The sequence below is a fragment of the Aythya marila genome (assembly GCF_965140915.1).
Source record: "Aythya marila genome assembly, chromosome: 6".
NCBI classification, from domain to species: Eukaryota; Metazoa; Chordata; class Aves; order Anseriformes; family Anatidae; genus Aythya; species Aythya marila.
In genome coordinates, this window is record NC_139047.1 from 4,289,168 (window position 1) to 4,414,833 (window position 125,666).

At 38.4% G+C, this 125,666-nt stretch overlaps 1 protein-coding gene across 2 annotated transcripts; it reads left to right on the top strand.

Moving 5' to 3' along the window:
• Nucleotides 1-14,534: 14,534 nt before the first annotated feature.
• Nucleotides 14,535-116,711, top strand: COL5A2 (collagen type V alpha 2 chain). Of its 2 annotated transcripts, none has more exons than XM_082763414.1 (54): nt 14,535-14,770; nt 64,173-64,409; nt 66,060-66,073; nt 68,154-68,186; nt 68,910-68,942; nt 69,609-69,662; nt 73,174-73,284; nt 74,834-74,911; nt 76,450-76,494; nt 77,020-77,073; nt 77,690-77,743; nt 79,253-79,306; nt 82,204-82,257; nt 82,972-83,025; nt 84,331-84,375; nt 85,652-85,705; nt 86,537-86,581; nt 89,516-89,569; nt 91,325-91,423; nt 91,879-91,923; nt 92,029-92,127; nt 92,569-92,622; nt 93,774-93,881; nt 94,493-94,546; nt 95,263-95,361; nt 96,104-96,157; nt 96,971-97,069; nt 97,179-97,232; nt 97,333-97,386; nt 97,881-97,934; nt 98,520-98,573; nt 98,886-98,930; nt 99,461-99,559; nt 100,254-100,361; nt 100,478-100,531; nt 101,368-101,421; nt 101,538-101,591; nt 102,663-102,716; nt 103,530-103,637; nt 103,745-103,798; nt 103,999-104,052; nt 105,020-105,181; nt 105,283-105,390; nt 106,391-106,498; nt 106,650-106,703; nt 107,027-107,134; nt 107,247-107,300; nt 108,636-108,743; nt 109,718-109,771; nt 110,460-110,567; nt 112,115-112,406; nt 113,080-113,267; nt 113,828-114,052; nt 114,953-116,711. In XM_082763414.1, the coding sequence occupies exons 1-54, from the start codon at nt 14,668-14,670 to the stop codon at nt 115,097-115,099; spliced, it is 4,503 nt and encodes a 1,500-aa protein (XP_082619540.1). In that variant the 5' UTR covers nt 14,535-14,667; the 3' UTR covers nt 115,100-116,711. The 2 variants fall into 2 exon arrangements, with proteins under 2 accessions (XP_082619540.1, XP_082619541.1); XM_082763415.1 differs by having other exon boundaries at nt 64,185-64,409.
• Nucleotides 116,712-125,666: the final 8,955 nt, after the last annotated feature.

The following is a 125,666-nucleotide window of genomic DNA, read 5'->3' on the forward strand; positions in this document are numbered from 1 at the left end:
CAGTAGCCCAAGTGTTAAACCTGAGAAATATACTGGACAGCATTTCCCAAGGTTTGTGTCATTATTTCTGCAAATTACAAAAGATACTATTATTTCCTCAGAGCTTTCTTGAAGTCAGGAATACCTTGCCCATGAGTCAGAACCTCTTCACAGTTGGCCTTTTAATTATATTCCAGTTGCAATGGTTGTCTGTGTTGTTTTTTTTAAAACCTCATAAATGTGAAGAAAAAGACTATTACGTGAAAACAGACCTAAATATGACTCATCCCTCATCCTTCTTGTTGCAGGGTAGTTTGGGATTTTATTTTCTGTAGCTAAAGCTGGTAAATGTAACTAGTTGAAGATACTAGGTTTCTATTCAACGAAATAAAATCTCAATACTCTAAAAAAAAAAATAAAAATATAAAAAGGTGTGTGTGGGGAAGCTTCCCTAGGAGTTGCTTGCTTTCCTCCTATCATTAAATAAGTTTGATCGCTCCCTGGTTCAGTTCTGCACTCCTGCAGCCACGCGAATGCCTTATGAGAACTTACAAATCCAGGGGGAAGTTTACGAATGAAGCAGCAGTTTTTATGCTCCACGAAGAGGAATTCCTTGTGGATGACTGTGCAGCTGCTGTAACCTCGCTGTTCAGGCCAAAGGGAGATTCTACTTAGGGAGGCTGGAAATGCAGCTTTATGCTATGTATTTTCTGGGGAAGCTGGATAAGTAACAGAAAAAAAGATATTAAAGGATGCATTTTTTAAGAAACACACAGGAAGTTAATTTTTAGAAAGCTATAACTAGTTTGGTTCCAAAATGCCTTAACTCGGTCTCTTTACTGACTTTATTTTATTAGCCTTGCTGGGAAAAGTCTTTTAAGTTCTTATGGGGGAAGGGGAGGAGAAAGAAGAGGAGCACACAGGCAGATTAACATTTAAGAGAGAAGGATGAAGTGAAATAAAAATAGCTTCTGGGCCAGCACTGTGAAGTGAGACATGCAATCAGCTAGGGGCTCATCCCAGTGGGACTGTGTGAAGGAACTGGCAGCTGATTTCCTGATGAGGAGAGGAGAATGCTTGGCTGTGTGATGAAAAAGGGAAACCTCAGGTGCGTCTGTTGCTTGAAGAAGCTGGGAAATGTGAAATAAATCATCCCCTCTCTCCTAACCTGGCTGGAACCATCTTCTTTGGAATTCGCTGACCTTTTATTGTCCTGAGCTGGATACTTACGTCTGTGGGGTACCTGTCTTTGGAGCAGTGAGTCCTGGCTCTCTGCTGGCTCAGGTGCATTTGCAAGGCACATGTCTCCATGTGTTTTCCTTGACCCTCTTATTCACACGTTCACTCACACATATCTTCCTTTCAGATCCAGTGCCCTCCTAAGCTGGGATGTTACTTGCACTGCTATTTCCCTGGTCTTCTACCACACATCCCCCTCTGCTGCACAATACAAATTAGCAGGAAGTTTTAAAATTGCATTTTCTATTCAAGCGATGGCTTTTAAACTACTATTCCATAATACAGCATTGCTCATGAGAGGAAAAGACAAATGTTAGCTGGTTTTTATTAAAGTTACTAAGCTGTCCAAACACTCACATATAACCTTGCCGGACCTGCCATTGCACAGTTCAGAGCATGTCTCATTTACAGGAGTAATTATCACCCTGACAGAAAACCTAAGTGTGATCTAATGTGACCTGGGAATATATTACAGTACTGTTTTATTTATATATGTGTGTGTGTGTATATAAAAGTAAAAAAGCTATACCACACATTCAGCAGCTTATTTCCTTTGGAAAATGATGATGTAGCTCACTTCTGGCAAATCTTCAAATACTGAGGGATGGGGCAGGGGGTAAAGCAATCCAAACAACCCTTATAGCTGAACAGGTAGTGTCACGGGCAGCACAGCAGGGTGGGCTGGCAGGAGCTGGCCTTGGCTCCTTGGGCTTGGCAGTGATGCACGGAGGTGTTGGGTCAGCCCTGCCAGGATTTCATTGCTGGCGGCAGACTGGAGGGCAGCCACGCTTGTGCCTGGGTCCTCTCTTTCTGAGCAAGTGGGAGAGAAGCTCAGGGAGCAGGATGCTGGACCGCTCGGATGTGCTCTCCCTCCAAGTGGCACGCACAAATCCCCAAGTCCTGCGTCCCTGGCAGGGACGACTGGAGGAGTAGTGGCAGCGTGAGCCACAGCCGCCTGCTGCTCCATATTTCAAACATAGACCTAGGCCTCAAGCTAATGTGAGCCCAAAGCCAACAACGTTGATTAGTCTGCTGACACATATTGCAGTTTTTGCCTTTTAAAACATAACATGGCCTGCAGACATAAGAAACCAAGGAAATGAGCAGTCAAGAAGAGCCGCAGCTGTAAGAGTGTGTTTTGCTCTCAACAAACGTGTGTGATGTCGGTTGATTTTAATGAGAGAGAGCTATACAGGTGCATCGAAGACTTGGGATTTAAAAATATTTGATTGTTTTTGTTTGAAGGCTAATGGCTGAATTTTCCACACTGCCTTTCTTACAAAAATATAGGCATTGAGTTAACTAGTTAAGTGCTTCCCCATTTGCACCGTGGGAGCAGAGGATTGCATAAAGACAAACACGTCCTGTAAGTAGTCCCTAGCTCCCTAAATACACATGTAACTCTAATGCTATTATATTTCACAGAAGCCATGCATTTGTCAGCATAAATGTGAAAAAGCGATGTTTAGATGAATCCCCTCTCATCTTACTTTGCAATTATATTTGATTTTACAGGGGTACTGCAACAGTACTACAAGGATATGAAAAGCTACTCACTGAGAACTTTGGTCTAGATTGTTAAATGAAAAATTACTGAAACGCCCTAGGCTTCAAGAGGTCCGCATCAATTGCAGTGTAAGAAAACTGGCAGAGGACTTTAATATGTTCTATATAATTTGGTTAATAGTTTTAATTTTACTATAATCATGTGGCTAAGAGATCAGTTCTTAGTAGCTTAAGCACACTATGCTGCTGTTGCTTAAATTTTGTTTTTAGAGTTGGGGAAATAGGTTAATTTTGAGAATTCCTGGACCAGCAGGGAATTTGCAGAAGGACTGAGTTTTATAGCCTGGGATTAAGCAGCTGTAAATGTTCTTGGAGCAGAGTAAAACTAAACCCTAGATAATGTCTATCCTCAGCAGTATGGATACATTCACTTCCAAATAAATAAAGGAAAAAAAAAAAAAAGACATTGAGAGCTCACTTGCCAAGATGCGTGCTGGGTACCTGTGTGTTTAGGGAGCAATACTGTAGGCAAGCCAAGCTACAGGACTGAAGCCTTCCAGTAGCCCCTGCCTGAGTGTGAGTGACCAAAATAGAGAATTACTGTCAGCACATCCTTACAGATACTGGTGAATGACTTCTCGGAGTGCTGGTAAGATTCAGAGACTCAAGCTTCAATACCACTTGGAGTAACTGTTTCTGCCATTTGTTTGGTCGTTTCTCGGTGTGATTAAAAAAGCAGCACTCGTCTTGGGCTTTTCTGAAGTTCTCTGACCTCTGTTCAGAAAGGGCACTTCATGCTGGCTTGAATCTGGCTGTGAGAAAGTGACACAAAATAAAACTTGGAAACAGACAATTGCAAACTGACCTTGGATGGACTGAGGGATTTACTGAAACATCTACTCTTGTAGAAATGCATGGTCCTTTGGGTGTAATATATATAACATCTAGAGTTTCAAAAACATTACAATAAATAGTGTGAGAGGGAATATGCTAACAAAAATGTTGAATGTGATCCAGCTTCACAAGAATGACAGCAACATTCTGAGTTGCGTATCTGGTCTGGTCTTTCCTACGTGTTTTAACTTGGGGTAGCATCTTTTTAAGTAGTTCAGATACTTTAGATCCCATAATAAGTGCAGGATTTAGATGTGTTCAAGTTTATGCAGGCTTGTTCTCTGCCAAAGAAAATATTTATCTGTGTGCCACCCTAACTAAGTGCTTCCTCTAGTCTATGGGTGTATGAGGTTCAGCTTGGAGTACTGTTGTTTGTTGTAGTGTGTATGGAAGAGGTGGGCTTCTAAAATTCTTTGGTTTAGGTTTAGCAGCAAGTGTTCAAACAGCCATTACAAGTCTATCATAAGTGCACTGTGGTCTCATTTGCTTTATCTTTTGTCTGCGCAATCTGAATTTCTTTATTTCGTTGTTGACACACAGAGGGTCTGAATATGGGCTACTGGTTGCTTGCTTTTGACTGTAGTGGGAAGCTGGTTTTGAGGACATGCTTTAGCAGGTTAGTGGGCTGATTTTTTTAGAAATATGTCTAAGCTACAGTGCAACAAGCTCTGTAGATATTTAGAGATTTTTAGAATTTGTAGAGTTATAGGTCCTACCCTAACTGGAAACTACCTTATTACACAGCTTCAAAGGGGGAATTTTTAGGGATCTAAGAATTGTCTTAAAAGTATAAACGTCTGTGGCACTGAGGGGAGGTTAGGATTACTTTTTTTTTTTTTTTTTTTTTTTTTTTTTTTTTCATCCCCTCTCCTTCTCTATATTTTTCTGTTTAGGGAGCCAGTGTACAAGCCTAAACCTAAGATTTTCAAAAGGCAAAAGGCAAAAAAAAAAAAAAAAAAAAAAAAAAAATATATCTATATATATATAAATATATATAAATATATATATATATATATATTTATTAACCAAACTTAGCAAAGCCTGGAGAGCAATCAATCCCTAGGAATATTTAACTGTATGCTGGTGACTTTTAAAGACTTTACCACATCTTTGAGTCAACATCTGCACAAAGCCCTATCAACTTCACTGTGGCTCCTGATAGTTTTGACAACTATTCCAATAACACCTTATAAGATAAAACTGAGATTAAAGTCTAGATCATGACATGGCTTTACCTCTGGCATGAAAGTCTTTGTTTTTTCTTTAGACGGATGTGGTTACAGATTTCATGAATCCAAATAAACAAGGGCAAGAATCTAAATTATTATTATTTTTTCGACTGTTCTCAGTAAAATAGGGTTAGGATTTCACACCTGTCTCTTCTTCTTATATAAAATTCTAAAAATATTTGCAAGAAGCAGGTGAAAAATGTGGAATATTCTTCTACCTTCATTATACATATCTTATCTATTGGTAGTTGTGTAAGTGTATCTGTAATAATGATAATAAAAAGATTGTGTTCCAGTTTCACAAGTCTTTAGATAGATTTTTTTCTTCCTTTTTTTTTTTTTTTTTTAAATTGTTAACGCTGAACAAGAGCATCTCTTCCAACCTCTTTGAAAGTGTTGTTCATTGAAGTTATACTTTGATCTTCATAGCAGAAGTAGTATTGCAGTGTTGAGTGTTGGAAGTATATGGAAGAGATTGAAGTGGCATTTTCATCTGTTTTCTACCTAGTATGTGAGATGCTTAAATATAAGCATAAAAATATGGTTCGTTATAATCAAATATTTAATTTTTGGTATCCTAAAAATCTGTGGAACATCAACTACTTTCTATTAAACAAAGTGAAATAATCATTTTGAAAGAAACATGAAATACTGTTAGGAATGCCTTAATCAAAATGATAAAACAATATGAAAAGCTTGTGACCAACAAGCACAATTGCAAGATGCATGACTTGCAGTGAACTCCTACCCCTGTTTTGCAGATGTGTTTGTGCTTGGATTAAGTGAATAACGCTTAGTCAATTAAAATTTACGAGTATTTGTGACAATGAGGTCTATATAGTAGCAGACGTGGAATAAAGTGTTAAAACTATGAATTCTAGTGTTTCTGTGGCTTCCCTGCACAATGGCCCCATCTGCTTGCAGAGCAGTGGGAGGCTTGGGTGGATAGAGGCTGCTCACTCACCACTTTGCTGTGGGACACAGAGCTGGGGGGTGTGACTGGACGTTTGGTTGAGGGTCTGTATGGAAAACACATTACATGGTGGAAATATGCACAGAAAGAGGTCTGCAGGGTTTGCCCACATCGTGTCTAGGGTGGTTTTGTGTGTAGGAAAGTCTTTGTGGGCTTTGCTTGGTGTTGCAGTGTTTAGACTTGGGTTTTGTGCTGAACTGATGTGGATGTAAATGAATATTCTGCGAGATTTGAAGGAGAATATATGGTGCAATACTGTAAAAAATACATGAATAGAAATCCTTTATGCAAACCCTTCCTTTCTAGGAACAACTTTGTCTTTTGAAACTGTTGTGACCTGAGAAATGCAGAGAAAAGAGAAATCCAGTCCCTGTCTGTGGGTAATCTCTCTGTTTTAAATCAGTGCATTACTGAATCGAAGGGGCTCAGTTACAAGGTACCTTTGTGTTGCCCGCGTGCTGCAGTGCCCTGAAGGTTAATTAGTTTATCTGCTTACCCAGCTAACAGGAGATAGAGGGGAGACAATTTATAAGTTGCTACCTGTCATGAGAATTTTGGGCATCTTTGAGAAATAAGACACACTCTTGGGGAAATTGAAAGTGTTCTTTAAGCATTAATAGATATTCTATAAAACACCTTAGACTCATCTTGGCTATCATTCTTTAAGAAGGCTATCAAACTGGTTTCCTGAAATCCTTCATATATTCAATCAGTCGAGGCAAAATAAGACTTGCCCGTGAGTATGGAGGGTTGGTATTCCCCTGAACAATCTGTTTCAGCCCATTAACTAGATGAAAATCCTCTTGCTGATGGGCCATAGCTTTGAAAATAAGCCCACCTCATGAATAGTTCTGGCATAAGATTTCTAAAAAGGCTCAGTTAACGCTTTTTCACAGCAAAAATAAAATGTAGACTTGATGGATTGTTTCTGAGTAAACTATGTTTTCTATTAGCACTTAATCTTTAAAGGCAGTAGGAAATGTGCTCCACACATGTATTCAAATCCTAATGCAATAAAGCTCATAAAGGCTATAAAATATTGGAAAGAAGACAGCATGGAAAGGAAATGGAAAAGTAAAGGAGGCAGAATGAACCTTTCTCTTTAATAAATCTGTTTTGCATTCTGTATTTGAACCTAGTTTAAGTAACCAGGCAACTGTACTCACATTTACAAAGTGTTGTCCTGCCTGTATAATTCTAATAGTGACATCAATACCCACAGCACTAGAGTTATAGCTCTGTTAGACAATTTTTTTTTCTTGTTTTAGCTTTGTGCGATTATGATTCATAAATTCAAGTCTTATATTGTTGACCTACACAAATACTTATTCCTTGCTTGCTCCCTTTTCTCTATTACTTCCTTCTGCCACTGCTGTTCCCCCTTCTGTTAACCATCCTTAATTTGGTCAATGGTGGCACAGTTTTTTTCCTTGCTGCTTGGAAGAAAGAGAAATGGAAAGTTCATGTTAACATAGTACTAAAAATATGAGATTTTTTTATGAGTTTATTTTAAATACTTCTAAAATCAGGCTTTATTCATCACCTGGTTTGCCATTTTCTTATTTCTCTGGTAGAAGTGGATCCTGTTTTCCAGAAGATGATGCAATTTTGAAAGAGAATATAGTCAGTGCATAAACCACATTTTCCTTCTCATAGAAAAATAGCAGAAAGAATCTAGAAAGATCATTTACTCTATTCCCATCCTGTAAGGCAGGATAAACCCTTTATTATTCCCTGCAGGTGTTTATCTAAGTTTTTCCTAAAGCCCTCTCGTGGTAGGGAAGGTGCAAGATGCCCATCGCCAGTTGTTGCCCTGTCCTGCTGTGCTGCGTCTGGTGCAGCAAGGGCTGGGCTCCAGATTCTGCATGTGCACAGCAAGGCTGCACTTTGTACAAAATATATCAGGATACATATGGAAGAGAAAGGCCTAGAAATAGCTGAATTGGTCATGACTTGGTTTGCTAGGACTGCTGATATACTGATGAGATGTACGTACTGCGTTTCTTTTGTTTATTGGTCTGCTTTTGTTCCTCACCTCAGAAAAATGTATTTTTTCCCCTGCATTCACATTCTCTTGAATACTCAAGGGACAGGTACAGTAAAAGCTGACCAACAACCACCTTGTTTATCATCTTAAAACCAAGGTAGTGTGAATGCATGTGTGTGCTGAGGGCTTGAACCAGTTTGTTTGTTTTAGTCGCAGTGGATGGACCCGCTACGGTTGCTGCCGCAAGCACTCGTCAGAAGGGTGTTATGTTCACTACCTCATGTATGGATGCCTGTTTATGTATTAACTTTCCTTCTTAATCAAATAGTGTGGTCAGATTGTTAGAAAGGGGTAGAAATATCAATCCTGGGGGAAAATACGAAGTCAGTAGTTGAACCGCTGTTAACTTCAGCGGGCCAGTGTTTCACCTCAGCTGCCATCTTCAGCAGGCCAATGTTTCACCACAATGTCAGACACTTCAATATTGTGTCAAGGATATCTGTCCCCAAATTACTATTATTTATTTCTTTTTTCTTTTATTTTCTTTCTTTATAATCATTAAAGACATTAAATAATTACTTTACCTTAAAAAAAAGCTGAGCAATTACAGTAAGATACCCTGAGCAAGCTAAGTTCCCTTTGTCAATATAGCTGAGGCCTTCCCTAACTTTAGGGGGTAGGTAAAGTCACATGCTCCTTGACTATCCAGGATTAAAAAAAAAATAATAAAAATTGAGATTTTCTGGCAAATGTAAGTTTAATGTATGACATTATATCAAACATTTACCAAACATCTGCTAAGGTTTTTACATGGGAAACAATATCCTGTGTAAACGGATCCCTTCAGTCCTACTTTATAGCATGTGTAAAGTCACAGGCACTTTGTTTCACGTGGGTGTATGTACAGTTTCTAAGCAGTAAAGAATATAGTATTGTAGGTTTAAAAAAAAAAAATTCTTTTCATCAGTGGCCCTTTTCCTCAGCATTTCCCTCCTGAGAAGGGAAATTCTCCTCAGACCTGTCCATGCTTTTGGCATGCCAGTGCCCCATCTGCTCAAGATACTCCCTTCTGCAGACCACTCGAGTGTTTCCCCCATCACTCCCCGTCTGAAACAACTGAGGAAAAATTCTTGTGTTTAAGCTAACAGACAAATTCCAGTACATTTGCTTACCTTAGGGTTTATCTTATTTGGCAGCTCAGCCCATAGAGCTTGATCAGTAACTAGCTTTCCTTGGAACGCATATATATATTTTCCTCCAAGATTGATTTTAACATACGTTTAGTGTGAGTAGCTTTGTGTTTCGAAAATCCCCTGTGGAGTGGTGATGTTTCTTTAACCATTCTCAATTCCAGTCTGTAGGCCAACTCTGTTAATTGGCACATAGTATGTACAATTCCTTTCAGCATTTCTGTTTTGCTAGGAAATAAGATGCAACTTGGGAGCAATACAATATGTAAGACCGCATCCTGAACTTAGGCTTGTTATGGTTGGTAGGATTTTTACTACAGACTCGAAAGCTCTCTTCCCCAGGCCTGCCTCAGGTAAATGACTGTCAGCTTAGGGTATTCCATATAATTAACTATCAGGTTGAAGATCAATGCTTAAAAAATAAATTATAATGATTGGGAAAAGAAAATAATTGTCCAGTGTATTTACGGTGCATTGATCCAATATTACGCTGATATTTGCAGCCAGCATTAGGTTAGTTCTTTAGACCAGAAATGGAAGCCATGTACTCTTTTCTTAACCAAACTGAAACAATTAAAACCACCAGGAAAACTGAGCATCATGTCCAGGCATCATATTGTGGTAGGCTGGCTATTTTGTTTTGGGTAGTGGAGGGCGCTTACTCTTAGACAATGGAAAAAATACAAAGTTTACTCACTTAGGGTCCCAAGGTAAATGAGCTTAATAGTTAAAGAAAGAAGAAAGGTGGAGGTAGTTGGTGCCTGTTTGAATTACAGATTAGCATTTGCCCTTGCCATTTCAATGCGTAGCTTGCTGTGGCTCTTTGTTTTCACGTAATCAGTTTAAGTTCTTAGGAGAAAGCAAACTAGCTTGACAAAGAATTTGTAATAAACAATAACAATAAAATATTAATGCTGTTTTTGCTGTTCTAGGTAAAAAAAAAAAAAAAAAGTTTTCATTGAGGCTTCATGCAAGATTTTCCATAATTATTCTTGATTTTTTTTTCCTTGTACTAATGTTGAATTTAATTTAATTGAGGCATTCTGAAGAAAAGGCTGCCAGTGCTAATAACATTACAGAACTTATTAGGTTTTGACTTGCCCATAGCAAAATCAGACTTATAGTGACTGACATAATCCAAGACCCCACACTAACAGTTTAAAAGCGAAGTATCATCCTACTTACCCAAATTAAAACTAGCTGTGAAACAGAATTACAAGGTTTAAGTGTAAGCAAGAAAGAGATCTTTCTTCCCTCTGCTCCATAAAGACTACAATTCGTTTTTTAACCTTTCTACCCTAAAGTTGATGGGAAAATTCTGCAAATGGGCAGTAACATTACTGATGTAGCATTGTTTACATTTCTAGCTGATACTAGTGGTTTTGGTGGATTTCTGAGCAGGGAGATTGGGATTTTGAGGTGGTGCAGTTTGGAATCTAGACTGTTTAAAGATCCAGGCTAAAAGTAGTGTCATGTTCCTATGTTTATGTTCTTGCCAATTTCTGCAGTTTCCTATTACATTTTCTTATTTTAAATAACGGAATTTTCTGTCCTTTTACTATGTGAAAAACCTCTATAAAACAAGAAAACTGATTCCTTATGCAATAAAGGGTCTTGAAAGTGCAAAGTGAACACACTTCAAAGGAAAGGAACTATTTTTCTCTCATACATGATTTCAGTAATGTTACTTTTAATTATTAACGGTCAATACTAAGAAATATGTGTAACAGTGTATGCTGACTATATTCTTGTGAGTTAAAAATCTGGTATATCCATTTGCTAGTGTGTTTCCCCCCCCACAACCCAAGCTAAGTGTGTGATCGAAGAACTGTTATAGGGGGTGGAAATTTCAAACAGCACTTACCACAGATTTAACTACCTACATAAAATTTTGGTAGCAACTCTTACATTGACTTAGGATCAATTTGGTCAAACTGCACTGCTTTTGAAAATCTTATTCTTTTTTGAACAGATGTTTTGAATTCAGGCTTAAATTTCTACCATTCCATTGATTTCAGATTCCTACTAAAAGATTGGTCCAGCATCTTATTGTAGCAGATAGATTTGTCTTTTATGTGAATGTATTTTTTGTCAGCTTGGTACAAATGAGTTTGAAACAGGAGCACTGTTCCATTTTGTGTTACCATATGAAAGTTCCTCGTATTTCATTGAATGAGACCCTCATGGATATTGGAATTCTAGTTGCTCGGATGTATGCCTGCTCTGAAGGATATGAAGGTAATAAATGCATGCTTGTTTCTGGTCTGACTTGGATATTTTGAAAAGTATAAGCATGCAAATTGTATTTTAATATATTTGTGAGTCCTCAACATTACCTGGTGGTATTTCCTAGCTTCATCTATCACTCAAAGTGCTTGGAATTTGATCTCTGACTTTGAACCTTATGTATGATTTTAGATCAGATAATGTACAGTGCCTATTCATTGCCTAAAATGTGGAAATGGATATCAACAGACTGAGTAATGGAGACTATTTGCCTGCATCTTTATTCAGGTTACTGTATCTTGAAATTTCTAGGAGATTTACCTAGCTTTGGGTAAAGACCCTTCAAATCTGAAAGCATCTGGTTGCTGCTGTGTGAAGCAGGAAGCATTGGAAAGTGGTCTTTTAATCATGTTGGAACTCTTCTTCATCTCTGGAGAGTCAAAAATCAACCACAAATCAGTAGGTGAGACCATCCCGATTGCAGAGAATCTCCTGCTGGTAGGAAGAGACTGGCTTTATGTTTCACTTTTGCAGAAGAGTTGCTCTCCTGAGACGGCCTGGAAAGAGGAGAGTCCTTGGTCCTACTGCTCCTGCAGTGGCTCTGTCTGCTAAGTTTGGGTTTGCTACACGCTTTAAGCTTAATGTATAATGATGGTTGGAAGAGAATCGGCTCTGAGAGTCAGGGCCCTGGATTCTCCTCTCAAGTAACTTTCATCTTGTATTGGTTTTCCTTGGGACAGAAGAAAAATGAGCTCCAAAAATCTGTATCTGGCGTTACTTCTACTGAATGCATGACCTTAGGCTAGTTTGCTGAATTCCACATTCCTCTGCCCTTACAGAATCCTAAAAACTACAGAAAAAAAGTGAAAAATGGTTGGAGAGAAATTGCTACATAAATATACAGTATTATTGTATGCAGCATTGGGTCCTCCCCGTATCGAGGGGAGGAGGAGGGAGGTGATGCTGAGCATACTTGGAATTATTTATCTGCCCACTCTTAATTGCTTAGTCTGATGCTGTTTACAAGGGTGCTAACTAAACAATTCCTCTCACTTGTCCCAAATGTGATGCGCGATGGTTTAGCCCTTGAATTGAATTCATTTACATGACAAATTATAGATTTAATGACTAGAGTCATGATGGTTGTAAATAAATTGAAAACCCTCGTTAAATGTACACACATGGTGAAAGGAATTATTTAAAAGGAGGCATAAGGGAATTGATTTGCTAAGTAATTTACATCCTTTTTTATTCTTTGTTGTTTAGCTGTTGTAATTATGTGGTGTAATTTGTCTTCTTCAAAGGGGACGCTAGACCTGATGAGGTAGAAGGTGCTGTTAAAAATCTCTCACTGCTCAAAAGGAATTTGCACTGAAAATGATAAAAGGGATCTTTCTGGTTCTTTTTTCTTCCCCTTCAACAAGCTGTCAGGGGAAAAATGCCATCGCTGTTCTTGTGTTGTTTGTCTCAGATAGGAGAATGATGCTAAGGCCCATTCTTGCTGTGAATGCACGAGGAATTTACCAACCTGTTGCACACTTAAGCCTTGGAGAAATTAATGTAGGCACTTCGCAGCTAATTGTGAAGACAAAGTTACCAATGCTGATGGCAAGGTTTACCAGTGTATGGGCATTGCTATGATTCAGTGGCAGTCGGAATTCCCTGTGGTTTTATTGTAGGTTTCCCCAAGCAGGATGTTTAGTTGGGGGTTGTCTGAGCAGTTGTCAGCTTTCTTAGAAGAATTGTCACAAAAGCCCCCTACAGTTAGTAGCACGTAGCTCAGAAACACCTAAATGTTTGTTGGAATGGTTTCTCGTCAATGAGCAGAAATAGACTTTAAAATGCTGCCTGTATTCTCAGCCTCTCTTTTCGTAAATTACTAATATTAACACTTCTGTTCTTAATACTCTGTGACAGGTTACCTCCAGCTGTGGGAAACCCTACAAGGGGTGGTTTCAGACCTGTTATTTTTCATGTATACAATCACCTTGTATTCTGTGTAGTTTTCATGGGATGGTTTCGCAATGGCAGCGTGGTGGATTCTGGCTGTAAGCTGCTTGTTTGCTGCTCTCTTTTACGAATGAGCACATAGAACTGCACAGATGTCAAAGTTTGGGTCTGGATGTATATCCGAAATGTCTGATGTTTCTAGCCAGCGTCAGGTTCTGGTGTTACCTTTCATCTTCTGGCCACAGAAGAAAACTTTGCAGGCTTTTGGCTGCTATGTTACTGAGAAAGGCCACACGCTGTTGGGGTAAGCAGAGTGGGCCAGTGCTCCCAACTGCACGTGTCCTGGTGAAGACGGCTTACTTCTCATTGCATCCCCTTAGCATGGGATTGCTCTCAAAGATAGAAAACCTGCCAGCAGATGGATCTGCCTCTCCCAGCAGCAGGTACGGGCAGCCCCAGTCTGAAGAGAGGAGGGGATTAGAGACTGAGCGGCCTTTTCACAGACCATCGATGTGGTGGGAAGAAAAAACTCCGGTGTCCTACTCCTCCTGCTTGCAAGTGATCCACAAAAGAGAGATTTGCTTAGTGCCCACGCTGGAATGCTACTGACAGTGCATTGTTAAGGGCTAAGCACGAGGCTGGGGTTAGGTAGATTTGCAGCTGTCATGGACTGGGGCTGTAAAGATGAGGAGAAAAGCAGATGATTTAGTTAACTTGGATTGTCATTATGATGTAGAAACGTCGAGCATCCCCCAGAGGCTGCCAATAGTCTTCCCAGCTGGTGGGACTGTAAATACAGAGCATGGTGAGCAGCTGAGGATGGATTGCACGGCACTGTGCTGGGGGCTCCTGGCCCCTCTCAGGGCTCTGGAGTCGCGTTGGGCAGAGCAGCCGGAGCCAGGCAGGGGCAGGTAGCAGGGGAGGGAAGGAAAGCCTCCCCTCAGCACGCTGGAAGGGCTCAAGTTCCCAGTAAGCGAAGCAGCTCCAAGTGGGGCTCTGCCCTCCATTCCCGGGAAGCGTGCGTGTGTTAAAAGCAAAGCTTTCTCCCCCTGACAGCTTCGCACTGAATTATGCTTTGCCGTCCTATTAAATTGCTCTGACACAGCATACGCGCTGCACAGCAGCAGGAAAATATCCCACAAGTGTACTTGCAAAGAGAAAAGTTCAAGGAAGAGTGAAGCCAGCTCTGATTCGGTTATTTACCATCAATCAGACTCTTGCTTGGCAGGGAGTGGATGATTATGAGCCTGAACAAGCCGAAAAGGGGCAGGAAGAGAAGCGGAGGCAGCATTCTTCCTATTTAAAGCTGCATCCCCTGAAAAGAGTGTTTGCAGACCGTGCTGGCGCTGGTGCTGAAAAAAAGGGCTCGCAGACTTTGTCCTGGGACTGATGCTGAAAGACAGAGAGATTCCCCAGCTGGCTTCATGGTGCTAAAATAACCTTGCGTTTCCCTGCTTTTTGCTGCCCAGGAGGATACATGTCTAATATCTAGGCATGATGGCAATCTGGGTACAAACGAGAACTTTTTTCATCCTTGCTGCTTTACTAGGGCGATTTGTAACCATAAAAGCACAAGAAGAGGAGGAATATGACGCTGGTGAGTTTCTCTCTCTCCCTTTTTTCCTCCTCTTCTCTTTGTATGCAGCGTGCTTAGTGTGTGATTTGGTTAATAAGCGCAATGGAAAACTTCTGGGGTACGGGAGTAACAAGATTTGTGGCTTTATATGCCGAGGAGCGGGCTGCGAGGCTTGTGCTTTGGGAACCTGATCAGAAGGCAGAGGGGATTTTAAAAGTTGGAGATTTGCAGAGTTCCCAGGTCTCCGCGCACAGTCCTGCGGACACAGGGGAGGGAGGACCGATGGGAAGCAAAAAGCAGCTGTGGAGCAGCCCGCAGTGAGCCCCAGCCCCGCTGCCTGGCGTGAGCAGCACTCAGCACTGGGAAGTTTGCAACAAAAGAGAGCGCCTAGGGATGGGGCTGGAGGAGGCTGCGGGGCTGGGGAGCAGCCAGAGCTGGGCGAAGTAAACACGGAGCCGTGCAGGGTGGAGCCCTTCTGTTCCGAGCGACCTCTGCCTTCTTACCTTCTTTGTTTTAGAGAAACACCAAAATGTCATTTTCCCTTTTCCCCTTTCTTTCGTGGGTTCTTTCCTCCTCCTCTCTCCCCTTCTCCGTCTCCTTCCCCCTCGGGCCCTGGCTGCGGAGGCTGTGTTTAATCCCCAGTGACAGGCTGTGATGGAACCCAGCCTTCCCTGCCCTCCTGCTTTCCCACCCCGAGCCTTGCTTGTCCCACCAGCGGTGGCTCCGTGCGAGCTGTCTGAAATGGGGCCGGCCGGCCAGCTGCCTACCTGACCCCTGCAACCTGAAGGCTCCTTTCTATCTGCTCTTACTTCACAGCGTTTCGGTGCCTGCAGGACAGCGGCTGATGGTCGGGAGACTTCCTAGCAGCCTCTTGGTGCTTTCATCAGGCTGGGTGTCGTGCTGCATGTCGGTTTCCTGAAATGTGAGCAGCCTGGTTGTAGGCTGTCCTGTAGCTATTGTACTCCTGCGCGCACTTTCTGGGCTTCTTGTGCATAACCTTGTTGGATGTTGCTCAGAAAAGAAGCCAAAGGGCCGGTGTGTTGCCATACAGCACAGCTTGCAGTTATTTTCTTGAATATTTTCAAGAGTTTCGTTTTCCTTGTAGCTGAACGCTGCATTGCACAAGTGAGGAGGATTCAAGTCCCGTGAATAAAACAGCTACGGTTCTGCAAATTTTGTTCCACGGAGCAAAGCGGGGCTCTCCTGGCCGCACACAGCTGTGTGAGAAGTCCCATAGAGGGGGCACTTCGTATAGTCTTGGGAGTATAATTCCTGTCCTTGCCATAAAGGGAGACGCATACTGTGGATTTCTCAGATACTTAAAATGCCAGAGAAAACACTTGTGAAAATATTGACTTCAGGTTTTGGTAGCTGTTTAGCAAAAATCATACATTTTACTGTTTTTTTCTTTTATTATTATTATTTTTAAGGCAAATCTTATGTGGGATGTCTGTTGGGTTAAGTTATTACGTCTCACTTCTTAGTTTGTTGCTATTATGGAAATTAGGGGATGAGCCAGTAATGTAGCAACACCTTCTGGGATGTACTTCCCATATGCTGATGGCTGAGGAAACCGAGACATACGTGGTAAGCCAGAGAGCAAAATACATTGTAATAAATTAGGGACATCTGTTTGCACTTATTTCACTTATTCATCTTCCTGTTTGGGAATGTAATAACTTTTGTCTACCATACGTACGAGGAAGCTGCTTCTCATAAGCTCAATATATTGCAAATAAAAACATGGAGAGAAAACAGAGCTATTTGTACTGTGAGGGGTGGTGAACAGCAAGGAGGAAGGTAGCGCATCCTACACATTGGTCTGGTTTAAGAGTATACACAAGGGGTTTTCAGTCCTGATGGAGTTCCTGGCTGAAGCCCCAAAACGCTGCCAAATGGGGACATTTTTGCCCTTCATTTGTCTTGGTTTCAGTACCAGCTCGTGCAGAGGTCCAAGAGCAGTGTACGTTGTGTTGGACTGCAAGTGATTTTGTGTTGGCTGCTGCTTCACTTCTCCCCACTCAGTTGGTCAAGTGTCACTTGAACGTAGGTGCCATGTTAAACAAATTTCAGAGGTACTTGGGGAAACAAGTAAGGTGCTTTTGGAAGTGCAAACGAGGAAAAAAAAAAACCTCTCAGACTTTCAAAAAGTATGTAAAACTGGTGCAGCAGTCATTTATCATGCCAGTGGTGGAAAAAATGAGAACAATTAGAAACTGGTTATGTCAACCACAGTGGAAGCAAGAAATAAGTTTTGCAGAAGTATCTGACAGAGTTTATGGCAGTGAGAGTGACATCCATATATTGATAAATAAGTCAAACCAATAAAGCGGGTAAATATATACATATATATAATAATAAAAGAGCTGTAATGCTTCTTTAAACCAGATTAACTTTGTTGTTGTTATCATTGCTGTGCTTTTAAGTAATGCCAGCTTCTATATTATTATTATTATTTTTCCTCTTGGAACTATTGCAGGCTGATCTGTTTTGCTCAAGAGCACTTGGCTGCCAGTGCAGTATAGTTCACACACTTAAAATGCACATCAAAATGTGAAAAACAGACACTTTCAAGCCTAGTACAGGAAAATTTGTTATTTTGCTCCTAGCTGTTTTAAGTGTGTCCATTAAAATGTTACACAGGAATAAAGGCAGCTCTGCAAATGCCTTTATGTTCTTTGTAGGGGCATGGACAGGCTGAGAGATGGAGTGAGTGCCCAGAAGATGGCTTAAATAGCACAATTTCAGCTGTGCCTACTTGGAAGCTCTGCTGGAGGGATTTCCACACACAGTGCTGTCTTTCCTCTTCCGTTAGGACTCAGTATAGAGGAAAGCACTAGCAGAAGCGGTGCATGCTGCTGCCATCCTTTCCCATCCATTTGGACTTGTAAATGTGATTGCTTTCTTTGACATGGTTATTTAAGAAAGCTAGAAACACACCTTGAGTGGAAGGTCTCTTGGTAACTTGGCTGAGAGCTGTAGCTGTGGGAATTGCCTCCTCCAAAAGGATCCGTCTGTGCAGAGCCCATGGGGGCATGGCAGTGGTGGCCCAGTGCCACAACCTCATATTTCTCACCGCAGCCCTAGATTTGCCATTAGGTTCTCATCAGTTTCTGCATCTCACCTTTGTCTGAGCATGTTGTGTTGGTTTATCCTTCCCTGTCCCACTCTGGCAGTGTCAGCCCTATGTCAGCTGAGATCAGTGTGAGCCCTAGCATTGATTAAAAGTATCTGAACTAATTTCCCTCTTTCCACTGTGTGAACAAGAACAGACAAATGAGGGTTGTCCCCTCTGAATTCATGATCCTCTCTGCCCTCTTTGAATTCGACAGGTCTTGAACTTTGGAAACCAAATAAAGGAGAGATCTGGCTTAATGGAGACAGAAACAGCTGAGCTGATCGAGTTGGGGCTATTAAAATGTCCATCAACCTGTCCCTGATCACAGAGACGTTATCTTCAGGGGGAAAAGAGGTTAAAATGTTGTACAGCCTCCTCTCTGTGACAGGTGCTGGGAATACGATGGCAAGAAGTGCACTGTAGCTATGAGGGGGAAATTATTGAGCATCCATACCAGATGCTCCCCTGGTTTTCCTGGATCTTTCAACCTGACTGAGAGTTCCTAAGGAGAATGAGATGAAAAGGGGTCAAAAACATCTCAGTCTTGCTAGCTCTCACAATCGGAGTGAGGATCTCAAGATACCTGCTTTTTCTTTTCACAGAGTTCTAGGTTTTAGGATCATTTGCTTAAATGTGTGCCTCTGCTTTGTGTGAGAGAAAGCGTGTGTGTGTGCACCTGTATCAGTGTTTGTGGGTCTGATCATTGTGAATCTCTCAAAACCAGAAGTGATTATGGCTCTGAACAAGCAGAAAATGAGAATCTATTATTTATTAAAAAAAAAAAAAAAAAGAAAAAACACACAAAAAAAACCACAACACAACAACACAACAAACTCAGTTCTTTGGGGACTGACTCACGACTTCTGAATATCTGTGGTTGGCTCCCCTGCCTGTAACAGTGTGGGAAGGAGAAATTGCCTCCAGAAGAATCCTGAGGAAGTTTCTTCCTATGAATGAGTGGACACTTGCTCAAAAATTCTGGAATCCACACAGCTGAGGTGCTTATAAGCCATCCACATCAGCTTGGCTTTTTCAGAAGATGCGTTGTGGTTGAAGAGTAATTGTGTGTGATGGTTGTTGTACAGGCTTTTTTTCCCCCACTATTTACAAATGTAGATTATTGCCCTAGAAACCAGAATGGTCATTTCTTTCTCTCAGTCTCCCATTCTCACATTTTGGCACGTGCACCGTTTATTTCTTGGTGAAGTCTTTTCATCCTTGCAATTTGTTTAAATACGGTAGCATTCCCTTGGGTCCATTTGGTCATGTAAAACACTGCAGGATTGGTTCTTTTTAACAGTAACGTGTCTTAACAGGTCAACTCACTAGATTTTACTTGGTTTTCAGTGTTTTGTGAGAAAAGAAACGCAAGGATACTTGTGTGTACATGTGGGGAAGCAGTTCCTCTGAAGGCAAACCTTTATGCAATGCTACAATCCTTTAAAAAAAACAGAGCAGATGTTCGTGGCCTGTGTGCAGCTATTTTTCCATATACAGAGAAAGGCAATGAACTCAGAGCCAAAAAAATTATAAAGTACTAATAAAAAATAGCCGAAATTCCAGCTGGAGGCACGTGATCTGTCCTTATATGTACACTGATTGTTTCGCCCATGTTTGTCTTTGTGACCCTGCTCATTTTTGTGTATCAGGTCGTGATGATAGAAGAAATTTTGAGAAAAATTTGATTAGAAAGAATAAATCCAAGTGCTGACCCAATTGATAATCCAGTTGGATTGGAGAAGAGACTTTAACTTATTTTATAGCCAAAAGAACCTATCCTCAGCCTAATGCATAGGGCAAAATTAAGTATCCTTTAGTGTAAAATGAATTAATCAGATTAACTTGGAATTTCAGTTTTTGACAAAGGCTTCTTGGAGGTGAACATTCAAAGCATGAGGAAAGCCTTGTGCTCGCTGCCCAAACCCTCCCAGCGCAGCAGACCCACCTTGCTGAAGTGTCCTCAACCCTTGGCGAGAGCGTCACATGCAAGAGGCCCAGTGCTATCTGAACTGCAATGTGTAATGCATTAATTCAAAGCATAGTCAGAAGGGAATGAGGAAAACTGTGGTTTTAGTCGTATAAAACAAATGTTCTTCAGTTACTGAAGAAATCAGATGCTTTCAAGCTGCAGAAAAGTCGCTGATAAGACACATAATGTTCTGAGGGTGAGGGGTACCGTGTGGGTGACACCGTGTCCTGGTTATATAGCTGATGTAATCCATACATTGCGCCTTTATAAATTATACCTTTTCTCCACACTGATAATTTTTTGATGACTTATGTTTTTTCTGACTTTTTGAGTTACCAGAGAAAGAGAAAGTGATGGCAATTTTGTTTCCTAGTTGCCCATTATTGAAATTGCCTACTGTAAAAATTCATGTTGCGCAAGTAAGAAATCCCACGTTGTGGTGCCTTCCCTTCCAGGAACTCTAGCATTGCTTGCGTGTCCTGGAACTGACACATTCCTAAAACTCTTATCAACAATTCAGCGCATTTGGGACATTTTCCAAGTTAATAGTTTAAAAAGGCCCACATGTTTAGACTTCCTTATTACTGACTGCAAGCAAGGGCACTTAGACCCTCTTGCTTCCAAAGCCTTTTGCATATTTAAATTTTTGAATAATTGCTAATGAACATTACAAACTTCTGCAGATGAAGGGAAATAGATATGAGAAGTGGGAAATCTAACCCTCTGTTGCTTGTGGTAGCGATGGTCTTTTGATGCCATGATGCTCTAAAGCATCCTTACTACGGGTCAAGGAATATGTTGATGATTCTGAACATAGTTGGTGTCGATATTAGGAGTTCTTTCCTTATGGAAAATACAGACATGGAATATTCTGTGACTCTCTTTAATGCTTATATATCAGAGATTGGGAACTACAGCCACTATGGATGGAAACAGATAACAACTTTTTGCACTTAGGGTTCTTATATTAGTGAGGTGTTCGGCCACCAGACGTGCCCTGAGCTGCGACACACCTCAGTTTGCCCATGGTTGCTGTCTGCTAGAAGCAGAGCTTGGCTGCCATTGGGTTTCCACATCAAAACTCTTGTCTCATAGGCTGCTTTATGGTTATGAAAATAGTAGCACTTAGTCTACTATATAGTAGACTAAGGATGATTGTCTGAGGGCCAGCGGTGCGCTGCTTTCCTGCAGGAAGCCTCTATTCATGCGGGCCCTTGAGATTCTGGCTTTATTAGCTGCTGAAGAAAGGTTTTGTCTCTGAAGAGCCAGGCTAAGGTTGTTCCTTGGCCATGCTGCTGCCAGTTGAAGGTTGACTGGAGGTTTGGAGAGCTCATGGTTTTCTGCAGCTTCGCGTAAATACTACAGTTGGGAGGATGATATAATGGGGCTGTTTTTATAGGGAGAAACTTCCACAGTGTTTTGTGCCTTCGCTGGTTTTCATTTATAGCCTTTGGACCAGATAACGGTAGCATGGGTGGACAAGGGAATTAATGTGAATCTCTGTGCCCCTGTTCTTGGGATAATGTGGCTGAGTAGAAACAAAAACAGCAACTCTGACGCTGCTGGCAGGAACTCAGAGGTTTGGACGTGACCTCATTGAGAGCAGGAAGGCAAGAGTACGCTGTTTCATTCAGGCCTGCTCCCTGCCGAGCAGTAGATGTCTGATTGAGAATGTCAGTGCAATGTCTTCACCAAACACTCGTCGGTCACCAAGTCCTTGCCAGCAGCCGTCAGCAAGCTGAGGACCTGAAGTGAAATATTAGAGGCACAATGGCCCCGTAGTGTAGGATGGGAGGGAATAAGGGAGGTCAAAGGAATCATTGTGAGTCTGTGTCTTGGCCCAGTTGCTCCAAGATTAATATTGCACTCTAAAATGACCATGAAAATAGTGGCTTAGCCAGGAAGAAATTGCTCCTCATTTGGGAGGAACTTGTGCCACCTGTCCCTGGATAGCCGTATTATTTGGGTTCCTTCAGACACTGGGCTGAGACTTTGCTTTAAAGCAGTCCTTCTAACAGTAGATCATGGATGATCTTGATTTCTTTTTTTCTTTTTTAATCACTTTCCAGTCTAAGGTATCACGTCTGCCATCCTGTTAAATATCTCAACAGGACAAAGTAAGATATTTAAGGAAAAAAATTAAACCAGAACCAGTAAATGCAAGGCGTGCTTGCTTGCTTGCCTGTTTTCCATTCAGCTTTGCACAAACATTTTCTTTACAGGGTTCCACCAAGTTTTTGACGTAATGAGAACGTGATTTAACGGCACAGTGACAGCTGTCCTGTGATAATTACTTTTGTTGCATTTTCTACTTAGCTCAAAGTGGTTGCTGCAGTGCCTTGGGTTTTCCAAATACCTCCCATGTTCAGTGGTTGGGTAACGGCATCTCATGGCACGTTGTTGGAATAACTGAAATCTCACTGGCGATTGAAATCTCACATTAAGCCGTCAGCTTAAGGAAGCTAAGGTCAAAAACAGGAGAGCGTTTCGGTGGTGCCTGTGACCAGAAACTTGTCAAGGAAATCAGCTGCAGTGGAGGTGAACCCCTGAGGGCTCCGACTGGCAAAGCAAGGAGAGGTTCTGGGGTTGTCCTGCCTCAACCCTGCCTGACATCATGACTGCTGGTAGTATCTTCTGGAGCTGTCAGGTATTATTTCTACAGGGAAAGGCCACTTATTGGAGGTTTGGAAAATTCATCAGGAAGATTGAAAATCTATTAGACTTCAAGTTTTTGGAGATACGAACAAATCTTTCCAAAATATTTTGGGGTTCAAACTCAAAGACGGTGCTGCAGCACCTCTCAGTCCCCCAGACTCATACATGTACGTGGTGTGTAGTGTGGAATTACAACATACATGGCTGTTACAGGGGAAAGATGTAGTAGAGTTATTTTCTTTTTTTTTTTTTATTATTTTTTTTTTTATTTTTCCCGTCTTCTCCAGATAATTTCAAAAGACTGCTGTTTGAGGGCTTTATACAGTGTTATATGAAAGCATTTCACTGAAAAGAAAGTGGTTGGTGCTTCTGTCTCCTGAATTCTTAAAGCCAGTGTTGGTTTGAATGTTGCTGTTGTGAGCGGTGGGACAGTTAATTAAAGGTACAAGATTAACAGTAATTTATCTCCATTGTGGATGATACCTTGTGGTTTCACAGGTGGTGTTCTGTAGTCATCTTGGTCAGGAAAAAAGCAGGATACGAATGAACTTCACAGATGACACTGAGGAATGAAATACTCGCCATCTGTGCAAAAACATGGGTAAATCAACGAGCAGAATTGTCTTAGAAAAGTGTAGGCTGGTGATTCAAAAAACTAAAAGCAAACAAAAAGCAGAGCTCGCATTATGCTGTGTGATCAGAGGAGGGTAAAACTAAGGATGCAATTCTCTGTCAGATAGTAGGATCTAGTAGAGAAAGCAGCCTTCTCAGCATGTGTTTTCATGTTAGGCAGAAAAGCGTGAGGGAAAGATGGAGAAGGCTTTTGCTCATCATTCAGCTACCAACCCCAGGTAAAGGTAGATATTTTTCCTTAATGCTAACTCACGGGGAACAGGGAAGAGTTTTTCATGTGAAAAGCTGATATATATGCCTTCAGAGTGATTCCTCAGAAATGTGAGCTATTAAAATAATGCCTTTGGTGAAAGGTGTACAGGACCAAATTGGTGCATTAAGCATACATTGCCTCTAATGAGACATAGCATAAGATTTGTTATCAATCCTGTATTTTATTAAAACTGAACCTTTAAAAACAGCTTGAGTTGTCTGAGCAGCAAAGAGGAATGCATGTGGCAACAACTTCTGAAGACATGAGGATTTTCACAGGCCCAGTATTCAAATCACAGTACTTTGATGTCATTATTATAGGCAGATCACAGAAAAGGCTCCCAGTTTTGCATCTGAAATCCCATTTAGGTTATCCAATGCTTTGTTGAGTGGAAGTCTTAGTGGAAAAAATATTTTAATTTCAAGTTGCATGTACTAGAAAAGAAATCAAGTCTGCATGTAATAAGCATCATCTTTTGTATTTATTGTAAATATCTTTAATTTAGAACTCTTTCAAATCAGAAACATTTTGGACTGTAATGCTACTGGTATAAATGCTGAAATTTTTCACAGAAATTCATTTGCGTTAGTAATTCCCAGCGTGTTAAATCTTAGATTAGTGTAATACATAGTTCATTATATATGCAGTATATTATATATGTATAGTGCATTTATATATCTGGTGATGTCTCAAGACGTCAGACATTCCCACTGTATGGGAACTACATTGCAAGGCGTCTCACTGGAGAAGGTAATGGAGGATGATTTCCAGATGTTTAAATGCTTGTTTTGGCAAGAGGCAGAAAACACTGGAACATGCATTGGCAACAAAGGAAGAAAGGAAGCAAAGAACCTGATGTAAGAGACATTGAGCCTGGCGACAAAGACAGCAGAACATGGAAAATGGAGCTGTGTGGGGAAGGGAGAGCCAACACAACAGTATGGCTGCTCTGACAGCACTGGATATTAAAATTATACTAATGACAGACAGAGTGCCACCAGTCTGCTTCAGAAATCAGGGACAAGTTGTTCTTTACCTGATTTTCATTTTTCTGGTTGCAACTTTGGCTGTAGTGAGAGAAAGTTTTATCTAAACCTGGATGCTGAGACTGAGTTGTTATGGTGTAATCTGATTGTATCTTGTTACCGTAAAGTGCGGGATCTTCCTACGAGTTTGTGCAGTGCTGCTGAACACAAAGCATCCTTGATCTCCGATGAAGCCTTAGGGAACTACTGTAATATATGTACTGAGTCATCATGCTAATAATATTTTTGTTGAATCGCATGGATTTTCAGTTGGAATAGCTGACTCACTTCGGAAGTGGAATCTGGGCCCTGTGCAGAGAAATCTCTAGATGCTGAGCCACAGGACTTTTTGCTTGCTGTAAGGTTTCAGTACATACACCTCTTTGTCAGGTTTGTCTTCCTTTGAGCAGACAGGCTTTGCAGCTTCTCACATTGCATCAAATCGTGCACATTTCCATTTATTTAGCTTTTTGGGAGGCGGGGAGAGAAGAGTTAAGTCTCTATCTCTTCAGGCTATGCATATTTGTCCTCATGAAGGATTCCAGGGCCAACCACTGTGAATTGTACTGCTCTAATTTTTATTAGTGATATCTTTCTCATGGTTCTACAATTGAGGATATGAAGAACTCAATACTTTAATTTTTCCCCCCCCCTCCAGCTGTTCTCTGTTTCTTCGAGCCTTCCCTGGTTTCCTAGGAAACCCCTGTAGGATGGAATTTGTCTGTTTTACAGGCACTGTGCAAGATAGGCAGCGGATTTTGTTTGTGTTTGAATGTAATGAACACAGAAAGCAAATGTTTGGCGATTTAAACCTCCCATTCAGTGGAGTGCTTTAGAGTCCAACTTAAAGTGCATGAATAGCCTTTTTTCTTACAATGGCGTGACTTGTAGTTAGCTGTGTTTGCCTAAATACCTTAATGAATGAGGATTTCAATTATTTCAGTTTTTCATTTTGCTTATCCGAAAGATTAAATGTTGAAACTTGTTTCAAAATGTAGCCGAAAATACAGCACTTCTTGTGAGATAAAACGGCATTGTGAGCTGAAAGATGGCAAGCTGAAGTGAAAGCTGAATAAAAAAGGTATGGGTTTAATGTACCCTTGTTATCTCCAAGCATAATAAAATAAATTGCTTTTGGTTAGGGGAGCAGTCCATGTTCAAACTTTGAGTTTTTCACTATACAACCACAAGATTTGCAGCTGATTTAGCTAAAGGGGTATGCTCTTACTGAAACTGGTCTCCAGTGGCTGTTGGTTGCAACTACCAGCTTACTCTTCTGGCCTCAAAGAAAATAAAAATCAGAGTGATTTTTCCTGGATTGGATTTTATTTCTTTATAAGGTGGTTAAATTCACTCTTCTTGTTTGCTTTTTTTTTTTTTTTTTTTTCTTTTTAAATGTCTTCTCCCTTGTGAAGGCTGAAAGACTGAAATTCCTCCCCAAAGTTAGGAAGACGCAGAATTTTCTAAGTCATTTGTTTATACAGTGTAAAGCAGTTCACAATGTAATGTAAATACCAGGACACTGATGCTCCGAAGTTTGCAGACAGTATTGACTTAAAACTGTTTATTCAAATGGCAGAGCTAGCTCCAGGACATTGTGTCATAGGCAGGCAAGGCAAATAGCTAAGCATTCGGAGTCCTTCTGATACAAAACAAACTTTGGTTGGAGGCTAGAGCTGTTTGCTTCGGCCAGGTTCTCCTAGCACTTGTTTCTGTGGGTGGAAGGTCTGCGCCCCACTAACCCTGAGCCATCTGGTACAAATAGGATGGGGATTTGGTGAATGATTTCTGAGCTCGTGCAGGAAAAGCTGCTCGTGAAAGCTCCCCTTCAGGGAAGGGACCCTGAAGATCATCTAGTTCCAACCCCTGCCGTGGGCAGAGATGTATATTGTACAGTGAATATTTCTTGTGCGGTACAGCATGATCTTGTCAGACATCTGAAATATTTCTTTCAAGTCTTACTGGACTAAACATATCCCCTGTTCCTAAGGGTGGTGTACGCATGTGTCATTCGTGAGCTCTGCTACACGTTCTGGTAACCCAGAAATGGATTTGGGGCTGGGAGCAGTTGCAGATTTAGCCATCAACCATGCACATAGACATACCACACACCAGGAAACACAAAGTGAGTCCTCAAAATCCTTCCTATGTTATACTATTTTTCTTGTTTATTTTATTTTTTCCCCCCCTCCTTTTCTTTTCTCCTCTCCTCATCTTGTGGGAAACAAGTTGGAGTGTCCTACCAGACAGCTCTGGTTTTGGCAATGGAATTGTGTTCACACTAAGGCAATGTTTTAATTTCTGTTCAACCAGGTCTGTAATCAGTTTGCCAGCACTTGTAGTAATGCACTCTCTCCTGCATCATGAGGAGTCTGACGTGCTTACAAAATTCAGGCTTGCTTAGCCTTTGAAGTTTTTGGGTGTCACTCAGGTCCTATGTTGTGCCAGTGCGTACCAGTCACATTAATTTCTAAAGCAAGTTTTGGAGCAGAGTCTGCTGCCTCTGCAGTACGCCCTGAGTCAGTGTTACAAGTGCTTTTGATCCGTGCAGTTACATACAAAGAGTTCAGGGCAGCAATAACATTTTTGTTCTTCACCAACCAGCAACAGAGATTTAGAGCAGGAAATAGCTGCAGAGAGATTTCTCAAGATCTGTTAAAGTGCCCCACTAACCGTACTTCAATATTCCTGTATTTTATGGACTTTAGAATGGGTTTTATTTCTGGATTGCTTTCTTGAAAACTTTGTAGAGCGACATCATTATAAAATGATGTCATCCCCTTTCAAAACGCTCTGCATACACAAATGTATGCAGTTTCTTCATGTGTTAAGATGCTGTGCTGCTAACAGGTGGGGAAATGGAAGCAGAGAGGGTTTAGGCATCCATTTCCAACTGTATGCTGCTCCTGAATATTCCCTCCAGATACTCTGATACCCAGCCATTGCTTTCAAAGATTTATTCACGTAATGTCCACCTTCTGTGTAAGGGCGTTTCACAGGGAGCTGTAGACACCTGTTTTATATTTAATTGTTTAGCTCCATTGCACGAGGATGTTGTGCAAAAGACTTGCACCGGCTGGTGTACACTGTCCTATTTGGAAGAAGATGCTTTTGGTAACAGAGATATGATTTATATGGATGCTATTCTGTTCTTTCATTGTTTATTACCAGATGTGCATCTGGGATTTAATTTATTGCCCTTAAGATATTCCGAAGAGGAATTGTGTTCTGAATGAAGCAATCACAGCCTTTGTACCTTACCAGTTGGCTCTTCTGCCACGGTGCCTGATCCCTGGGCTCCTCAGGGTATGTTCTTTTTGGAGTGAGCTCACCAGTAAAGGATGAGTCCTGTTTTCCATACTGACCTCAAACTGTACATAATTACATAAATCCAGCCAACCATAACAATGAGGTGCACATAGAGAATGTACTTCACAGAGGGATTTTATAGAGCTCGCAGTGCTGTTAAGTTGAAATTACATAGCATTTTCTGGGAAATGTATGGTTATGTCCTCTGCTGTGCCTTCCCCGGTGCTGTGCCATAAAAGAAATGCAATGTTGGTGTCAGTGCTGCTGGAAGGTTGGCTCTTTGCAGTATTGAGTGAGGGGGTGGTGGAGGGAATTTCCCTCTGGCAGTCTGACATTTACCTAGGGCAGCTGAGCAGGGTTTGGACTTGGGGTTGGCAGTTAGATTCACTGCAGATCTGCCTCCTCCTTAGGGTGGGAAACACATTTTGGGCAGGGAATTCACTTTTATTTGACCAAGATGTTAACTTTCCCCATTCTTACATGCCCCTTCTTGCTCCCCGCCCGATGAGCAGTGACCGCAGTGCTCCGGCTCCCTTGCTCCTTCCTCGCGCCCCGTGTGTCCTCGGCTCAGTCTGGGTGCCACCTTCCAGCACCACCTCAAGCTGGCAAAACCAAGTGCCTGAGATCCTACTAACTCCAAAATGATTTTCACTTTAGGTGTTCCTGTTCCTTTGAGGAGAAACAAGGAGAAGTGCTTAATTGAATACAGTTCTCACTTGTTGTCAATCGGCTGTCCCAGTGGTGGTTCTGGTTTGGTTTCTGCACTGAAAAAGTTTAAAATCAACTTTCTTCTTATTATCCTTGATAGATTGTCATGAAGAACATGCTAAATTTCAAATGAATGTTTCAAACAGTTGGTTTTTATTTTCATGGCTAAACTAAACTGGTTATGAAATGGAAATTAGCTGTGCTTGATCCTTGTACAAGTTGGCACCTAGCTACCAACCTTACCTTACATATTTTGCCTACAGTTTAAACACTTTTTGTGCTCTAGGAATTCAAATAGCTTGTGAGACACACACCTGTGCAGATCTGGTGTATAACTGGGAGGGTAAATGTTTTATTTGAATGCAGTATTAATGGGTTTATTTGAGCTTGGAGAATTTTGGCTGAGAAAACGAGGATTGATTTTATTTTCTTCTTATTATTTTTAAATGCAGCTCTCAGGAGGTTCACTTTTTATTTATTTTACCTCTAATCTGCAGTATGAACTGTAAGTTCAGGGCTTGGAAATGGTCTTAGGCAAGCTGCTTGGAAGTTGAAACCCCTTTCACCCGAAGGGGTTGTGCCTGCAGCTGGTGCCGAGAGTCAGGAGCACGAACTGACTCAAGGGTGACCTCCATGAGCTTGCTCGAGTCTTCTGGGCTGGGATTTCTCCATGTTCCGTGGGTCGTTGTTGGTTCTGAAATCTGCACAGAATGATTGTAATAAAGGCAAGCCACCGTTTGTTTATGTCAGCTTCTATGAAGGGGGCCTATCCTAGGCTCTAGGCAACCTGCCATCAATTATCCACACAATTCATAACAATAAAAGCAAAAAAGCAGCAAACCGCATTTGCCAACTGCCTTAGCTTAGGGGAAATGAAATCATCCAGCCCCTCGTGTTCCCTTAGGCCCTGCAACCCAGCCCCTATCAAACATTTGTTCCAGAAACAAGCTCTGTCTCTGTTGGAGTTGAAAATGTACATGTTAATATATTCCAACAGATCATGAAATTTCCTAGCTTAGAAGGTTGGCTGTGCCAAGCTCCTCTTGTGCAGACTATAATTTCCTTTCTAAAGAGAGAAGAAGCATCTGGACCCACTCAGTCCTGGAGCAGAGTGCCTCCTCCACGTCAGCACGCCGGCGCTGCTCAGCTGCGGGCTGCCTGCAGCCACCGCCTTCGAGCCCCACGCTCAGGATTGGAACCAAACCCCCAGGACTGAGTGCCCTGAAATGGTCAGAAAGCTCTGTTCCTGACCCAGACTGGGTTGCGAGGGGTCATCGATGCACGCTGCTGGCATGGCTCTGCGCTCTCTGAGAGACAGGGCACGAGCACAAAACCTCCTCCCAGCATTGCTAGCATTAGGAACCTAGAAGGTGCAGGGTCTGCTTTCATTCACCTATGCAAAGTACAAGGGAAGAGGCTACACTTAGCTTTTTAAGATTAGAATTGAACTGGAAATTTAGGATTTTCTCAGTTTGTTTATGAAAATTTGTTTTAAACTTCCATTCTCTGCCAGTGTCTCCTGGTAGAAATTTTATGGTAATGAAATTTTTGTCAAAGACCACATTTAAATCTGACGATACACTTTTACTATATTTGGGAAGAATGACAGATTATTAATCTGTCATTAATTGGGAAGAGAGTTATGTGGTATCTAAATCCAGTCCTGGTTTCATCTCCCTAGCTCTTTCTAGACTACTCTTTTCTCTGTTTTCTTTCTAAGAGAAAATACAGTAACGTTATTCTTGGCACTAGATTAACCCAGGGAGTGTTGGCCACTGGCATGCTAGGGTTGGTGGAGATATAAAACTGGGACTCTCACAACACATTAATCAGGGAGATTGGAACAAGATGGAGAGGAGTTGTCTCCTGGCCTTATTGTCTTGAGGGGGGAAAAAGGCTCGTGTAAATCACAGGGGTGCCATTACTTCAGTGGAATAACTTACACAAGCCAAAGATCTGCAACGTTATCCAGAGATCGGGTGATGGGGTGTTTGGTTTCATGCTTTTTTCCCTCTCTGTTGTCTGTAAAATCACGCCGTATACGATAACGATCTGGAGGGTTTCTAGTGTGGTGCTGCTCTGTTCGTGGAGGTATGCGTAGCTATTGCTAACCATGGTAAGCAGTCATGCAATGAAAATATTATCCTTACTGATGCTTACCTTTTGCATACAGAGTACATCAGTAAATTTGGAAATACTCCCTAACCTTCAGGCTGTAATTTGGTGATAGAGGGAACTCCCATAATGCATGAATTTCTACACAGGAAAAACAACAAATAAAAACGTTGTGATTCATTGTTTGCTCCTCACTTGGCCCTGACCCGGCATGGCCCTGAAATATGTGAATAAAGCCTGGGAGTAGTGCCTCTTCACTCAGTTAGTGGGATGTTGCCACATTTCACACTTCTTCATGTCCTAGATGCAGAAAGCGAGAGGGACCTTTTCTTCCTGCTCAGCTGAGAAGCTAGTTTTAACTTCATTAGTTCGGATGATGCTCTTCAGACATTGTTTAACCTTGTGTATGGAAACGGGTGGGTTTAGAGCCCTTTGCTGTTTGTGGCAGTGGTGAAGACTACGGGCAGTGAAAGAGGTGGGTTGCAGTGTATGAATTCCCAGTCTGCAGCAGCTTACCTGGTATTTCCACTGGTGCCACAGTAAACTTTTTGAGAAAGGACCAAGTCTTTTTGCCTGATTCTGAGGCTCCAGGTGTTACCATAAAACAGATTCTGATGCTACCAGTAAAAGTAATAATACTACTGTCTAAAAATAGCTACAGGGAGCTGGTTTGTCTCCTCCTCACTGAATGGTTTTACTACTGAAATAAAGCATTTGGGATATCATCAAGCTTACATTCTAGTAAAATGAATAAAATCAAGCAGATGATTTACATCTGTAAAGACCCATGTAGTCCTTCCCTGTACTTTCTCTGGCAGTAAAACAGCTGATAAGATTAAGGTGCATAGAAGCTAATTGGTAATGTATGTATTTTCACTTCTTGAGATCGTGTCATTGCCTGGAAGTACAGAAATTATTTGATTGCTACGTGGCACGTCTTAATAGAGAAGGGTGGGGGACGTACTGAAGCTGTGAAGAACATATGAAGGAATTTGTGTATGCATATGTGGAACAAAAGTAAAAGGAAAAAAGCATATTATGTTGATGAATGACTGTTAGGGAGTATCATTTAAAAAGAAGCAGAAGACATTTGTGAATGTTGGCATCGTGTGATGCTGATATTTCTTTCTTTTCCCAACTTCTATGGGAACATTTAGGAATAATTTATGCCTAAAAAGTTCTTTCTCTTGTGGTCAAGTTACTGTGTCTCTAAACAAGAGGCAGAAGATAGCATAAAAAGAATTTCACTTTTTTTGAAAAAACAAGGAATTTAACTTCAGTGAGGTTTTTTTTTTTTTGTTTTTTGTTTTTTTTTCTTTTAGCCTTGTTCTAAATCAGTACATATTTCCATTAAAGCTTAGATTTGTTTTTCTTATTTATTCTCAAGATTTTCAATTTCTGTGTATTTAATGTTATCTAGAATTCACACAAAACTAAGTAATGTGGTTGAATGCAAGTTGTTTTAGTTAATAATACACCTTGTATTATACAAGAAAAATATCCAAGCAAATGTACATAAACAAAGTTAATGACATGCCCTACTTTTGTAGTTAATGGATTACCATAATGAGATGAGATGTGAGTTTTCTTTCTCCAAATAACTCTTCAGTTTTTCTCCAGTTGATAAACATAACTGAATAAGGCTGGAGTAGTTTGGGAAAATAAAAGGATGAAGACATAAATGAAGCCACTGCCAAAAGCCTTCAGAATTACCTCCTTATGGGCATTTTCTTCAGTTGCATTAGAAATCTTGAGCTGCATTTGGAAATAAGTGAAATCAAAATGTGTTGTAGCCAGCATGGAGTGTCAGGAAACAGTGTTAATCTTTGTGGTCTGTGATGTTTATTTATATAGCCATGGGTTAAAGCAGAGCCTCATACAGTTGGTACATTGAAGCTGAGAGGATGTCTATTTGATAATACTTGATATCTTGGCATCTCATCAGTTTCAGTAATGTCAATATTGGCTGTGTTTGTTTCGTAATTGTAATGAAGGCTTATTTTACAGCACGCCTCACCTCCAAGGTGAAATGTGACCTGTAATTCCCTTTAAATTAGACGAGGTAGAAAGAAAGTATAACATTAATTTGAAGCAATGCAGATGATGAAGTAGTTAAGTGAATAACTTAGAGAATTAAGAGAAAAAAAAAAGAAAACCCGACTTTCACTTCCTGTGTACTTTTAAAATGAATTTGAAGTTGAGAAAGAGGGCAGTTGCTTTCACTTATTTGCTTATTTGTTATTAAACATTTGTTGTTGCTAATTAAGACATGTGAGATGATTCAAATGCTAGAAGCATGAGAATGTAGAACAGACTTCTAGCTCTGAATATACAGAGTGGCTTTTGCAAACATTTCTATGTTTAGGGATGTTTGTTACCACGGTATAAGTAAAGAGACAGTAGGTTCTGGCTTGTGTTGCTGGAGACTCAAAGTAAACGCTTTATTAAAAAAAAAAAAAAAAAGTTTTTTCCCATTGTAAGCGATCTTCGGTTAGGATCAAGGCAGTGCAAGCAAGTAGGAGTTGATTTCCCTTTTCATGACTGTGCTGACCAAGCTTGAATGTGGAATTCCCATTTCTCTTACAGATGTGGAGGGAAGTACTGATAATCAGACAGAAGTTTAGAGAGTAGAACAAATAAGCCAAGCTTGGTATGTATTGTTTAACAGTAAAATCTGTTAAAAACAGATGGACAGTGAGTATACAAAACCAGCTGCGGAGTATGTGTGTCAGGGTGGAAGCAGTTACTCGTGGAGGGTTGGAGAAAAGAGTTCATGGGTTTCTTTCCAGTGGATGAAAAGGCAGGTACTTGGTTCAGTTCTTCAGTACTACTGTTGTTAATGTTGATTGTAATGCAGTTGCATTTGTGATAGATGTATTGCTTAAATCTCTAAAACATTTTAAAATGCGTGTAACAAAATGTACCCAGCAAATTTAATTTGCTGTTATTCATTCCTGCGGTGTAGTTACTCTTTTTAAGGATCATTTCATCTACTGTATAAATTACTTTGTAGTAAAAGTGCCATGAAGCAAAGTTTGTGAGATAAAAGCTAGAATAAAAAAGGGGAGATTATAAAATGGCCAGATGCTGTAGTTGCAAACTATATAAAACGTGAAAATAAACTTGGTCTTCTGGTCATATTATCTTCAGTGCCCTTGCTTTGCTTCCTGCATCTCCAGTGGAGTAGGGAAGATTTTCTGAGGCTTGGCAGTGGGCTCTATTCAGCTTGCTATCTCAGATGGAATCACGTCACTTCAAAATCAGAAGTTTCCAGTTCCCTGGGACATTTTTAAGATGTGAACAGGGAGACAGATGAAATGTAAAATCACCCTTGGCAAATTCTGGGAACAAATTTATTTACATGGAACAGAGTTCAGTGACTTCCCACTGTATACAGTTAGGCAAGAAATATTGAAATAATTTTAACACCAAAATCAGTGCTGCTATTGAGAAGCAAGTAAAATGAGCAAACCAGTAGATTTCAGCCTGACACTGAAAAATGCTTTTTGGTTTTATAGGAGTATTCATTTACGCAACCTAGGTGTTAAACAGAATGTAACTTAAAAAAAATCAAAAGATTTTAACAAAAGAGAGAAAACCCCAACCAACCAAAAAAAAAATAAAATAAAAAAAAACAAACACAAAAAAATAAACACCAACCAATCAAATTCAAACCACCAAAAAAAGCGCAGGTCGTCTTCCAACTAAGTGCAGGCTAAGGTCAGATTTCTGAAAAGTGACCTCTGGTTGGATGTTTCGTTGGCCAACTGAAAGAAAGAAAAGGAGGAATGTACTTGATGAGTAGCTGTCCTCAGAGGGTCTCGAGATGAATGGGCCTACTATTTCAAAGAGGTAAAGATTTCAGCGTTCTAAATTGGGAGATTTTGAGGCCTGAATTTGAAAGGAGCAATTTATTTGCCCTTTTTACTTCAGGTTGAGTGGTAGCTGTACATCATTTCATTAGAAAACAACAATAGAGGATATCTTTCCAGCTGAACAACCAGAAACAACGGGCAACTTTAAAATATTCCACATTCCGCCACTGTAAAATAGGAACAAATTAATGTTATATAACCTAGGGTTTTTTGAAACTTCAAGGCATTTAATAACTAAATTCCATTTAATAATGGAATTAATTGTCTTTAAAATATTTTATATAAACTTTATGCCATCTTAAAATGTTTCACAGTACAGTGGGTAAAGATCTCCTTAAATTATGAATTTCATAAATAACACTTGCAGAGTATTAATCATAAGTCTAAACTATTACATGCTCAAACTATATTTACACATTTGAAATGCTTCAGAGTGTATACATACTGTATGTATAGTATCTGATTTATGTAATGTGAAGGTAAGGATCCTAATCTCCTTAGGAAGAGATTGTATGGCAAACCTAGGGCATATCTGTCTTACCTGAATTCATTCAATGAACAGAAAAAGAAAGTGGTAGGAAAAATATATTTCAAAAGGGATTTTTGAGTACTGTTAGTATTTTTTTCAGGCACTGTATCTGCTAATTCCGTCGGATTCCATCACGTGTGATGCTACATCAGAGGTTTTAAGTTCTTCAGAGTTAGCTAACAACCTCAGCCCTTCCCCTTCCATATCAGCAAAATATTTCCAACTTCATTAAAGGTTGCAGCAAAAGGTTTATATTAATTACGCAAGCTACATGGCAGGTAAATTATTTTCGTGTTCCTAATAAAGCAAAATACAAAGAGTAAACCAAGGCTGTAAGGAATTTTAACGCTAGAAGATTACCTAATAGTTCTAGCTGAATTCAGCCATCAGGGTTTTGCAAAGCTAGACATGTGCAAGCTGAAACTGGAGCAGAGTCAAACCAAAACACGAGTTGTTCTATGAGCATTAAAACCCATCCAGCCCTGTGCATAGGTTATTGAAAAATAGCATGAAGCTTGCATACTAGTGCCAGCAGTTCCTGACTGCAACAGCATGACCAAACCTGCTAGCGAAACCACGTGGCAGCCAGTTTGATGCAGCCATGCATTTGCACTCCTTGGCAAAAACATTTTCTGGAGGTCGAGACAGAGCGCCAGCTATTGCAAATAAAGTGAGAGTCGGTTAAATACAACCACAAGTGAACTGCTGCTACCTAGGTCAAAGTGGTTATGCAAACACTATTGGGTTGTCTGTTTCTGGTGGTTTTACCTGATTTTAATTCTTTTGAATTTTAAAGCCATTCGGTAGATTTGTAATAAGTAGCAAATGAGTTTCATTCTCAACAGTGTATTTGAGGGATGCAGAAAGCAAATATCAGCTGGCTTCCTTGACAATTTAATAGCATGAATATATAAATTTATGTGGGGCCTTTACCCACTTTATGTACGCTAGGACCATGGGCGCTGAGATAAATTACTGTAGGGAAGGAAGAAGGACATCTCCAACTGTCTCAGTCCCAGGAGCACTGTATGGGTACGTACCGTGTGTGGAAGCATCTGGTGCTGTTCGAGAAGCTGTGGTGCATCCTGCCCAGCCTTCAGCTCATAGTCCAGAAGAGTTGTGGGTCTTCTGTGTGCCCTGTGTTGGGCCTGCTAGCCTCGCGTAGGTGTCTTGACTAGTGTCATGTCTAAAACATCACAATGTGACCTACCTTTAAGTGATTGAACCAAGCCTGATTTATTAAGGAGTGTGTACTAGGTGTTTATGTACTTCAGTGTTTATGTGTGGGTTTTTGTGGCTCTCTTGCACCTGAAGTAATTTTCAGACTTTATTATTGTCTCTTGCAACCCTGCCTTTTGGTTTTTGAAGGATAATTTACGGACTGATTTAAGTTAGTAATGAATTTAGTGTAATATTTAAAACTGTATAAATGCCCCAAAGTTCCTTGTATTTCACCCAAAATTTTAATTTTAGTTGAAAAAAAGAGTTAGAGAACTAAACAACTATTAATAATGGTGCAACTAAAGAACAAAATCAGTAAGCTCACTCATATTTGCACATGTGAAGTCAACATTCAGAGGCTAAATGGCGAACCTGTAGAAGGCTGGACAAGCCCTAGAGAAATGAGAAGGGTGGCCCAGAGGAGGGCACTATGGTTTCTGAGGAGGCCGCCAGGAATGCATTGGTCCAGGGGACCCAGTGAGAATGTGGTTGTGGGCACACAAGGGCAGGACACGGAGGAGCCCAGGCTACCAGGTGGACGTCTGGAGCAGGAGAGCAGAAAGCTAGAGCAGGAGCAGGCATGGGGACGTGGGAATCCCAAGCTCAGCTGTGCCAGGAGGTATATCAAGCAGAAAGAAAAACCACTAGATTTCTCTTACATAAATAGTGCATCTCAAATGTCAGGCTTTCAGTTTGAGGAAAATTGACTGTGAGTAGCTGGACCTGCCAGAACCTGAGAGTAAACACACGGCCAGTTGCACGTCAGGACTCATCACTGAGCTTTTTCTCTTCTCAGCACCTTGAATGTATGTTACAACAAAACGCCCTTGCTCCCTTTGATTTATAATTGAGTTGTTTTCTGCCATCTGGGGCAATAAACGAAGTTCAGACTGCTTGATAATGCTAAAAAGGAGCATCCCCTTTGATGTTTTGCATCAGTGAGTATGGAGATACTTAGTACTCTTGAAGTTGAGTAAACATGAATTTATTAGTGTTTTTTTTTTTTTTTTTTTTTTTTTTTTTTGGTGTGTGTGCGTGTGCGTGTTGTTTTGTGTGAGTACAAAGATGTTTTGTGGGAGGAGGATGTCAGAGCAAAGATAGGATTTGGAAAATGTTTACATGGTGCTGATACATATAATGCTGATGTTAGCCTTTCTGGGTAACTGTGGAAACACATGTGCAATTAATTAAGGCTTGGTTACCAATAACACAATCTGAAATGGAAAACTAGAACTAAACAAAAAGAAGGAACAATTTGATGCTGGTAACAGAAGACGTGGCTAATGTCATGCAGCTGAAATATAGTTAATGCTGTGCCGATGAAGATCTCCTTTACTTTTATGAAAAGTTAGCTGTTACGAATCTAAAACACAACTGGATAGGACACCTCTTGCCAAAGATGACTGCTATTAAGCCCATATTTTATATGCGGGAGACCATAACCTCTTAGAAACAATAGACTAATTCAAGCCAAAATGGGGGAGGAAGTTTTCTGGTTACATGCTTGAATCTGCAGGGTAGATAAGCAGGCGTGTTCGTAGACGTGCACGTGCAGTTACTGCACGGACCGCTCACCTCAGTGTATGAAGCACAGCCGAGCACGCAGCCCAGGCCTCCCCCCAGAGTTAGCTGTGCTCAGCCCTGTCCCAAGGGCCTTCCCAGCAATTCCAGTGTGCCTCTTAGTGGGTGAAACTCTCTGGTGTCCTGGTCATCTGCCTTCTCTTCCCCTGCCCAGATGGGTTTGTCTGAGCCAGGGTGTCCACGTCACACCTTCCTTGGATGCCTCCTGCTCTTGGTGTGGCTCAGACCTCGTGGGGAGCTGTGATCCAGCTGCTGGGGCTTTAAAGGCTGGGGGACATTGAAGTAAGCGAGGAAAATTAAAGGTAGGCATAGGACATGATAAATTAATTAAAACAATCATCTCGTGAAGGGAAGGCCCAAGTGAAGGTAAACAGGAGGAATTCAGGGCTTTCAAACTTTTACTCTGTTCCTTATTCTGTCCTTCACAGCCATCAGTGTTAGGGCAGCAGGCCAGCGTGTTTGGTCTTCCTTATGGCTTATTAGCACACACAATCAGCTGGCTAACTGCAGGGTTAATGAGCAAGTTCTGGCTGCTGCTTGTCCTTTTAATGCAGTAATAAGGAATGTGTCTGGCTGTTGGAATATATTAGTTACAATTTGTCTCATGCTCTTTTTTTCTTGCATGAGAAGTGCCAAGTAGTTGGGCTGCAGGGAACGTGAGAATGGTTTATTTTTTTTGGAAATTCTAGAAAATAAACCAAAGCAGAGTCTTCTGGAATGTTAGAAACCTGAGAAATGCCCAGTTGAGGATGCATTTCTTGCAAGACACCGTATAATTTAGGAACACAATGCCAGATTATGTCAGCTCTTGCGGAGTGTGGAAAGTAGCCTGAAAGTTTTCAAATGGAGATGACCTCTTGCCAGGCTGCAGATCTGGGTGGAACCCCATTGGATTTCTGGTGACAGACAAATGTCTGCTTGTCTATGAACAACTGCACTTCTATCTTAATTTCTAGACTTCTAGATTGATATTCTTTTCTGATTTGGTCTTTGGCATAAAATGAAGTTCTGCTATGGCAAATTCTTGAATAAACCCTTGTATACTGGTAGACAGGCTATTTTTATAATGTCCTTTGTCTGTTTAGCTTCATCTGCTTAAATTTGCATGCTTGAACGGTTAGCAAGTGTATTGATAGCAGGAATTTTATACAGTGTTTCACTTAATAAACACCAAAGGTGCTTTTGGGTTGTCAGCTCCCCAGATGAAAGCTTGCATATTCTGAACGAATCTAGAAAATGTTTCAATAATATACAATGGAATCAATTTGGGAACTGATTTTCTTTTTGTGCCTAAGTGAACAAAACAGTAGCTTTGTCCTTAGTGCCAGGAAGATGTGTTCTCACCACTACCTAATTAATGTGTATTTACTCTTGCTAATGGAGAAAAACAGCCTGGATTTTGCTGTAAGGTAACTGTCCAAGACCATTATGAACTATGCCTTCATCTGTACTTAGCCACTTCCTACCGTATCCCAGCTCTGTCACTTAAAGAACATGAACAGAGTGGGAGTAGCTTGAAATTTGGTAGTGGGTTAGGGTGATTATTTTATTTCTGAAAGGACAAGAGAGAATTTTTGGGGATGGAGAAGGACTATCTTATGGGATGAATGGAACTGAAGTTTAAGACACAGAAGAAACTGCACAGTTGTGTTAAGAAAGGGTATGCCACCCCGAATACATGCTTCTAAAGGAATTGCTGGAACAAAAATACATCGGTATTGCCAATCCAAAGTCTTCCAGAATCATGAGTCATGCTAAAATAATTGTAAGCTTAGCTTTTTTAGGTGTCTTCTGGGTTTGTTTGAGTTTGTAGCCCCTTTTAAAAAACAAAACCACAAAAAAAAACACTTGGAGTTTACATTTTACAGCTTTCCTCTTTCCATGAGCAAGCATGTGGGATAGATTTGTCATTTTTTCCAAGACAGCTTAAATCCTCACAAATAATCCAGAATCTATAGTCTTAAGAAAAATACCATCTATCCTCAGACTTACCAGAAAAACATGGGAACAGATAGGGTAACACATCCTCTATTTATTACTCCTTAGTACTGGGCAATGGGGTTTTCTCTGGAGTATAGGTAAGGTAGAAGGAGGACGAACTATACTTCCTATTAATATTTGATGTAATAGTGGAATAATAATTCTATTCAATATTCCTTGGAAGTAGTTTTATTATTTTAGTTATGATAAATATGTTCTGCTCATGAATAGTGGGAGAAATAGATGATTTCCTAAGTCATGGTGAAAGCCAGAAATGTTAGACTTGTCAGCGTATGTCTATTAGCTCTCTATAAGTTAAACTTTAATTCTGAGTGAAACATTTAAAACTTTTGTGGTTTTATGTTTGTTTGTTTTACACACTTTATTTGATATGTTGAATTATGTAGGATACATACTTACTCAAAACAGGAACAATTTAGAATTTATAATTCATTTATAATTCATGCATTTCATATTTCTGGAAAGGTCCAACCAGAATACAGCAAAATAGAACATGGCTTAATACATTTTCCAAATGGCTTTTTGTACCGCTGCTCTTAGAAATTTCAAAATCTGTTTAGCTGTGCTGTTCCTGTAAGAAAAGATGGTGTTGCCTGGCTTCAAAGGTGAATTGTAGCTAAGAAATATTTTTAAAGAGTTTTAAAACAGCTAGTCTGAAACACTCTTTGGGGGAGGGGGGAAAGGTATTTGGTACTGTACTACCTTTTTCTTTCCCTTTTTTTTTTTTTGTTTTGTTTTGTTTTGTTTTTGTTTTTGTTTTTTTTTGTTTACTTTTAAATGAAAAGGGGTGAGATGGTGTAATGGATATCTGTCTAAATCAGTGCTGGGTAACTCTTCTCAAATCCGTGGCTTCTATTTAAGACTTGAACTTGTCTGCTGTTCTCGGAGGTCAAGTAAAAGACCTGTTCCTACAGGCTGTTTTGTGTTATTGTGTCCAGATCCCATTAACTAAACCGATTTGGCTGCCTTTTCCTTTTTGGTAACGTAGTGATTTCTGAAAGCTGCCAGCAGGGCTTGGAAGGCTGCTCGAGTGTGCAGAGATGAAGAAGGAGAGCGAACCTTTCCTTCTAGGTTAAGCTGATGCATATGGAAGGGGGTAGAACAGCAAGCATTGCAATGGTGATTTCTGATCCTGGTTTCCAAAATATACCATCCTTTATAGATGAACTAACGCCATGTGTGCGTAGGGGATTATTCTGGATCTGCCCCAATGGGATTAGAAGCTTTCAGCTCATGGCTGAAGGCGGTGGCTGGCAGAGCTGGGGATCTTGGACGCCACTCCGGCTCTCTAATGTGTCTTCACAGCACCTGAAACTTAACAGCTACAAGCTGGGGCCTTGTTTTATTGAAAAGAAAATGTTCCACGTTGTGCCTGCTTTTCATTTTCCAAATGCATTGTGTGGTGAGCATCCAGACACCGCATTTAGGAAACACTGGAGTGTATTTGATTAAAGGCCCTTTGGAGCTCTTCCCGCAGGGTCAGCTGAACCCAGCACGGCTTCCTCCAGATTTGTGCCATCACTGTGCCATTCTCCTGTGATGCACATTTAGGCTGTCAGCTAGTGCCCCAAATGGCAATGACAATATTGTCCTCTCCCTACCTGTTTGGTGGTGCTTGCTAATGGCAAACTGGAGTTTACCTAGAGTTATTAGTCCCCAGAAACTGAGATTTAAAACAAGCAGTGCCAAACGAGCAGCTGAAACTGAGTAATGTGTCTCTGTGGGATGATCTTTTTCTCTTGTGATGCAGGTTCTGTATTAGGTGCCATAGCCTATATCAGGATGTTTTCTTTATTTTGAGTCTGTCAGAAACTAATAACATGAAATAGAAAGAAAATGCAGAGTCAATGATTTGTTGAGTGTAAGTGGCAAGGAAAATCAGTGCTGGCCAAGGACTGAAAACAAATCACATCAAGCTTTGTGCTAGCCTGGGCCTTCAGACTGATTTTTATTCCACATTCTTTGAATTCAATTTGCCTTGGGATTAGGGAGATATTTATAAAGAAATGGAATAGTTTCCTGAACTCTGGAAGAAAAGCTATTTCCGTATGAAATAGCCTTTCTGGCTGTGTCTCAGGTTCCCATATGTATTAAAACACTGGAAAAAATGTGCCCTGTTCTTTAGTGCTAAGGTGGGATGTAATCGATTATAAAGACATGTGAAATGTATATTTTTCTTCCATGCTTAAGTTGCTCACTATTGCTACTGGGATTTTTCCTTTATTGAAAGTCTATTTTATCTCTCTTTATACATACCTAGTTCTCATTAGCATTGGGGAGGATACAAAAGATATGTGGAGCAAGGGTGCTGTGACTGCAGGGAAGGAAAACGAGAGATTTGAAAGTAGAACCAACAATTTGCCTAAGTTTCAGATATACGGATGCATACCTCCTGACAGAAAGGTAATGGTTCAAAATATGTCTCATTCTTAGAAGCTGAAGTTACCTGGCTGAGAAAATAGATACTCTGAGGCACAGTAGAACTGGTTATTTTCCTAAGATAGTATTTAATATTACTATTCATGTAGAGATACTCTGTGATTACTGTGTGCTTTAATAATACCACCAAGAGCAGCCATATATAATTTGTGTTCTTTATTATATATTATTTATTATATATATTATATATATGTTGTATATAATATATATATATATAAATATAATTATCATATATTATTTCTGTGAGCTTTACTACAATTTACAACAGATTACATGGGATCTATCTGGAGATTTGTTTAGGGAAATGATGCAAATATGCTTCCTTTCTTTTATTCGTGGAGGGAAGCTTCCAGTCCACCACACACTCACTGCTCGTAATTTGTCCCCCAGTTTTTCCCCAGACAGCAGCCTCAGATAGGCTTTGTCCTTTTGACATGCAAACAGCTGGTTTCACACAGCTAAATTAATTACTTCTGTCCTTAATGCCTCTTTGTCTTGCTAGACTTTGATAAATCACTCAAAACTAGATAGGACAGAAGAATGATTAACAACAATATTGTCTATTCCTAACACAAGCACTTTGCATGCTCTGGAATGCATTTGACTTTTTTTAAATGCAAACCAAGCTGATACTGGCCTGCTATTTTGTTCCGGTGTCCAGTTGTTGTTGTTTTTTTAACTGCTGAGAACATGCATGAAATGCCTGTTAAATACAGTACGTCGAACCGGGCACATTTCCAGACTGAACTGTTTGAAAGACAAAAATACATGCTATGCACATAAATCTATTGGAAATTCAGAATGGCTGAAATCCCAGATTGATGGTGTCTGTTTGCCATTTATTTATTTATTTAAGTCATAAACCAAAACTCCATGGAGTATTACATTTAATGGAAAGAAAATGAAACTGGTATTTCAGGCTGTGGCTCCCATCCCTGGCAGTCACCGATTTGTCAGTGTGCAGAGAGGTTGAATCCTTGGTGGAGGAAGGTCAACACAGTGATGTTCACGGGAATGGGGCAGTAAGGGGCTACACCAAGGGCAGCTTCCAATCCCCTGCCTGTGTTTATATCCTTTGGTAAACTGTTGCATCATGTACTGTGTCAGTAATTTAATTTATCAATGTTTGTATTGACAAACAGAAGGTTTTGTTTCAGGTTCCTCAAAAACTCGGCTTTAGGCTCAGATCGATCTTTTCAGAATTTTCTGTGTAACTGTGAAGCGATACTCAGGTTAGGTTAAAATGGGAAGAGAAAAAGTAAACTCCTGTTTATGCTATTTGCCATTAAAGATAGATGTCTAGTACTAAAACGACTTTTAAAAAGCATTTGAGGAAAGCAAACAAAAACACAATAAAATCCCCAATACAGTTTGAACAATGCATTTGCAGTGATGATCCTTAGCAGGATGAGGTGCAAGTGTGTGTCTCGTCCAGCTGCTAAGGGTTTGCAGCCAGGCAGCAGGGGAACATTGTGCTATAGGGTCAAGTCCCCAGTTCCCTGTAGCAGAACGGTCACTGTCCCCTGGGGGCTGACCTGAGCCCTAGGGGTGAAATGATCGCATCCAGCAGCCAGTGCCAGGGGATACTAAACAGCAGCAGGGCCTATTTCTAGCTGCTCTTTCTATTTTTGGGTAGTGAACTGTGAGGGGAAGAGGCTGCAAGATAAATGCCTGCAGAATTGCTTTGTGTTTTGCTATGCATCTAGAAGTTTTGAGGTTGTTCTGGCAAGTGATGGCTTGGTTTGTTGAGTTAGATATCTCAGCATGTATTTATTATGCTCTCCAACAGATGTGAAAGATTGCAAATGAAATAAAGCATTTTAAAATATTCTGTGCACTGTAGTCAGTGGAAATCTGAAGAAAGCATGTAAGGTTTAAGCACTGACCACTTGTTTGCAGCACAAAAAAGCTGATGGATGCTAATTCCTCCTGGACCCTCAGGCGTGGGTTATGACTGAGGAAGGATTGCTCTAGCAGAGAAGTTGCTTATGTCTCGGGGCAAGTGTTTTTCAAGGTGATATTTCAAGTGCCACTTGGTATAGTCGATGTCTTAAATTTGACTCTCTGGAATTTCGGGAAACTGGGGAGAGTTTGGGTAGGTGTATTTATTACACTTAGTGGTGAGATGACTGAAGGTAGCTGAACTTCTAGGCATAGCAAGGAAACTGGGGAATAAAAACAGAGGCAGTTGTTTCTTTGCTTGTTTTTTTATACTCCAGAATGAGCTTTAGCAATTAATGTGAATGTAGAAAATACAAGACAGAGACTGAGCAGCAGCAATAGTCCACAGAAATGTCCTTTAATTTGTCTTGGTGTGAACAGATGATGTAAAAAAAAAAAAAAAAAAAAAGAAAAAAAGAGAGAAGGGATCGTGTGGGAGAACTTGGTGTTGCAAAACTTAGATCAATGTTTTTCATAGGTAGAGCACTTTGATCTTTGCTAAACCATAATTCCTCCTCTGGGGTGTTCTGAAGAGTTCACCGTGAGAAGCTGCAGTGTGAGTGGGTGGATGTGGCAGGAAACTACCACTTAGATCCTAGGAAAATGACCTCCTGTGATATAAAAATAGATAGAAAACGTGGCACAAAAGCTCGTTTGTCTCTAGAGACTGGCACGATCTCTGAGAGGAGGGGAAGTCATCCAAAGGGTTTTTGGGGGTACCCATCGGAGCTTTAGCACCAAGGCAAAATGAAATGATAGCTTTACAGTGGCTTTTGAACCAGTGGGGATTTGGGAGCCAAAAAATACATCTGCAATAATTGAATAAAAGTCTAATCATACCATAAATCAAGTTAATCTTACCTGAAACAAACACAACTGGGCTTTTTTAAACAAAGCTCAGCTCCTTCTCAGAAGTACTTTATTAGAGGAATCAGTTTTGGTTTTAAAGCTTTCATGCAGCATGAAACAATCATTGAAGAATAATAAACTAGAGTTTCGGTTTGGTTTGGAAATGTGGGCTTGTTTTGTTGTTGTTCTTTTCCAGCTTGGGCATTGTAGAGCAGTTTGGAGGACAATCTGTGGGGATTTGTTTTGGACTGGAGAAGGCATTAGTTATCTGTGTCTCACTCATGCCAATTCTCTTTGAGACTGTTTCAGGAGAAATGGCGTAACCATGGGACAACGTTTTGGTGGGGATTTTTTTTTTTTTTTTTTTTTTGGAAATGGCTTCCTCTGTACTTCTGTGTTTCAGTGTCATTAATAAACTTTTCTGAGATGAAGATGTCTGCAAAAGCATTGGTGACTGATAGCCTAATAAATGTCACTTTTCTTGAAAGTAACTGGCGTAGGGAAGGTGTGCTTGAAGATGTCCATTGAGAAACTCCAGCTGTCTGGGCTGCTTCTGCAGCCCTTAAAAAAGAACTCTTCTACTGCTCAACTGACTGATTAGGAGATGTGGATTTATCGCTTAGGACTGCTTCACAATCCATGGTGAATTCATTTCAAGTTAGGTTTCTTGTAGCATCCCCTGTGCTAAGAAATTGATAGAAATCACAGGCTAGGAAAATGCATAGTAGTGTCATGAACGGCTTTTATTTTATTTTAGCTAGCATCCTGCAGTACCCACAAACCTTACCCAGATTTCAGAGCTTGGAGGCGTTGTGACTTAGTGAAGCTTTGCTTCCTTCTGTTGTTATCTGAAGTTGAATCTCTGGTGCTTTATTAATGTGATTCCCCACTTGAAACTGGAGACTGGAAACTTCTCACGTGTTGAAAGGAGCCTTATAATGTGGGCACATTACGGCTGAACCCCAAGCTATTTGAATGACTCCTTAATATCAGAGACTGCTGTGTACATTGAGTCCCGGATGAAGCAGGGGTTTCAGAAGATGAACGTGGAATAAACCTTGCTCAGTTCTCTATATGATAATAAATATGTAAATGTTAAATAGCAATTTGTGTAGCACCTTGTTAAGTTTGTGAAAGATTATTTGCTGGATTCTTGGAGGTGAAGGGACTCTCAGACCAACCATTCTCTGGCCCTCTGTACGTCACACTTCATTTATTGTCACCACTTCATCCCTGAGCCCAGTAATCACTGCTTGACAAAACCATTTTTATTGATTACATCATTATTAAAAACCTTAGTGCACCTCGTTCTTCCAATTGTCAAGAACTACAGAGGTACCTTTCAGGTTTTTTGGTGGCTCCTCATCTAATTAGAAAGCACAGTCTGGGAGGCACAGGTGAGGTTCTTGTGGACATTTGGACATTTGGCTCTCATCTGTGCTTCTTGATGATGTCAGTGGGGTCTGATGCCCTGTCCGTTTCCTTGGTGTTAGGAGTCTTGAAACCACAATATTAGTTTAGTACTTACACAAATACATAATTTAAATTTATCACCTGTTTCATTCACTGTTCACTGACTACCATGACACAATCTTTATTCTCTCGTGCCTCAGTGAAAGCATTAAAATATAACAAAGATTTCTGTTACTTGGATTTTGTAACCTGTTACAGTATGTCAGTATTCATTCATCCTAGAAATCTTGTCCTAGCGTTTGTTTGTGAAGGCTGACTGCAATCTGGTTATTACCAGATTGCCCAGGGGTGTGGAGTTGAAGCTATTACAACTCAGAGGGACTATATCTGTAATGACGGCCAGACTTGTTTGTTAGGCTTTCTTTGCTTTCATGCACGCAGATCAGCGAGGTTATAAAGAGCTTTCTTTGCCTGTGGGAGAGTCATGGAGCTGCTGCTAACGTGGCGTGATAGGGCATGAGCATGAGGGTCACTAACACAAGGGATGCACCACCAGTGATCTTCCTCTGCTCCTGCCTGCTGTCCTTCTTGAAACTCGCTTCTTCACTCTGGCTGCATGCACCTGAAGCTAGCTTCCAGAGGGGTGAGTGAGGCCTCAGGCACATTTGGACAGGAGCGCCTTGTGGAGGACCCAGAAATTCAGTTCAAAAGAATTGCTTAAGAAATGAGACGCTGCAGATGGTTCTGGTGTCATCTCCAAAGGATGGTACGGACCAGGGATGGATCATGTAGTCCACCTATGAATTATCTCAAATGTAGGGTAAATGTAGCAGCACTTTTCCTCTAGTTATTTATTTTTTCAAATACTATACAGTTAGGTGTCTAGTGAACACACTATATATAGTATATATATTTCTAGATGCGCACACTATCTGGTAATATCTATCCATTCTACTTTTCCAAATATTGCCTCAAGTAAATTCTATTAAATTGTAGAGGCAATGCACAAAGATATTTACTGAAGTTCAGTAAGCAAATCACCTATGAAGGAAGTATAGAAGATTAAATTATTTTTGAGAGAAATAATTTAATATTTTGACAATCTAACTCATAAACTTAGATTTAATTACATATTTAATATTGCTTCATCAAAAATGAGCATTGCAGGTCTACTAATATAATAACAAAGAAAAAATTAGGTTAACACCATTAACTGAAATATTATTTGAATTAAGCTTTGAAATGTAATTACGAAATGCTCTACAGTCATTGTGGAGAACATGATTTCTCCTGATGTTTCTAGCAGTGCACACAGTGGACATTCACCAAACCAAAGCTTTTAATCCATGTGGCAGGTTGCATGGTAGAACTGGTAAATGCCAATATCTAAGAATTATGATAGAGTGATTTATTTTAAAATTCATTTGCATTTAAAAAAAAATTTGGTCTGCATGAGATTTTTTGTATTTAGTTTGTTGTGTTTACAACTGACAAATAATAGCTAGTGAGTTATTTTGAGTTATTTCTTTTTTTTTAATGATATTTTTTACCTAGTTCTAATGGTCAGTTGCTCAGCAGCTGCAAGAGATTATTGCTTTAGAATTGATGGTATTCTGTAATTCCATTTTGTAATCTTACTAGGGTGAAGTAAATGGTCCTTTTATTTATTATTATTCCCTTATAAATGCCATAACTGTATATCACTCGGCAGTTGCCTTTCTGTTTTGTTGGAAAGATGCTATAAAGTACAAAGAACAATGCCTGAGCTATGTGCTTTTGTAAGTTGTTATTTTTGAATTACAGACTGGATCGAGTGTAAACTACCCTGCTCTGCATAATATCAGAAGTGCAGGGGAACCTGAAACAACAAGGCTCTTCTGTTCTTCAAGCATTCATATCCAAAAAATGCCTCAGAATGAGGTTTACGTCTGAACACAACATATTTTTAACTTTGTTTATCAAAATGATGCAGAAAAGATGCAGAACTGTGCTCTGTGGGTCAGTGAATGACCTGAAATGACACTCAGTTTATGTCATTAATTTTATTTAAAAACAAAAGCAAATAATTTGATCTCCTAATACACTAAAAGCACATTTTGCATTCCCAAAACTTCTTGACAGACATTTGTTGAATCACAGTTTTATAAATATGGCTAGATAATAGTAATAAAGTGTATTTTGATGTGACTAAGGAATAGTTTGTGTTTTGGTGTAATGCATTTCAGCACTAAGATTTTCTCCTGATGTTGAAGAAAAGCTCATTTTCACCTCCTATATTGCTTCCTTGTGGAAACAAATAAATAACAACAACCAATCCACAACCCAAACCTACAAAATATACTCCACGGTAGTTTTAAGTTGATGGATTTGTAAATAGATGGTATTGCATTAAAGTCAAATCATAGCATTTTCATGTGCTCTGGCAGTTTCTGTCAGCAGGGTGCAGCGGGGTGCCCCTGCTCATGGAAGCAGGCTTCTCTGCACTCGTCCTGCAATGTAGCAACAGGGAAGATCCACCTCGTGCCCCAAAGTAAATACAAATTTGTATTAGGTTCTTGTGGTCACACGTCCTTGTACAGAGCTACACAGAGGTTATACCCTGCCAAAATGCCACACAGCTCAGTGCTCAGCCTTGATTACTCAGTCACTCAGAAACAAAGCAACAGTCTTCAAGTTTCTAAAAATTGCCTCTGTGGGGGATTTCCCAGACGCTTAATTGATGTAATTATATATATATATATATATACACACACACTATATATATATATATATATAAAATAAATATATAAATAATATTTATAATATATATATAAAATATATGAAACACTATTTCGTAGCTTGGATGGGTGTAACCTTTGTTGTACTCTGTACATTGCTCTGTTTTAAATATGAGAGTAACTTTGATAGTTCAGAGCATCTGACACAAATTTAGTCTGCCACGGTGGCAGCGTTCAGTTTATTATTTATTTTCAGTGCCTTCCACAACAGTTTAAAAAAAAAAAAAAAAAAAAAAAAAAACAAACCCCTCTAATAAAAAAAAAATCCAACACTACCACCAAAACGAAAAAAAAAACAAGGTAAAAAAAATCCTGTCAAGCAGTGAGCCAATTCCTTGTCAATAAAGAATTTGTGGCCTAAATAAGAGGAAATTGGAATACCCCAAAGTTTGTAGCACAAGAAGAACAAAGCTAGTCAATACAAAGTAAATTGAGTACATGTACACAGGAGAACCCAATCCACTTTTACTGAAATTAAGAAAAGTTGTGTTTGTTAAATTAGAGTGGCCCAAACCATGATGGCATTGGATCCAGCAATGAGTAGACATGGAAGCTTTGTTAGTTCTACCTTTAATATAGATCTTAAAAAATCAGTTCACTTTCAACAAATACATTTAGCATACATGCGCTCAGTTATCTTAGATAATCATCAGCTCTAGATCAAATTGTGCCTCTGGGTCTCTTTGCACAAATCCCATTTTGTAGTTGGGAGCACAGGATGGACCCTAACTTCTGTATTTAGAACAGTATTCAGGTTAAATGCTTTGGAGAAGGACAGGGCTGAACTAATATTGTCTGAAATGTATCTGAACAGTCTTTGTAAATCTGGGATTAGTTCCAGCAGCAATGGATCTGTGATGATCCTTTAATCAAAGACATCTTCATTTAGGAGCTAACCTTCTCCATCTATCACAAACAGCTGTTTTATCTGTGTTATCTTCAGTTTCTAACCACACTTATCTTTGGTTTACAGCTGTTCATAAAACTGCATATTGCACACACGCATATTTGTACCTATATAGCCACTACATGACAGATACAATATGCATTATCCTTCTGCAGTGGTGCTGGGGACACCAAGAGCACCAGGCTGAGATCCCCCTTGCTTGCCAAACTCATTTCTGGTAGAAGTCAGAGAACTGCTGGGAACCCCCCAGTTTCTCTGTCAGTCTGCTCCCACACAAACTACCTTCTCTCTTTTCCAATAGTAGCTCAAGAATGACTTTTTCCCCAGTTTTTCCAAGTAACTCCTGGGATTATGTCTTGCTAGTTGATGTAGAAATTTCATCTGCCAGCTAGAAAACCACTGGAAACAGGGAGGCCTTTTACAGAATTGCTGGCACAATTTTATCTATAGCATAGCAGTGTAAGCCATCAGTTTCATGTAACGTGGTTATTATCTTTTCTTGTCAAACTTATCACTATGAAAAGACATTGCTCTCTCTTTTTTTTTTCAGTGTCTATAACATACAGGAGTGCAGTTACTGACATGCTGAGAATGAACTTTATGAAAGACAGCTGTCCATTTTGATACCATGCAGTTAATATATCAATTTACTCATCCTTCATTACTAGAGGCAGAAAGTTGCTCCTTTTTTTTTGCTCCCCTTGTTCATCAGTGTTGGTGGCTCTTCAGGGATACAGCACACAGGACCACATTTAGATGTGCATCTCATTCTGCAGCTCTTAAAATTGTGACTCAGCCTGCTCAAACTGGTGTAGGAGGCAGCTGCCCTGAAGGGTCGATGTAATCAGTGGGTGATGCTGCTGTTCCAGTAGCTTCAGTGCAACTGAAGGTCAACCCATTCTTGCTCAAAAGTGCAACCTAAAAATCTTGTGAGTGGGCTAGCAGCATGAAATAAATTTGTCACGTTAAGAGCATCCTAGTACAGTTCGCATCGTTACAGAAAGTCTGAAATCTCACATCCCTTTTTGCAAAGAGCTGGGCAGAAAAGCAAGGAGATAAGCATTGGTGTGTTAGTATTTCACTTTTAGATCACTGATTATTTAAGGCAAAATTGAAGTTACACTAAGTTAGAAAGCTGGTTGGAAGGTCTACCCAATACAAACACTGGTGTGCATTTTTAATTTCTAAAGTAATAACTCATTTCCTGCAGTGCATTTTGTTTTGAAAAAATCATTCATTTTAGCAACCCGTTAATCAATTTGATTCCGGGTATGACCTTTCTAATCTGGTAGAGTTCACATTTTAAAAATGCAATGATAGCATACTTGGCTTTACCTGCACAAAAGATTGTTGGAAGTTGGATTGTAGCTGCATGAGGCTACAAGAGCACAAACCAATGGTGGAGAAGGAGTTGGTGAGGAAGGACATTGGCAATATTGCATTTCTTCACTACTGTGAATAATTTTAGCAATGGGACACTGTGTTCTGGAAATTATCACAGACCTCTAGTGTACTTTGTGGATAGATGCCAGCTACTTCTAATCCTCTGGGAACTTTCTTAGAACAGAATGATAGATATCTATATAAAAAACAGATGCTGACTGAGGCACTAAAAGTTAAAATCTTTAGCTGGTGTAAATGGTAGAAGATCCAGTTTACTGATAGCTACTGATTTTTAATAGCTGTAACTTGTCGTACCAGCTGAGAATGCAATGCCTTATTTCCAGCATTTTTCTTCAACTATAAGAAATACGAGTGTCTTTGGGGATGCTTTGATGACTGTGATATTCTGAAGGAGGTAAAAGATTGGAGTTTGTTCTAAAGCTGTGCTAAGTCTGAAGTATAATGTTCCTAATTAATTAACGTCATTTCAGGCATTTCAGTTGGCTGGTAGAACAAAAAAAATGTTTATTTACATACAGATGTTAGTCTTATTTTGCACAGCATTGGGAGTAGTGACTCAAGCAACCTCACCTCTTAAGAGACTTCAACATATAAATGTCTTACAGGCATAAGCTTCCAAGATAATGGTCTCAATTATGTCCTCTCGCTCATAATGAGCATCAGACTTTCCTCATGTTACCAAAAGCATGTTCCCATGTATTTCTCATGTATTTCGTACCTCACTGAACTGGATTCCTATTTCTAAATTGATGGTAAGGGATGTTAAATGCTTGTCTATTCCTAAATCAATGAGCTGTGATTTTTTTTTTTAAATTTTATTATTTTTTTTTTTCCCAAGAGGATGAGGCATTTTGGTTTACTTCTTGCCTATGGAGTTACTGATTCTTCCTAAATTTTATTGGACATTTCTCAAATGGGGAGTTGTAATGTTAAGGGATCCCTTAGCATTCCAGGAGATGTAAGGTGCTGAAGGAAAGAAAAGATGTGTTGTTTTCTTAGGGAAAGGAAACAGAGGTTCAGAGGAGAAATTTAGTTTTTGGAAGAAGAAGAGAAGAGCTTTGTGGTTCAGAAAATGAAAGATGAAAGATGGTGAAGGGCCTAGAGGGGAAGACGTATGAGGAGCGGCTGAGGGCACTGGGCCTGTTCAGCCTGGAGAAGAGGAGGCTGAGGGGAGACCTCATCGCGGCCTACAGCTTCCTCGTGAGGGGCAGTGGAGGGCAGGCACCGGCCTATTCTCTTTAGTCACCAGTGACAGGACCTACGGGAATGGTGTCAAGTTGCGGCAGAGGAGGTTCAGGCTGGACATCAGGAAGAGGTTCTTCACTGAGAGGGTTGTTGTGCCCTGGAACAGGCTCCCCAGGGAAGCAGTCACTGCACCAAGCCTGTCACAGTTTAAGAAGCGTTTGGGCTGTGCACTTAGTCATATGGTCTGAATTTTTGGGTAGACTTGTGTGGTGCCAGGAGTTGGACTCGATGATCCTTATGGATCCCTTCCAATCATGTTCTATGATTCTATGAACTATTCCATTCCATTCTTTAAGAGAAGTCCTAATCTGTAAGGTTAGTTGAAGTAATCGGGCTGCACTTATTAGTTGGTTGTATTGCGGTCTTATATGCTTTGTGAAAGATATGATAGATGACACAATTAATTCACCACTAATAGTCGCTTCTAGCCATCTACTATGTTAGAGGGAAAACATAAACTGAAAGGTGTTTAGAAGGAGCTGAAGCAATATGATGCATGAGAAATTTCAGTGCCTCTGAATGCAACACAGCCATGAGAAGCTTCTCACAGCATGAGAAGCATTAAGCCCTCGGACATTACTGGGTGTCTTTTCATTCCAGAGGTTTGATCCCCAAAATCTTATCATTTCATAGCACTGAAGGCCAAGTAATAGTAAGGAAAATAGCAGTTCAGGTTTCAGGTGTGTTTTTTTTTTTTTTTTGTTTGTTCTGTTTTTCCATTTGGGTATGCAGTACAATCATGTGGCTTGGGAGACAGCTAAACTAGGTCTCAGACTTTCACTGCTGAACCAAGGTGAAGGCAGTACACATTCTAGCTTCCAGCTGGTCATTTCCACTTCAAAGACAAAACCAGGACTGGTCACAGAAGAGCCCAGTTGTGGGCCAGGGTTCCCTGTGTAGTTCCTGCAGAGTTCTGGATGCAGTGGAAGACCGAACACTTACACCAACGATAGGGCATAGGCACTCAAATTATAGTGTGTCCACTATACCACCCACACAGAGCTATCTATCTCAAGTCTATGTGAAACATGAACTTGCAGTCAAATGTCTTAAGTTCTCTCAACACTACACGGATTTTCATTCTTTTATAAAAGGGAAAATAAACCAGGTTTGCAAGATTTATGCATTATGGGCACCTGCTTGCAGCTTCCACCTCTGCTGGGAGAGTTAACTGCTGCAGAAAGACCAGAAAGACATTGGTATTTATAGAGCTTGGCTGTGGAAAAAAAAAAAAAAAAAAAAAGAAAAAAAAAAAAAGAAAAAAAGAAAAAAGTTGCTTGGATGCAGCCTTCCTGGGCTTTTAAAGGCTTCTATTAAAGAAACAATGGAAGGATAAAATTAAAAAGATATGAAAAATGATAAAGTAGTTTTTGAAAGGAAGAGCTAAGGGAAATAGAAAGTAAATGAAGTTCAAAGCAAACAGTTGCTGGAGGTGATGACGGCTGGTTTGTTTTAAACTACAGATCCCTACTTGAATTTTAATTCATTCAAACCCTTTTTACCATGGACAATTTGCCTGACAAAAGTTCATAATGCTTCATCCTGAAGCATGGAAGGATATCCAATGAATAAAAGTGGGAGAGCCTGCAGAAAAGCCTTTCATTTCCTCTGTCCCAGAAATCCTAATCCTACAGGAGAGCAAAGTAAAGGCTGGTATGTATCTTTTTTTAAGAACATTTATTAATGTTATACATCTAAATGACATGGTGGACAAGATTTTTTCTTTGCTGACTTCTGTTTTTAACATTCAATGACATTCTTTATTCTCGTTAATTTTTAAAAAATTAAAATTATGGAGTAGGGATATTCTTTCCCTGACCTAGCTTTATTCTTCTTCTGGTAGGAATTACATTAAATTAAATTGGTCTGCAAATGTAAAACTCTACTTGAAGACATCCTGGCAGTTGCAGTATGCAAACACCGGTCTGTTAGAGAGGAAGCTGCTTGGAAATATCCATGGCTTTCCTAGCTGGAAATTCAGGATGAACTGAGGTAACCTTGAGGGGTCTGATGACTCAGTAATAAGGTAGAATCAGGTCAGGTCAATGAAAATGCTTTTCCTCAATTTGACTTGGGTGTCTGTTTTTACAAGGCTTTCTTGATATAAAGGTCTCTGTAGCAAAGCCAATGTTTTCTTGACTGAAATATGTTATTTCAAGCATTCTGAAAATAAAAAGAAGGTTTTCAAGTGGATATATCTAGTAAAATTACATTCTTTGGTATTTCAGTAATTCAGTGCTTTCCAACAACCAAAAAAAAAATGTAGAAAAATTCCTGACTGATGCAAATTGTCCTGCTCTGACATTCAGTCTCAAGGATTTTGATTATTCATAGCTATCCTTTATTGAAATGGACTGGATTCTGCTCACTTGTTGCTTATTGACACTTATTTTTAGACACTGAGAGAAGGAAATTTCTTATTGCTCCTGTATCTGTAAGTAACAAATAAGTTTAATTTCTGCAGGAGTTAAATTTCTTCTTGGACATGAGATGTACATAAACCACCATCTTTCTCTCTCACATATGTGACCGACTTTTGATTGCATTTGATACTAAGCTGCTCCTTTATAACCTTCATCCCTGATGCTGTGCAGAAAGCAGCTAGAATGCCCTGAGGGCTGCTAAAGCCTATTCCATATCATCTTGAAGCCAGAAGTTGCTGACTGAGCTGTCTGAAGTGTGGCGAAGGTAATGGTAGCAGAATAGAAACAGAGGTTTTGTTGCTGGAATCTTTGCAGACTTTCTTGCTTACTATTCTTTTTTATTTTCAGAGGCCCAAGGTTTCAGCAAATGAATAGCTATGCTGTACAAACTGCATGTTATGAGTATAGCTTTCCAGCAGTACCTTCCTACTCCACCCAAGCACTGGGTGGTTTTCTCTTCAGTCTGAAATACTGAGCCTGTTGGAATGTAAGGATTTTTAATTATGGAACTGACTTTTCTTACTAATTACAAATCTTTATTTTTAGTTAAAAAAGAGGGTGATATTAGCCAGCAGAGGATGCATTTAGGGGATTGCGTGAATACACTTTGCAAACCGCAATGTAAAAGAGCTTTGTGGAAAAGGCAATGTAATGATAGGTTTCTATTGAACTTTGATGTGTATGGCTTCAAAGAATGAGGATGTTTGGGCAGTAGCAAGTGTGTTTCTCTTAGATGTAATAAGACAACATCCATACCCTTTTTGTCTGACTTCAAAGGACATAAATCCTACAAAATAAGGAAGGCAAACCAGCTGTTTTACAGTGCAAAGTAGTTATTTTGTCAGTCAAACTTTGAGCATTATTGCATATATGAAACTAGAACAGTGGAACTTGCCCGAGTTTGGTAGGTGGGTACACAGACGAGCTCAGCTTGCAGGTAGGGGCTAGCTGCTTCATGAATTTTCCTGTTGCTGTCAAGTTGGTTAAATCTGATTGCCTTCTACGATGAGATAATTGGCTCGGCGAGCAAAGGGAAGGCAGTGGATATTGTTTACCTTGCGTTTAGCAAGGCTTTTGATGCAGTCTCCCATGGCATCTGTATCCACATTGAGAAAGTATGGACTGAAGGGCTCCAAGGTGAATGAAAGCAACAATGTTAATGAAAAGCTGGCTGAGTTCAAAGAGTAATGGCAGGCAGCTCAAAGACCAGCTGGTGGCTAGTTAATAGTGGCATTCCTCCAACAGTGGTCAGTGCTGGGGCCAAGACGATTAATTTGTTTCAGCGTGCACCCTTAAATACTTTGTTGGTGAGCAAATTGGGAAGACTGGCTGATATGCTGGATGGCAGGGCTGCTGGTTAGAGGGATCTAGACAGAAATGGGGTGATGGAAACTTCACTATGTTTAACAAAGGCAAGTGCATCTGGAAGAGGATGAACTGGGGATTGACTTGCTGGGGAGCAGCTTTGAAGAAAATGACCTAGGGTTCTCTGGGTCAAATGACATAGAGCTCTTTCAGATGTTCATTTTGGGCCTTTCAGGTCAAGAATAAGACCAGAGTGTGTAAATGGGTGGGCCACCAAGAAATGAAGGAGCTGATGCACGTGTTGTAGGTTGAGTGATCTGGATCTGCTCATCTTGAGCAAAGAGGTTGTCCTGTGTTTGCCATCAGAACTGAGCATGGGATTTAGTCCGCTGAGGCTGGCACTGTGGTGTGTGGTGTTCACACAGACCAGCTCCGCTCTCAGTGTCACAGCAGATGGCAGCTTACTGCCCAGCCCCACCTCAGGTAGTTAAGTATACGCGTATAGAAGGGGTTACTTACAGTGCTCAGGTGTCAGAATGTATTTTCTCACCATCTGACACGAGATGAAAACACACAGCAGTGCGAGGCACCTGTACAATGTCGCAGCAAGCAGCTCCCTTTGTGCTTTCAGAAATGGTTCTCCAGGAGCTGACGCAGCGCAATCTCACCCCATCACCTGGGCAGTCGGTTTCTGGCCAGGTGACGACCAGGAGGGCTGCTTGTGATGCACTTACAGATTTATCACAGGAATCCAAATGTCCTGTGAGTGTGGAAACCGCATATTGCTGATACAAGTTTCTTCACAGCCAAAACACAGCTTTTTTTTTTTTTTTTTAATTTATTTATTTATTTATTTTTTTTACTGGTGCATAGCAGTCTAAGATTGGACTTTGGAAAGACCCAAATGAAGCACTCACAGATTCCAAAACAGTGTGCCAGAGTAGACAGTCAGAGAATATTACATTTTCATTTTAAAGTGTTACTATTTTAGACATTAGGCACAGTTCCTTACATCCTGATAAGATATGCAGCAGCAGGTTGGCAAGAATTCCCTCTGTCAGAGCGTGATTGCTTCAAAAACAAAGCCAAAGCATTCAGCCTCACAGTTTTAACTCTGTTTTAATTTTAAAGACAATGCCTATATTGCAGGACTTGTGAAAATTCAGCAGTGCCAAGCCCTGGCCCTACTGTGCTTCCACAGACTGGAACCATGCTTGTGGCAGCACGGGCTCCAGCAGAAACCAGGCCCCCTGCTACGGACTTGAGCTTTTAACTATTTCCTCCAAGTGCCGAAATCTGCTATGGTGTTTTCTCAGGCATGCCCCGAACGCCTCCCCGTAACTATCTGTGTGCAGCCTCGGCCATTTGGAAGTAATTCCATTTCCCACTGTATGCTTGAGGCTTGCTTGTTGTCATCAGGGGCTATTTGTATGAGCACTGCTGCAGGCCAGGCTCTTCAGCTCCCTCTTCAACCTTTTCTCCTACCAAGGAATTTGAGCAGCCATTCTACTTCTGAACCAAAGTAACAACAGAGAAAAATAAAGACATTTTTATACACCTGTCCTTATTTACAGGATGACTCGAGTGAGTTAGTAAAACCAAATGCTTTTCTGCTATGCACAGACCCAAGGCTGTAAGGTTACCCACAGAAAAAGACCAACGTGACCAATTTTTACAGTGCACTGCTCTGTTCATAGGATAAGATGGGGTCTTTAGAAAGGCTGCCTTGTTTATTAATTGGCTCAGGAATGATGAAGTCAATATGCAGATACAACAGCATCAGATACTCTTGATGAATTGAGCAGTGTAAGAAACAGTGGATAACGCTGTGGGAGCATCAAGAGAAATCCTGTTTACCAGAAGGGCTCCCAGTATATTCTGCCTTCATATCCAGCACGTGTTGGACCTTGTAATTAAAATATTGTTCTTGATTGTCGTGTTTTGGAAATTAACTATTTCCATTAAAAAAAAAAAAAAGAGCAAAACTATTGCTCTTACTGGTTGAGCCATAACTATATGAACCTGTGAGTGAGGGGAAGTCTGGACCAACAAACCAAATGTGGGGTAGTATTGCTCCCATCTGGTTAAGGAAATGTGAGGAATCAGTTATATTAGAATATCAAGTTAAAATTCACTCAGAGGAGTCTAGCAATATCCTAAGAATGGTTCTTGCTTTTCAGCTTTCCCCACTCATCCAAATCTCGAATCACAGTGCTGAGATGGAAAACAGAATTATTTATTTTATCAAAATTTTCTGTAAGAGACAAAACCAATAGCCAGATCACACTCAAAGAGGCCTTTACCTGGGAGTTTCTCTCTTCTCCTGACTCAACATATGTTGGTTTATCATTGATTTTTGCTTCCAGACTGCTCTTCAGAGCTTTGAGTTTAGGTTTTCTTGGTTGACAAACCTTGGGGGGTGAAATCCCTCTCCGTGGTGCCAGCCAGAACAGCTGGCCAGCTGCACAGTGCATGTCTTCAGAAAGGCTCTGGTTAACTGCTGTAGCAATTTCAGCAGTTCATTAAGTCCCTGCTTGGGAGCTGACTTACATCTTGATACTTGGCAGTATTTATTCGTACTTAATGTTATGGTAGTGGACTCTGCAAGAAAAACAGTTGAGTCTCTGTAATTTTCCATTCCTAAAATACACATTTTAAAATTACCTGTGTTATTTAGGAATACACCCTGGGTCTTTTATTATTATTCTCAAACATGGCACAAGGGCTTCAGCTCCGTCTCTAGATGATTGACTAAACAATCACCTTGAAATCTCATGATGAACTGAGACCACTGGACTTCTTTAATCTGTAGGATGCTTCTCAAATATTTATTTCATATGAACTTTGCAAGTAATCCGGTAAGGTGTTTAAGCAGGAACCAGATGTGCCTGGGGACACAGATGTCACAGTACACCTCATGGGACCTCAGGGTCCTATAATGAATAAATCCTCTGTGCTATACTCCTGAGGGGTTTGTATGTCTCATTCCTAACTTACTGGCTTGACTGTGCAGGGGAATTTAACTGCCTTTCAAGACACGGAGAGGACATTCATCTGTAACACTTAGTGGATTAACAGTGTGTGAAAGACCTTGGTACTGGTGAGCTTTTCTAAGAGATTGCTGTTATTTGCATGTAAGTGCATCCTTGTGCTGTTGCTATTACTTCTAGGTCATTGAGAAGCATGACACATCTTGAATGGAGACATCTGAACACAAATTTGATTTGATAATGCCAGTCAAACATAAAGAGAATACTGAATTATTTTATTATTATAATTGCTAAGGGATTCCAGGTTCCTCCTCATACATGTAGCTACAAATTACTTCCTCTGTAAGCTGTCTGTGCTAATCACTATTAAGAAGAATCCTTTCTATGGAACAAATGCAAAAGTTATCAAAAGATAAAATCTCTACAGGCAGTGTGATTCCTATAGGAGTAAATAGGAGTTCTTTTTTTCCCATTGATTTAATGAGAACTGGATCAAGCTCTGTGTTAATATTGTAGCAGGCTGGCAATCAAGCATTGTTAACACCAAGCTACTCTTGTCCATCTCTTGGCACTCCGTCCACATGCACAATGGTACATCTGCAAAATGGCTGTTTGCACGTACTGTCCTTCACTTTGATTTTCTTCTGCACCTCTGCTTTTTGAGTCAGCAGGATTAGATTGTAATGCATAACTTGAAATTCAGCTTTTCATATACTAGAGTTTTCTTGCAGGGTTATGTTTTGTATGTTTTAACTTAAACACTAAGTATTTTACTGCAATCTTGTATTTCCATATACTTTCCACAGTCTAGAATCAGGCTACAAAGATGAGAAGCTACCTGCAGAAGCTCTTTTCTCTCCAGTCTTTCTCATTCTGTAATATTTCCTTTTCTGTTCTAGACTTTTTATGTTAAACAATGTAAAAAAGTAGTGGACTTTGTGTAGAATATGCATCAAGAAGTCCCTCTTGGCAGAAAGAAAGCATAACACTGGCAGCCGGAGCTTTAAGGACCAGCCGTCATCTCTTCTGGCTCTGTTAGGCTGTGTTCTCTGCCTCTGGAGGTCCACCAGCATTTACACTCCTTTAATTATGGCATTGCTTGAGCGAGTAAAAGTGAAATGAAATGGAGCTGCTTTGCTGTTGAATCCTTCTCTTTTCCCTATCTATAAAAACAACAAGACCCATTTTCTCCCACTTTACTCTCTGATTTCCATTTCTCTCCCCTGTGTCAGCCCTTGGAAGAGCAGCCTGCTGGCCAAGCTCTGCTCACCAGGCAACGTGTGCCATAAAAGCAAGCAAGTGGTGGATCTCCGGGTGCACTTGCACCATGGTGCACATCTGCTAGTGCAAGATTTCAGTGGTTTCGTACGCTCTCTCTTAAAACATTCGTCGTGTCCTTGGCTCGTTGAGGAGGGGAATTAACATGGATATTTGCTTGCAAAGAAACCAAGCTCAGCAAAAATGCCCAAAGCAGGGTGTGGCTTGCACGCCTTTGCTGGACGCCTTTGGGCTTTGCTCGTGTGACTGATGGGCTTTGACAGCCATCTAGTGGCTGGGAGGTTTTTATTTATTTATTTATTTATTTATTTATTTTCCTCAGTAATTTGTACAACTTCAGTGTTGTCAGAGCTGGGCCTGGGTATGTCAGTGCATGACGTGATTTCTACTTGCAAAGAGTTGATACTTGGTCTCTGAACATGATGATTTGATATATCAGCTGCGGCTGACTTTGGACTTCTGGTTGAACAGTTCTTTCATGCCAAAATGATATTCCAACAGATTAATGTATAACAGAAAAAAAATCACATTATAGTCATGGTGCATTTCATTGAAAACTTCTTTCTGAAAGGTCCTTTTGTACAAGCACACAAATGAATGTCTTTAAATATTTCCTAGGGTATTTTTTGTACCTTGCCTTTTGTGTTTGCAGGCTGCTCTGAGACTCATTTTCCCTGACTCAAACGGATTGGTGACCCTGTGAATTCTGTCCTCAGGTTCAATAGCGGTAATAGTTGTACTTGTTGGTGAGAAAGGAGTTGGTTAATTGACGACCAGATCATTTTGCTACATTAACAATTTCCAAAGCTGCTTCTGGAGTCATTCAGCATCTTGTGTTACAACTGCAGAGGTAGAAAGAACATGTGAAACAAATACTTAGTGACTCGGTCTCTATAATTAAAAAACTCGTTGATTTCCAAGGCAGGGAAGAAAAAGAGTAGTACAATTTCCTTTGCTGCTTTTCTGCTGGTCTGGGTATGGATGGATAACGTGCCTACAGCTCAGGTCTGACAGTGAAACATTAAAAGGTGCTTGTGGGATGAGTTGGAGGTGTAGGAGCTGCTCTCTGCAGGTTACTCTTAGTGTAGCACAGTCACAGCCTAAAGGAAAACTAGAGACAGCAAATATGGTAAAAAAGATTTGAAATAAAAAAAAAAATGTTTGCTTTTCTTTGAAAGTTATCAGTGTATCTGCAATCTGAGAGGAAGCCAGACTTCTTAAAATATTTCCAGAAGTGAGTATGTGCTGGTTTGCCCCCTCCCTTTGCCTGCCCGTCCCTTCCCCAGCCGCCGAGCAGGGCTCCGGCAGAAGCCAGTCACCACCTGGCGCAGCTCTGATTTGCCAAAGCAGTTGCTGTGTGGTTTATTTGAAGCCGTGACAGAAGGCTGACTTTGGGCTCGGTAACTCAGAAATTTCATTTATGCAAACTGCAGCTCTGGAACAGCACAGCGAGTTCTACTGGTGCTACGTTAAGGAAGACACAGACCATATGCCAGACATCTGGGGGAAAAAGGCTAAATATGTCAGACAGCACGTTATGTCATGCACACAAGGGAGAAGTGAGAAGAGTGCTTTTCAAAATGCGTTCTGCAGTTTGGAAAGTGATTCTCACAGTATCCTAAATGGGCTGTGCACCACACTTGGTCGATGTCTTTACTTCACACTGAAAACATTTCCTCCCAAGCTTCTGTGGCACCCCTTCGAGTCGTTTTGTCAGTGTATGTGATGAACCAGTTGAAGAGGAGATGACCTGGTATACATTTGGATTTCAGTTTCTGTTGGGAAGCTGCAGAAGCTGATGATGGCAGGCAACAGTTAATGACACATCTGCTCCGTTTCTCTGAGCTTTGACATTGATGGAGTAACGGGACTTGAGTTAAGGCACAAAGCTGAAATCCTAAATCTGTTCCTGTTTATTGCTTTGTGATTTTCTGTTTACATCTGGTTCAAGTTAGGGCAGAAATGCATAGAACAGTGAAGCTGACCTTGTGCTTGGTGCTGTTAATTGTTATGCTAATAACAGCTTTTCTTAAAAAATGCTGATTGTGATCTTTGACTACTGGGATGCACCCAGAATATGTATGTAGAGCTACCTCTGTTCCTAGTCTTACTTTGGTTCAAAATTAGAGCTGTTTGGGAAACTTCAGCCCGTGGTTTTAACCAGATTGTTCCAGTTCCAAAGACATTTTTGATAGAAGGGTTTCTGTGGTCAGCTGGAGTTGCCACCCAGGATAAGATGAATCCTTGCCACGGTATCCCAAGGTCAGAAGAGTTGTTTGGAGCACAGGAGGCTGCGTGTGGGAGCTCTGCTGCCTATGGCTCTGAGGAGGGAATCTTGGCACTGGGGTTTTTGGGTTGCAGGTTTGGGACCCATTGCCTGGGGACTGTCTGAGGACAGTTCGTTCCTACTGTGGGAGCTTGTGTTGTGTGGAGCTTTAGAGGATGAAGTATTCATTGGGCCAAAGTGAAAAAGTCTCTTTTCTGTTGATAGGGCATTTTTAAAAATGTTGGACAGCCAAAGAATTTTTTTTTTAAGTGTATTTTATTTTAAAATTGTATTTTATTTTTAGGAGGAGGTTGTTACTTCATTATTAAAAAAAAACAAAAAACAAAACAAAAAAAAACACAAACAAAAAAACCAACAACTCTCCCTTCAGCCCCCCAAAAACCAAAACCAACCCAAACAACAACTACAGATATTTGGACTGTTTGCTTACACAATAGGAAGAAAACAAAGGCATAGACTTAACTACAGATAGAACAATACCTAAAGGGACAGTCATGTTCCCCCTCAAACAGGGAAATTTTTGAAAAAGTTAAGTTCTCTCAGAACATTAACAAAAAAACAAACAAACAAACAAAAAAAAACAAACAATAAAAGAGAGAGAGAGAGAATTCAACCTAGGGAAGTCATTCTGTCTTGGTGACAGTAGACTGGAAAACTACATTGAATGGATTTCTAAATGGAATTAATGGAATTCAAGAAAAATAAATAAAGGTGACAATACTAAGGCAAGAAAGAAAGACAATTTGCTATAAACCACATGGATTAGGGTAAAAAAGATGCATAACTTTAGTAAAATAGGATGAGCTCCATACAAACGTGAGAAAAACATACACAGATAGGACATTCATATAGTCAGTAGATGCTGCACTGATGTAAATGGCCACGTAGACAATCTATTATATACAGATACTCCTAAGGCAATACGCTTTTGAGACCTTGTGGTGGGGTTATGCTTCTCCACAACGACTCCATTTTACTTCTTGTCTGAGGAATAAGGTGGTAAAATAAGAAAGACGTTTAAGATGACTGGTATTTAAAAGCCATTAACTTCAGCTGTGCTGGTAGACTGTTTTCTCCATGTATGTGGTGCTGCTTTTCATCTCCAGACCTGCTCTTTCCTCATCCTAATACTCCTTTGATTTCACAGTTGGAAAATGTTTTATATATCCTCAGCCTTTTTTCCAGGAGAAGACGGTGAAGAAATCGCCTGCACTCAGAATGGCCAGATGTACCTGAACCGGGATATTTGGAAGCCATCGCCTTGCCAGATTTGCGTCTGTGACAACGGAGCTATTCTTTGCGATGAAATCCAGTGTCAAGATGTGCTGGAGTGTGAGAACCCACAGGTGCCCCCAGGGGAGTGCTGTCCTGTGTGTCCCCATACGACACGAGATTTTGACAACGGCATTGGTAAGATTGCTTTCCAGTTCACTTTTTGTTGAAAGGAGAACCAGTCAGGCTGGCCTTGAGAATGAGATTTGCTCTGCTGTGGTTCCAAATGGGATAGGGAGACCCTGATGAAATCTAGATCTGTTCCCCGTTTCAAGTCTGAATACGCAGGAAGGTTGGTGGTGAGGTTAAAGTTCTCTAAAATCAGCCCAAAGGAGTAGGAACCTCACGATACTGAAGTTTCTAATAGCATTTCCATAGTGAAAGTTTAAATCTGAAGAGAGTAAATACTTGGCAGCTGTTTTCTGTCTTGGTTTGCACCTGAGCTGGCTCTGGAAACAGTTTTCTTCTGACTATGAATGTGATTAAGCCCAAAGGCTTTACAGCTCCGAGGTTGAGCTGAATTCCATCTTGATATTTCAAGGAGATTGCTTTCTGGGTTCTTTTTGTGGTTCATCTGGAACTGAAAGATGAATATGCTAAGACATAATAAAATAGGGCATTCTTTGATAGAAAGCTCAATTCCAGGCCTCTCCAATAGCTGAATCAATGTAAATCTTATACGTAAGTGGTGAAATGTAAGCACTATAAAGCGTTTCCCCAAGGTGAAACACGAACACACAGTTCTCTCGTGAGACATCAGAAAAAGAAAGTAGTATAAAGTATTCTTAACTTCCTGCTTGCACACTTTCTGTGATATACCTTCAAGATAATGTCTTTTCCAGTCCATTTTTAATTCTGGGAGAGACTTGGATGAAGTAAATCCCTCCAAATATTGTCCTAAGAGAAAATCTCTTAACGTGCAATTAATATTCATTAATACAGTGCATTGCATTATCTGAACTATTCTTTATACGACAATTAAAGCATTTATTTATTTTTTTTAGGAGGTATAATGACTGTTGATTAACTTAGTATAGAACGAAATAGTAAGAAAGAGTGCATGGTAGGGACTTGTGTAATTGAGCAATGGAGCAAGATGTGGCAAGCATTAATAAACAGATGGGGTGCCTCCTGCTGTGTTTTGGGAGGCATTAGGCCAAAGCCAACAGATACACCCATAAGATATAAGAGCAGTATGGAAACATTCCAGAATTCCTTACTGTTAGTCAAGGTATTAATAAAATATTCCTCTGAAGGATGTTTGTGGATAGGAGTGTGGCTACGTGGCTCTGAATTCAGGCATGTGTGATATTGTAAAACTTTAACCAAAAAAAAAGTCAAAGACCCTCCAGTCAGCTCTGTCTTTTGAAAAACACTGTGTTATACGTTGTGGATCTGTCAGCATTGCTTGTGTGCAGATCTGTAATAAAACTTTGTTTGACTTGACTGCCAACCATTCAGCCAGTGCTAAAAGCTTCTGAGAGTTCCCCACAGGACGTTCTGCATTCCTGAAGTGCTGCTTCTTACCTTTGCAATGCTGAAAATGTCTGAGGGTCAGGGACATCACTGAGACCTTTCTGGTTCCTCACACATGATGGAGGGAGGATGTATATCTCTGGGACCTTCTCCAGGTCTCTGTGCATCCAGGATCTGGATGGTTCTAGTTGTAACACCTTCACTCAACTGTTATCATGTCTGTCTCTTTGTCTCTTGGAGTAAAAACATTAATTGTTTCTCTCTCTTTTTTTTTTTTTTTTTTTTTTTTTTTTTTTTTATCCCTTTTAATAGGTAGAGGAAGAAAGGTAAGACTTCCTTTATTTGTTTACTTATTTTTAAACAGATTACAACTGTTAAAAAATCTCTTGCGTCACCTTGGAGCACTTTCCAGTAAATAAATATAAACTCTTGTAAAAGCAATTAATTCTTTTTCTCTTGTTCTTCCTCAAGATGGGAAGAAGCAAATCTTCATGGAAAAAATCCTGGGATGCAGGCAAAAAATCCTAGTCTTAATATAGAGAATCCCCTGACTGAAAATCCCTGCTGTCTGCATCAAAGGAATTCCAGTTTAAGTAGTTTGGTTGTTTCATATCAGGCAGTGCCACAAAATGATGGAAGGGAACCACCATTTTATTAGAAGTCAAAGTCCTAAAACTTTCATCTTGGCTTTGCTGAAACTTTTTGCTGCCTGGTGTGCACTAGGTAGCACAGCCACTCTTTAAACATTCCTGCTGTATTTGCTGACACTTTGTGCAGGAGGTATGTCTTATATTCAGGTGCAAGGCATTACTGCATCTTGTCTAGACATCCTGGGGTTGGCTTTAAACTACACGTAATTCAGGTAACAGCCACAAGATAGCTGTTGCACTACTGTATATAGGGCAGAGCAGCCCCTGAGGTATCGTGCAAGGCTGGTACATCAGCTTTGCAGCCCATCTTGCTTATCGCTGCACCAAATGTAATTGCAGGAACCTATATGACAATTTCTACTGGTAGGCAAACATATCCCAGATCTGTTTTGCCTTACCGGTATCCCAGGGCACTGACGTGATGAGCTCCATCACAAAGTTAAACCTCCAAGTTCAAGCTTTTCAAGATGTTTTACACCGCTCTTTGAGCTAAATCATGTTTTTAAGAATAACTTTGTTTTTCTTACATTTGCGGATGTATTTAATTTTATATACTTGGCCATGAATAAATTGGGCTTTGTGTAAATCACTAGAGGATTGCCCAAATATCTTAAAAATACTCAGCCATATTTAAAGGTATGAAACCACTGTTAAAAATGGTAATTTTTTTTGACACCCTTTGTGCTTTCACTGTGGAATTAGTTCAGGGTGCCCCAGGCAGCTTGCATCACATCACGACTATGTTTGAGGCACCGCTAAGTAAAACATTGGCAGCTGATACCTGAGGGCTCATGCAGGTCCCCTCCGACAGACAGCTCTGTAGGCGCTGGGTATGTCTGAGTGCAGGATGGAGATGCGTGGTCCTGGCACTGCCAAAGGACTGCAACGATGTGTTCCTGCACAGAGCCACGTTTCCACAGGCATCACAGCTTACGGTGTGCAATTAAATGTGGAGAAGATCTATTTTTATAGGAGAAATTAAAATGCATTCTGATAAACGAGTTTCTGAGATGGTAAGTAGCCTCAAGAAGTAATTGAAATTAATTTTAGGTTATCAAGTATATACTCTCCTTAAAACTGAGCATCTCTCTATGGAGAGGTAGTTTGTGGAAATAAATGGACTGTGACCAGCTCACTACTTGCTAAATGAGGCAGGAAATTTTGTGTGTTTACAAAGCCCTCATTTTCTCTTAATAAAATGGTTACCACCAGTAGGTCTAAATCAAGTTATTTTATTTAATGTGTAATCATTGTGAACACATTCAGCACAGAGAAAAGTCAATTGCTAAATGCAATCCCCTTCATTCTGAGGCCGTGCAACATTGCTTTGTATTCTGTCCCTACACTGCAGGTGGACATGCAGGTTTTGTATGTCCATGTTATGAATTCTAATTTAATGTCTTGAAGAAATGGCATCTGAATGCATTTCAGCTGAATCAAATCATCCCATAACAGAGCGGCAGCATGTTTTCTACTACTTAAAAAAAATGATGGTAATTTCTTACTGTGTATCTTTTTTTCATCCAGCATATTGTGCAGTTAGAGAAACCTAGTTAATTTATAGCCTTCATTTAATCAGTGTCTGTACTCATTAAAATAGTGTGGCTTAACTATTGCAGGGACTTTAATTTAGTCACAGTTGTATCCTTAGAAAAATCTCTGCATTTGTCTCAGTCACAGGAATTACATTGGTGAAACCTACTGTTAATTTCACTTGTTTTCTGCCATCTGATGATTTTGCATCTTTTTCCTACAGGGGCAAAAAGGAGAACCTGGAATAGTGCCACCTGTGAGTCCATTTTTTCTTCATTTATCTACACCCCCCAGAAGTGTACATTTCAGTGCTTAAGACAGAATTGCAGCTATTAAAGAAATGCAATACAAATGTACAAGCTGGTAGTGAAAGGTGTGGAATGAATTACCCTGAGTCACATATGGGACATTGGAAATGCCTGTCATTTGCATTTTGGGAAAAGAATCTTAGAGTTAAAAGTGTCATAATCTTTATAGTTAAATTCTGTGGAGGTATGGTGGTATATTAGTGTTTGGAAAGAGTAGAAACATTAAGGAAAACAATATAAATTCTCCCTTTCTACCTTTATTGTTGTACATTTCTGGAATTATGGAATCATTTACGTTGGAAAAGACCCATAATATTGTCAACTTCAACCATCATCTAACACTCAAAAACTTGCTAAAGTCCACTGCTAAACCAGGTCCCTAAGTGCCATACCCACATATGTTTTAAACACCTACAGGGATGGCAACTCCACCAACTCCCTGAGCAGCCCGTTACAATGCCTAACCATTCCTGCTTTAAAGTGTGGAAACAAAAGGCTAGGTAAATAATTGAGACTAAATCATTGTCATTCACTTATTTATCTCCTTTTTTTTTTTTTTTTTTTTTTTCTTTTTTCTTTTTTCTTTTTTTCTCTTTTGTATAGAATAACAATGATACTTTGTTATAGGCATAACATTGTGTGGTAACTTTAATTTCTATTGCCTTCTTTAGGTTTCAGGAATACGAGGCCGCCCAGGACCTGCAGTGAGTATTTTCTGAACTTCTGTTTCTCTGATAATAGCATTCTCCACTTTCTGCCACTTCTGTTTTGTGTTGTGAGAATGATGTGAAGGAAGAATTTTCCATGCGTGTGATAGGGGGCATTGTCTGCCAGACTGCTGAATTTGAGGAGGTTTCACAATTCTGGGATTTTGTACTAGTGTCAGGTCAGCCAATGCCCTAAGCAAACGGATGTGTGCTTGTAGAACATGCATGTCTGAGGACCTTTGAGCAAGGTTGTCGCTGGGGAATACTTTTCTAACAGGAGTAGGAGGAGATGCAGTATGCTCTCCAGCTGCGACTAAGCAGAGAGCAGTTCTGGACTAGCAGGAAGGGTGTCTCAGACCTGTGCAACTCACTATTTATAGACTTCAGCACTCAGAAAACCTGTGCTAAATTAAGCTGTAGAGCATGTGAGATATGAAACCATTTTGTAGATCTCTAAATCCTGGTTCTATTCCATTCAGGCAACGTGCATTTGAGAAGAGATAGCTGAATATTCAGTGGTCATAGCTGTTTCCTTTATGATCATGTGGAGAAAAAAAATACCAAAAATTAAGTTTCAAATAAGCATGTTGTTTCATATCTTCAAAGCTTTATAAGTCATTAGCTACTTTAAGAGGTGTTCAATATTTCCAAACTTTCTTTTAGGGACCTCCAGGTTCACAAGGACCACGAGGAGAACGAGGACCTAAGGGAAGACCTGTAAGTTATTAAATATTTTTAAAATTAAGCTCTGGAGTAACCTTAAGAGGTTAGATGGCTTTGAACTTTCTCCATGTCTTTGAGAGTTACCAGAGCTTTCCTCATATCTTCCAAGAATTAACTAACAAACAGAAAAAATGTTTATATCTCACCATCTCTGGATGTTCTGAAATAACTGATAGAAGCTTAGCAGTATTTCCACTAAAAGCCATAGTTTTTCAACAGTTACTTGAAGCAGCGTCTGAGAGTACATTTTTTTTTCCAGTATTTAAAAGACAAAAGCAACAACAACAACAAAAAAAAAACAACAAATCTAGAACATCATCTTCCTCTGTTTTAAGAACTTGCTGATTTTTTTTTGCTGGTTTCTGTTGTGTATCAGCAGCTGTGTGGACTTTGTGGATCAGAGTATTTCAGAAAATACAAAGCTCAGGAAGTTAGCAGGAGTTAATATGTGACTACATATGTTGGTATGCTGGTGAATAATATAATCAAGATTGCTCAGTGGAAATACAGACTTCATAAGGGAATTTCAGCGTCTGCATGTGGAGAACCACAGAAAGGCCAAAAGGGAGTGCTGAAAATACCAAAGACGACACGTTCCTGTTGAAAAAGCTAGGGCAAAATGCAGAAGCTGTTTTTAGCAGGTTTTAAAGAATAGTATCATTGTAATTTCTTTGTAGATATTTTCCTATCCCTCAGGAGAGAGCAAGCCAATACTTAGCGTATTTTGCTTGAATAACAGAGCTGCGTTTTAGGCATAGGTCTAAAATCAACTCTTTTTTGCTGTTCCTCCAGTGGATGTCTGTTGTCCATAGATGGTAATGATAGTGCTTCTAAAGGCAAGGAATAAGTGTGTAGCCTCTGATTTGGATGCCAAGACACTGCTCCTCTCTGGATCACCTTAAGACCTTTGATGAATAGCTATCAAGATACATAAAAGAATTCTTGGAGTAATTGTGAAACCTTGTCATTTGCAGAGGAACCTCGACTGTGTTTGCAGAGATATCTGAAGCATCTTCCCAGAGTGCAAGTTTATCAATGAGACACTAAATTTCTGGTCCTGTGCCATGAGTTCCTTGTATGTCTTTACAGAGTGGTGGCTAGAAACACTTAAAATATCAAAAGGCTGTGAACAGTTTTGAGTTGCTTTGACATGGATTATTAATAGTGCTTTAAAGGGATATCAAGGCATTAGGAACCAGTCAGCTTCTTTGAAAACATAATGTCAAAGGTTTTGGTGAGACCTTGTGTGTCTAAAAAAGCAAAGAGTAGTACTTTAGACAGGGAGTGCCTGCTAGTGCAGGATTCATGAATTCAGGACTATTAGCATGTAATATTCTTCAAATTCTTTGTTAGCATAACACTGAGAGAGAAACACCAAGGCTAGAGTGTGTTTGCATTTACAAAACACATCCGGGGAGGGGGAGTTTTAGAGTGTGATGCAATTACAACTAATCCTTTGAAGACAGAAAATAATCTTGAGCATGCGCAGAACCATCAGTGCATTTTGTTTCAGCATGCTTTTATACTAGATTGTAATTGAAGTAGCAGTAAAATAGATAGTAGTTTCAAAGTGCTCTACTGTGAATTGCATTTCCTTTTATTCCATTACAGGCAAAATCTGTACTAATGTCTCCTGACCAGCAGCAGCAATGGGCCAGAATTATTAAACTGTCATTATCCTGAATACATGTTTAAAGGATGCCATCTTGTGGCTTGTGCTAGGTTTTTAATATATTAAACCTCACTACTGTAAGCTGGTGGAAGAAAATGAAAGGTTTTTAATATGCATATAAATTCATATATATTATTAATTATAATCATTATTTTATTAAAATATAATACAATTTTCTTACATACCATCAGTTAGTTACCAGCTATAAATACAAACAAGCATTTCAGGGACTTTTGGGGTTTTGAGATAGGAGTGGTTGCAGTGTTGCTCTTAAAGCAGGATTGGTAACTAAAAAAGTAGTTCCTTTTCTAAGACAGAACTAAAAAGAATATCACTTTTCTAAATCAGATCTTGTTAATGCATCTCAGTTTGGGTACTGAAAAATCACTAGTTATTTTATAGAAGTCTGATGAATTCTTTTAGGCAAATCTGTTTTTTCTCTAATGCGTAGCTGTGTTTTCCTTTTGTGCTGAGAATAAAGGAAAGAAAACTTAAGGTTTTCCTCCTTCAGACATTGTACACTTTTAAGTTTGGCAGGGTATACTTATTTTTGATAGAAATACTAGATAATAAAGTTTTCTGAAAGAACCTTCTGTTCCCATCCAACGTGCAACGATCTACACATGAGTTTCAGAATAGCATCTATTTACAACTTATGTTCTGCAAGTGTATGTGTATGTGTATTTGATATGAAAAAAATGTCCTCTGATTACCAAGCATATAGAAATTCAGGTCATAAAGATATATTGAGAAATAAAAGGGAAAAATTAGCTTGTTTTCTGAGAGTTTCCAGGAACCCTATTGTCAGTGCTATGCCAATGTAGCTCTTTCCCAAAGAACGCTTTTTCTTTAAAGTGCACACTGTGCTAGTTCAAACCATACTAGTTCAGACCCTAAGTTCCACTGAAATTTGTTGCAGACTGCATGGAAATATATGCCTCATCTCATGGAAATACAAGCAATCTGTCTGATTGTGTTTGTAAAGATGAGTCATTGAGCCAGGCTTCCAAAGTTTTCTGTGTAAGGATTCTTAAGGTAGAAGAGCTTGTTATACAGTTTTTTTTTTTTTTTTTTTTTCCCTCACTCTTTTCCAGCATTTTTCTTCCAACTGAAGGAAGCAAGTGTGACAATTAATTTGAAATCCATACTTATGATTGAAGTATATACGTATTGGCCATACTGCTATTGATTTTGTTCCATTAATGTCTTATTAGCTGTTTCTGTATTTAATTTTTGTTCTGACAAAACTGCATTCATAAGATGAATGCAATTTAGGAATCAAAAGTGAACAATAAAAATGGGAGCAATGGGATAGCCTCCTAACCTATTCTGCAAACACTAATTAGAGATAACATCAACACCAAGGGAGTTACTCTGCATTTTTGGCAGTGTAAGTGTTGGGAATTTAGGAATAGTATGAGCTAAACCATTTGTGATGTCAAGAGGCTGCAGAAATCAGTCTTGCTGGAATTTTCGGTGTGTGTTTTATGTATGTGCACTAATTTGAGCTATCTGTATTTTATAAATAAATTTTTGTTCTATATAACAGCAGTTTATCAGGAATAGTATACTCGAATATGAAGTTATAGGAAGCCTAAGTTTCTAGAATAGCCTTTGAGAGAAATTGCTCCAATTTACTCGTGTGCTGGATTCATAACTCATTTTAGTCAGTGCTTCTGATCTGAAAGTAAGAATATATGTTGATGGATGTTTTTTTTTTTGGAAGATCTTTCTTTGCAAATTTGGATTTATCACAGATGATACCATTTGCCATTTACAAGGCTACTCCTGAATACCTGTGCACACTCTCTGCATTTATCATTTTCTTTCTAGGGTCCTCGTGGTCCTCAAGGGATTGATGGGGAACCTGGTATCCCTGGCCAGCCTGGTGACCCTGGTCCTCCCGGACATCCTACCCACCCAGGACCAGACGGACTAAGCAGGGTAAGTTTTTCAATTGGTTTGATAGAAAGTGGAGTGAGTGTCTGGATAAGTTCACATGTAACAGAATAACTTCTCTATGCTTCAGCAAATACAGAAAACTATGTTCATCATTCCTACCTCTCAGTAATGAGGGGCAGTGGCTAGCAGCAATGCAAGTTTCACTGAAAATTGGAACACGCTGAAAAGCTCTGAAAGGACACACCTCTTACAATGTATTTTAACAATTAGAAAAGCCAAGGTGCCCAAATCTAAGTAGGGTTCTATTAAATTCAAGGATTCATGGAAATTGATAAACTAAATCAGGAATACAGAAGAAGAAGAAAAAAAGATGGATTATATTTCAGGAAATAATCAGTGGAGCAATTAAAATGTGGTCAAGTCTACTTCTTGCTGAAATTAATCACACCACCACTTGGATGATTAAGTCAGAAATTATCTGTGGAAAGCCATGTTAACCAGCCCTAGATTTGGAAAATGTATTCTCCAAGGCTAATTTATTTTTTTTCCCCAAAAAATTCTGTGGAAGACTAATGATTGATAATGAAATACATATCTGAATTTCTGAAGTATATTCAGTTAAATGTTTGTTTCTGTTTGGAAGGTAGCTGTTTTGATTTCTACCTCCATTGTTCCTGCAACATCACTGAAAATCTCTTTCCAAATCTCTTCAGCACAGAGAACTGCAGAAGAACCAGGATGGGTGATAGACCACCATCCTTCATGAATTTCAACAAAAAATATGGAAGACTAGGTCTGGCCAGAAATTTAAGGCATTTTTGGTTTATATTTCTGTTTCTGAAGTTAGGCAATCTCCAGTCTTTAAGAAGGTGTGTTTGGAGATGAATTGCAGAAGACCTGAATATCCATATGTGCTGTAGGTTGTTCTCAGACATTTTAAGCTCTGACCTGCCATGAGCGAGGAACTGTCTCTGAACCAAACAAAATAAAACTGTTGATTTCAACTACATCTGCAAGCACGAAAATGGAAGGATGTCTGAGAGTTCTCTTTGCTCTAACTCATTTGTCGCTGCAAATTATCATGAATGAACAGCAGTGGCCTTCAACTTTGCTGGTTAAGGGCAGCACAGTCAAAATACTGATATGCAATCATAAAATTGGCTACATTTTCATTTAACTTCAGATGTTTCTAAACTTGAAGCACAGTAAGTGAAAACAAATCAGTCTTAGAAGAAATGAAGTAATATTGCAGGTGAAGCTAAGGTGTGATTCATATTGGAGGGCAGTGAAAGAAATCTAATTATTTTCTTGGGAAGCTTTCCTCTATCTAGGTCATCTTCATGTTCGTTTATTATTAAAGTGGGTGTAGAGTCAGAATAGTAAGCAGACAACATGATGCATTTGACTGTTTTTTGATTCTTTAGACCACGTCAAATGTATAGGAAAGAAGACTTTTATTTTACTGATTGAAACAAGAATTTACTTGTTAGTGCTGCAAAGCTAATGTAAGTAATGAAGAGTTGCATAGAATTTTGCCTTGTGAATCATCAATGTGACCAACACCTAAAATCACCCATCATATTTTTTTCAGCCATTTGCAGCTCAGATGGCAGGACTGGATGAAAAATCTGGACTTGGTAGTCAGATGGGACTGATGCCTGGTGCAGTGGTAAGACCAGATTAGCCCTGTACTGTAGAAAAATCTGAAGTGAAGCGCATATACAAAAACCAAAAGAATTCTCCTCAACTTCCTAATAGTCCTGAACTGTCTAACTATCTAGAACCTGAATATACAGAATTTTCTTGTGTAGTTTTGCATAGTATCTGAAAACAATGAAAAAAGGTTCTTTGGTTATAGTGAAAGCTTTTTGTCCCTCCTTTTTGTCTCTCCTCCTGAAATACAGCAGCTATTACCAATTAGGTATGGAAAAACAAGCAAACAAACAAAACAAACCAAAAAAAAACTTTAGATTTTCTCATTTCTTGAGTCACTGCAGAGGAACTGCAGAGCATCAGGTATAATGCAAAGCAGAACAAACAAATATGTAACTTTGAAGGCTCTTTTTCATGTTGTGACATCAAAGATAGTTATTTTTGGTAGCAATTTTAAAGAGTATTTCTGAAACCATCTGTGAGCTTATTATTTTAAGATGGACATTCTCTTTATCCAATGAGTCCAGTTTTATGATTGAAATCTCTCACTGTTTAGATATGCCCTTTGCTTTTAGCGTAGTAAGAACAGTGGTAACATGGAATATATATATATATTTTTACCTTCTGTGAGAAACATTTTGCCACACTAAGCTGTCTCTGTCTGAACTCTTTTGCTTAATTTTTAAGTTTTTACTTTTTACTATGTGTACTACGTATATTTACCATGTTGTGAAGATACTGTTAGCATTTTTTTTTTAACCATTCCCCCCTTTATTTTTTAGCATTCTTTCTCGAGGAAATTGTCCTTCAGTAATTGCATTGTCCATGAGTTTTCCTACCTGTGTCTTATCCATCCAAGTCCCCACCAGTAAACTTCGAACTGTTTTAACACTCTTTGAAAGGTTCTCAGTAAAATTCAGTAACTGACTGTCATTCAGCTGATCCACTGTGTTTTGGTTTTATTCTTAATTGGAACTTTTAAATGGCCTATGAGTAATTCTTTAGCATTTGGTTTGCAAAAAGGATTTAAAATGCAAGGTAAAAATTTGTAAAAATGAATGAACTGTGTGTTAAAGATGACCTCTGTCAAAATGCAAGTTATTGCCCACTATATATTTTTTTTGTGTTGCTAGAAGGAAAAGCATTACTTTCAGGATTATTTTTACTTCATAGTACAAGTTACAATGAAGCATGAGATTTTTCTAAAAATACCATGAAAATGTAAAGGAGAATTTTCTGTAACGAACATCAACCACTTGGAAGCTGTTCTGGTATTTTGTGTGGTTCATGAAAATGCATCCTTCCATTGCTGCTTGTTCCTGCTCATGGCCAAGAACAGCAGTATGAGTTTATTTTGACATTAATTCCATTATTAGATTAATCTAAGTAATGACGTTCAATTCAAGGGGAGACTCTTCTCTCCAACTGTACCTGTAGTCTTACATTTTTTTCAATACAGTTATGCATTATAAGGAAATTTTTGCTGTCAGTGCAGAATGAAAATTACTTAGGGAAGCGTGATTTTCAGTGTGTAACTATTTATGGTTTTGATAGGGTCCAGTGGGTCCAAGAGGTCCTCAAGGTCTCCAAGGAAAACAAGTAAGTGTTTCATATCATGGGATTTAAGATAATTGGCCAAAAAAGACAAATCACATAGTGACTTGTATATGTAGAACTCAGCTCTGAGCCGTGTCTTTCTTCAAGAATGGCTGAATGCATCTTCATCTAGATGTGAACCTAAATATACTGCTCTCGAACTCTGTTCCAGATGTACTCTATAGACAGAAATTAACTTGGAAAGAACAATTAATTAGACACTTAAAAAAGTTTAAATCCAGCACACATCTTTTAATGAGTAAACAGTAATGAAAATGGTGTCTGTTCAGGTGTTTTCAGTATTAGGATGGTGTTAGTGTCCAGTGGGTTTTAAGTATGGCTGATGACTTATCCCTCAAGCTTTAGATCTTAGCATCTACCTTCCACTTGTCTTGCAGAGTGAATTGCTTCTGAATTAGAATCCAGACTGTTCCATGATCTGTTGTTTTCCTGATCGTGGATTTTAATTTACATCCTTTCATGTTTGCTTTTTGGAATTTTTAATTGTACTTATGTCACTAATTTTAGGGCGGTGCTGGCCCCACAGGCCCACCTGGTGAACCTGGAGATCCAGGACCTATGGTAAGGCAAAATAAACACAAACACTTCTACAATAAAATAGTAAACCGTTTATTATACCTCCTTATTTTAGAAGTTTATTTTTTTTTTTCTTCATGTTGTCTCAAGCAAAGCTATCAATTAACTACTACTTAGTCAAGAGTTGAGGGGTTCAAAGCATATTGCCATGTATCAGTGAATTTGAATTGTTTTGTAGCTGAATGATAATTATGATTATTATAAGCAATCATTATTACTTTGCCACCACAGGCCTGAGGATGATTAAGCACTAACACTGTAGCTACTAGGTGTTGCTATCACACAAAGGAAGATTAAAATATTCTCTTTATTTTGGGAATTGATATAATGACCAAAGGTAAAAGTGAGAGACAATATGGGAATAAAAACAACTGTTTTTTATTTATTTTTTCTCCTGAAGAATCCATCCTCCATTCTTATATAACTTAATGCTGGTTTCTTAGGGACAGGGTGGTTAGAAAGAGCACCACAGTATTTAACAAGCATGTTTTGGCATAAAGTCATCCTTTCTCTACACTTATTTTTGTAAAGCAAGACTTTCAGACGGAGCGATTTTAGTGATGTCTAAACTGACTTCTCAACAAATATATTTATTCCTTAGGGTCCAGTTGGTTCTCGCGGTCCAGAAGGACCTCCAGGCAAACCTGGTGAAGATGTAAGTTTGTTATTCTTCTTTTCTTGTTTTATTTTTAATAAAACAAATATTGGCTTCTTTGAGACAATGACTAACCAGCAGATGTGCCTGTCACAGCTACTCTTTTCTACTTCCTTTTCTTTGTAATCATACTTCTCATTATTGCAGTATTATAACAATAACCGTAGGAATGGATATTTTCCAGAATATCCTTTCTTCTCGTTACATGTTACCATGATACCTGTGGTTTAAACACTGTGTTTTTATTGTTTCTTGCCTCAGCCAGTTCTTCAATTAAGATATCTATCTTGAAATCAACCTTGATACATGCTTGACTGTATGCAGCAGTTACTAGGGAGCAATTTGCAGCACCTCCTCTCTTTGGGATCACGTGATGAGCTAGAACAACTGTAATGATAACATTTACCCAGATCAGGACAATAAAATTTTACTATATAAAAACTTAATAGTTTATTATATCCATAACTGATTTTATGACTATGTATACATGTATATTTATATTACATGTACAATACACAGATATACATAAATATATATGTAATGCACAACAGTAACCTAAGATTTTTCCATTAGACATATATTCTTTGTTTGCAAAGCATGTTAAATCTATCTGAGTTGTAAATTGTTACTGAGATGTGAGATGAAACCTGAAGGAGCCAGATGATTTAATGTAGAAATCACCATAGTTTCTGTAATCTTTGCTTTCCTGTAAACTGTACAAGAAGTCATAAGAATCTTTGGAAACAGTTTATTCTCAATTCTCAATGCACTGAAACTAAATCTCAATACTACTTGAAGAACTTGCTCCATTTCCATTTATGTTTGTATGGGGCACTTTAATTGCATCTGTGATGTGATTTACTGTGTCTCTGTCCAGAAACTGTTTTTCTGAAGCCTTTCATATTCCTGCAGTCCAGTGTTCTGGAAGTATTTGAATTAACTGATTCACATAAAGGAATATTTGGTTGTGGCTGTGGAAGACTTTGAATAGTTCTTAAAATATGCTTGTTTAGTTCTACCACATTTTATTTCCTATTGCATCATGGAGAAAATAGTTACTGACTTAGAATTGAATTATACCCATTTTAAAACAGATTTTGAGTAGAAGTAATGAGCTATAATGCAAACGGTTTTAGATTGCTGCTTGTAATGAAATTTAAATTAATTTGTCAGCAAAGTGATGGCAAAAGTTTGCCTGGTTAATTCCCAGGAAAACCACATTGCAGCGCCACCTTGTGATGCTGAGAGGCATTTTGGACTCAATCTTCAGTTTCCACAATTCTTTGTTCAATACATTTTTTAAATTAACATGCCTAATGCACATTGTTAGTCAAGTGTGCATTTGATTTATGTCATTGACGTTGTTACAGTAAAGAGAAAATTTATAATACTGATGTGCTGACATAGGACATTTGAATATCATTATTTGTTTGAATAGAAAATGGTAAGATAATTTTATTTACTATATTTGCTATTTTCATATGTTCTTTTTTTTTTTTTTTTCCTTAGGGTGAACCCGGTAGACCAGGACAATCTGGTGAGCCTGGATTCCCAGGATCTCCAGTAAGAACATAATTATTTACATTTTAGTAAATAATAATAATTGTGTCACCGGTATCTGTTTTAACAGTAAGTGCAAAGCTTGCCCTTTCAGTTTCTGAAGTACTTGTGTCAGCTAACTCTAATGATCCTGATCAGTGTAATAGCTAAAAAACAAATAAGCGATTCAATGGCCCTTGTGTTAATGTTGAGAGTTGTTTTATAGGTGCATGTTTCAACTATTTCATAGATGAAATGTGCATAAAACAGATGACAGTGCATGCAAGTTGTACAGTTCCCAGTATTTCACAGTCATGTGCAAACAGTGCTGAGAGAATATAAAGTGATGTCAGGTTACGGTGGCAGTGTCTATCTTTCAAACAGTCAGTCTGAGGGACAGGGAAAGAAGGAATGGTATTGTAACTATAAATAAAATTTATTTTCAGTATGAAAAAGCGATTAAAGGATTTCCAAATAGTAGGTACATGTATTTATAGTGCAGAGGGTACTCATAACGTTTAACTTTAGAAATAAGAGAAAGCAGTTATGTCTAAAATGTCATTATCATCACATAGAATTTTGGTTCATATTATGAATTCTGCTTTTGTTTGTCCCATTTCTGCACCTTGAAGGGAGCTGTAGTGTGGCCAAAAAGGGGACAGATACATCTCAGAACGGAAGCCACTTGATACACATCATCTCTTAAGCTGCCTCCTTTTCTTTCAAGCATACAGCTTTTGCCTGGTAATTTTGTTAGCAACGGGAGATATGAGCTCTTAGAGAGAGAAAGAAATGATCTTTTAATGAGGCAGCATTTTTTCCTAAGCTTCCCTCCAAAGCTTTTATAAAACACAAAGACAGTGTTTTGTAAGCTGCTTGAGGCTAATGTAGTCTGCAGAGTGTTCTGTTCAGATCAAGCTGTTTTATTTTTGCTCAATAAAATCATCTTCACTTCATATGTTTTTAGAATAGTGCATGCTATTGAACATCATCTGCATTTAAAGCCTCTAATAAAATCTTGGGAAAAGTTGATTTGAGAGAACATAGTTACATGTGCACTCAACCGAGGATACTGTGGAGAGTAGGGTATAGTAAAAGCATCCTGAAGGACTGAAGCACTGGGAATTTTTAGCTAGTAACTTCAGACAGTATTTCTCCCTTTGCTCATGATAAATCTAGTTTAACAGATTTGCAGGTTCTTTCTACAATGACAAGCTACTAGAGAATAGGATTTGTGTTCTCTTTAAAATCAAAAGACTTTTGAATGAAGGAAAGAGTTATTTTTACTGCACACCCACAAAAATCAACTAAGAGTTTGCTGCAATTGCACAATATCAGATAGAACAGCATTGATTACACAGATGGTATGTCAGAGAAGTGTGTAATGCCTTGATCAATGACAAGCCTCATAGACTTCTACAGGTATGTCTGATGAGTATTTCCCCTTGGGCAGGATTTGCCTGCTTATGGGACTTGTCCCATATGTGTGCTTCATTTGATTGCTCTGGTTGTATAAGATGATATACATATACCCCTGCTTGAGCACAGCTCGAATAAATTGTTTTTATGGGCTCTATTCTGTCTAAAGAAGCATAATTTGTACAATTTCAAATTTACATGCTAGGCTTTGTACAATGACAGAGATTGTCCTTCACTGAAACTCACTGAGTATAAGAAACTTCAAGCAATCCAGCCTACTTGTTTCAGAAAATTCATACCTTTATGAAGTAATTTGTCCTTTAGGAATCTGTAGATTCTGGAGTAATTTCCAACTGAACCTTGTGATCAGATATTATCCACATAATTGACTATGGGAAAGACCTTTGTAACAAAGCCCTTTCTTACATTTCTTAATGCTAACAAGGAAACAGCTTGAGCATATATAAAGTGCTTTTCTCTCATGCTGAGGTCTTAGATGTTCTTTTTCAAAGTTACTTCATGGTGCTTCATTTTCTATTATATATCTTTATGAGTTTTCGGTATTCCAAAATGCATGAAATATGCTATTTTTGAAAATTTTGGTTGAGAGGCACTCAGTTTTTATTATTTTCACTAAGCAAGATACCGATGGGCTTTCTTGAATAGAAAATCATGACTGAAGTGCCCTTGGTTGCAATGAGACCACACAGGGAGTGAAGTCCTCTCAAAGCAGAGAAAGTTAATCTCTGGTGTTGGTTTCCTAGATAGGTTTGAGAGGCTCCTTCTGGTACATGTTTTTTGCTTATTAAAAGAATGAATATAAGAAATTCTTTGAAAAACCTGTAAATGGACAAGGAATGAGTTGTAGGTCCATACAGCTGTGGAGAGCTGGGGGAGGTGGAAATGCCCAGCTGCCATTGAAGTGAAAAAGTCCCTTTCGTTACTTAACCTTTCCTGAAAGAGAAATCCTGAAATTTGGTAGAAATTAAAGATCAAGGCAACTTTGGTTTAAATGCTAGGTATGTTTTCATTGCTGTTTGTCATGCTATCTGTCTGATATATTCTGATATAACATGTACAGTTAGCAGTTTGGCTTCAGTTTCTGTTTTATGTTAAACGATAACTGATTTTTGACTTCTGTTTAATTAAGGATTCTCCATATAAAGCTTCAAAACTTGATCTAGCATTGTGTTTTTTTTCATTACTTTTGTTGAAATTTAACGTTCGATCATACACCAATGTAAGCTATAAAACTTTTGGTATCAGTGAAAAAACATATAACACGAGGATTGTCTAGCTTCATAGGATGTTATGTTGTATTATCTGTGATCCTCTCAAATTCTCTATTTGGCTGTATTATTCACCAAGCTGAAGGAGTATTAAGAATATCGTTATTAATGTTACTACTGTGTTCCCTGTTAGCAACATTATTACTGGGATTATCTGCAGAAATCGGTGTTTTACTTTTGTTGTTCTTGTTTTTCCTCCTTTTTTCTACTTAGGGGCCTCGAGGCTTTCCTGGTGCTCCAGGTCTTCCAGGTCTTAAGGGTCACAGGGTAAGAAACAAGGTTTCCCTCTCCTTATTCATAACGTTTCAAGACAATTTCAGTGCAAAGACATTCAGCTTGGTTTGTATTTGTGGTGAATTTGACTACACTGTTAGTCCTGCCAATCACAGCAGAAACACTGCCATTAGAGAGAAAGAGGGCCTTGCAGAAAATCAGCGCTATTCCCAGCTAAGCTGACCTCCGTGTTATATTCTTGTGTCTTCACTTTATTTTCAAATGTTCTGGGAATCTGGAAGAAGCCTGCGTGAGTCCTGCCAAGCTTCAGGAGGCACAAACCTGACAGTTCTCTCACTTTGTTGGCAAGTCTTGTGGTAGGGTGGGGAACTCGAGAGGTGGATATGTTTGCAAGATGGACTGATTACAAATTACTGAGTTTTCTGGCCAGAACTTTACTTCAGGGAGGAATAAATAGGTTTCCTATGGCTCAGAGCCTCATCCCTGTTGTTTTAGGATTTTTTTTTTTTTTAAACTCTTGTTTTAAAAAGGAAACTAAATCCAAGGAAATGTACCTTGTACAAATGGTTTCCATTTAGAAAAAATTTAGAAACTTTTCCCCCTTTTCCATCTGTTTTTTATTTTTTCCCCCTTCTTTCTTGCTCTTGCCACCTCAGGTCCATTCTTAAGGCTTTAACATCGAATTATTTTAACAATAGTAGAAGCTTTTTGTGTGTGTGTATACCAATATAATCTTTCCATTTACAGGGATTGAAAGGACTTGACGGTCCAAAAGGTGAAATTGGAGCAGCTGGAGCAAAGGTATTTCCATCACTCAAGGAACTAAACACTTAAGCATGGCTTCTGAAATGCCAAAATAGTGAAAGGTAATAGATCTTTAGAACAAAGCTTTGTAACCTCTCCTATGAGTGGTACTTGCACGGAGTTACATTTTTCTTGGAGAGGCTATATGGAATTGCCTGTTTTTGTTGTGTGTTCAATCCACATCAAATATTATAAACTGGCATGTCTGGGCTCTGTACAGGAAGAGAGAGTTTGAGTGAACTGCTGGTCACAGTTTCACTTGGGGCTCAGTTTTAGTCCTGTAGAGTATCATGAGGTGAATTAACTAAGGTCTCTCTGTGACACCTACGCGGTGTTGAAGACAGTAAATTCTGTTAGCAAAGAGCCCATACACATTGCTGCTTGGCTAGTATATGGTTCTTGTTGGTTTTGTGGGAACTGGTTGAGAGACTGTTCCATTGCTTTCTGAATTCCCTTGGAAATCCTCAGTGTCAGACAAAGTTAAAACAGAGCGAGGACAGTTTTCTAATATTTTCTGTAGTTAATAAAATAAAGCAATTAAATCCTAACTTTCTTCTTTTAGGTTACCATAGTAGGTTTAAACTAGATTGGCTTAAAAGAAGCAGATGTTGCAGAGGAGAGCAGAGTTTATCAAACCAAATATTTCTCACATAACAATTTTATTCTCGTAGTATTTTTGACCCTCACTGATGATCACCTTTACTACTTTGGCTCAAAGCAGTGACAACACGGGATAGCCAGCTGCATTCAATATTTTCAAGATGGACTAAAATTTATTTTAATAGAGCATAGAAATTTTTTTTTTCAGGATTTTCCATGCTAATCAGTACCAATACTGAAACATTTTGGTTTGCTGAAGATGATAATCATAGATGGGCTAAACCTATTCCTTCAGATTAAAAATGTAGTAAATGAAGGGAATCTTCCACAAATGTAAAATTAAATGTGAAATCAGGAGTTGAAAGCTTGTCTAAGATGAGATTTCTTTGCTAAGACTGTCTACCACTTTCTGTGGATGCAACAAGAGCTGAAACATCGGACTTGACAATACCCCATTAATTGATGAATGAAATGAAAATGAAAGAGAGAGATGGGAACACCAGGGGAGAAGAAGATGACAGTGTTTCCTGTATACCAAGGTTATATGAAATGATGCCCTCGGAGTAGGTGTGATGTGCACAAACAACTATGCAAATCTACCTCTTAGGTCTAACATAAGTGCAGAGGAAGGGAATGAGACATGTAGCTCTCTTATCTTATAACCTGTTCCCTCTAACTGTGTCGTTTCATTTCACTTTCTAGGGGGAATCTGGACCAACAGGTGCCATGGGTGCAACGGGTCCTCTAGTGAGTGTCACATGTAGTGGATATTACTTATAGAACTGTTTTTAAGATTGTTCATGTTGTTGCCAGTAGTGCATGCAGGAATTTTATGGTTTTGAGATCTGTACTTGATGTCTTGAGGCTGAGTTTTCTCCTTATTATGGCTTTGTTTTCTATTGTACTAAGAGTAGTTTTAGTCCATTATAAGTTGTTTTTCCTGGCAATTCACAGGCACACAAATAATTATGATAAATTGGAAGATTTTAACAGAAATTTGAATGTAGGTTTGGTAGTTGTTTGCCAATGCACGGAAATTTAGGGGTAACTACATTCTTCTGCTTTTTTTTTTTTTTTTTTTCCCCCCTCCAGTGTGTTGATGCTTCGTATGGATTAGACTATCACATTCTGTGATAGAAATGGAATAATTTAGATCAGAGATGCACTAAGTAAGAAAATCACAGAGAGGATTTGGGAGGTTATGAGATTATGGTGAGGATAAGCATGTGTGGCATAAAAATAGATAAACTTTTTCTCAGAGTAGATTTCATTCAGATGTCATTTTGGAAAACTGTAAGCAGTATAACATTTCAAAAATCCACTTTCAGCAGTGCTTACAGATGTAAAGCACCTGTCTGGTATCAGTTAATGGCATCTCTGTGAAGCACTATCTTGTGTCAGGCAGAATGCAATGTCCCTGAAGTGGAACCTAGTTTGTGAATGAGTCATAGTAAATGAGATTGCATTGTTGACCCTAGTGAGTGTATATAGAATTTATTCTAATGTGTTTAAAATGAGAAATACTGTTGGAGCAGGAAAAGAGAAATTGCAGTCTATTAAATTTCCACTGGGCAAGCCTGTGAGGCTGCAAGGATTTATGTAAGCTGCTACTACTTTCCTGCCATAGAACAAGATAAGGAACAATTACAGGAGGCAAAAAACACAGCCCTTGGTTTTTGCAACCATCGTTCACATCGCCTGTTCTTATTGTGCTTGTAGTCTCAGTGAAACTAATCATGTTCTTGTTACAAACACATAAAGAAGATGGAACAGAAAAGTGCTGAAGAGTAATACAGTGCAGAACTTCTTTGAAGGAAAAGTAAAGTCAAGGCTTTTGAAGAAAAAGTAAAAAGAACTGAAAAAGATGGATTAAAAAGAGGGGGGTGGGATGGGGAGGGGAGCGGGAGCATCCCCTCTGCTATGGAGGAAAAATCAAGTGAGCTGTGTTTTCTACTTTTTGTTATTCTACAATGATGGCTCTTGAATGCTGATTTTATTTATTTATTTTAATTCTCTCTTCAAGGGACCTAGAGGAATGCCAGGAGAGAGAGGTCGAATTGGACCACAGGGTGCCCCTGTAAGTAGGTCTTGATTCTGTTTCCTTGTAATTCGTCTGTTTTAAAGCCATTAGCCTTTATGTGCTTTTTTTTTTTTTTTTTTTTTTTTTTTTTTTCTTTCTGTCTCACATGTGTGTGTGACTGCTAGTCACTTCCATTGTGACTTCTGCTTAAGAAAGTATAGACTGGACAGAGTTTTTGGGGTGAAATGATTAATGCATATTTCAAAAGTCAAAAACAACTTTAAAAAGACAATGTTAGCTGCATGTTAATTTCTCATGATAGAATTGCCCAAGTATCCAAATATCCTCCCACCACTTATTTCCCGCTTATTTCTGAGATTCATAAATTTCTTCTTCATTTCTGTACAATATGGCTTTTCTTTTGAAAAAGAGAGAAAAAAAAGTTTGGAAACAAGATTAAAATGAAAATCTAGGCTTTCAATTTATATTAACTATTACCATTTAACTCCAGGCAAGAAAGCAATCTTGTTAAAAATTATTCTGCTTTTCAGCAAAAAGGGGGATTAGCCTTGACATGAGACCATATTTGAGTAGAAATTTCTCTCTGTTGCTTTACATCTAGTGTAAAAAAAGCTTGTGCTTTTTTTTCTTACATTTCTCCCCATGACATTTCTCTGCTCAATTTGCTATTGTTCCATACAATGACAGTGTCAAAATATCGTACTCTCTGAATTTAGTAGATAAATCCGTTTACTTAAAGTAAGCATAATTTCTTCCAGAAGTAATCCAGCATTTGTTTGAATGCTTTAGTCTGTATGGCTGTTACCACAACTTAAAAAAAAAAAAAAAAAAAAGTTCTTACAAATGTTTCTCTGTTTTCATATTTAGGGTGGACGTGGCCAGCACGGTATGCCTGGGAAGCCAGGGCCAATGGTAAGTTTCTTTCTTAATCACATTTTTATTTCACTTCATATTTAGCACTTGCCTTTTGACATCACCAGAAGAAACAAATGCCTGTTGGTAGTCGCTGGTAAAAGAAAGTGTCGCTATAATATCTGTAATTGGTTCCTGGTTCTGGCACTGACTGTAGCTTTAGTGCTGAGAAACAATGCTCTGTATTTTACTTCATCTAACGGTTTTAATTTGCAGAGGGGTAGGATACAGCACCTTCCCTGGAGAGATGATGCTTTGCTGCTTTTATGAAGTAGGATCCATGTTTTAGGGCTATAATTGTCTTAATGATATGTACAACAGTTTATAATTGCAGGTTATCTTCCTTCACATACAAAGTTGACAAATGAGGTTATACCCATTCTCAGCAAGATAAAATGCACTCACCAATTGCAAAACTTGACACTTGCAATTAATCCATTACAAAACATGTAAAAGACAGACTTTTAATTATAGACAGTCACACATTGAACTGAAGAACCAGCAGCATGTTTGTGAACATTTTCCAAATTGATAAAAAGTGTCTTACTGAGAAAGCCTGTTGTGCATGACTGTTTAAGTTCTGACATAATTGCAACTGAGCTGCATATGACTGTGGCACTTTAAAGTGTGGGTGTTAGCATACCAAATGGTAATAGTTTTGTTCCTATGATGCAATTTGACAGTGCATTTGAAAGATGCATTTGAGTCAATTCACACGAGCAAATGTATGAGGAAGCCAGTGTGATTATTAACAGTTATTCAGTAGTTATGTGTTGCTTTTGCAAACGGAAGTTTAAGACAATTTCATACTCTTTGTGCTAGGCCAACTCACACCTTAAAAATGTGGGGTTTTGTTTGTGTGTATGTTTGTTTTGCAAGCATCTCTTCTGGGATGCAGTTGACAGTTTCCGCCTGTTGATGCAGCCATCATGAACCAATCCCCAAACACACCTGACCACAATTAAAATTTCATTCTGTAGAGACTTTGTTTCATAGTGATATAAGCCCTGAGAAACATTTATTTTATATATGTCATCTTAATGAACACTTTTCTGACAAACTTCATTTATTAAAAAAAAAAAAAAAGTAACTGGAATAGAAGCAGATAAGTATTTATCTAAAGACTTAAAAACTCAGTTATTATCACAAAAAAGGGCAACTTACTAGAAGAAGCTTTGAAACAGTGAAAAGATTTTTCAGTACTGAAAGCAAAATAGAGTTAAAAGGCAAGCCGTTCTACATGAAGCTTGAAATTTTTATTTGGCATAAAATATGAGTTCAGCTTCACTGGATATGATAATTGGTTGACTAACATTTTTGGTAAATTCCCATTCAGAGTCACAAGGGAGATACTGATTCTTAATGCATATGTTTCTTATTGGAGGAAGAGTTAATGAAATGCATTGTTATCTGAGTCAGTACAGTGGTCTCCCCTAATTCTGGAATTCTCCTTGAAATGACAGAGAGATTTGGCAGATGTGTATTTGTGAGCCAATAAACTGGGACATAGGTTTTCAGAATTATACTTATTGAGCTCTTACATCAGTTCTGTAGAAATCCAGTGCGAGGTCATGGCAGAAATGTTGTCTGTAATTAACACTCGCTGGTACAAATTGTTCTTATTAAGTTTGTCGGCAGAGCTTCACTAAATGGAACATTTTTTCACAGTATGCATCATATTTTACAAAAAGAGCGAAAATCAGGAAAAGAGAGGAATCATCTGGGAAGCCAGAATTGTAATGAATACTTATAACCACTGTGTGCCGCCACACAGAGTTTACAGCAGAAATACAGCAGAAATGTTTGTCTGTTGAATATATTGTTCAGCACAAGAGGCATTATGGAAAGGGAAATGATTTATAAATTTATTCAAAGGTCCTCTATAGGAAGCCTTTCTGTTTAACGGGGTTAGCATCATACCATGCAGGTATGTTACAGTATATACATCTGCAGTTTGCTGTCTAGTGACTTTGGCCAGTCTTCCATGTAATGCAAGTCCAGCTGCCCAACCATCCATACCCAACCATAAGGTGCACATGTGCTCTGCAGTACAAGGCACCATGAATTTGACTCTAGAACTAGAAATAGTGTAGTGACATCAATAGTGTGGTCTGCTCAAGCTGTCAGACTCCTCTGTATTGCTTTTGGGAACTGAAGATGACCTCTGCATGGAATAGTGTTTCATGGTATGCCATAAATGAGCGTTTTCTTCTCTTCCAGAAATATCTGCCTATATCTGGACAAAAAATCCAAGCAATAAACACTTCCTGCGGTACATCTTTGTCTATATAGCCTTGAAAACATGATACAAAACCTGCATTTTAAAGTTTGCAAATGAATTTGGTTGTGAGTTTGGGAATCTCAATGGAAGAGAAGAGTAGGAAGCATGAACATGCAGTTGCCTTTAATTATATTATTAGTGGTCATATTGTTCACCTCAAAAATCTTGTCTAGCAACACAATGGTTTCAATGGAGAAGTGACTAGTATTTCTCTTTTTTATAGGTTAGTGTTTTATGTTTAAAAGAATTGAAACTCTCCTTGGCTACCTTCTACAGGACAAATTGTGATCACTGAACAAATATCTTTTCCTTGCCATACCACAGTAATATAAACCGAGAAAGAGAAAATAAGACTTTATTAAAACTAAAATTGAAAAACAATTGCTATAATAATTTTCATTTGTGTATGTTGCAATTTGCACATTAATAGCTGAATCAAGCTGCAAATTTGCTTACAATTCAGTAAATATATTATTAAAACATCACAATTCCATAGAATTGTGTATATCTCTCAGAAAAAAAAAATATATTTTTTGTTATGAAAAATATTTTATGATGAAAATATATGTAATCCAAGAACCATATTTGCCCACTGATTAGACACTTATCTGTATGATCTAAACAGTGGAATTGTTTGTGTCTATCTTTTACAGGGTCCACTTGGCATAACTGGTTCTCCAGGTTTTCCAGGTGCTCCTGGTGTAAAGGTAAGTAATTAAATAAATGAAATAAAACTACCTTTTAGTATGTTTAACAACACAGAATCACCCTGGACTATGTAGTGTTTCCATAATGACCTGTACTCAGATCAATAAGAATTGCTGTGAAATCAGTCTTGATATTCTTGAGAAAGATGATGAAAATCAGGAGTCAAATGAAATAATTGGAATTCACCACAATTAATGTTTTTTTTTTGTTTTCACTTTAACTTGCACTACAGGATGATAATAAGATAACTGTTATGCTGTGCTCCCAAAATCTTGTGCAGTTTATTTAAAGAATAACAAGATGAGTTCTGCAAGTTGAGTTGTGATGACTAATCCAAGACTTGATATGGAAGCAGCACCTTCTGGTGACCAGTTTTGGCCAACAAGTTTTTGAGATGACCTAAAGTGGTATGAAAAATGCCTGAAACCCCAACAGAGATGTACCACAATTATTGCAATAATTCAAATGATGATTTCAAACTTTTGTGGTTCTGAGTGATTGGGCTAACATGGAAAACTTTCACTAGTTCTGGTGCTGTGTTTGTGGGAATTTCCTCTCTTGTTTTTCTAGAAACTACTCAATTATTTTTTCCTAGTCTTGAGAATAAGTCTGCAAAGATAGAAAAGATGACTCATACAGTTTCCTTATACTTCTTTCAGTTGCCCTTCACCCAACTGCTCTTGGTTGCTTCTTTCCAATTCTTAAACATGACAGGATAAAATTATACAAAAAAAAAATTATTTTTCAATTAGCCAGGTAGCCAAGTTCAGCAGATGTTTTGTGTTGTCATAAAGCTGGCAACATTCATGAAACATTTTTTTTTTTTTTGGAAACGAGTCTTAATAATAGTATTAACATAACATATACAATAAAATAATAAGCCTTTTCAGTGCATGTCATGAAATGGTTTGGTATGGCTAAACAGTACTAAATATCTAAATAAATATTTGGAGAAACTGTCACGTGAAGAATCAACGAAAGCTTTTGAAAAGGAGGAGCTACCTTCAAGTTTGACCATCAGATGGTGTAAATTGGAATAGCTGCTTTGAACTTACACAAGCTAAGCAGACTACATGTTGAAAACGTGTACTTGAGTTCTGAAGATGCAATATTAATAACATCAATTCCAAAATTCAGATTTCCTTAATAAAAATAAAATTCAAAGGAGATCTCAGAAGAAATTGTTTTGTTGGAGGAGGATCCAGTCCACCCTGGCAAGGCTTTGCTGGGAATGATAATTTTTTTGGTCTATCATACTCTGATCAGCATAAGCTGTGACAATCAGAGTATTACAGAGTATTGCATGTATGCATATATATTTGTTTGTTTAATATATAATATCGTGCTGCAACAGCAAGTTAATTTGTACTGTGCAAAAAAAACCCAAATGTTACTCCCACATGTCAATGCTTGTAACAAAGCTAAAATAAAGCTTCTGAATTGCAAATCTGTCCTGGGATTTTAGATAGGGATGTCTGTCTAAAATATCTGATCTGATTTAGGCCACCGTATAGAGTGCTGCTTCTCTGTAGAAAGTTTCCTTTTATACATTGAGAAAAAAATCCATTTGTAGTTTTGAAGTTTTATGTTCACATTGATGCAGAATTGAGTCAAAATATATTTTAAGGATAATGAAGTATTTAAAGATCTGAGTTGTTTTTGTCTTATGAACCTAGTATTCCTCCTTAGTTACTTTGAAGTGCTACTATTTAGATCAAAATAATCTCCAGTTGTTTTATTCTGTGATGTCTTAGGGAGAAGCAGGTCCAACAGGTCCTCGTGGTCCTGAAGGCCCTCAAGGACAAAGAGGTGAAACAGGTCCACAAGGCCCAGCTGGATCACAAGGTCTTCCAGTAAGTATATTAAATCGAGTTCCTCAGTAGTTAAGTGTGTGCATGTTGACTGTTTATAGGGAATTTTAATACCCCATTTGATAGACAGTTAGTTTTGCCCAAATTACTTTTTCTCCAGAAAAGAAAATGTATCATTTATTTGTTTTCTGTTTTTGTTCAAAACAACTTTTTATAATTCAATTAAAAAAGCTTGGAAAGCTTCAAGTTGCGCAGTGTGGTATAGTCTCAATCCTACAATTACTTTAAAGCTGAAGATATGGAGATGAAAAGTCACATTAACTTGCCCACTTTGTTACTATTTACATTTGCACAAGTAACAGATCCTATGCTAATATATTTATTTAATAGTCTTTATCTTCTGCTCTTGTAAAGTGCAGAAAATTGCTATCTTCTGCTTTTGTTATCAATCTCTCCCTAACTAAAATTAATTTTAATGATTTGTGTGTTATTTTTAGGGTACTGAAGGGACAGATGGTTCCCCAGGTGCTAAAGGCCCAACCGTAAGTAGTCACATGGCTTGCTGAAGAAATTATATAAGTGGCTTTATTTTATTTCCTTATATATATTATTATTTTTCTTTACCATGCTGTTATTTCTGTTTGTAGGGATCTCCTGGCACTGGAGGCCCCCCTGGCTTATCAGGTCCACCTGGCTCCCCAGGACCCCAAGGCAGTACTGGCCCACCTGGTATTCGAGGGCAGCCGGTAATGATGGCTTAGTTACCATGGAAATTACAATATCTAGCAAATGTGTCACTCCATGAAACTAAAACGGTGATTAGCAGTAAGGACCCATTACATAAATTAATGAGTATGCTGAGAGTCAGATCTTGTGAGTCTTCTACAAGTCCAAAATACTGTTATGGCTTTCTTAGAAGTCTAAGTGTGTCTATATAAATTTTGAAAAACAGTAACTGTTATTTCCCCAAATTAAAATTTTTCACTAAAGTTTTTGTGCAAATGTCACAATAAACACACTAAAGGGAGAGACCATTGAAAATACCCTATTGTATTACCTACAACTAGTTACTAAACTAGAGAATGCTTTTCTATTTCATCACATAATCCAAAATGATCGAATTATTTATGCAGAGTTTTATCTCTATAGGTGTTAATCGTTGGATTTTTTTTCTTTTTTTTTTTCAGGGAGACCCTGGTGTTCCAGGTTTCAAGGGAGAAGCAGGACCCAAAGGTGAACCAGTAAGTATAAGCTTTGTAAAACGAAAAGGAATCACAGAGGCTTGTAGGAGTATTTGGAATAGACTGGTACAGTTTTCAAGACATTTCTGATGTTATTTCTCATGATTACTTCTGTTTGTCAAATACTTATTGTGGAAGACAAACCAAAGTGAACCTGGTTAGACAGTAGAAAAAGAACGGTAAAGCAGGTCCTTCGATGTTATAAATATCCCACCCCTTATAGGCCTCAAAGAACTCAAAGACAGAGAAACCATCAGCTACTGAGGTTTCTGTACCAGTCAGAATTACTTCATTCTAATTTCTTCATCACACAAGAAATGGATCCCACTTGTTTCTTTTAAAACATTTAAAAGCACACACATCTGTTTGCTAATCATAATAAAAAAGTATTTGTTTAAACATACACTTAATACACTTTATACTTATGCAGCTGAATATATACAAATTATTAAAATAATATAAATATCTCTATACCTGTATGGTATGAATAGCTGTTTATCCCACAACTAATATTTATGAATTATTCTTTGGGAACATGGCTAATTTCATGCAGTAACCGTATGAATTATGGAGGAAAAGTAATTCCGCAAAGTTGGGTTCAGTTTGGTTTGTCAATCTATCTTTAGTTTTTCTTTCTCACCAGTTTAAGTGAGCATGCAACAACCAAAAAACCTGTGCAGATAAAATAATGTTTTCCTTACCACTGACTGGATTCTTGTTTCTTTGAGAATTTCTTCAAGAATGTCATTGATTTTGAGTCTTTTGCTACCTGTTCAATTGATCATAATAAATAAAATTAAAAATTATAATTTCTGAGAAAACAGATTGTTATAATAAGCACTGTAATAATAATAATAGAGTAGTAATAATAGTGTATAGACAAACTGTACAGTTAAAGTACAATTAATTCATAGTGAATTAATTCTTACTGAATAATTACCTTCTTACTGAATAATTTGCTTATAAATAATGAAAAAAGAGAAAAACTGATCCTGAAATGCTATGTTTTTTAACTGAATCAAAACCTTAACTATATTTTCTTTCCTCCTTTATTTGGAAGCAATGTTTATAATGTTTAGAAGATAATCTGTTTCAATGTGAGCGGTGGTGAGCTTAACAATGAATTTTCAAACATATTTTACTTTTAATAGGGTCCACAAGGTCCACAGGGTCCCATTGGTCCTATAGGTGAAGAAGGGAAAAGAGGCCCTCGAGGTGATCCTGGGTCAGTAGGTCCACCAGGTCCTGTTGGAGAGAGGGTAAGCAATCCAGAAGAATGTCTTGTGAGAGAGGCACTGACAATCTGAAAAGCTTTTGATCTTGACCTAACCATTAATTTTCATAGACTTTGGTTGTAGGTGTGGCCAAACTTTATTTTCCTAACAGTAGTCAAATAATGTCTACGACTTGGTTCTGTAGCAGATTACTGACTTTAGGATGTTGTCTTCTGTAACATACTATAATCTCTTTGAAAATGATACTCTGAAGCTCAGGATATAAAAATATGGGAAGATGTTTTTTGCATCCTGAATCGATTTTACTTCTTAGTACTATTTTTGGGGAAAGAAATCCATGTCAGTATGTATTACTTCTACAGTGGATATTCTAATTTGTGAATTCAGAGTACAGTACAGCATGGTAATGGCTTGGAGACATGACAAGCTAATCTGCAGATGATGTGCTTAACCCCTATACAAATGATCATCCCATTTTCAAAGAGGCTGGTCAGCATGCTTTTTTTTTTTTTTTTTTTTTTTTACCACTCCAAATGGACCAAAAGAACAAGATTAAAGTACTGAAGTACCAAATACTTTATTTACAATAAGTTATGTAAAAATTAAGGCAGTAATCTATCTATGGCTTTTCCTAGGGTGCTCCTGGAAACCGTGGTTTTCCAGGTTCTGATGGCTTGCCTGGACCAAAGGTAAATGAAATAAAAGTGTCTGTCTATTACTTTTTTTTTTTTTTTTTTTTTTTTTTTTTTTAATTTTCATACATGCAGATATGAAAGAAAGTGTTCCATTAAAAACATATGCTTCTGGATAAGTGGGTAGAACCTCAATATCACTGGAAGTAGATTCACAAGAAATTGGCAAATGCCAAGAAGGGGTCTGAATGTTTTGAGACTAAAAATTTATTGGGAAAATCACTTTGAATTGCTCTTATGTTCAGCTTTCACTGTATGCCCCTGAGTTAATGCTCCCTCAAGCTCAGATGTGAATAGATAAAAGACATTGACCTCTTAATAAGTGATTATTTGAAGAATTGCCTTTCTTTGTGTGTAGTATAGTTGTTCTAGCTTGTCCCTTGACCAGATCAACTTATCTGTGTTTTTCCTAACTGCTGGAACATTTGCAGGGAAATGACTTACCTATGTGTTTGTCTAGTGTTTCTGCTAATTCTTAACTTTTTGGTAAAAATACAGGGATTCTGAAGTCCTTGTATAAGCTTGCTTTATGGAAGAGTAGAAATTTGAAAAAAAAAAAAAAAAAAAAAAAAAGTAATAATGATAGAATATTGATGTTTTGGAGCTCTGTTCTCAAAAAAATAAATCCTTAATTAAAGATATCTATTGTATTTGACTTTCTCTTACTGTAGCTGTTACACCTGTTAACAAATAGCCTATTGGTATCTTTGTAGGGTGCCCAAGGAGAGCGTGGGCCAGCAGGTTCTTCTGGTCCTAAAGGGGGTCAGGGAGATCCTGGGCGCCCTGGTGAACCTGGCCTCCCAGGTGCAAGGGTAAGTAGTTAATAAAAATACACTATAAGCCATGACTTTTTTCATTTTCAAAAGTTTGCAGGCATCACTTTGTAAAATTAAGAAGCTGCTGTACAGGGACAGATTTATTTCAGATTTATTTAATTTATTTTTTACTTAAAGGGTAAAGGCCAAAATACCTGTCATCTTTTCTCTGCTGATGTTGGAAAGCACAGGTTCCGTTTGTCTCTGAAAGAAACAGCCCTGATTTAGACTGGCTAATGCAACTTAAGGATGTGTGCTTGTAAAGCACATAGTTACCACAGCTAGTATGAATTAAAACTTAAACCTTCATTGTATTGGTGATAGATGACTTATATAGTTGAGTGGCGCATGTCATCAAGAGACTTTTTTTCAGGAAAAAGATGTAGGGAGAATATGGAATGTAACAAAACGAGAGAGGAAACATCAAGAACAAGGTGTGATATAGTTCACTGGGTAATACTGGCAGAAGTAAAGATGAATCTGTGGGAAGTTCAAGAGGTTTAAAAGTGAGAAAAAGGTGAATAGCAAAAAGGAACATCAAAGACAGTGGATGATAAAGCTGTAAAGTAATTTGAAGATAAAGATGAGGAATTTGGATTCAGAAAGGAAAATTGTGTGAAGAATATCTGAGTGCTTTAACAATGGTAGTAACTGAGCATATCTTTTGGGTTAATTTACAATTTTCTGTTGTCCTAGACTTACATGTGCAACCTAACACCAATATTATTTCCACTTTTAGGGTTTGACGGGAAATCCAGGTGTTCAAGGCCCTGAAGGAAAACTTGGTCCTTTGGTAAGCAACAGAACACTTTGTCTTTTCAGCTAATTCCACAGTAATTCAGAGATCTCAACTCATTAAAATTATGTTATTAACCTGATTTTTATTGATTTCTGAAGGTTCGTCTTCTCTTTTAAGTGTTCAGTTTGGATTCTCAACTCCAAAAATAGTGCAATTAATGTTTCTATAATTTTGTCTGTATAACAGTGTCTGCTTAGCAGTTGCTGCAATATTTTTCAATCATTTTGAACTAAATATTTTTTCTAAGTGTCTGTTTTGGGGAACAATAAAATAATTGTATGTAATGGCTCAATTATAACAATTATATATTTTCTTAGCTCCAACGGTGTGGCTAGAGCTCTGTCTGCTTTAAAGACGCTTTGACTGATAACTGTAGCACCAAACTACATTAGTATTATTCTATATATGTAAACAATATAAGATAAAGTGTTTTAACTACCATTTGATATATTCACTTTAAAACAGAACATTCTAGCATTAAATGCTGTTTTTTTGTTATGATTGTTTGGTTTATGTTGGAAAGACGTTTGTCTTCATCGCTGACCTTTTCCATCTGTGATTCCTGAGAAACAGCATGGGTTCAATTACTGAGCTGTGACAAAATGTATCCAATATTTTAATTCCATTTAAGGAAATTATTTTGCTGAAGTAATTCAAGTGATTATCTGGTCACTTCATGGTTGTTCTTAAGTTCAGTCAGAGCTGGTTGGGCTCTAGTTACACTGGGAGTCATTTTCGAGAGTTTAATAGGCTTATGTGAATAAATAATATTTTTGATCTCATGTGGAAAATGCTTTTTCTCTGTAGGGTGCCCCTGGAGAAGATGGACGTCCTGGTCCTGCAGGTTCAATAGGAATCAGAGGTCAGCCAGGCAGCATGGGCCTTCCTGGGCCAAAGGGTAGTAGTGTGAGTATTGCACCTAGTACCCAAGGTCTGCGTAACTTTAACCATTTGGAGACATGTTAATAGCTGAAAACTAAACCTAAAAATGGTAATTTTTATTCCTGCAAATTAGGGTGATCCTGGAAAACCTGGAGAAGCAGGCAATGCGGGTGTCCCAGGACAGAGAGTGAGTGTGACTGTGATCATTTTCAGTGCTTACAGAAAGCATGCATTTCTGTTATGTTTGTTCACTATACAAGGCTTTTTACTATGTAATCTTAATTTAGGGAGCTCCTGGTAAAGATGGTGAAGTTGGTCCTTCTGGTCCTGTTGGCCCACCAGTAAGTCAACTTTTTCAATACTGCTTGGCTATCTGACCTACCACCCATTCGTTGATCTTTCTGCCTCTGTTTTTATTTATCTTCATGCCACTTGTTGATTCCAAACAAAAACTTGAATAACATGAAAAGAAAATCTTACAAAAAATGTGGGCTTTGTATTAAGATGTGTTTATATTGGTATTCCAGTTCTTTTATGGCAATTATAAAAAAAAATAGCACAAGAGCAAAATTTTTTCATAGTTTATTTTCCTAGCTTCCTTAGTTTCAATGGAACTGAGTGTTTTTCTATCAGCACAGAATTTTGGGGGAGGGTCTTAAAGAGATAAGGAGATAAGTTGTATCTTTTATATGTTTTAGATAGGGTACACCTTGGCCAGGGATAAGTAAAAATGTGTAATAAACAAATACATAATTGTAAATATACATATTCAGAGAGAAGGAAAATGTGGAACCTGACTCTATTCCTCTAACACTTTTTATTTCCTTTTGTGTAGGGTCTGGCAGGCGAAAGAGGAGAACAAGGCCCTCCAGGTCCTACAGGGTTTCAGGTATGTGCATTTATTTTTGTAAGATAAAATAAGTCATGTCTTTATTAACTTAATTTAGAGAAGTTCAATCAAGTGATGTTTAACATACAGCTTCAGAATTGATGGCAGTAGTGCTTAGAATGATTACTGATACGTAGCTTTCACATCAATTATACACTAAACTGAACTGGCAAAGGCTTAAATGGCAGCTCTGTATCTCTTGAGACAAAATTTGTTGTTTTTTTTTTCCAGTTTTTATTTGGAGATTTTCCGAAGATGTTCCAAATACAGAGCAAATATATATATTTATTTATAATAAAGTATTAATTAAGTGTATTAATTAAGTCAATCTGTTTATAGAGAACTTAATTTTTAGGAATAGTATATATATGTCTGACAAAAGTTAAAGGGTTGCTATTTCACTTAGAGTGGGGAAACACTGGTGTAATATTCTTGTAACTATTTCACTTGGGGATCTCTGCTGGCATAATCCTGTACTGTGTACATTCATATTCTTGGTGTCTTAAATCTTGATTTACATAATTTTTCAGCATTTTTTAAACATAGCTTTTATTTTTTACATTTTTTTAATTTACATTTTAACAGGGCTTGCCTGGGCCACCAGGTCCTCCAGGTGAGGGAGGAAAACCAGGTGATCAGGTAATTTCTGTACAATTTGACAATAATTCACTTCATAATGTAGTTTTACCTTTTCTTTTATTCTCTTTGTAATTTAATTGCTCACACTGTTTCATAATATTTACTGATGCAGTTGACAAGCTGTCTATCAAGACTACTCTTGGATAAAATAATTACTAGAATATAGTCATCTTCTTGTCATGGACAGATAGTATCCAGAACTAGTCATTTACATTACAGTATCTTGGAAATGAAAATGTTTTGCTCTAATTTCCACAGCTATAAGTCTATGAATAATATTTTAATTCTAATGGTGAGCTCTCTTTTGCATAGGGTGTTCCTGGAGATCCTGGAGTTGTTGGTCCATTGGGCCCTAGGGTATGTATTTTCAAGTATTTTCTTTCAGAAATATTTATAACAGTTCTCTGAGGTTGAATGCAGATTCATTATATGAACTTTAACAGCTATCATGAACATTTTGTCTTTTTTATTTCATGTTTACCCCCAATAAAATGATTATATACATGGATACATTTTGAGGTGGTATGTTTTTCTATGAAACTGACCACCTTTAATGGTTCCATAGCTCAAGAAGCAGTGTTAGTTAATAGCTGCTAAGGTATTTGAACTCTTTTTTTAGTCTGTAAAACTGTTTGGTTTACAGTTTGTGAAATGGCTTTACTTTGCTGAACAATGCATGGTATTACCTGCCTTTAAAATAAAAACATAACACTTTTTTTCATTCGATTGGTTTGCCTAGAATGTGTTTGCAGGCTCCTTTATTAAATAGCAGTTCTGTGCTTATAGATAGTGTATTTAAGGTTTTTCCTACCAGACCTGTGCCCTAGCTACTAAATCATTAATATTTATCCTTTATTTTTTTTATTTTATTTTATTTTTTTTTTTAGGGAGAGCGAGGCAATCCAGGGGAAAGGGGAGAGCCAGGTGCATCAGGACTTGCGGGTGAAAAGGGTATGGCTGGAGGTCATGGTCCTGATGGTCCAAAGGTAAGTTATAGGGAAATTTGTATTGCTGCAGTGAAGTCTTTTATAATTATTTTCATTTGCAAGAACATAAGAGAGATCTTTTCTTTTTTGTTTGTGTTTTTCAGTAGAACAGGGCACAGCCATTTCTAAACTGCAAAAAGACCTTTAGTAATAGCTCTGTTTTAATAACCATGTCAGTTTACTTGAAGAAGATTGGCAGGGTTGTGTGTTGAAAAACAAATGCTGAAAATTGCATGCCTTTCTTTCACCTGCAATTGATTTAATGGGGCCTAGGAAGTTCACACCAATAAGGGAGTGCCTCAGTGTGGGAGCTGTAATAGATATGAGCTGTGAGAAGCAAAGCATAATTAAAAACCTCTGGCAACTTCTAGCTGTTGCTACTTTGTGTAATAGACCTATGTGGCATCAAGGGCAAGTTAGAGAGAAGCTCAAGCTTCTATTTTGGTCTGTTCTCACCACCAGTAAGTACTGAGTGCATGCTAATGTATTTGGAAGGACTAGGGTATTACAATTTCCTGAGTAACACAATGGGAAATGAAAAGTATTTGGACATGAATAAGGTCCAAATTTAAGAGAAAATTATTACTTAAAACTACCCCAGAGACTTCAACACAAGGCACAGCATGTTCTGCAGCCTAGAGACAAAGATACTTCTCAGATGAATAGACAACAACTTGCTCTTTATTTGTTTCAGGGAAGCCCAGGCCCAAGTGGGACGCCTGGTGATCCAGGCCCACCGGGTCTTCAAGGTATGCCTGGAGAAAGAGGGATTGCTGGAACACCAGGCCCAAAGGGCGATAGAGTAAGTCTCTCTATTTCTGTTGGGCTGAGTAGAATCACCCATCTCTTAATACTGCGCTTGTCCCAAGTAAGAACCATTCAGTGTCGTAACTTAGACTTTCTGGGTATTTTCCACAGGGTGGCATAGGTGAGAAAGGTGCTGAAGGTACAGCTGGCAATGATGGGGCACGAGTAAGTAAATCTCTCACTGTTTAGACCTGCTCTTCACACAGAAGATTATTTATTGTGTTAGGGCTACTCAGGTCATAGAATTAAACAGTACTCAACTTGGAGATATGATGGGCTGAAGTTCTCATTCTGCCTGTGATCCAGATTTGGTTTTCAAGTTTTTCCAAGATAGATGTGCACTGTATTCTGGTATGCCTGTGTTCCAAGCCCATATTTTATATAATAGATAAGGGGATGTTAATGGAAAAGTCTCCCAGAAGTAGCATGTTAATTTGGGAATTCTAAATATTCAATAAATTGATATGGCTAGTGCTGTATGATCATCAAATGTAGTTGATTGGTTCAGATAGAGATTGGAACCTATTTGCCTAACTCCCTCATGAAAAGAAAAAGCAAACTTTTAAGGTGTGTGCAAGATATATATGAAACTTCAAAAGTAACAATAGAAACTTTAAGAGTGAAACACTAGCATAAAAGATAGTCTGCTTCTTGCAAGTCAGTGAAAAATGACTTCATTTCCTCTTGAGAGTGACAAATGAAGCCAGAGCTGTTTTTTATCATTGGCCTTATCCATAAATGTTGCAAAGGAGAAGATTAATTTAGTGAAGAAAAAGAGAATGAAGGAAAGCAAGGTTATTGAGATATGCGATTTTGGTTACTGGGAAAGGAAATGCTAGTGAATTTTAGATAAAGAAGACCTGATAATTATTAAGAAATAAAGGAGAATTTTTAAGAAATGAAGAAGCATATGGAAATAGTAACATATGAAAAGTTTTAAAATAACCATTTTGAATAACCATCATTTTTCTAACTTCTTTTCATCTTCATTTGTTCAAAAGGGTCTCCCTGGTCCAATAGGCCCAATGGGTCCAGCAGGTCCCACTGGTGAAAAGGTAAACAGAGTTTTATGGCATTTCCCTACTGAAGTTTCTAATCACCATGCTTTGTTGAAACTTTTGTTACTCATCAGATAAGTTACTTGGAAACTAACCTTAAATTTTATTTTAAGGGTGAACCAGGTCCTCGAGGTCTAGTTGGTCCTCCTGGCTCTCGTGGAAACCCTGTGAGTAAACATTTGTTTTTTTCCTGGCATAAGTTAAAAAATATTACCAAGGTATGGCTAATACCTAACTCTGATCCACACTCGAGGCATTTGTATCATTTACTGATATATTTTCCTTTTTCTTCTCCTTCCTTTGTAGCCAAAATTTGTAGTTCCTGTCTTGATGCTGTGCACTTGTATTGCCAGATCCTGTTGCTCTGTCTTACGCTTGTTTTAGGGCAATCTTTACATAAAATTACCTTCATGTACCTCCGACCTGAAAGTATGACACCACTTTTAATTGTTTAAATCTTTTTAAAAGCATGCCCATGCCAGATACTACTGTATCCATAAGAATATTTAGATGGAAAAACTCAGAGATGCATCTTATTATTGGATATATCCAATTATGTTAATTCTTGTCATCTTCCATTTCTGATTTTAGAGATTTTGAGGGTTGGCTTGAATGATTAAAGATTTAGAAGCTTAGCCCTTCTAGGTCCTTCATACTGCTTGGAATTGATTATGTCTCTGTCATAAATCAGAACAATCTTAACTCCAGCATAAATTGGAAGAGCTTCCACTCCTCTGGGGAATGCTGGAGCTTGGCAGACTTCATCTCCCCCATTTCCAAACAAATGGTTTGTGGAAAGCTCAGTTGAAGCAGTTCACAGCCCATTCTGACCTTGTAGAAGAATACGCATTAGAATTATTATTATTATTTTTTATTTTTTTCCCCGATGAGAATGGTAGGTTCCATAGAATGTATGTTCTTCAGCTAATCCCACAGCCACTGGAAGTGGTTTGCAGGATTAAGAGAAGAATTCCTCTTAATGCTGTTCTACTGCTTACATGTGTCTTCCATCTCTAAATTCCAAAAGTTTACATACAGTCTTGAACACATGGAAGATCTTGATGTCATCCTTTATATTGTGATTAAATGCTCATTTGATTCTGATTAATAGAGCAAGAATAGAATCACACTTATGACAAGAAATGGTTAGCTTCATTTCTTCTGTATTTACATGCAAATTTTACCATATATAGAAAGACAAATATGTTAAATACAATTATTCTTAATTTTTCAACCAGGGTTCCCGAGGAGAAAATGGCCCAACGGGTGCTGTTGGTTTTGCTGGTCCTCCGGTATGTGTTTTGTAATACTAATGAGTTTCCTTTAGTCATGCTTTGACTTTAGTTTCTTTCATTATGAATAATACTACAGTGTTCTGGAGTGAGTCACATTTTTGTTTCAAAAAGAGCTGTTGTTTTTTTTTTTCCCCATCATTATATAAAGTAGAGAAGAGGGCCAATGAATACCCTAGACAGTTGAGAAGTAATTTTGTTGATAATATTATGTAATTGTTCACCAGATTTCATATCTTCATGAATATGCTATGTTGCTCCTTTGAGATTAAAATGAGGCAAGTTGTAAAGTGTCATCTACTAAAAGTAGAAAAGATTTCCTCCATGACTAGTGGAGGATGGACCGAATTGATGGAGCAAATAGAAAAATTGTGAGCTTTTCAGTGAATACCTCCAAACTTTCCCACAGTCTAAATATTGTGATTCAATCTTTCACAAAGACTTAGGCAACTGCTTTCCCTGATGGGAAAAGAAAAATGTTTGTTCAGTCTCTTTTACTTTTAGATATGCAATAGGTGTCAAGGAAAATAGAAAATCTAAAGAAATGAAAAATATTAACTAGCTTGGAAACTATTGTTAATGGAAATACTGATTTCACAGAGTTTTCAGAAAACATATCTGTGTTCTGCAGATCGTGGTGAACTGTTACAGTTCTATTGAGTCGACCCAATTACCAAATGCACTGTTCTTTGAGCTGATTTGTTCTCCTGTTATTTTTTGACTTCTAGATATTTCTTACAAAATGTCTTTGTTAAGTTAGAAAAATGTGGTGTTCTCTGACTTGACGCCTCTTTTAAATATGATCTCTTATAGGGCCCTGATGGTCAGCCAGGTGTGAAAGGTGAACCTGGGGAACCTGGACAGAAAGGAGATGCTGGATCTCCAGGACCACAGGGTCTTGCAGGGTCTCCTGGTCCACCAGTAAGTATAAATAGCGTAATTGGAGAAACATTGGCATAGGTCGATCTTGCTTAATTAAAATGTCCAGAGTGTTCACTATCACCTCACTCTTTCTCATTTCATCTTAGGGTCCTTCAGGTGTTCCTGGTCTGAAAGGTGGTCGAGGAACTCAGGGTCCCCCTGTAAGTAGATTTAATTTTTTGTGAGGTGACTGAAGATAATCTAATACTGCAAATTTATGCAATGTGTGTATCATTCCTCATCTCGGCTCATGTTTCACAGTTTGTAACTATAGCATTTGCTCACTAATTCAGTTAGGCAAAACTTTAGGCAATCCATGCTATATTTCTTTCAGTAAGGTTGATATTAAAATATTTTTTAGGGTGCTACTGGATTCCCAGGATCTGCTGGAAGAGTTGGACCTCCAGGACCAACTGTAAGTCAATTGACATATTTCTCATAGGTGTAATTTATAATCTGGTCATTGAGAAATTGAAGACTAAATGAAGTGGGAAGGATGAAGCAATGTTTATGGTCTGATGCTATGGAAGAGAGCACTGACTTTTGTGACTGCGTGTTTACATCCGACTTTATTAAATACAATTCATTAGTCTTGGGGTTGATCCAATGTGTCCAAATTAGTGCAGGATTTTCACTGGGCTAAGTAGGCTTTAGTTAGGCTTCAAGCTATTCAAGCTGCTCTGGTGAGTTAAAACAACAACCTTATCTTCCTTTCAACCATCCCCTTCAGTGATGACTGAAGTTAGGAGAGTTTTTGTGAAAGGAAGATGCTTCTTCCAGTTTATCTCATTATGGAGTTACTCATAAGATCTATTAAAATAAAGTAAGAACACACACATAAAAAAATCTCTCATGTCTAAACATTTTTAGAAACACTGTAGTTTAAAAAAATGCCTGTGAATCTACAAGTGAAAATTCATCTCCACAAAGATGATTTTGTCCAAAATAACTTGCAGTCATTGTTAGTTTATCCGAAGGTAAAGTTTATGGAAAACATATTATAAATGTGAAATTCTTTAAAAGTCTTCGAGAAATTAACAAAGGTGTGTGAAAACACTTACTTGATATTCAAAAGAACGGGCAAGGAGTTATCTGGCAGCAGTTATACACCAGAGGCTAAAAAAGTAAAATAAAATGTATTTTAAAGGAGGGAGTTTGGAAAGGCAGTGGAATGAGAGAGAGGGGTAGAGCTTGGACATAATTTGAAAACCCTGGGAGTCCAGCACAGCTGTAAATTGAGATTGTACTAGCTCTCAGCTCTGTCACACTGTGGTCATCCCTTAGAGTGTGCATGTTTATAGTTAATCAAAACACATACCTTAGAGTTTAATAGTCCTTATTAGGAAAAGGTCCAATGTAACGATGTCTTTTAATCTTATTAGGGAGCTCCAGGACCTGCTGGGCCTATCGGTGAGCCAGGAAAGGAAGGTCCCCCAGGTCTTCGTGGTGATCCTGGTTCTCATGGCCGTGCGGGTGATCGAGGGCCAGCCGGGCCTCCTGGTGGTCCTGGAGACAAGGGTGATGCAGGGGAAGATGGGCAGCCGGTATGTCCTGGTTGTTGTTATTAATTCCCTCTAGGCTTGGTCTTGTTGTATTATTGCTACAGAAACGATGGTAACATCATTTTATCCATTGTGGATTTCAGGGACCAGATGGCCCTCCGGGTCCAGCAGGAACTACTGGTCAGAGAGGTATTGTTGGCATGCCAGGACAGCGAGGTGAAAGAGGCATGCCAGGATTGCCAGGTCCTGCGGTAAGTAATGACCAAGTTGATATACCAGCCTTAAACATTGTTGTGTTTGTGGGTTTGATAGTATAGTGCGCCATAATGTGAGGAGAAGATTGGAAATCTCCAATTCCTGGAGTGAATGTAGAGAGAATAGTGAATAACTAAATCTCATGAAAATGCATGAGGTTGGACATTTTGTTTCTGCCATTATTGGATGATCTGATCCTAAATTAAGCATAAGTGGGTAATATGTTAAGACTTCTGGCTAAAATATTCCTATCTGACTTGAAAGTAGATCTTTGAAAAAAAAAAAAAAAACACTGTTCAATTAGGTGCCCAAAGGTCACTTGAATGTGAGTAAATACCCTGTAACTGCTATTTCATAAATTTTGAACTACAATATCCTAAATTGCCATTTGTGCTCTCTTTACTTGCTTCTGGGGTTTATAGATACTTATTGGAAAGCATAATGATCCAGAAGATCAAGTCATTAAATAGAGTATTAATAAAATGATGATATGGAGGACCTGTCACTACCACTTGATCCATAAAGTCAATTTACAGCCAGAAATTATTGCAGACTAACAAAATATGTTGTTGGTGAGACAGACAAAGGAAAAAAAAAAAAAAAAAAAAAAAAAAAAAGTTGCCTATTTCAAACTGCATTACATTTTTGCAGAGTTGGGAAGACCTTGTCTTTGATAAGGCCATCAGATATATTGACATGTCAAGGGGAGTGTGCACTTAGAGAGTTGCTGCTCGATAAACTTCTTGTGAAGCTACTTGATAATACAAGCCTATTCAAAAGTGACTAACACAATTCAATTGCTTAAAAATACACATTATATTAAATACATATTCCAAATAAATAAGAAGAACACATTACTTAATTCTCAGTTTTAGGAAACTGTGAATGTTGATGGTACTTCAGATTCATGAATAGTGTTTTATAGTCAGCCTTTTTTTCTGGTGCTTTCTTCATTTAGTGATTAAAATTTTGATGTCACATTTTTCATCTATTTAGGGTACACCAGGAAAACAAGGTCCCACTGGGCCACCAGGTGATAAAGGTCCCCCAGGACCTATAGGCCAGTCAGGTGCCACTGGTCCCGTCGGTGAAGCTGGCCCAGAAGTAAGTGTTTGAGTCTAGTAATATACAAAAATAAGTAGTCTAGTTATTCTCCTATACTTGAAGCTAAGGATGGAGAACAGCTTTCTAGTTCTTGTGGAAATGTAAGATTATAAAGCTAATTGATAGTCCTGTATCTGTTTTGCAACTCTAGGGACCTGCTGGTAATGATGGTACTCCTGGACGAGACGGAGCTGTTGGAGAACGTGTAAGAATAAATTGTTTTATTAAGTCAATTATGCAAATCTCCATTTTTATTGTTGATTTATAGTGGATTTGTTTTCTTCATTCAGTTAACTGCCATGGAGAAGTTGTTTTAAAAGTATATTATAGCTTTGAATAAATATCTCTCAAAGTTGAGGAAACCTTTATAAGAACACCTGCCTCCAGAAAGTCAGACTTGAGTTCTTACAGAATGATTACCTTTGTAGATTGCAACTGTGAGAAAATAGATTAGGAATGCTAAAGACTTATTGCTTTGATCTAGTCAAGTCCTCTTCAGATAATTAATATTGAAATTATGTTTTGCAGGGTGATCGTGGTGAACCTGGCCCTGCAGGCTTACCAGGTTCTCCAGGGGGCCCAGGAACTCCAGGTCCTGTTGGCCCTCCAGGAGATGCAGGTCAAAGAGGTGAAACTGTAAGTGATGCCTTTTGTTTGTTTGGCTGGTTTTGTTTTGTTAGCTTTGTTTTTAATATTTTGTCTACTTTTGTGCATTGCCTCACGTGTCATCTCTATGCAATCTTTGTAGGGTTCTCGAGGTCCGATGGGTCCACCTGGTCGTGCAGGAAAAAGAGGTTTGCCTGTAAGTTCTCCATGATCACTGTGATTTTATCTGAGCTACTTTTTACAGGAATGTGTGTGAGAAACAGAACCCAAATGACAATGCTGAACAAGGTTTCAACTTTTAATGTTCTGACTGCAGATGAATACAGGTAGTCTTCTGAACTGTAAAGGTGTACAAATCTGTTTAAGTGCACCAGTGTTTTTACTCTTTCTTTAAAATACTTTGCAGAGAAATAACAAGTGCTGTGGAAGTCTCTATTTGGAGTGTGATACTGCCCAGAGGATGGGAGACCTGAGTTAGTAAATTACTAAATTCTAATTCAAATGAAGGGTAAAGCAATGAATGCTGAACAAAAAGATTTTAGGATCAAAATGGCAGAAATATTAAAGATTAAAAAAAAAATAAAAAAAATCACCTGTTCCTATGAAACTGCCTTATTCAGCTTATGAGATTCTGATATCAATCCAAATAGAAAAACAAACAAAAAAAAATCTATTTGTGTTACATAACTTTTTTTACTGTCCAAGCTTGGAACAAAAAATGAATTGCAAACTTGGGAAATTCAAAAGAAAGCTGTCCAGTCCCTAAGCAGAAGTCATATGAGAGAAAGGAAAGTTTATTGAGTAGTTAATGACACTGATGCCAGTGATAAACTATTTGGAATTTGGCATTGAAAATTTAGAATGAAATTAAGGATAACAAGTATAGAATTGAAAGCAGAAGCCATTTTTTTCCAATGATTCTTGAATTAGTATGAAAAACTTCAACCTATCTAAAATACCAAGAATGAAATTAAGACAGCAGTAGAACCAAGCTATTTGTATTGGGGAGCCTGAACACTGTTATCTGCAGTTAGAGAATGTAACTTCAGTTTTACTTTACTCATAATGAAGGCAAAAAGAGCTGTGAGAAGCACAGTATACAACATGGAGGTTTTAATACTCAAAACAGGTTTTATTGTTACAAGACTGTGAAAGATCCTTAATAGTTCGATCTTGTCCATGAAAATCATTTACCATATCCAGTAAGGCAAAGATACTTCACAATTTCATTACGTAGTTTGTTTAGCATCATTATTACAGTTTTTTGTTTTGTTTTGCTTTCTTTTTTACTCTATAATGAAACTAAACAGACTAAGTTTACCACACTTGAAATTAAGTATAACAGTTTTAAGTAATTATTTCCGTATTCTTTCATAAAAATTAAGATTCCTAGAGCTGCCTCAGCATCACCTTCCTCTTAGCTTTAGAAGTGAAATAGGACTGAATACAGTGTCTAAAAGAAAATGATTTTTTTGATTTATTTATTTTTTTTCCAGTTAAGAATTTTACATTTCATTACTGATTCTTACAGGGTCCCCAAGGGCCTCGTGGTGACAAAGGTGACAATGGAGATCGGGGTGACAGGGGCCAGAAAGGACACAGGGGTTTCACTGGGCTTCAAGGCCTTCCTGGTCCTCCTGTAAGTTGTTTTGCTTATACTCTAATTTTATTTCCTTGGTGGTTAAACCATGTATTAGACACATATTAAATCCAACAAACAAACAAACAAAAACCATCAAAACAAATGAAAAAGCAAGTACACAAGAGCTCCTTTTTTTTTTTTTTTATTTTTTTTTTTTGTTTTCCCCCAGTAGGTGTTTGTGAGTGGCCTGTCTGTCTACATTACATTTTTAATGCAATATTACAATTCTGCTTCATGGTGAAGTAAACCTATGCTTTGCAAGATCTGCATTCTCCTCTTCTTGTTCCATTTGCATCATCCCTGAAAGTGGCCAATCACTGACAGCACAAGATGTCAGCACAAGATGTTAAAAAAAAAAAAAAAAAAAAAAAAAAAGTTGATAGTTTCAGATCATCACATTAGAGTGTGGAATAGTTTTTGTCAGTGTATTTGAACGCTCTACAGTCAAGAAATCAAATGCAAACTCTCCTGAGGACTGTGACTGTCTCTCTAATATTTATAAGAACTTCATGTTTTCAGTGGCAATTGGTTGGAAATACTATCAAAAACTTATTTTTTTTGACAGTTCTTCACTGATCATGTTCAAGAGCTGAAAGTTTCAATATGTAGGCAAAGAGTTAAACAAAACAAAACCCAAAGCATCTTTCCACTTCATAATAGCAGTCAGTTACTCTTTTGTAAGCCAATCTGATTCTATGTATTGTGAAGCACCTGTCTTCTGGGGAAACAACTTTATATATACTTAAGCATCATTCTATATATCTCAGTCATGACTGCTGTAGTTACCGTGTCTTTGTGACAAAAGAGAAAAAAAAAGATGAAAACTGATCAGAAGAGGAAAGGTATTACCCCTTGTTCCCGTATATTATAACCTTATTTGTACATAATGTTGTATATCACTCCCTATTTCTTTCAGACTAAAGGAATATACTGTAAATATCACAACAGTAATGATAGTTTCTTCTGTTTAGGGCCCTATTGGTGAACAGGGCAGTCCTGGCATTCCAGGCCCATTTGGTCCTCGGGTGAGTATAAGATTTCAGCCTGGAATTTTTCTTGCTTGTTTTTCCTAAGAACAGATTTCTGTTTGGGTTTCATTTTTAGTTTACTGGCTTTTATTGATTTCAATATCATGTTGATTACCATATCTTTTGCTGAAAGGCATTGTCTTGCTTAATATAACAAGGCATTAAGTTTATAGCTAGATAAATGTTCAGAATAACTATAGGGCTACAGTTTGCTCATACAGACACTTATGCTACACCTGATTCAAAGCCACATATGTGGCAGTTCTGCTTATTGGTATTCTGCCTTTCTCACACCCTCTGGGTATCACTGACCCAAAATTAAAGGTGAAATATGAATCCTTGTATGTTCCCAAGTGACAAAATGTCTCTGGGTCTGTATGCATGTGGGCATACAGAAGCTACTCCAAAGTGTAGCACTTGGAATTTAACTCACTTAAATGTTTTAGGAAAAGAAATACTATGGATCCAGTGGATATATTGTCTGAGGTGATTAACGTTAGAAGAACAGCATTGAAACTGATTTCTTCATTTTAGAGGAGAAGAAAAAGTGCAATTTTTAAAGTTTTTTAATAGACATAAATGACTGTATTGCTTCCTGAAGAGGTATTGCTTGTAAAAATGCTGTTTTGTATACAACTGTTGTTAAATGCTAAAACAGATTCCTTCCTTCTCTTATTTTATCTAGGGTCCTCCAGGTCCAGTCGGTCCTTCAGGCAAAGATGGAAGTCCTGGGCCACTTGGGCCAGTTGGGCCTCCTGGTGTTAGAGGAAGTGTAGGAGAAGCTGGACCTGAGGTAAGCTGATAGGAATATGGAGAGAAGAGGTTACCTTCACGTAATGAGATTTTTTTTGCAATCCATTGCAGCACATTCTCAAATGTCCATGAGCTCAAGATAAATCATGATACTAGATACAGTTTCTCCAACAACTATTTAGGGTAACTATGTATAGGAATCATAAATCATAAAACTATGTAATATCATTCCAAGGAGGGTAGTTAGAAAATTAGAGTGGTCTGAGGACAGGGTGATGTGGATGAGCATGTGAAGAGTTAAAGAATGACGTTGCTTTTTTTAGGAGCATAGATAAAAAGATGCCTAAAACAAAGAGCAAGACAGAGGAGGCACTTTCAGCTGTTTTCCTGTCTTGTAAGACAAATATTTATGGTGTTTCCTGTCTTTATTGTGCAAATGTTTACACTATTTCATTTGAATTTCTGCCAGTTACCAGAATTTCCATTTCTGCTGAGGAATCAATATTGAATGAATAGTCTGTGGTAAAGTTTATACATGTATCCAAATATTTCTTTTTGTGTAATGAGGCAATACAAGAAATAGTACATACCAATATTTTCAGTTTTGCTTTTCATGGTGACTTGCATGCCACTATTAATTGGAAACAATAAGAAATAAATGTTAAGCATTTCATTTGCCAGACGTAGAGTGTATGCACTCTACGAGTTTGGGTGTATGCACTACTTTCGGAGCACTAATTAATCTCAAGGGAAATGCTACATTTTGATATACCCTCTGACACACCAGAGATGCACCATCAAACTTACAGTGAAGGTATATTGCAGACTTTCCACTGCCAGAGAGCTCACAGAGCCTGCAGGTGGACATATAATGCTTATTGACAGATGTTTTCTGTCTCAAGGCTCAGTTACCTCCCCACATAGCACAGTCCATGTTAACAGAAGGACCTCAAAACCTGCCTCAGGGATATCTTATTCAGGAAAATACCTGCTGTGCCAAGTCGGGATGATGTGAATTCTGTTTCATATCTTTGGTGACCTGGGGCCAGAAAGCCCAGCACTATGAAAGAAAAACGTATAGATGGTGCCAAATTTTCCCTCCAGGTTTACCAATTGCAAGTGTGCCTGAGGTGATTCAGGGGAGGCAAGAATTTTAGATTGCTCTCAAAATTACTTGCAGCTGTTTGGGATTCTATTAAATAAAGCAATTAGGCTGGAGTTTGAGAACCAGGAGGGACAGATGGCTTAAAAAAATGGAATCAAGAAGCTGTTCCTTGATGACTTTTTCCAGCTGTTGTCTGCAAGCTAGAGTAAGAAAAAATTGAGCAAGGTATTAAAACAGTCAGTGAGGATATGAAGCAGAGTGCAGTTCTAATCTCTTCTCAGAGTGTGATACCTCATGTGCAGTTCTAATCTCTTACCTCTGATCCTGGAAATGTAGACTGCTTACCTATATCTGAATTTTCCCTGCACATCAAGGTGATTGGCCTTAAAGTTTTGCTTGTTTAGTCACTAGTTTCTATATCATTTTGCCTAGTATTCACTCTGCTGTGCCTCTATTGCCTTTTTTTGTTTGTTTTATCTTAGGGTCCACCAGGTGATCCTGGCCCTCCTGGTCCTCCAGGCCCTCCAGGCCACCTCACTGCTGCCATTGGTGACATTATGGGACACTATGATGATGCTATGGCAGATCCACTCCCAGAGTTTACTGAAGATGAAGCAGCTCCAGATGACCACAATAAAACAGACCCAGGAGTCCATGCCACACTGAAGTCACTGAGCAGCCAGATTGAGACTATGCGCAGCCCGGATGGTTCAAAGAAACACCCAGCACGGACTTGTGATGACCTGAAGCTGTGCCACCCATCCAAGAAGAGTGGTGCGTATAAACACACCACCTTCTGTATGAGCCATATGATTCTGTCTTATTTCCCATATATACTCGGTCACTGCAAAAAAGCATAGTACAGGTTTTGATGGTCTAAATCAACATTAACACTAAGTACTCAAAAACTTCTCATAAAAATTATTTCTTCTTCCCTATGAAGTATGTATTATGTTGTGCTGCATATTCATTTATTCAATATATATATTCAGATGTATCTTTTACATCTGAAATATTTGATACTTACACTTACTACTAATTCTGAAAGCGTTATTACAATGGAGTACCACTTATGTGATGATAGATGCAAGTTGGTACACCAGTTGTGAATATTGGCTTAATTGTTATTAGCTCAAAATGTTACCTGTGACTTGATGTCCTATGAATGCTTTCCATCCAGAATTCTCTGCTGCTGTTCCACATTAACAATTCATAGGTGGCAATATTCTTACACGCAAATTAGGAATCTCCCTAATTAACATGGGTTACTAGTGATAAATCAAAACACACATTGGATTGTCACATGAAAGATATTCATGCTTTTTTTTTTTTTTTTTTTTTTTTTTTTTTGTACTGTCAAGACATACTTTTTCTTATAACTCCCCTGTTATTTCAAGAATCTTAGTAATATAACAGAATTTTATATTTCATTTATTATTCTTTGTAGGTGAATATTGGATTGATCCTAACCAGGGATGTGTTGAAGATGCTATAAAAGTATACTGCAACATGGAAACTGGAGAGACCTGCATTTCTGCAAATCCTTCCACTATCCCACGTAAAACATGGTGGACCAGCAGATCATCTGACTTGAAGCCCGTTTGGTACGGCCTTGATATGAACAGGGGATCACAGGTAAATAAATATATTTTATTTCAAGAATTAACTACTGTGAACATTGATTCCTTCTGGTTTAGAATTTTATCTGCTCTACTGATCAGATTCTGAAACAGAGCATTTTAACTCTTGATTAGACTGGGTTATATACAGTTAGTTGTAATCATACAGAAATTATAGGAAAGGGAGCTGGGAGATGCAATGAAAGAACTTCTGAGGCAGGATTGGCTATAAATAAACCACTTCTGGTAGATGTTTATTTCTCTTGACCTTAAAAATTCCAGCTTTTTTTAACAACCTATTTTAGTAACTCAGTATCTTTGTATTTAGGGTGTATATTTACCCTAATATACGATTGAAATCGCTGCTGTAATTGTTTAATTGAATTCTATATTTTCTTTCAGAAAACTCCATGCTGCTAAAGTTACAAGTTTTACTTTATTAATTCTGTCACCTATTCTGTTTTTAAAGAAAATAAAGTTGTCATGTGCCATAGTGTTTCAGAAATGTTTATAAAATTTACAAGATCTTAATCAATTTTCAAGTAATAAATGGTGATCTATTTCATATCTTCACAGTTTGTGTATGGGGATACAGCTGTCACTCAAATGACATTCCTGCGCCTCCTATCAAAGGAAGCATCCCAGAATATCACTTACCTTTGTAAGAACAGTGTTGGGTACATGGATGAACAGACAAAGAACCTGAAAAAGGCAGTAATTCTGAAAGGGGCCAATGACCTGGAGATCAAAGCAGAGGGAAACAGCCGATTCAGATACACTGTGCTTCATGACAGCTGTTCAGTAAGTTCTGTCTCTTTGTCACTTGGTATGGGGTAAAAGGACTTTTGGCTTCTAACATTGGCAGTAATGGCAGTTCTTCCTTAATTTGGAAAAAAAGTAAATCCATAGAATAGGGTAACTACAATGCTGCAGAATTTCACCATGAATTATAGAAATAAGTGATTGCATAGGTATCTTAATAATTCCTATTTTATATAATAGAAGTCTTCATTATTTAGAGGATATTTATAACTTAGTAATTATTAGTGAGCATATGGAAATAGATATCTTCAGAGTTTGCATTTCCCAATATTTGTTTACTTCTGTGTTAAATCACACAAAGAAGTCAGTTAATCTCAAGCATCTGTCTACCAATTGGGTAGGATTATTGCAGCAATACCCTGGAGGAAATCCATTGTGGCTAACTGAATAGGAAAGGAAAATATTCCCCCCGAAAATTTTAGTGGCCTTAAAAAACAGAAAGTAGAAGTTGTGTAAATTTTGTCAAGTTCAATAGCATTCTCAGCCTAGTCCAAGATATGCAGCAAAATACGCCTAAAATTTGTTTTGCCCTTTATATATATCAGACTACTCTCTGTACTTTAAAGGAATGTACTTCAAGAATGTGGGTGCAGGTCACAAAAAGAAAAATTTAATATCAAAAAGATCAATCAATCCAGCTTGAGGGAGGAATCCTGCTGTCAGTTGGAAGGATCTGTTCATCACCGTAAAAGAAAGACATACGCATTTTAAAATAACCAAGGTGCAGTGTTGTAGGGGATGCATTACTCAGCAGAGATGCAGTGAGATAATTCTGAAATATCTCAGACAATTGACTCACCAGCTGGAATTCAGGCTGTTTCTCAGATGAGATGTGGACTGATTTCTTCTCTCTCTCCTCCCTTCCCCCCTTTTTTTCAGAAACGTAATGGGAACGTGGGCAAGACTGTCTTTGAGTACAGAACACAAAATGTGGCACGCTTACCTATCATAGATATTGCACCAGTGGATGTTGGCAGCACTGACCAGGAATTCGGAATTGAAATTGGGCCAGTTTGTTTTGTGTAAGAGGAAGGGGGGAGATTAACACACTACCCAGCCACAGCAGCAATTAAACACATGAACTTAGACTGATTGAAGTTAATCCTGAGACTCTTGAAGTAATGGCTGATATTGGATCAGCATTGTATATACAGTTCTTTTTAAATGCCCGGCCTCCTTTTGAATATTTATTTTACTTATAAACGTTCTGTTTTAAATGATTGAAACCGACTTTTTAGTACAACAGTACAATTTTAAGAGAACCGATGACCACCTTTTAAAAATGACATGAATATTTGTCCTTGCTTTTGTTTCAGGTAATTTCAGAATTTACAGGTATTCAAAATAGATAGTTTTAATGGGGGACTATGTAAAGCTCTAATAATTTCTTTTGCTTGGATGCATACTGAATAACAGAAAAGTAGAGCACTTTTGTGAACTGTTGGCAATATTTCAATCATATCTACTCTCTCTACCCCAGTTTATCTTCCTGTGGTTGCCAGTGTGTTAGCCATTCACAGATATCTGTCTCTTGTAGAAGAAAATCTCTCAGACAAAATCATCTGAATCTGGCATTGTCTTTCCTGCACTTTCCTATATAATAGTCTGCTCATAAAAGTATTCCACAGCCATGATTAATTTATGAAGCAAAAATACTACTGGGGTAAATACGAGATTTCAGTAGACGTGTCCCATATCTTAAATTGTAAGGCCTGACTTCACTTCTCATGATGTATCTGTGTAATGCCATTAAATTATTATTAAGCTTCAAAATACATTTTAAACCCAATACTTGTCAATTTTCCAATACTTGCCCATCTAATAAGCCATTACATATCAAATTATACCGGTGTCTTATATATGGTGCCAATTTATGTATGTTGCAAATCATTCACATGTATATCAGACCAATTGCTAATAAAGAGAAAGAAAATTTAGAAATTCATTGATTTTAGCTGACATCCAGACATGCATCACCAGTAATTTGGTCTTACTGGTCTTGAGCTGTCAAGGCAGGAAAATTCCATCATTTCTTAGCATGAGCTACCTCATCTCTGGAAGTTGGGATGCATTTAATATTCCTATTTTTATTTTAGATATTAAAAGGTGCTATGCTTCTGTTATTATTTTGAGGAAGGAGATAGGCAGGGCAAAAACAAACAAACAAAAAGTGATGGTGCTAAATGACTCTGTAGAAGGCCGATGAAATAAAGATGCTGACTGTCAATGTCATTTTCAGAGTTTAGCTGTTAGGCTTACGGTGTTTGAGAGAACAATGTTGCAGTGCATTTATTTGTTGGTCATGCAGTATATAAAATGATTTGTACCACCAGCATGCTTTATTTTGTAAAGTATGTGGGTACAAACTTACGTAGTTGTTTTTTTTTTTTTTATTATTATTATTTCTTTACTGCATCTGTGCTCTCCAAGTTTTTTGTTTGTTTCTTTAAAAAAATAAAAATAAACAGCTGGGGCCATCCCTAAAGAAAGTCATGCACATAGCTTTATTCATGTATCTTTGCAAAGCATTTAATTAAATACATGCTTCTCGCTATGGAAGTGGTTTCCTTTTTGTAGAATTCCTTCCAGTGTGTCCCGTATCAGTTTGTTTCCAAAGTAAAAACAGAAGTATTTAACTTTTGTTGTGTTGCTGTTTGATGAACTCCTTTGCAATGTGTTCACCTGAAGTATTTTACACCTAAGAATATGAAAGTATCCTGAATAATACTTTGTGACAGTTTTCACAAGGTAGGTGTTGATTTGTATGGAGTAGTCACAAGAAATACTATTAAGGCTGCCAAACTTGTGTTGTCTGAGACTCCAGAGATTAGTATTTTTTGAGACTGAGCAAAATGTGATTTATCCGATTCCAAGTGTCAGTGTAAGTTACCTCTGACAGAATACAGTTTCTGGACAAGCCATAAAGTTGCACTTTATTAAGGCGGGCAAGAATTTATGTTTGTTTCCTCCTGAAAGGGCAGGAGCTTTGGAAGTTCCCATATTGTCCGTAGGCACATCCACAGGAGCTGGGAGTCATCAGACGCATGCTGTCATTAGCTGTTGTTTTATTACCCACGCTGGAACACGAGCACTTCTTTTTTATTATGAAATGATTTCTGTTAATATGTGGCTCTGGAGTTGGCATATCATATTGTAGGCTTAAGAAATGTTTAGGTAATATTAACTACAGGGAATGATCTGAGGTATGGTGGCTCACTGCAACATGCTTGCGGAAAGGTAGGTATCTGATGGCGGTGATCGTGTCTCCAAGGGACATTTATCCAGAAGCACAAAGTAAAGAACATGTGGAGATAAAAGCACATTTGAAAGTTTTGTTGTTGTTGTTTCTTAATTTGTGATTTTCATCATCAGAATATCATAATCCATGATCAGTATAAATGTTTGGCGAGGTGGTTGAAGGAGAATAGTAGCTAATTGTAAGGGATATATGTTTTCTTTCTTTTCAAGTCTCTCTCTTTGCATCTCTATCTCCATACAAAGTGCGCGATATTTCCTCAGGAGGGTGCCTCAACCACTGAAAGAGAGCTTTGACTAGGAAGCACCCTAAAATAATATTTTGTAAAAAACATCATTGGAGAATTGCTGAGGCAAAGCCTTGAAGTGTGAGCTCTCAGGAAACCAAAATAGTTAACTGAAGAGCTTTTGTAATGCAAATAGTTGGACATGTGTTTTTTCTGCTCTGGAATAACAATGTCTATTCTGTACATGCATATTACCTCTCTATTATTGTTTAAACTTTCCCCAAGTACTGTAGAACCTTTTTAAGCAAGGAAAAGAAAAAAAAAAAAAAAAAAAAAAAGGTAAGGGAGTGGATGGGAGGCATTGGGGCAGGATTTCTCTTCTTGACGTTACTTCTCATCTGGCCACGTGGCATAGCCTTGTATAAATACAGCTTTAATTCCATGAATGTAGAATGAAAGAGCTAATAATTTGCAAAAGGCTGATTTGCTTCCAAAGTAACATTAATCAAATATTAGCTATTTAGGGCATTTAGTGCAATTCTCCTGTCTTTTTTGCTAATGGCCTTAGGGATGATAGAGAAGGTACTTTAAAACAGTTATGGCAGTAAAATGTCAGAAGCTTCATTTAAATCAATGTTATAATTAAAAGAATTGGTTATTGTTCTGCTTTTCATAACTGCCAGTCCCGCAGAATGCTGTCCTCCGTGAGAAAGGAACCCCAGTGCTTCCAGTAGCTGACACCTCCCAATAGCAGCTGTGCAGCAGTAGTGTGGCAAATAGTCACTAAAATCTCATCCAGAAGGTAAAATTTTGTTACCCACTACTCACAAATTGGCACTTTACTGTATGCTGAGAATGGTGGAGTTGGTGATACGATAGTTCAGCTTGAATGTTTAGAGAAAACCTATTTGGATTTATTTATTTATTTTTTTAAATTTGATTTAACCAACTCGTCTGGATTGTTCTTAAGCTCATATCATCACTGCTAAGCTTTTATCCCTGTGTCACTGAACTATAGCTATAAAATGTGCAACTTGACTCTGCAATTCTGCAGCTTCTTATAGGCTTGAGACCAAGAAGAGCTCCTCGGTTGTGAGGGGCCTTATCAGTGCAATGGGATCTCATCCTTTTTAATATCTCACTGAGAAGAAAAAAGCAGACGAGTTAAGAAAAGGAGCAGCTTTGGTCTGTGGAGCTACGAGTTCCTTAACTTTTCACCTTTGGGGCTTTGATTTTATATGATAGAATCCATTTTGGATGGATTTTCTTGAGTAGTGGCTCCTAACACTGATGACTTTTATAGAGTATTTAACTTAGATTTCTTACAAGTTAAATCTTTAAGAGAATATTTTCATTCTGAGGTATGAAAAAATGTGAAAGATCTCTCAGATATGTTCAGTGGGCCTTGAAGGGTCTGGCAAATATTCCCAGAGATGACAAGGTGTATTTCTCTGCAAGCACAATGTACAAGGAATTGAGATTCAGGTATCGCTGAGCCTATTCTTTTTTTGCTATTGACTAGTTTTAGTAAGCTTTCATCTTACATTTTGATAGTTTAATTATGCTTTCTCCAAGATGTTTTCTTTTATTGCTGCTTGACATCTCTTCCTAATTTTTTTGGGAGCGGTAAGGTGCTGTATAATTAATAATATTGTATCTTTTTAAAAAACAGTGCTCTTATTCCTTCTGTATTTCCTGATGAGCCCAGCTCTGAATGCATGAGTCAAATGCGATCAGAGCCTTCTCACAAAGAGCAATTTGTATTGAGCAGTTCTGGATGCTTAATATGTGGGGCAGAAAAGGAATTGATGAGACCAGAAGTTCAAACCTCATGTCCTCTCCCTCTCATGCTCCTTCCTTAACTATTTTTTATCTTCTCAGTAACTACGATAAACATTCAACTTTAAGTTTTTAATGCTAAAATCATTCTGTAGAGTACCAGGGTATTACACAACAGTAGAAAAATGCACCAGGCAACGTGGAAATTTAAGAAAGGAAATTTGATATCATTTGTATCTAGAGGCAACACAATTGAAGTCTGCAGAGCATAGCAATCAAAGAGAGGAGAATGAGGAAAAGCTTTTCTCTGTGAAGGCAAGTAAAAAGTCTAAAACTGGATTAAAAGCAAAATGTATTATTTATCTTATTACTCCTGGGTAAGGGCCCTGAAGTTTATTTTATCTTCTGTAGTTGGCTGAGATTGAGCAAAGCAGTTACTACACTGGTAAACGTGGGAAGGGCATTGCACGCTGAGAGGTGACGTGGTTGAAGAATATAGGTATAAGAAGGTGTGTGTGAGAAATTAGAAAAATAAAGAAGAGTTTGAAGCTTTAATCACAGAATTAAGGTTGGGAGGGAGCACCTGAGAACACCTAGTCCAACCCCCTGCTTAAGAAATCATCTATACTAGGTGCCCAGTCAGGGTTTGAGTGTCTCTGTGTGTGGACACTGGGAAACCTGTACCAGTGTTTGAACGCCATCGCAGTAAAAAATAAACAGAACAGTAGTAGTCTGGCTCCCTCATCTGCATTCCCTCCCATCAGCTATTTATACACATGAATGTATAAATTCCCCAGAGCCCCAGGCGAGCCTTCTGCAGGCCAAACAGTCCCAGCTCTCTCTGCTTCTCCTGGGAAAGATGCTCCAGTCCCTTCATCATCACTGTGGTCCTGTGCTGGACTCATTGCAGTAAGTCTGTATTTCTCTTGTACAGGGGAGCCCAGAACTGAACACAACGCTCTAGGTGTGAGCTCAGCAGTGCTGAATAGGCAGGCAGGACCACTTCCTGTGACCTGATTTAGTTTAGTCAAATCTCCCTGGGAAGGCTCTCAGAATTTCAGATGAGATTCCAGAGGGAATTCCCAGTTCTAAAACTGGGTAAAAAATTATTTGAATCCTACATGAAATTTAAGAAAGTGATTAGGATTTTCCAGACAGCAGAACCCTCTATACAAAGGTGGCCTTCAGCAGCCTTTTGCTCAGAAATGTGCAAGGTTTTAAAATAACAGATAAGGTAATTTATCTACACAGTGACTAAATCTCTCAATCTACAGATTATTTTATTTATTTATTTATTTATTTATTTTCAGGAAAGGGAGGATAAACTAAAGGCTTGATACTTGCTAGACAGTTGGACTCAATGAGAGAGGCTGTACTTATAATAACAACAACAACAAAAAGCATTCAGGAAGATATCAAAACAGATTCAAAACTAATAGCAGAACTAAACGTGAATGTAGAAATGGCAATGCAAAGAAAAAGATTCCCCATTGAGCAGGCAAATATCACACAGAAAACAAGGTATAAATTATAATAGAAAATGATGGTATTACCACACACCCCCCACAACAAAAGGTAAAACCAAACCATTAGTTCAATACATTAAATAGAAAAGCTAAAGAAACTGTGGAGCCATAGACCTGGTTAGTGTGTTTATGATAGAAAAAAAATATGATTTTGATTCTAGATTACTCTGTCCACTAGATCATTATCTTATTGCTATGAGTTTAAAGATTTTGTTAAAGCCTGTGACTTCATGCAGTCATAGATATGGGTGCCATAATGTTAGATTCAGTTTCTTAAGAAGTATAATATCTTTAGCCTACATGTTTTTCTTGTCTTGTAGTTCAGTAAGTTAGCTACTGTTAAAACTGGAGGTAAGGCTTATTAATGTATCAAATAGCATGAGAAACATTATGAAGAATAATACGAGTAATGATTCAGAGCCCTTGACTGCCCCAAAAGCATATGTATGGTTGCAAAGGGAAAACTAAGTACAAAAGACCAGCTTTCTTGTGAAGTTGTTACTCCTAGGAGCTGATTATAGGAAAAATAAAATATCTTTAGGAATAGAAAAAGAAACAATCTTTTGTTTGTTTTTTTGTTTGTTTTTCCATAAGCAGAATAAGAAAGGACACCATGTCAAACATGAGGAACAGGAACTGTGGTAAAGCCAGTGAGTTTTGGGGGAGGACCTGAGCAGAATGATGCAAAGATTAAAACTGAGATGCTTTATGTGTGTACCCAATGTAGGAGAAAATTCAGAGACTAATTGCTAGTGTACCTCTTGTGCTATCGTGTATGCTTTATCACTTGTTGGGAGAAGATCTGGGAAAGTACTAAGGTATCATGCAACATTCTAACTGAATCTAAACTATAGAGGAGTTTCTTTCTATTCTGCCCCCTGCACCTTAATTTCTTGCACATTTTTGTTTCCTTGTGGTTAGAATAAGAAATCATCTTTTTATAAGTTCTTGCTCAAGGTTTTTCTAAATAATAATATTTCATAATCATTACAATCTATTATGTTCTCAGTTTTGAAGATGGAGCACTATCAAATGTTTCTATTGTAGACTTTATTCCTTAATTGAGATATGGTTATGCATCCTCCAGAGAAAACTGCAGCCTTATTTAGGAATGTAAGTGCAGAAAAAACATGCAAGTTTGTGTCTGACAAAGAATCAAAGAACCGCCCTTTGACCTCAGTCAGCTGAGTCAAAAATCCCGCTGGTTGTAATAAAAGAACACTTTTGTAGTTCTGGAACCTCCAGTCAAATATTTTCCCTGTACGGTAGGGAGCAGTCTTCCCAGAGACACAGAAACACAACATTCACAGAACATTGTGAAAATTATAGGATCCATCATGGTAATCTAGGAACCTCTGTCCTTTAAGGAACATACATTATTCTAGATAAAAAATGAGTAAACCCAAAGCGTTTACTGCTGCCATATCAACACGGCCACTTCCTGACAGCAATCCTCTTCTCTGCCTTGCAGATGCAACCAAATGAACAAGGAAGCACCAATAGGCTTTTTTGGGTACCTTGGAGGTACTGTAACAAAGACAATAAAGCTGACATGTGAGTCATGACAGAAACCTTCACAAAACCCCTCAGGTTTTGTGAAGCCCCTCATTTGAATGAGCATAGCTTTGTCATGGGCAACCTGGAGGAAAAGAAAAGAGGATGACCGCAGACCTGCTAGGCAGGAGGTGGCACAAGCAAAGTGGCTGCTGCGATGGGAAAGCAGCAGGGCAGGTTAGTGTCAATGCTTCCAGGAGACGCTCTTTAAGCTGTAGTTATTGCAGGACAAGGTACGGGTAAGAAGACAAGAGCACCAGGAGTTTTTTCTACGAGACTTAATTCATCCTGGAGTGGCAATCCCTCAGCACAGAGTGGATGACATCTGACCTCCTCATGGTAAACAGGTGGGCAGAAACAGCTGAGAAGGTGTTATGCTGAGAAGGTTCCCTATCTGAAATAAATATGAAATATGAAATATCTGATATATGAAAAATATCCTTCAAAATATCTTTCTCAGTACTTTAGGTTTGTAGATTGTCTTTATGATCATAAGATATAATTACAACCACATGCTGAATTAAAATGCTAAATATGAGGAAAAAGATTTCCTACACTTCTGTAGCTTAGGATTTGTGCAACAAACGCCTCCTTACTCACAGTTCTGGAAGAGAAGCGCTCAATTTAAAAATCATAACTTGTCAGACCTGATTTTTTTCCTGTGCTTTCTAAGGTCACAAGACATTTACATGATTTTTCAAAGAGCCACTAACGTCTGGTTGAAATGGGCATGTTATCCATTGCAAGCAAAACATTCTTATTTGGTGACCCTAGTACAAATTGAAATTTATATACCAAATGAAGACATGCTTGAATATGTGCTAAAATCAATTTAGAGCTTGAAAGCAAGTGTTGGTGTTTCCGTGCATCTTTGAAAGTTCTCTAATTGTTGTAACCTCTGCAAAATGGGGTTATTTCCAGAACTGCTGTGATCTTGATGCGCTGTCTATAGCGGTGAGTAATGGTGCTGCTAGCCTTAAAGTGGCAGGTAAGATTTATTATTGTTGTTGTTGTTGTCATTGTTATTGTTGTTATTATATTTACCATGTAAAATAAAAATTGGAGCCATTTGCAGACTGATACAATAGGAGTAAGAAATGGGACTAGAAACGTAAGTCTTCCAAAGGCTATCCTTATTTTCTAGGATAACTCTTTTTTTTAACAACGTGGTCTATTTCATATTTCCCTTGTCTCAAAGGCCTTCCTATAAAAGGGCAGAAGTATCAGAATCAATATTGGCCTAAGTAGTGACCTTCTGAAAAAAATGAAGGTTATTTGAATTAAGTAAATTACTTAGGTTGAGTAATTATTAGCCATCATACAATCAGCCATGGTAGTAATGGAGATTAGAGGCTATTTTTCTCTGCCATGTGGGCTGAGAACAGGCTTTTTCAATGCATTTTTTCCATCAGCTAGCATTCCTAAGAACTGCTTTTGTAAAAGTTCAGTTCCAATTATTAGACTTCCCACCATGTAATGTATGTCAGACTAATATTACATGTACTTCCCATCTTCCACAAACGGTAGCTATTTTCATCATAAAATGTGGAGTTTTCCTGTGAGAGCCAATATTTTTTAACGAATTGCTGGCACTATTTTTTTGTGTTGTAAGTACAGTCATGTCTGCATTGATACAGTATTTGTGCTGGCAAAGTCTTCCCAGACCTTCAGTGCTCTGGTTCTGTGTGGGCCTGTCCAAATTCTGTGAAGCTAGAGCAGGCCGGTATCTTGGCTCAGCCCCACGCCTACTGAGGTTTCTTAAAAAACCTTCAGCGTTTCTCCACTTATTTTTCCTGCTTGGTCCAATCTAGAAAGTATTTTTAGAGAGTGCCTGATTTGCAGTCAGTCGTCAGCAAGAGCATTTAGGACTTTATAATTTTTTTCCCTTAAGTAAGTTTTGTTGTCTGACCTTGTTGTAGGAGGGGCCTTCGTCACCCTGGACTCTGAGGTGATGCATGGTGGTACAGTAATTCTGGCTGTTTTCTCTGGCTCCTCTTGCATGGTAAAGACTGAGTCAAGTCTATCAATCAGCCTCTACCTGTGGGAGAGGTTTCACAGCCAGGATTCTGGTGTGTGGCTAATTTCTTTCTTCTGGCCTGAAGCTCAGACACCACCAAAGTACTGAGGTAATTGCAACAACTTGAGCTTTTGTTAAGGTCAAGAGATGACTGAGCTGTGCATCTCTATCAGCTATAAATGATATGGAGATGCTTAGGTTGTCAGCTGTATCAAAATAACCAATGCCAGTAGCCTGCACTGTAGAAGACCCTTGGGCCATTTTATATAAGCAGCCTACAATGGCATGTTTAGATTGAGGCACGGTTTTGAGTGGAGAAGTAATTAAACTCTTGTGTTTCCTCCAAACTGAACTGTCTAGGTGCATGGGTACTGTTCTGGTTCTTTCTGTCAGAACTGAATCCAGGCTGATAGTCAGAGATGTTCACCATGCTTGAAAACATGAGCCTGGAAGAAGAGCGGAAAAAGTAAGAAAATTTCATTGTATGATGCCATAAATTGCATTCCTTAGGATTACAAGGTTTGCCTTCAAGCAAAATTATCTGAGAAAAACAGTTAACATAGTACAAGTTACCTTATTGATTTGTTGTAATTTGTCTTACCTTATTAGTTTGTTCGAGGGAAAAAGTACAGTAAAAACAGTAAAATTAAAAAAGTCAGTTTTATGAAACAAGGAGTTTTATTAAGATATTTTATTATGTGTCTCTGTAAGGAATAGACCAACAACCATATAAAAGCTTACAAAGATGGTTAACCTTCAACACTATAAATGTGTTAATGTGAAAAAAGAAGTTCACAATTTTGCTTCTTTATTGACTTTTACAGTGAAGGGAAAAAATTCTGAGCAATGACATTCCAATGACAATCTTTGACAGGAGACATTTACAATTGCTTTTAATCCTTATATTTTGTTTTAAAAAGCAAGTCAATAACCCTGACTTGCAGAGTTAGGAGTGAAAAATACATTAGCACCATCATATTAGTCTTTTACACTTCCCTAATTTTAGTGGTCTTGACCAGCAATGACAGGAAAGTAGAGAAGCACCTTTGATAACAGAATACAATCCAACAATAAAATTACGGTGACAACTGCCATTAAGGTATTAAGCTCTTAAAATACACTGTACTTTTGCACAGCTAATCAGTACAGCAATAACAGATTTTTGTACCAAATTATTCCACTGACTTAACCAATGGGTTTAATGTGTTTTGACTGATTTTTGATGGATTTTTTTT

Excerpts from the sequence above, each read along its gene's own strand:
- COL5A2 (XM_082763414.1), top strand. The coding sequence starts at position 14,668 with ATGATGGCAATCTGGGTACAAACGAGAACTTTTTTCATCCTTGCTGCT. Across the intron at positions 74,912-76,449 it reads GACTGATGCCTGGTGCAGTG|GGTCCAGTGGGTCCAAGAGG; the intron begins GTAAGACCAGAT and ends TGGTTTTGATAG. Across the intron at positions 107,135-107,246 it reads CAGGTCAAAGAGGTGAAACT|GGTTCTCGAGGTCCGATGGG; the intron begins GTAAGTGATGCC and ends CAATCTTTGTAG.